This window comes from Oncorhynchus clarkii, unplaced genomic scaffold (genome assembly GCF_045791955.1).
Source record: "Oncorhynchus clarkii lewisi isolate Uvic-CL-2024 unplaced genomic scaffold, UVic_Ocla_1.0 unplaced_contig_12587_pilon_pilon, whole genome shotgun sequence".
Lineage (NCBI taxonomy): Eukaryota > Metazoa > Chordata > Actinopteri > Salmoniformes > Salmonidae > Oncorhynchus > Oncorhynchus clarkii.
Window position 1 is genome coordinate 1 of NW_027258129.1, and position 118,781 is coordinate 118,781.

The 118,781-nt window shown below is 47.7% G+C and overlaps 1 protein-coding gene across 11 annotated transcripts; it reads right to left on the reverse strand.

The window, feature by feature from the left end:
• Positions 1-4,993: 4,993 nt before the first annotated feature.
• LOC139395746 (neurocalcin-delta A) lies at positions 4,994-81,821 on the reverse strand (the record flags this gene model as incomplete). 11 transcript variants are annotated; one of them, XM_071143099.1, is given in 5 exon segments in its annotated part: positions 4,994-5,119; positions 10,449-10,554; positions 13,743-14,144; positions 47,407-47,505; positions 81,555-81,820. In XM_071143099.1, coding segments are annotated over 3 exon segments (582 nt in total). In that variant the 5' UTR covers positions 14,121-14,144; positions 47,407-47,505; positions 81,555-81,820.
• Positions 81,822-118,781: the final 36,960 nt, after the last annotated feature.

Below are 118,781 nucleotides of genomic sequence, written 5' to 3' on the forward strand. Positions count from 1 at the left end.
GGTAACAGACTGGTTAGTGGAGGTAACAGACTGGTTAGTGGAGGTACAGAATGGTTAGTGGAGGTTGGTGGATGTAACAGACTGTTAATAGTGGAGGTTGGTGATGTAACAGATGGTTAAGTGGAGGTTGATGTACAATGCTAGGTGGACAGGGTGCCATCAACAGACTGGTTAGTGGAGGTTGGTGGAGGTAACAGACTGGTTAGTGGAGGGAACAGATGGTTTGTGGATGTAACAGACTGGTTAGTGGAGGTTGGTGGAAGTAACAGACTGGTTAGTGGAGGTAACAGACTGGTTAGTGGAGGTAACAGACTGGTTAGTGGAGGTAACAGACTGGTTAGTGGAGATTGGTGGAGGTAACAGACTGGTTAGTGGAGGTTGGTGGATGTAACAGACTGGTTAGTGGAGGTTGGTAGATGTAACAGACTGGTTAGTGGAGGTTGGTAGATGTAACAGACTGGTTAGTGGAGGTTGGTAGATGTAACAGACTGGTTAGTGGAGGTTGGTGGATGTAACAGGCTGGTAAGTGGAGGTTGTTGGATGTAACAGACTGGTTAGTGGAGGTTGGTGGATGTAACAGACCGGTTAGTGGAGGTTGGTGGATGTAACAGACTGGTTAGTGGAGGTTGTTGGATGTAACAGACTGGTTAGTGGAGGTTGGTGGATGTAACAGACTGGTTAGTGGAGGTTGGTGGAGGTAACAGGCTGGTTAGTGGAGGTAACAGACTGGTTAGGTTGGAGGTAACAGACTGGTTAGTGGAGGTCGGTGGAGGTAACAGACTGGTTAGTGGAGGGTGGTGGACGTAACATACCTGTTAGTGGAGGTTGGTGGATGTAACAGACTGGTTAGTGGAGGTTGGTGGATGTAACAGACTGGTTAGTGGAGGTTGGTGGATGTAACAGACTGGTTAGTGGAGGTTGGTGGATGTAACAGACTGGTTAGTGGATGTAACAGACTGGTTAGTGGAGGTTGGTGGAGTGGAGGTTGGTGGACGTAACAGACTGGTTAGTGGAGGTTGGTGGATGTAACAGACTGGTTAGTGGAGGTTGGTGGATGTAACAGGCTGGTTAGTGGAGGTTGGTGGATGTAACAGGCTGGATAGTGGAGGTTGGTGGATGTAACAGACTGGTTAGTGGAGGTTGGTGGACGTAACAGACTGGTTAGTGGAGGTTGGTGGATGTAACAGACAGGTTAGTGGATGTAACAGACTGGTTAGTGGAGGTAACAGACTGGTTAGTGGAGGTTGGTGGACATAACAGACTGGTTAGTGGAGGTTGGTGGACTGGTTGGTGGCGGTAACAACAGGTAACAGACTGGTTAGTGGAGGTTGGTGGATGTAACAGACTGGTTAGATGGAGGTTAGTGGATGTAACAGACTGGTTAGTGGAGGTTGGTGGATGTAACAGACTGGTTAGTGGAGGTTGGTGGATGTAACAGACTGGTTGGTGGATGTAACAGACTGGTTAGTGGAGGTTGGTGTAACAGACTGGTTAGTGGAGGTTGGTGGATGTAACAGACTGGTTAGTGGAGGTTGGTGGATGTAACAGACTGGTTAGTGGAGGTTGGTGGAAACAGACTGGTTAGTGGATGTTGGTGGATGTAACAGACTGGTTAGTGGATGTAACAGACTGGTTAGTGGAGGTTGGTGGATGTAACAAACTGGTTAGTGGATGTTGGTGGATGTAACAAACTGGTTAGTGGATGTTGGTGGACGTAACAGACTGGTTAGTGGATGTAACAGACTGGTTAGTGGAGGTTGGTGGATGTAACAGACTGGTTAGTGGAGGTTGGTGGATGTAACAGACTGGTTAGTGGAGGTTGGTGGATGTAACAGACTGGTTAGTGGAGGTTGGTGGATGTAACAGACTGGTTGGTGGAGGTAACAGACTGGTTAGTGGAGGTTGATGGATGTAACAGACTGGTTAGTGGAGGTTGGTGGATGTAACAGACTGGTTAGTGGAGGTTGGTGGATGTAACAGACTGGTTAGTGGAGGTTGGTGGATGTAACAGACTGGTTAGTGGAGGTTGGTGGATGTAACAGACTGGTTAGTGGATGTTGGTGGACGTAACAGACTGGTTAGTGGATGTAACAGACTGGTTAGTGGAGGTTGGTGGATGTAACAGACTGGTTAGTGGAGGTTGGTGGATGTAACAGACTGGTTAGTGGAGGGTCGTGGATGTAACAGACTGGTTAGTGGAGGTTGGTGGATGTAACAGACTGGTTGGTGGATGTAACAGACTGGTTAGTGGAGGTTGGTAGATGTAACAGACTGGTTAGTGGAGGTTGGTGGATGTAACAGACTGGTTAGTGGAGGTTGGTGGATGTAACAGACTGGTTAGTGGAGGTTGCTGGATGTAACAGACTGGTTAGTGGAGGTTGGTAGATGTAACAGACTGGTTAGTGGAGGTTGGTGGACGTAACAGACTGGTTAGTGGAGGTTGGTGGACATAACAGACTGGTTAGTGGAGGTTGGTGGATGTAACAGACTGGTTAGTGGATGTAACAGACTGGTTCGTGGAGGTAAGAGACTGGTTAGTGGAGGTTGGTGGATGTAACAGACTGGTTAGTGGAGGTTGGTGGATGTAACAGACTGGTTAGTGGAGGTTGGTGGATGTAACAGGCTGGTAAGTGGAGGTTGTTGGATGTAACAGACTGGTTAGTGGAGGTTGTTGGATGTAACAGACCGGTTAGTGGAGGTTGGTGGATGTAACAGACTGGTTAGTGGAGGTTGTTGGATGTAACAGACTGGTTAGTGGAGGTTGGTGGATGTAACAGACTGGTTAGTGGAGGTTGGTGGAGGTAACAGGCTGGTTAGTGGAGGTAACAGACTGGTTAGTGGAGGTAACAGACTGGTTAGTGGAGGTCGGTGGAGGTAACAGACTGGTTAGTGGAGGTTGGTGGACGTAACATACCTGTTAGTGGAGGTTGGTGGATGTAACAGACTGGTTAGTGGAGGTTGGTGGATGTAACAGACTGGTTAGTGGAGGTTGGTGGATGTAACAGACTGGTTAGTGGAGGTTGGTGGATGTAACAGACTGGTTGGTGGATGTAACAGACTGGTTAGTGGAGGTTGGTGGACGTAACAGACTGGTTAGTGGATGTAACAGACTGGTTAGTGGAGGGTGGTGGATGTAACAGACTGGTTAGTGGAGGTAACAGACTGGTTAGTGGAGGTAACAGACTGGTTAGTGGAGGTAACAGACTGGTTAGTGGAGGTTGGTGGATGTAACAGACTGGTTAGTGGAGGTTGGTGGATGTAACAGACTGGTTAGTGGAGGTTGTTGGATGTAACAGACTGGTTAGTGGAGGGTGGTGGACGTAACAGACTGGTTAGTGGAGGTTGGTGGAGGTAACAGACTGGTTAGTGGAGGTAACAGACTGGTTGGTGGATGTAACAGACTGGTTAGTGGAGGTTGGTGGAAGTAACAGACTGGTTAGTGGAGGTAACAGACTGGTTAGTGGAGGTAACAGACTGGTTAGTGGAGGTTGTTAGTGGAGATTGGTGGAGGTAACAGACTGGTTAGTGGAGGTTGGTGGATGTAACAGACTGGTTAGTGGAGGTTGGTAGATGTAACAGACTGGTTAGTGGAGGTTGGTAGATGTAACAGACTGGTTAGTGGAGGTTGGTAGATGTAACAGACTGGTTAGTGGAGGTTGGTGGAGGTAACAGACTGGTTAGTGGAGGTTGGTGGATGTAACAGACTGGTTAGTGGAGGTTGGTAGATGTAACAGACTGGTTAGTGGAGGTTGGTAGATGTAACAGACTGGTTAGTGGAGGTTGGTGGAGGTAACAGACTGGTTAGTGGAGGTTGGTGGATGTAACAGACTGGTTAGTGGAGGTTGGTAGATGTAACAGACTGGTTAGTGGAGGTTGGTAGATGTAACAGACTGGTTAGTGGAGGTTGGTGGAGGTAACAGACTGGTTAGTGGAGGTTCGTGGAGGTAACAGACTGGTTAGTGGAGGTTGGTGGAGGTAACAGACTGGTTAGTGGAGGTTGGTGGAGGTAACAGACTGGTTAGTGGAGGTTGGTGGATGTAACAGACTGGTTAGTGGAGGTTGGTGGATGTAACAGACTGGTTAGTGGATGTAACATACTGGTAAGTGGAGGTTAGTGGATGTAACAGACTGGTTAGTGGAGGTTGGTGGATGTAACAGACTGGTTAGTGGAGGGTGGTGGATGTAACAGACTGGTTAGTGGATGTAACAGACTGGTTAGTGGAGGTTGGTGGATGTAACAGACTGGTTAGTGGAGGTTGGTGGATGTAACAGACTGGTTGGTGGAGGTAACAGACTGGTTAGTGGAGGTTGGTGGATGTAACAGACTGGTTAGTGGAGGTTGGTGGATGTAACAGACTGGTTAGTGGAGGTTGGTGGATGTAACAGACTGGTTAGTGGAGGTTGGTGGATGTAACAGACTGGTTAGTGGAGGTTGGTGGATGTAACAGACTGGTTAGTGGAGGTTGGTGGATGTAACAGACTGGTTAGTGGAGGTTGGTGGACGTAACAGACTGGTTAGTGGAGGTTGGTGGACGTAACAGACTGGTTAGTGGAGGTTGGTGGATGTAACAGACTGGTTGGTGGAGGTAACAGACTGGTTAGTGGAGGTTGGTGGATGTAACAGACTGGTTAGTGGAGGTTGGTGGATGTAACAGACTGGTTGGTGGATGTAACAGACTGGTTAGTGGAGGTTGGTGGATGTAACAGACTGGTTAGTGGAGGTTGGTGGATGTAAAACTGGTTAGTGGAGGTTGGTGGAGGTAACAGACTGGTTAGTGGAGGTTGGTGGATGTAACAGACTGGTTAGTGGAGGTTGGTGGATGTAACAGACTGGTTAGTGGAGGGTGGTGGATGTAACAGACTGGTTAGTGGATGTAACAGACTGGTTAGTGATCCACACAGCATGAGGGGGTCTTCGATCTCACACTAAGGGGTGAGACATACACAGGAATGAAACGAACAGGAAACCTAAATGAATAGAGTGTAGCCTTACATTGTCTTGACCCCCAAGGTAGGGCGGTTTAGAACTGCCCAGCGCTGCTGGGGTCACACTGTAACAGACGCACGATGGAGGGGTCACTTTTAGCCCCTTTAATGAACTCTTCCAGAGACAGTTTACCTGGAGAAACACAACAGGAGACAGTCAGGTTAGATTAACCTGTAATGAACTCTTCCAGAGACAGTTTACCTGGAGAAACACAACAGGAGACAGTCAGGTTAGATTAACCTTTAATGAACCCCCTTAGAGACAGTTTACCTGGAGAAACACAACAACAGGAGACAGTCAGGTTAGATTAACCTTTAATGAACTCTTCCAGAGACAGTTTACCTGGAGAAACTCAACAGGAGACAGTCAGGTTAGATTAACATTTAATGAACCCCCTTAGAGACAGTTTACCTGGAGAAACACAACAGGAGACAGTCAGGTTAGATTAACCTTTAATGAACCCCCTTAGAGACAGTTTACCTGGAGAAACACAACAACAGGAGACAGTCTGGTTAGATTAACCTTTAATGAACTCTTCCAGAGACAGTTTACCTGGAGAAACTCAACAGGAGACAGTCAGGTTAGATTAACATTTAATGAACCCCCTTAGAGACAGTTTACCTGGAGAAACACAACAGGAGACAGTCAGGTTAGATTAACCTTTAATGAACTCTTCCAGAGACAGTTTACCTGGAGAAACACAACAGGAGACAGTCAGGTTAGATTAACCTTTAATGAACTCTTCCAGAGACAGTTTACCTGGAGAAACACAACAGGAGACAGTCAGGTTAGATTAACCTTTAATGAACCCCCTTAGAGACAGTTTACCTGGAGAAACACAACAACAGGAGACAGTCAGGTTAGATTAACCTTTAATGAACTCTTCCAGAGACAGTTTACCTGGAGAAACTCAACAGGAGACAGTCAGGTTAGATTAACATTTAATGAACCCCCTTAGAGACAGTTTACCTGGAGAAACACAACAGGAGACAGTCAGGTTAGATTAACCTTTAATGAACCCCCTTAGAGAGACAGTTTACCTGGAGAAACACAACAGGAGACAGTCAGGTTAGATTAACCTTTAATGAACCCCCTTAGAGACAGTTTACCTGGAGAAACACTAGAGTATATATCATTATCAAATAGAGACCTCGACGTTTGGACAACAATCTGAAAACCATTGAGTAAATAGGTCCCCAACTGGTGGTAACCCTAGAAGTCAGATGTGGGATTATTAACAGCTGGTAACCCTAGTAGTCAGATGTGGGATTATTAACAGGTGGTAACCCTAGTAGTCAGATGTGGGATTATTAACAGGTGGTAACCCTAGTAGTCAGATGTGGGATTATTAACAGGTGGTAACCCTAGTAGTCAGATGTGGGATTATTAACAGGTGGGATTATTAACAGCTGGTAACCCTAGTAGTCAGATGTGGGATTATTAACAGGTGGTAACCCTTGTAGTCAGATGTGGGATTATTAACAGGTGGTAGCCCTAGTAGTCAGATGTGGGATTATTAACAGGTGGTAGCCCTAGTAGTCAGATGTGGGATTATTAACAGGTGGGATTATTAACAGCTGGTAACCCTAGTAGTCAGATGTGGGATTATTAACAGGTGGTAACCCTAGTAGTCAGATGTGGGATTATTAACAGGTGGTAGCCCTAGTAGTCAGATGTGGGATTATTAACAGGTGGTAGCCCTAGTAGTCAGATGTGGGATTATTAACAGGTGGTAGCCCTAGTAGTCAGATGTGGGATTATTAACAGGTGGTAACCCTAGTAGTCAGATGTGGGATTATTAACAGGTGGTAGCCCTAGTAGTCAGATGTGGGATTATTAACAGCTGGTAACCCTAGTAGTCAGATGTGGAATTATTAACAGGTGGTAGCCCTAGTAGTCAGATGTGGGATTATTAACAGCTGGTAACCCTAGTAGTCAGATGTGGGATTATTAACAGGTGGGATTATTAACAGCTGGTAACCCTAGTAGTCAGATGTGGGATTATTAACAGGTGGGATTATTAACAGCTGGTAACCCTAGTAGTCAGATGTGGGATTATTAAACAGGTGGTAACACAGTATCCACATGTTCATATCGTCATACCATCCTTCTCATCCCAGGATTTAGGGTATTACCGGTTTAGCACAGAAGGGGGCGCTAAAAAAAACCAAGAAAAGCCAACTGGGCCTCTATTACCAGAATGCTAACCAAATTACCACAAACTAATAGCAAAATCACATTGACGCTGTTAGCTAAATGCTAACAAGCGAAAAAGTACATAAACGAATTGCAAAGACAAACAAATCCCTCTCATAAAGTTATACAAGCATAGCTAGTAGTTACCGGATGTAGAGTTAAACAAGCATAGTTAGTAGTTACCGGATGTAGAGTTATACAAGCATAGTTAGTAGTTACCGGATGTAGAGTTATACAAGCATAGTTAGTAGTTACCGGATGTAGAGTTATACAAGCATAGTTAGTAGATACCGGATGTAGAGTTAAACAAGCATAGTTAGTAGTTACCGGATGTAGAGTTAAACAAGCATAGTTAGTAGTTACCGGATGTAGAGTTATACAAGCATAGTTAGTAGTTACCGGATGTAGAGTTAAACAAGCATAGTTAGTAGTTACCGGATGTAGAGTTAAACAAGCATAGCTAGTAGTTACCGGATGTAGAGTTAAACAAGCATAGTTAGTAGTTACCGGATGTAGAGTTATACAAGCATTGTTAGTAGTTACCGGATGTAGAGTTAAACAAGCATAGTTAGTAGTTACCGGATGTAGAGTTATACAAGCATAGTTAGTAGTTACCGGATGTAGAGTTATACAAGCATAGCTAGTAGTTACCGGATGTAAAGATATACAAGCATAGTTAGTAGTTACCGGATGTAGAGTTATACAAGCATAGTTAGTAGTTACCGGATGTAGAGTTATACAAGCATAGTTAGTAGTTACCGGATGTAGAGTTATACAAGCATAGTTAGTAGTTACCGGATGTAGAGTTATACAAGCATAGTTAGTAGTTACCGGATGTAGAGTTATACAAGCATAGTTAGTAGTTACCGGATGTAGAGTTATACAAGCATAGTTAGTAGTTACCGGATGTAGAGTTATACAAGCATAGTTAGTAGTTACCGGATGTAGAGTTATACAAGCATAGTTAGTAGATACCGGATGTAGAGTTAAACAAGCATAGTTAGTAGTTACCGGATGTAGAGTTATACAAGCATAGTTAGTAGTTACCGGATGTAGAGTTAAACAAGCATAGTTAGTAGTTACCGGATGTAGAGTTATACAAGCATAGTTAGTAGTTACCGGATGTAGAGTTAAACAAGCATAGTTAGTAGTTACCGGATGTAGAGTTATACAAGCATAGTTAGTAGTTACCGGATGTAGAGTTATACAAGCATAGTTAGTGTACATCCGGTAACACTAACACGGTATACCCTATACCAGTACACTAACACGGTATACCCTATACCCTATACCAGTACACTAACACGGTATACCCTATACCAGTACACTAACACGGTATACCCTATACCAGTACACTAACACGGTATACCCTATACCAACACACTAACACGGTATACCCTATACCAGTACACTAACACGGTATACCCTATACCAACACACTAACACGGTATACCCTATACCAGTACACTAACACGGTATACCCTATACCAATACACTAACACGGTATACCCTATACCAGTACACTAACACGGTATTCCCTATACCAGTACACTAACACGGTATACCCTATACCAGTACACTAACACGGTATACCCCATACCAACACACTAACACGGTATACCCTATACCAGTACACTAACACGGTATACCCTATACCAGTAAACTAACACGGTATACCCTATACCAGTACACTAACACGGTATACCCTATACCAACACACTAACACGGTATACCCTATACCAGTACACTAACACGGTATACCCTATACCAGTACACTAACACGGTATACCCTATACCAGTAAACTAACACGGTATACCCTATACCAGTACACTAACACGGTATACCCCATACCAACACACTAACACGGTATACCCTATACCAGTACACTAACACGGTATACCCTATACCCTATACCAATACACTAACACAGTATACCCTATACCAATACACTAACACGGTATACCCTATACCAATACACTAACACGGTATACCCTATACCAGTACACTAACACGGTATACCCTATACCAACACACTAACACGGTATACCCTATACCAGTACACTAACACGGCATACCCTATACCAGTACACTAACACGGCATACCCTATACCAGTACACTAACACGGTATACCCTATACCAGTACACTAACACGGTATACCCTATACCAGTACACTAACACGGTATACACTATACCAGTACACTAACACGGTATACCCTATACCCCATACCAGTACACTAACACAGTATACCCTATACCAGTACACCAACACGGTATACCCTATACCAGTACACTAACACGGTATACCCTATACCCTATACCAATACACTAACAAAGTATACCCTATACCAATACACTAACACGGTATACCCTATACCCTATACCAGTACACTAACACAGTATACCCTATACCAGTACACTAACACGGTATACCCTATACCAGTACACTAACACGGTATACCCTATACCCTATACCAATACACTAACACGGTATACCCTATACCAGTACACTAACACGGTATACCCTATACCCTATACCAATACACTAACACAGTATACCCTATACCAATACACTAACACAGTATACCCTATACCAATACACTAACACGGTATACCCTATACCCTATACCAGTACACTAACACAGTATACCCTATACCAGTACACTAACACAGTATACCCTATACCAGTACACTAACACGGTATACCCTATACCAATACACTAACACGGTATACCCTATACCAGTACACTAACACGGTATACCCTATACCCTATACCAATACACTAACACAGTGTACCCTATACCAATACACTAACACAGTATACCCTATACCAATACACTAACACGGTATACCCTATACCCTATACCAGTACACTAACACGGTATACCCTATACCAGTACACTAACACGGTATACCCTATACCAGTACACTAACACGGTATACCCTATACCAATACACTAACACGGTATACCCTATACCAGTACACTAACACGGTATACCCTATACCAGTACACTAACACGGTATACCCTATACCAGTACACTAACACGGTATACCCTATACCAGTACACTAACACGGTATACCCTATACCAGTACACTAACACGGTATACCCTATACCAATACACTAATACGGTATACCCTATACCAGTACACTAACACGGTATACCCTATACCAGTACACTAACACGGTATACCCTATACCAGTACACTCCCTCTATTGGCTGCCACTGTAGGCTGTAATGTGTGTATGAGATGAGATGTACCGTCTCTGTTGGTGTCCATCTGTCTGAAGATCTTCTCTGTTCTCTTCTCTGGAGTAGACTCATCCTCTGGCATCTTCATCACAGACGACACCATCTTATAGATCGCCTGGAGAATAAACACACAGACACCATCTTATAGATCACCTGGAGAATTAAACACACAGACACCATCTTATAGATCACCTGGAGAATTAAACACACAGACACCATCTTATAGATCACCTGGAGAATAAACACACAGACACCATCTTATAGATCACCTGGAGAATTAAACACACAGACATCCTGGAGAATTAAACACACAGACACCATCTTATAGATCACCTGGAGAATTAAACACACAGACACCATCTTATAGACCACCTGGAGAATTAAACACACAGACACCATCTTATAGATCACCTGGAGAATTAAACACACAGACACCATCTTATAGATCACCTGGAAAATTAAACACACAGACACCATCTTATAGATCACCTGGAGAATTAAACACACAGACACCATCTTATAGATCACCTGGAGAATTAAACACACAGACACCATCTTATAGACCACCTGGAGAATTAAACACACAGACACCATCTTATAGATCACCTGGAGAATTAAACACACAGACACCATCTTATAGATCACCTGGAGAATTAAACACACAGACACCATCTTATAGATCACCTGGAGAATTAAACACACAGACACCATCTTATAGATCACCTGGAGAATTAAACACACAGACACCATCTTATAGACCACCTGGAGAATTAAACACACAGACACCATCTTATAGATCACCTGGATAATTAAACACACAGACACCATCTTATAGATCACCTGGAGAATTAAACACACAGACACCATTTTATAGATCACCTGGAGAATTAAACACACAGACACCATCTTATAGACCACCTGGAGAATTAAACACACAGACACCATCTTATAGATCACCTGGAGAATTAAACACACAGACACCATCTTATAGATCACCTGGAGAATTAAACACACAGACACCATCTTATAGACCACCTGGAGAATTAAACACACAGACACCATCTTATAGATCACCTGGAGAATTAAACACACAGACATCATCTTATAGATCACCTGGAGAATTAAACACACAGACACCATCTTGTACCCTGAACAAAAATATAAACACAACATGTAAAATGTTGGTCTCATGAGCTGAAATAAAAGATCCCAGAAATGTAAAAAAAAAATTTAAAAAATGGAGCGATAATATTTTTGTTCAGTATAGATGTCTACAAATAACAATGAATCTCTAAATGTTCCATGATGATAAAATGAGATCTTCACTCTGCAACACGGTCTGGAAGGTTCTATTGGAGGAATATGGTCTGGAAGGTTCTATTGGAGGAATATGGTCTGGAAGGTTCTATTGGAGGAATATGGTCCAGACTACGGCTCTGCAACACGGTCTGGAAGGTTCTATTGGAGGAATATGGTCTGGAAGGTTCTATTGGAGGAATATGGTCTGGAAGGTTCTATTGGAGGAATATGGTCTGGAAGGTTATATTGGAGGAATAAGGTCTGGAAGGTTCTATTGGAGGAATATGGTCTGGAAGGTTCTATTGGAGGAATATGGTCTGGAAGGTTATATTGGAGGAATAAGGTCTGGAAGGTTATATTGGAGGAATAAGGTCTGGAAGGTTCTATTGGAGGAATATGGTCTGGAAGGTTATATTGGAGGAATAAGGTCTGGAAGGTTCTATTGGAGGAATATGGTCTGGAAGGTTCTATTGGAGGAATATGGTCTGGAAGGTTCTATTGGAGGAATATGGTCTGGAAGGTTCTATTGGAGGAATATGGTCCAGACTACGGCTCTGCAACAGTCTGGAAGGTTCTATTGGAGGAATATGGTCTGGAAGGTTATATTGGAGGAATATGGTCCAGACTATGGCTCTGCAACACGGTCTGGAAGGTTCTATTGGAGGAATATGGTCTGGAAGGTTCTATTGGAGGAATATGGTCCAGACTACGGCTCTGCAACACGGTCTGGAAGGTTATATTGGAGGAATAAGGTCTCGAAGGTTCTATTGGAGGAATATGGTCTGGAAGGTTCTATTGGAGGAATACGACTACGGCATTGCCAGTGATAATGGCATTGTCAGGAAATACTTGAATCCTTAGTCAATTATTTTTCTCTAAGTCTTTCTCTGCTAGATACATGGCCATAGGAAAGTCTTTAGAGTAAATTACCTGTTGAAACAGTACATGTAGCAGAGGGACTGTCTGCCAGCGAGCTGGGAGCTCGGACTGGTCTGGGACTGGGAGCTAGGACTGGTCTGGGACGGAGCTAGGACTGGTCTGGGACGGAGCTAGGACTGGTCTGGGACGGAGCTAGGACTGGTCTGGGAGCTAGGACTGGTCTGGGACTGGGAGCTAGGACTGGTCTGGGACTGGGAGCTAGGACTGGTCTGGGACTGGGAGCTATGACTGGTCTGGGACTGGGAGCTATGACTGGTCTGGGACTGGGAGCTAGGACTGGTCTGGGACTGGGAGCTAGGACTGGTCTGGGACTGGGAGCTAGGACTGGTCTGGGACTGTCTGCCAGCGGGCTGGGAGCTCGATCTGGTCTGGGACTGGGAGCTAGGACTGGTCTGGGACTGGGAGCTAGGACGGAGCTAGGACTGGTCGGGGACGGAGCTAGGACTGAGCTAGGACTGGTCTGGGACTGTCTGCCAGCGGGCTGGGAGCTAGGACTGGTCTGGGACTGTCTGCCAGCGGGCTGGGAGCTCAAACTGGTCTGGGACTGTCTGCCAGAGGGCTGGGAGCTAGGACTGGTTTGGGACTGGGAGCTAGAACTGGTCTGGGACTGGGAGCTCGGACTGGTCTGGGACTGGGAACTCGGACTGGTCTGGGACTGGGAACTCGGACTGGTCTGGGACTGGGAACTCGGACTGGTCTGGGACTGGGAACTCGGACTGGTCTGGGACTGGGAACTCGGACTGGTCTGGGACTTGGAACTCGGACTGGTCTGGGAGTGTCTCCCAGCGGGCTGGGAGCTAGGTCTGGTCTGGGACTGTCTCCCAGCGGGCTGGCAGCTCTAACTGGTCTGGGACTGTCTGCCAGCGGGATGGGAGCTAGGACTGGTCTGGGACTGTCTCCCAGCGGGCTGGCAGCTCTAACTGGTCTGGGAATGTCTGCCAGCGGGATGGGAGCTCCAGCATCTCAGACATGCTCATGCATCTGTTCCCATCCAGGTCGTGCATACCGTGCCTACAAATAACTCACACCAGAACTACAAATCCCAGCTCTCTGTTCCTGCCTCACCTGTACGATCTCCAGCATCTCAGACTTGCTGATGTATCCGTTCCCGTCCAGGTCGTACATGCTGAAGGCCCACTTCAATTTCTGCTCCAGCTTGCCCCGCGAAGTGACGCTCAGGGCGATGATGAACTCCCGGAAGTCTATCGTCCCGTCCCCGTTGGCGTCGAAGGTGCGGAAGACGTGCTCTGCGAACTTGGAGGCGTCTCCGTAAGGGAAGAAGTTACCGTAGATCTTCTTAAACTCCTCCATGGAGAGGTTCCCGCTGGGGCAGTCCCTCAGGAAGCCCTTATACCACTCCTGAATCTCATGCTCTGTGAAGTCCGTGCTCTCCAGCAGATCCTGCATCACCTCAGGGCGGAGTTTGCTGTTCTGCTTCCCCATGACTGGTGGTTACTATAGTAACAGCTGGAAGAGAGAGAGAGAGAGGGGAAACAGAAGCTGAGAAAAGGAGAGGAAGATGTCCACTAGTACTGAAGACCATGATGATAACAGCTAACAGAAAGAACAACATGTTGGCTGTATGTTGACGGCTGTACAGAGAAATTAGAGATGCACATCCTACAAGACACAGGAGAAGAAAAAGGACCCACAACGTATGTTTGGTTGTTTGCATATCAAAGAAAGCTTCATTAGAAGACTACTTAGTTATCAGAGCAGCAAAGTAAGCAGACAGAACAGTATCGCTCTACTGCTATGCAACCAAACCGCCTGTATCCTTCTAAGGTACCCTCATTGTGGAACGAGGGAGAAGTGTACTTCACTGTGCCCAGGAGTCTTCACATGCTCAAATGTAACCAAACATATTGTTCTGTCTGAAGTGATGGAATATTCCATGCAGACAGACAGACAGAAATATGTCCATGTACTGAACGTAAGGCTGTAGAAAACACCTGGAGACAGACACTACTGAACGTAAGGCTGTAGAAAACACCTGGAGACAGACACTACTGAACCTACGGCTGTAGAAAACACCTGGAGACAGACACTACTGAACGTAAGGCTGTAGAAAACACCTGGAGACAGACACTACTGAACGTACGGCTGTAGTAAACACCTGGAGACAGACACTACTGAACGTAAGGCTGTAGAAAACACCTGGAGACAGACACTACTGAACGTAAGGCTGTAGAAAACACCTGGAGACAGACACTACTGAACGTACGGCTGTAGTAAACACCTGGAGACAAACACTACTGAACGTATGGCTGTAGAAAACACCTGGAGACAGACACTACTGAACGTACGGCTGTAGAAAACACCTGGAGACAGACACTACTGAACGTATGGCTGTAGAAAACACCTGGAGACAGACACTACTGAACGTATGGCTGTAGAAAACACCTGGAGACAGACACTACTGAACGTAAGGCTGTAGAAAACACCTGGAGACAGACACTACTGAACGTATGGCTGTAGAAAACACCTGGAGACAGACACTACTGAACCTACGGCTGTAGAAAACACCTGGAGACAGACACTACTGAACGTATGGCTGTAGAAAACACCTGGAGACAGACACTACTGAACGTATGGCTGTAGAAAACACCTGGAGACAGACACTACTGAACCTACGGCTGTAGAAAACACCTGGAGACAGACACTACTGAACCTACGGCTGTAGAAAACACCTGGAGACAGACACTACTGAACGCACGGCTGTAGAAAACACCTGGAGATAGACACTACTGAACGTAAGGCTGTAGTAAACACCTGGAGACAGACACTACTGAACCTACGGCTGTAGAAAACACCTGGAGATAGACACTACTGAACGTATGGCTGTAGAAAACACCTGGAGACAGACACTACTGAACCTACGGCTGTAGAAAACACCTGGAGACAGACACTACTGAACCTATGGCTGTAGAAAACACCTGGAGACAGACACTACTGAACGGGTACGGCTGTAGAAAACACCTGGAGACAGACACTACTGAACGTATGGCTGTAGAAAACACCTGGAGACAGACACTACTGAACGTAAGGCTGTAGAAAACACCTGGAGACAGACACTACTGAACGTAAGGCTGTAGAAAACACCTGGAGACAGACACTACTGAACCTACGGCTGTAGAAAACACCTGGAGACAGACACTACTGAACGTAAGGCTGTAGAAAACACCTGGAGACAGACACTACTGAACCTACGGCTGTAGAAAACACCTGGAGACAGACACTACTGAACGCTAGCTTGCCTAGAGAACACGTGATAAAGGTGCTGAGATCATACTACAGAACTATAACAGTTGACAGAGCGATGAGTCATACTACAGAACTATAACAGTTGACAGAGCGATGAGTCATACTACAGAACTATAACAGTTGACAGAGCGATGAGTCATAAGGGACCACTAAAAGCTACCTGGCTCCTTCCTCCTCATGATGAGACAAGAGAAGTAAATTCACAAAATCCACCACTTCAGTGCAAGACACCACTTCATAACAAACTCAACTTCACAAAGCTCATAGGTCATTTACCGCTCAAGAGAAACAAGACACACTAAGTTCAGCACCAAACCCAACTTCATCAAGTTCCTAAGTGGTTTCCGGATGGGCCTTACACAGTACAGCTCTAGAGAAGGGCTGGTAGATCGTCTACTATGTACCAGACAGAGCTGAGGCCTTATACAGGACAGCTCTAGAGAAGGGCTGGTAGATCGTCTACTATGTACCAGACAGAGCTGAGGCCTTACACAGTGCACCTCTAGAGAAGGGCTGGTAGATCGTCTAAGCTGAGGCCTTACACAGTGCAGCTCTAGAGAAGGGCTGGTAGATCGTCTAAGCTGAGGCCTTACACAGTGCAGCTCTAGAGAAGGGCTGGTAGATCGTCTAAGCTGAGGCCTTACACAGTGCACCTCTAGAGAAGGGCTGGTAGAGCGTCTAAGCTGAGGCCTTAAACAGTGCACCTCTAGAGAAGGGCTGGTAGAGCGTCTAAGCTGAGGCCTTACACAGTACAGCTCTAGAGAAGGGCTGGTAGAGCGTCTAAGCTGAGGCCTTACACAGTGCAGCTCTAGAGAAGGGCTGGTAGATCGTCTACTATGTACCAGATAGAGCTGAGGCCTTACACAGTGCACCTCTAGAGAAGGGCTGGTAGAGCGTCTAAGCTGAGGCCTTACACAGTGCAGCTCTAGAGAAAGGCTTGAATGTAGTTTGCATACACTTAGGTTGGAGTCATTTAAACTCGTTTTTCAACCACTCCACATATTTCTTGTTAACAAACTATAGTTTGGCAAGTCGGTTAGGACATCTACTTTGTGCATTACACAAGAGTAATTTTTCCAACAATTGTTTACAGACAGATTATTTAATTTATAATTCACTGTGTCACAATTCCAGTGGGTCAGAAGTTTACATACACTAAGATTACTGTGCCTTTAAACAGCTTGGAAAATTCCAGAAAATTATGTCACGGCTTTAGAAGCTTCTGATAGGCTAATTGACATAATGAGTCAATTGGAGGTGAACCTGTGGATGTATTTCAAGGCCTACCTTCAAACTCAGTGCCTCATTGCTTGACAAATCAAAAGAAATTAGCCAAGACCTCAGAAAAATAACTGTAGACCTCCACACGTCTGGTTCATTCAATTTCCTGAAGGTACCACGTTCATCTGTACAAACAATAGTTACGCAACACCATGGGACCACATTCCACATTCTTAAAATAAAGTGGTGAGCCTAACTGACCTAAGACACGGAATTTTTACTAGGATTAAATGTCAGGAATTGTGAAAAACTGTCTGAAGGTGAATGTAAACTTCCGACTTCCAACTGTATGAACCAGACAGCTGCGGAGTAGAGGAGTCTGTCCTCAGGAGAATGTGTTCATCCTCCTCTCAGCGGCCGGAAAGTCTGTCTCATATCACAACGTCTCTGACGTTTCCTACTTTAAAAAAAAAAATAGACCCTTTTTCGTGGTATCCAATTGGTAGTAGTTACAGTCTTGTCTCATCGCTGCAACTCCAGTACGGACTCGGGAGAGGCGAAAGTCGAGAGCCGTGCGTTCTCCGAATCACCACCGAACCAAGCTTCTTGACACAATGCCCACTTAACCCGGAAGCCAGCCGCACCAATGTGTCGGAGGAAATACCGTACACCTGGCGACCGTGTCAGCGTGCCCGGCCCGCCAACAGGAGTCGCTAGTTAGTGCGCGATGGGAAAAGGACATTCCTGCCGGCCAAACCCTCCCCTAACCCAGACGACGCTGGGCCAAACCCTCCCCTAACCCAGACGACGCTGGGCCAAACCCTCCCCTAACCCGGACGACACTGAGCCAAACCCTCCCCTAACCCGGACGACACTGGGCCAAACCCTCCCCTAACCCGGACGACGCTGGGCCAAACCCTCCCCTAACCCCGGACGACGCTGGGCCAAACCCATGGACAGAGACAGGAGAGGAGACATGGACAGGGAGAGGAGACATGGACAGGGAGAGGAGACATGGACAGAGACAGGAGAGGAGACATGGACAGAGACAGGAGACACCCGTTAGGATCTCTCCACCTCCCCTAGAGAGACAGGACACCCGTTAGGATCTCTCCACCTCCCCTAGAGAGACAGGACACCCGTTAGGATCTCTCCACCTCCCCTAGAGAGAGACACTCAGCATTCTGGAGACCTTTAAACTGCCGCCTGGTTCTCTCAGTAGTTGCCATGGAAACCTCCAGCACAGACTAGAGACCATTGATAAGCTGTAAAAACACCCTGAGAGTGAGGGGAGATGGAGGGAGGAAAAATGGAGAGAAGGAAGGGAGGAGATATGGAGGGAGGGGGTATGGAAGGAGATATGTAGGGAACGGAGGAGATATGGAGGGAGGGGATATGGAAGGAGATATGTAGGGAACGGAGGAGATATGGAGGGAGGGGATATGGGAGGAGATATGTATGGAACGGAGGAGATATGGAGGGAGGGGATATGGGAGGGGATATGGAAGGAACGGAGGAGATATGGAGGGAGGGGGTATGGGAGGGGATATGGAAGGAGATCTGGAGGGAGGGAGGAGATATGTAGGGAACGGAGGAGATATGTAGGGAGGGGTTATGGGAGGGGATATGGAAGGAGATCTGGAGGGAGGGAGGAGATATGTAGGGAACGGAGGAGATATGTAGGGAGGGGGTATGGGAGGGGATATGGAAGGAGATCTGGAGGGAGGGAGGAGATATGTAGGGAACGGAGGAGATATGTAGGGAGGGGATATGGGAGGGGATATGGAAGGAGATCTGGAGGGAGGGAGGAGATATGTAGGGAACGGAGGAGATATGGAGGGAGGGGATATGGGAGGGGATATGGAAGGAACGGAGGAGATATGGAGGGAGGGGATATGGGAGGGGATATGGAAGGAACGGAGGAGATATGGAGGGAGGGGGTATGGGAGGGGATATGAAAGGAGATCTGGAGGGAGGGAGGAGATATGTAGGGAACGGAGGAGATATGTAGGGAGGGGATATGGGAGGGGATATGGAAGGAGATCTGGAGGGAGGGAGGAGATATGTAGGGAACGGAGGAGATATGTAGGGAGGGGGTATGGGAGGGGATATGGAAGGAGATCTGGAGGGAGGGAGGAGATATGTAGGGAACGGAGGAGATATGTAGGGAGGGGGTATGGGAGGGGATATGGAAGGAGATCTGGAGGGAGGGAGGAGATATGTAGGGAACGGAGGAGATATGTAGGGAGGGGGTATGGGAGGGGATATGGAAGGAGATCTGGAGGGAGGGAGGAGATATGTAGGGAACGGAGGAGATATGTAGGGAGGGGGTATGGGAGGGGATATGGAAGGAGATCTGGAGGGAGGGAGGAGATATGTAGGGAACGGAGGAGATATGTAGGGAGGGGGTACGGGAGGGGATATGGAAGGAGATCTGGAGGGAGGGAGGAGATATGTAGGGAACGGAGGAGATATGTAGGGAGGGGGTATGGGAGGGGATATGGAAGGAGATCTGGAGGGAGGGAGGAGATATGTAGGGAACGGAGGAGATATGTAGGGAGGGGATATGGGAGGGGATATGGAAGGAGATCTGGAGGGAGGGAGGGGATATGTAGGGAACGGAGGAGATATGTAGGGAGGGGGTATGGGAGGGGATATGGAAGGAGATCTGGAGGGAGGGAGGAGATATGTAGGGAACGGAGGAGATATGTAGGGAGGGGGTATGGGAGGGGATATGGAAGGAGATCTGGAGGGAGGGAGGAGATATGTAGGGAACGGAGGAGATATGTAGGGAGGGGATATGGAAGGAGATCTGGAGGGAGGGAGGAGATATGTAGGGAACGGAGGAGATATGTAGGGAGGGGGTAAGGGAGGGGATATGGAAGGAGATCTGGAGGGAGGGAGGAGATATGTAGGGAACGGAGGAGATATGTAGGGAGGGGGTACGGGAGGGGATATGGAAGGAGATCTGGAGGGAGGGAGGAGATATGTAGGGAACGGAGGAGATATGTAGGGAGTGGATATGGGAGGGGATATGGAAGGAGATCTGGAGGGAGGGAGGAGATATGTAGGGAACGGAGGAGATATGTAGGGAGGGGGTATGGGAGGGGATATGGAAGGAGATCTGGAGGGAGGGAGGAGATATGTAGGGAACGGAGGAGATATGTAGGGAGGGGATATGGAAGGAGATCTGGAGGGAGGGAGGAGATATGTAGGGAACGGAGGAGATATGTAGGGAGGGGGTATGGGAGGGGATATGGAAGGAGATCTGGAGGGAGGGAGGAGATATGTAGGGAACGGAGGAGATATGTAGGGAGGGGGTATGGGAGGGGATATGGAAGGAGATCTGGAGGGAGGGAGGAGATATGTAGGGAACGGAGGAGATATGTAGGGAGGGGGTATGGGAGGGGATATGGAAGGAGATATGTAGGGAACGGAGGAGATATGTAGGGAGGGGGTATGGGAGGGGATATGGAAGGAGATATGTAGGGAACGGAGGAGATATGTAGGGAGGGGGTATGGGAGGGGATATGGAAGGAGATATGTAGGGAACGGAGGAGATATGTAGGGAGGGGGTATGGGAGGGGATATGGAAGGAGATATGTAGGGAACGGAGGAGATATGTAGGGAACGGAGGAGATATGTAGGGAGGGGGTATGGGAGGGGATATGGAAGGAGATATGTAGGGAACGGAGGAAATATGTAGGGAACGGAGGAGATATGTAGGGAGGGGGTATGGGAGGGGATATGGAAGGAGATATGTAGGGAACGGAGGAGATATGTAGGGAACGGAGGAGATATGTAGGGAGGGGATATGGGAGGGGATATGGAAGGAGATCTGGAGGGAGGGAGGAGATATGTAGGGAACGGAGGAGATATGTAGGGAGGGGGTATGGGAGGGGAAATGGAAGGAGATATGTAGGGAACGGAGGAGATATGTAGGGAGGGGGTATGGGAGGGGATATGGAAGGAGATATGTAGGGAACGGAGGAGATATGTAGGGAGGGGGTATGGGAGGGGATATGGAAGGAGATATGTAGGGAACGGAGGAGATATGTAGGGAACGGAGGAGATATGTAGGGAGGGGGTATGGGAGGGGATATGGAAGGAGATATGTAGGGAACGGAGGAGATATGTAGGGAACGGAGGAGATATGTAGGGAGGGGGTATGGGAGGGGATATGGAAGGAGATATGTAGGGAACGGAGGAGATATGTAGGGAACGGAGGAGATATGTAGGGAGGGGATAGTACTTCCTTAACTTACCCTCGTAGTGACTCACTGATGAACTGAGAGAGTGAGGGGGGAGAAGAGTGAGGGCTGGTGGTTAGTGGGGTGTGTGTGTGTGACCTGAGAGAGTGAGGGGGGAGAAGAGTGAGGGCTGGTGGTTAGTGAGGTGTGTGTGTGTGTGTGATTGACCTGAGAGAGTGAGGGGGGAGAAGAGTGAGGGGGGAGAAGAGTGAGGGCTGGTGGTTAGTGAGGTGTGTGTGTGTGTGTGTGTGTGTGTGTGTGATTGACCTGAGAGGGGGGGGGGGGGGGGGCTTGTGGTTAGTGGGGTGTGTGTGTGTGATTGACCTGAGAGGGGGAGAAGAGTGAGGGCTGGTGGTTAGTGAGGTGTGTGTGTGTGTGATTGACCTGAGAGGGGGGGGGGGGCTTGTGGTTAGTGGGGTGTGTGTGTGTGTGTGTGTGTGTGTGTGTGTGTGTGTGTGTGTGATTGACCTGAGAGAGTTAGGGGAGAAGAGTGAGGGATGGTGGTTAGTGGTGTGTGTGTGTGTGATTGACCTGAGTGAGTGAGGGGAGAAGAGTGAGGGCTTGTGGTTAGTGGGGTGTGTGTGATTGACCTGAGAGGGGGGGGGGGCTGGTGGTTAGTGGGGTGTGTGTGATTGACCTGAGAGGGGGGGGGGGGCTTGTGGTTAGTGGGGTGTGTGTGATTGACCTGAGAGAGGAGGGGGCCTGGTGGTTAGTGGGGTGTGTGTGATTGACCTGAGAGGGGGGGGGGGGGGGGGCTGGTGGTTAGTGGGGATAGCTGGTTTTAGCCTGGCTAAAAACCATGGCAAGCTAGCTGGCTTTAGCCTGGCTAAAAACATGGCAAGCTAGCTGGTTTTAGCCTGGCTAAAAGGATAGCCTATAGATCACATGAAGGGCCCAAGCCACAACACTGCCTCCACAGCTGAGGAGAGGATGATACAGGGGTCGACATGTCCAGGTAGGAAACAGCACGATGACAACAGCACGGTGACATGGTGACAACAGCACGGTGACAACAGCATGGTGACAACAGCACGGTGACATGGTGACAACAGCACGGTGACAACCTCATACCTCATATTTCCAGCTTAGAGGAGTGAAATCAATTGAGACAACAAAGCTCCAGACACTCACACACACCTCCCCCCCCCCCTACTACGACAGCTGCTCTGTGGGGGAATGACCTGCTCCCCCCCCCCCCCCCCCCTCCCCTACTACGACAGCTGCTCTGTGGGGGAATGACCTGCCCCCCCCCCACTACGACAGCTGCTCTGTAGGGGAATGACCTGCCCCCCCCCTACTACGACAGCTGCTCTGTGGGGGAATGTCCTGCTCCCCCCCCACCTCCCCCTCCCCTACTACGACAGCTGCTCTGTGGGGGAATGTTCTGCTCCCTTAAGACCGGATGTATCTGGTTTTCAGGGACGGTATCTTCAGCTTCCGTTTCCCCTGAAAACCGGATGTGGGGACTCCGCTTAGGGGTTTCTGTTATGCCTGCCACTCTGGGATAAGCTGTAAACACTCACATAGAAGATGATGAGGAGGAGAGGGGAAAGGACGAAGAGGACGAGAGGGAGGAAGAGAAAGAGGAGGAGAGGGAGGAGGAGAAAGAGGAGGAGAGGGAGGAGGAGAAAGAGGAGGATAAAGAAGAGGAGAGGGAGGAGGAGAAAGAGGAGGAGAGGGAGGAGGAGAAAGAGGAGGAGAAAGAGGAGGGAGGAGGAGAAAGAGGATGAGAGGGAGGAGGAGAAAGAGGAGGAGAGGGAGGAGAAAGAGGACGAGAGGGAGGAGGAGAAAGAGGACGAGAGGGAGGAGGACGAAGAGAGGGAGGACGAAGAGGACGAGAGGGAGGAGGTGAAAGAGGAGGACAAGCAGGAGGAAGAGGAGGAGCAGGAGAAAGAGGAGGAGGACGAAGAGGAGGAGGAAGAGGACGAGGAGAGGGAAGAGGAGAGGGAGTAGGAGAGGGAGGACGAAGAGGAGGAGCAGGAGGAAGAGGAGAGGGAAGAAAAGGAGGAGTAGGAGAGGGAGGAGGAGCAAGACACTCCCCAGGCCCACTCTACTGTACCCCAACCCTGCCTAAACCACCCTGCCTAAACCACTGTATTACAGTCTACTGTACCCCAACCCTGCCTAAACCACCCTGCCCAAACCCTGCCTAGACCACCCTGCTTAAACCACCCTGCCTAAACCATCCTGCCTAAACCACCCTGCCTAAACCACCCTGCCTAAACCACCCTGCCTAAACCACCCTGCCTAAACCACCCTGCCTAAACCACCCTGCCTAAACCACCCTGCCTAAACCACCCTGCTTATACCATCCTGCCTAAACAACCCTGCCTAAACCACCCAGCCTAAACCACCCTGCCTAAACCATCCCGCCTAAACCACCCTGCCTAAACCACCCTGCCTAAACCATCCTGCCTAAACCAACCTGCCTAAACCATCCTGCCTAAACCACCCTGCCTAAACCACCCAGCCTAAACCACCCTGCCTAAACCACTGTATTACAGACTACTGTACCCCAAGCCTGCCTAAACCACCCTGCCTAAACCACCCTGTCTAACCCACCCTGCCTAAACCACCCTGCCTAAACCACCCTGTCTAAACCACCCTGCCTAAACCACCCTGCCTAAACCACCCTGCCTAACCCACCCTGCCTAAACCACCCTGCCTAAATCATCCCGCCTAAACCACCCTGCCTAAACCATCACGCCTAAACCACCCTGCCTAAACCACCCTGCCTAAATCATCCTGCCTAAACCATCCTGCCTAAACCATCCTGCCTAAACCATCCTGCCTAAACCATCCTGCCTAAACCACCCTGCTTATGCCATCCTGCCTAAACAACCCTGCCTAACCCACACTGCCTAAACCACCCTGCCTAAATCATCCTGCCTAAACCACCCTGCCTAAACCATCCCGCCTAAACCACCCAGCCTAAACCACCCTGCCTAACCCACCCTGCCTAAACCACCCTGCCTAAACCACCCTGCCTAAACCACCCTGTCTAAACCACCCTGCCTAAACCACCCTGCCTAAACCACCCTGCTTATACCATCCTGCCTAAACAACCCTGCCTAAACCACCCTGCCTAAACCATCCCGCCTAACCCACCCTGCCTAAACCATCCCGCCTAAACCACCCTGCCTAAACAACCCTGCCTAAACCACCCTGCCTAAACCATCCCGCCTAACCCACCCTGCCTAAACCATCCCGCCTAAACCACCCTGCCTAAACCACCCTGCCTAAACCACCCTGCCTAACCCACCCTGCCTAACCCACCCTGCCTAACCCACCCTGCCTAAACCACCCTGCCTAAACCACCCTGCTTATACCATCCTGCCTAAACAACCCTGCCTAAACCACCCTGCCTAACCCACCCTGCCTAAACCATCCCGCCTAAACCACCCTGCCTAAACCACCCTGCCTAAACCATCCTGCCTAAACCACCCTGCCTAACCCACCCTGCCTAAACCACCCTGCCTAACCCACCCTGCCTAACCCACCCTGCCTAACCCACCCTGCCTAACCCACCCTGCCTAAACCACCCTGCCTAAACCACCCTGCCTAAACCACCCTGCCTAAACCACCCTGCTTATACCATCCTGCCTAAACAACCCTGCCTAAACCACCCTGCCTAACCCACCCTGCCTAAACCATCCCGCATAACCCACCCTGCCTAAACCACCCTGCCTAAACAACCCTGCCTAAACCACCCAGCCTAACCCACCCTGTGAATTGTTGTGAAGGGTTAGATACTACTGCACTGTTGGAGCTAGGAACACAAGCATTTAGTTAGATACTACTGCACTGTTGGAGCTAGGAACACAAGCATTTAGTTAGATACTACTGCACTGTTGGAGCTAGGAACACAAGCATTTAGTTAGATATTACTGCACTGTTGGAGCTAGGAACACAAGCATTTAGTTAGATATTACTGTACTGTTGGAGCTAGGAACACAAGCATTTAGATAGATATTACTGCACTGTTGGAGCTAGGAACACAAGCATTTAGATAGATACTACTGTACTGTTGGAGCTAGGAACACAAGCATTTAGTTAGATACTACTGCACTGTTGGAGCTAGAAACACAAGCATTTAGTTAGATACTACTGCACTGTTGGAGCTAGAAACACAAGCATTTCACTTTTAGTAGCCTGACAATCCCCTGCCACTAGCAGGTAAGTAGCCTGACAATCCCCTGCCACTAGGGGGTAAGTAGCCTGACAATCCCCTGCCACTAGCGGGTAAGTAGCCTGACAATCCCCTGCCACTAGGGGGTAAGTAGCCTGACAATCCCCTGCCACTAGGGGGTAAGTAGCCTGACAATCCCCTGCCACTAGCAGGTAAGTAGCCTGACAATCCCCTGCCACTAGCAGGTAAGTAGCCTGACAATCCCCTGCCACTAGCAGGTAAGTAGCCTGACAATCCCCTGCCACTAGCAGGTAAGTAGCCTGACAATCCCCTGCCACTAGCAGGTAAGTAGCCTGACAATCCCCTGCCACTAGCAGGTAAGTAGCCTGACAATCCCCTGCCACTAGCAGGTAAGTAGCCTGACAATCCCCTGCCACTAGCAGGTAAGTAGCCTGACAATCCCCTGCCACTAGCAGGTAAGTAGCCTGACAATCCCCTGCCACTAGCAGGTAAGTAGCCTGACAATCCCGCCACTAGCAGGTAAGTAGCCTGACAATCCCCTGCCACTAGCAGGTAAGTAGCCTGACAATCCCCTGCCACTAGCAGGTAAGTAGCCTGACAATCCCCTGCCACTAGCAGGTAAGTAGCCTGACAATCCCCTGCCACTAGCAGGTAAGTGGCCTGACAATCCCCTGCCACTAGCAGGTAAGTGGCCTGACAATCCCCTGCCACTAGCAGGTAAGTGGCCTGACAATCCCCTGCCACTAGCAGGTAAGTAGCCTGACAATCCCCTGCCACCAGGAGGTAAGTAGCCTGACAATCCCCTGCCACTAGCAGGTAAGTAGCCTGACAATCCCCTGCCACTAGCAGGTAAGTAGCCTGACAATCCCCTGCCACTAGCAGGTAAGTAGCCTGACAATCCCCTGCCACTAGCAGGTAAGTAGCCTGACAATCCCCTGCCACTAGCAGGTAAGTAGCCTGACAATCCCCTGCCACTAGCAGGTAAGTGGCCTGACAATCCCCTGCCACTAGCAGGTAAGTGGCCTGACAATCCCCTGCCACTAGCAGGTAAGTGGCCTGACAATCCCCTGCCACTAGCAGGTAAGTAGCCTGACAATCCCCTGCCACTAGCAGGTAAGTGGCCTGACAATCCCCTGCCACTAGCAGGTAAGTGGCCTGACAATCCCCTGCCACTAGCAGGTAAGTGGCCTGACAATCCCCTGCCACTAGCAGGTAAGTAGCCTGAGTTGGGTGTTTGCCAGAGACTGGCCCATTGGGAGGGGTTGAACAACTAAAGGATCTGACTGTTTAAAAAGAGAAAGGAGTCAACAACTAGAGGATCTGAATCAGTGTTGAAAAGGAGTCAACAACTAGAGGATCTGAATCAGTGTGTAAAAGGAGTCAACAACTAGAGGATCTGAATCAGTGTTTAAAAGGAGAAAGGAGTCAACAACTAGAGGATCTGAATCAGTGTGTAAAAGGAGTCAACAACTAGAGGACCTGAATCAGTGTTTAAAAGGAGTCAACAACTAGAGGACCTGAATCAGTGTTTAAAAGGAGTCAACAACTAGAGGATCTGAATCAGTGTTTAAAAGGAGTCAACAACTAGAGGATCTGAATCAGTGTTTAAAAGGAGTCAACAACTAGAGGATCTGAATCAGTGTTTAAAAGGAGCCAACAACTAGAGGATCTGAATCAGTGTTGAAGAGGAGTCAACAACTAGAGGATCTGAATCAGTGTTTAAAAGGAGTCAACAACTAGAGGATCTGATTCAGTGTTGAAAAGGAGTCAACAACTAGAGGATCTGAATCAGTGTTGAAAAGGAGTCAACAACTAGAGGATCTGAATCAGTGTTGAAAAGGAGTCAACAACTAGAGGATCTGAATCAGTGTTGAAAAGGAGTCAACAACTAGAGGATCTGAATCAGTGTTGAAAAGGAGTCAACAACTAGAGGATCTGAATCAGTGTTTAAAAGGAGTCAACAACTAGAGGATCTGATTCAGTGTTGAAAAGGAGTCAACAACTAGAGGATCTGAATCAGTGTTTAAAAGGAGTCAACAACTAGAGGATCTGATTCAGTGTTGAAAAGGAGTCCCACCACTCACTCACTCCAACATGGCTTCAGCCTATTGTCTAACAACATGTTCGGTTTGATGCCTCTCCTAGAACAGCTTCTGCTCGATGAACCCGCTACAGGTTCTAACGGCGTTCCGTTCAGCCGTGTCTTTAAAAAGGGGCCTGCTCCTTCATCACGTTGCCGCGGCAACAGACTCGGCACGCACAACCAGCCTGTTATTGATACAGAAGAAGAGGAACAACAATAAATCAAATGAGAAAAGAAAATATCAAAAGAAAGACATTTTCATAAAAAAGTCATCCAACTAAAACTAAAAACCTCACAACGTTGTCGCTGGATTACTGCCAGATTAGACCACAAGGTATTTGTTGACCAAAGTAGCTATTTCTGGAGCGTAAAGAGCAACAGTTTTGCAGGAGGTTCTGTACCAGTCCTGAGTCAAATACACGTGTTACCACTTTCAAATACACGAGGTCCCCCCCCCCCCCCCCTCACATGCAGGAAATCACTGTACTGGTCAGACTAGTGGCTGCATCATGTAGGAGGAGGTCAGTGTGTTTGGAGGAGCCTCTGCAGTCTACAGGAGGGTTGGGGATCAGTGTGCCTGCAGGAGGGCTGGGGGTCAGTGTGCCTGCAGGAGCCTCTGCAGTCTACAGGAGGGCTGGGGGTCAGTGTGTTTGGAGGAGCCTCTGCAGTCTACAGGAGGGATGGGTGTCAGTGTGTTTGGAGGAGCCTCTGCAGTCTACAGGAGGGCTGGGGGTCAGTGTGTTTGGAGGAGCCTCTGCAGTCTACAGGAGGGCTGGGGGTCAGTGTGTTTGGAGGAGCCTCTGCAGTCTACAGCAGGGGTGGAGGGGGGCGTGACTAATGTGTTGGTTCCCTTGTGAGGTTCCTTAAATCCATCAGCAGGCAATTGGCAGGAAGGAGGAATGTCTAACCCCTCCCAGGGCTCGTCAGAGAGGAGAGGAGAGGGACAGCCAGACAGCCCTCTCCAACTCATCAGGACAGACAAACAGCCCTTTCCAACTCATCAGGACAGACAGCCAGCCCTCTCCAACTCATCAGGACAGACAGACAGCCCTCTCCAACTCATCAGGACAGACAGCCAGCCCTCTCCAACTCATCAGGACAGACAGACAGCCCTCTCCAACTCATCAGGACAGACAGACAGCCCTCTCCAACTCACCAGGACAGACAGACAGCCCTCTCCAACTCGTCAGGACAGACAGCCAGCCCTCTCCAACTCATTAGTTGAGTGTACTGCAGCAGCATACCCATGCTGGTATAAAGAGGGGCTCCAGGGACATGCCCTGCAGCCCTGGGGTCCAAACGAACACAGCCCCACTTCCTGTGGTCAAACAGAAATATAGCAACAGGATATGACATAATGGAAAATAACAAACAAAGAGAAAGTAGCATCAGGACAAGGAAACAGGAAGTCAGGGGTCGAGCTGACTCGTCTACCGCTGTTATCATACCATCTGAATACAGCCACAGACCACTCCTTTCTGAAACGGAGGGAAACATTCAAACATGGCTCCTGAAATGTTTCCATGACAGAGCAGCAGTCAGATGTCTTCATCAGGTCTTCATCCTCCTCTGAAACAGAGCAGCAGTCAGATGTCTTCACCCTCTGAAACAGAGCAGTCAGATGTCTTCATCAGGTCAGGTCTTCATCCTCCTCTGAAACAGAGCAGCAGATGTCTTCATCAGGTCTTCATCCTCTTCATCGTCCTCTGAAACAGAGCAGTAGATGTCTTCATCAGGTCTTCATCTTCATCCTCCTCTGAAACAGAGCAGCAGAGATCTTCACCAGGTCTTCATCCTCCTCTGAAACAGAGCAGCAGATGTCTTCATCAGGTCTTCATCCTCTTCATCGTCCTCTGAAACAGAGCAGTAGATGTCTTCATCAGGTCTTCATCTTCATCCTCCTCTGAAACAGAGCAGCAGAGATCTTCACCAGGTCTTCATCCTCCTCTGAAACAGAGCAGCAGATGTCTTCATCAGGTCTTCATCCTCTTCATCCTCCTCTGAAACAGAGCAGCAGATGTCTTCATCAGGTCTTCATCCTCTTCATCCTCCTCTGAAACAGAGAAGCAGATGTCTTCATCAGGTCTTCATCCTCCTCTGAAACAGAGCAGCAGTCAGATGTCTTCATCAGGTCTTCATCGTCCTCTGACTTCCTGATACAGTAACTCTGGAGGAGCAGGACAGGCTTAATGTGGACAATCAGCTGTAGACACAGACAGGGACCGGCATGGTTCTCTCAACACAATGCCTCGTAGTAACAGACACAGACAGGGACTGGCATGGTTCTCTCAACACAATGCCTCGTAGTAACAGACACAGACAGGGACTGGCATGGTTCTCTCTCAACACAATGCCTCGTAGTAACAGACAGAGACTGGCATGGTTCTCTCTCAACACATGGTTCTCTCTCAACACAATGCCTCGTAGTAACAGACAGGGACTGGCATGGTTCTCTCTCAACACAATGCCTCGTAGTAACAGACGGGGACTGCCATGGTTCTCTCTCAACACAATGCCTCGTAGTAACAGACACAGACAGGGACTGGCATGGTTCTCTCTCAACACAATGCCTCGTAGTAACAGACAGAGACTGGCATGGTTCTCTCTCAACACAATGCCTCGTAGACACAGACACAGACTGGGACCGGCATGGTTCTCTCTCAACACAATGCCTCATAGTAACAGACAGTTGTTTAACTCTGACCAGACTGCCACCCTGATAATTATTCACACCACTCTCTCAGGGCTTCCCAGCAGGTTAAGACAGAACGGATGACCCAGCACGATGACCCACTCTGAGTGGTGATAATTCCCTCAGGGGAGCTGACTAGGATCCAATCAGCACGCCTGATAATTCCCTCAGGGGAGCTGACTGGGATCCAATCAGCACGCCTGATAATTCCCTCAGGGGAGCTGACTGGGATCCAATCAGCATGCCTGATAATTCCCTCAGGGGAGCTGACTGGGATCCAATCAGCACGCCTGATAATTCCCTCAGGGGAGCTGACTAGGATCCAATCAGCACGCCTGATAATTCCCTCAGGGGAGCTGACTGGGATCCAATCAGCACGCCTGATAATTCCCTCAGGGGAGCTGACTGGGATCCAATCAGCACGCCTGATAATTCTCTCAGGGGAGCTGACTAGGATCCAATCAGCACACCTGATAATTCCCTCAGGGGAGCTGACTGGGATCCAATCAGCACGCCTGATAATTCCCTCAGGGGAGCTGACTGGGATCCAATCAACACGCCTGATAATTCCCTCAGGGAAGCTGACTGGGGATCCAATCAGCACGCCTGATAATTCCCTCAGGGGAGCTGACTGGGATCCAATCAGCACGCCTGATAATTCCCTCAGGGGAGTTCACTTCCTGGTAGCTGTTTGTTAATTTCCAACAATAAGACAATAAGAGTGAGAATGTTTAGTAATGAATGTCAGTCCTGTCAGAGGCAGTGTTAGGACCTGGGTAACACTGTGTGTTTGATAAGCAGTGTTAGGACCTGGGTAACACTGTGTGTTTGATAAGCAGTGTTAGGACCTGGGTAACACTGTGTGTTTGATAAGCAGTGTGTTTGATAAGCAGTGTGTTTGATAAGCAGTGTGTTTGATAAGCAGTGTTAGGACCTGGGTAACACTGTGTGTTTGATAAGCAGTGTGTTTGATAAGCAGTGTGTTTGATAAGCAGTGTGTTTGATAAGCAGTGTGTTTGATAAGCAGTGTGTTTGATAAGCAGTGTGTATGATAAGCAGTGTGTTTGATAAGCAGTGTGTTTGATAAGCAGTGTGTTTGATAAGCAGGGTGTTTGATAAGCAGCGTTAGGACCTGGGTAACACCGTGTGTTTGATAAGCAGTGTGTTTGATAAGCAGTGTGTTTGATAAGCAGTGTGTTTGATAAGCAGTGTGTTTGATAAGCAGTGTGTTTAATAAGCAGTGTTAGGACCTGGGTAACACCGTGTGTTGGATAAGCAGTGTGTTTGATAAGCAGTGTGTTTGATAAGCAGTGTGTTTGATAAGCAGTGTGTTTGATAAGCAGTGTTAGGACCTGGGTAACACTGTGTGTTTGATAAGCAGTGTGTTTGATAAGCAGTGTGTTTGATAAGCAGTGTGTTTGATAAGCAGTGTGTTTGATAAGCAGTGTGTTTGATAAGCAGTGTTAGGACCTGGGTAACACTGTGTGTTTGATGGTGATGTGCCCTTCCTTCACTGATGAGAACAGGAACAGAGAAAGACCCTCCACAGAGGCTAAATGAGGTTCCTATGGTTCTATGCAGAGGTTCCTATGGTTCTATGCAGAGGTTCCTATGGTTCTATGCAGAGGTTCCTATGGTTCTATGCAAACTCAAGTCCTTCCACAGAGGCTAAATGAGGTTCCTATGGTTCTATGCAGAGGTTCCTATGGTTCTATGCAAACTCAAGTCCTTCCACAGAGGCTAAATGAGGTTCCCATGGTTCTATGCAAACATTATACTAAAACACGTGACAGTCTATGAGTCCGGGGGAAGTGAAACAACCCCAGAGAGGTCACAGGTCATCAACGCTCACCAAGCAAGGAGTTTTTCTATGGAGATCAATGAGTGTCGAATTTACTTAACAAAAGAAAAGGTTAATTTGGGATGTGTGACCTTCTCTGATGGAATAGAAGGTCCATAGTGATTAGGTTGTTATCAGTGTACTGATATACATACGTAGGACACGTGACATCCCAACACTATCTGGGAGTTGTTCTGTAGTGATTAGGTTGTTATCAGTGTACTGATATACGTAGGACACGTGACATCCCAACACTATCTGGGAGTTGTTCTGTAGTGATTAGGTTGTTATCAGTGTACTGATATACGTAGGACACGTGGCATCCCAACACTATCTGGGAGTTGTTCTGTAGTGATTAGGTTGTTATCAGTGTACTGATATACGTAGGACACGTGACATCCCAACACTATCTGGGAGTTGTTCCTGCCATCACACGCGTAATCAGCCTCATTGGCTGGAACGGTCCCACCTGACCTGGCCTCCTCCTGACTGCCTTCCATTACTTTGCATTGTTAGAGCGGCCAATGGAGTGTCTGGTCAATATAATGGATTATCTGAGGCCAGGCTGAGGATAGGCTGAGGATAGGCTGAGGATAGGCTGAGGCTGAGGATAGGCTGAGGCTAGGCTGAGGATAGGCTGAGGCTAGGCTGAGGATAGGCTGAGGATAGGCTGAGGCTGAGGATAGGCTGAGGCTGAGGATAGGCTGAGGCTGAGGATAGGCTGAGGCTGAGGATAGGCTGAGGATAGGCTGAGGATAGGCTGAGGCTGAGGATAGGCTGAGGCTGAGGATAGGCTGAGGATAGGCTGAGGATAGGCTGAGGATAGGCTGAGGCTGAGGATAGGCTGAGGATAGGCTGAGGATAGGCTGAGGATAGGCTGAGGCTGAGGATAGGCTGAGGCTGAGGATAGGCTGAGGCTGAGGATAGGCTGAGGCTGAGGATAGGCTGAGGCTGAGGATAGGCTGAGGCTGAGGATAGGCTGAGGCTAGGCTGAGGCTAGGCTGAGGATAGGCTGAGGATAGGCTGAGGCTGAGGATAGGCTGAGGATAGGCTGAGGCTAGGCTGAGGATAGGCTGAGGATAGGCTGAGGCTAGGCTGAGGCTGAGAATAGGCTGAGGCTGAGGCTAGGCTGAGTCTGAGGATAGGCTGAGGCTAGGCTGAGGCTGAGGATAGGCTGAGGTCAGACTCTACAGCTGTAGTCTCTGTGTTGTAGCAGACAGAACACCCTGGTTTCCAAACCGGTCAAGAACTTTATTTTTCTGGTGGGAACAGTGGAAGTGGTTCCGTTCAGAAGGAACCGGTTCAGAATAATAATTCTGGAGGGAACGGTGGAAGTGGTTCTGTTCAGAAGGAACCGGTTCAGAATAATAATTCTGGAGGGAACAGTAGAAGTGGTTCTGTTCAGAATAATAATTCTGGAGGGAACAGTGGAAGTGGTTCTGTTCAGAAGGAACCGGTTCAGAATAATAATTCTGGAGGGAACAGTGGCAGTGGTTCTGTTCAGAAGGAACCGGTTCAGAATAATAATTCTGGAGGGAACAGTGGATGTGGTTCCATTCAGAAGGAACCGGTTCAGAATAATAATTCTGGAGGGAACAGTGGAAATGGTTCTGTTCAGAAGGAACCGGTTCAGAAAAATAATTATGGTAGGAACAGTGGAAGTGGTTCCCGTTCAGAAGGAACCGGTTCAGAATAATAATTCTGGAGGGAACAGTGGAAGTGGTTCCGTTCAGAAGGAACCATCTAAAGCCGCTAGTCATCGTGACAGCGAGAGCTGCTTTTCAGAACACAGAAAGCAGAGCAGACAACAGCATTCAGACATGTAGCACAGCCAGATAACCCCTCTTCCATATCACCCCCCAAACAACAGCTTGACATTCAGACATGTAGCACAGCCAGATAACCCCTCTTCCATATCACCCCCCAAACAACAGCTTGACATTCAGACATGTAGCACAGCCAGATAACCCCTCTTCCATATCACCCCCCAAACAACAGCTTGACATTCAGACATGTAGCACAGCCAGATAACCCCTCTTCCATATCACCCCCCAGACAACAGCATTCAGACATGTAGCACAGCCAGAGTCCTCTCTCTGCTGAACAAATAAACCCCTCTTCCATATCACCCCCCAAACAACAGCTGCTTCCACTGATAGTGCTGCAAGGTTCAACTCTGTGAGGCTGCATCCTTATATGTCATTTACTGCATGTATTCTGACCAGGGCCCCACAAGGGCGGCATTCTGGACCGAACCCGCGGCCGCGAAAAAAGCTGCCATTATTTCAGGTCCAATCATGGGAGAGTGTTTTCAGAGAGAGTGGGTGATTCACAGAGTGCCTCTGGTGAACCTCAAAACAACCTAAAATCAGTATTTCCCATAAACCTGTCTTAGTTTCAGCTCAAGTTGAGCTGAAGAGCGGTCAGGGTTGGTGTTGTGAATGTCTTTCTGCGGTGATACAACGCTGGATGCTACCATTAGGAGAGATGGTAAACTGACACCATTAGGAGAGATGGTAAACTGACACCATTAGGAGAGATGGTCAACTGACACCATTAGGAGAGATGGTCAACTGACACCATTAGGAGAGATGGTAAACTGACACCATTAGGAGAGATGGTCAACTGACACCATTAGGAGAGATGGTAAACTGACACCATTAGGAGAGATGGTCAACTGACACCATTAGGAGAGATGGTAAACTGACACCATTAGGAGAGATGGTCAACTGACACCATTAGGAGAGATGGTAAACTGACACCATTAGGAGAGATGGTAAACTGACACCATTAGGAGAGATGATAAACTGACAGCATTAGGAGAGATGGTCAACTGACACCATTAGGAGAGATGGTCAATGTCTTTACATCCAGTCTTAGTACAGCGCCGGACACACAGAGGCGTATCAGAGGGGATCAGTACTCCTCCTCTGGGGACTGTGACTGTCATGTTAAACTAAACTGGAGAAGAAAGCATGTGTAACCACAGCACAACAGCAGAACCTGGCTCCCTGTAGAGGAAAGGCTGTGTAACCACAGCACAACAGCATAACCTGGCTCCCTGTAGAGGAAAGGCTGTGTAACCACAGCACAACAGCAGAACCTGGCTCCCTGTAGAGGAAAGGCTGTGTAACCACAGCACAACCCGAGACAGAGATGCATTTCCTGACAAAATGTTTTTTTTTATTTTTTAAATGAATCAATTAGAGTGTAATTTCCCCAAATTTGAAACCCTTCCTCAAGGTTTCAAAGACCTTGATGAATGAAGATAGGATACCCGTCCTGTTGGGGGAGGACACACAGAGCTGTGGGTTGGCAGAGCACTACATAGCTGACTGTCATAAGATGGACAGTGTCTGACAGACCAACCATGTCCTCTATGTGGGTTGGCAGAGCACTACATTGCTGCCTGCTATAGGATGAGGAACAGTGTCTGACAGACCATTGCTGCCTGCCATAGGATGAGGGACAGTGTCTGACAGACCATTGCTGCCTGCCATAGGATGAGGGACAGTGTCTGACAGACCATTGCTGCCTACCATAGGATGAGGGACAGTGTCTGACAGACCATTGCTGCCTGCCATAGGATGAGGGACAGTGTCTGACAGACCATTGCTGCCTGCCATAGGATGAGGGACAGTGTCTGACAGACCATTGCTGCCTGCCATAGGATGAGGGACAGTGTCTGACAGACCATTGCTGACTGCCATAGGATGAGGGACAGTGTCTGACAGACCATTGCTGCCTGCCATAGGATGAGGGACAGTGTCTGACAGACCATTGCTGACTGCCATAGGATGAGGGACAGTGTCTGACAGACCATTGCTGCCTGTCATAGGATGAGGGACAGTGTCTGACAGACCATTGCTGCCTGTCATAGGATGAGGGACAGTGTCTGACAGACCAACCATGTCCTCTATGTGGGTTGGCAGAGCACTACATTGCTGCCTGCCATAGGATGAGGGACAGTGTCTGACATACCATTGCTGCCTGTCATAGGATGAGGGACAGTGTCTGACAGACCAACCATGTCCTCTATGTGGGTTGGCAGAGCACTACATTGCTGCCTGCTATAGGATGAGGGACAGTGTCTGACAGACCAACCATGTCCTCTATGTGGGTTGGCAGAGCACTACATTGCTGCCTGCTATAGGATGAGGGACAGTGTCTGACAGACCAACCATGTCCTCTATGTGGGTTGGCAGAGCACTACATTGCTGCCTGTCATAGGATGAGGAACAGTGTCTGACAGACCAACCATGTCCTCTATGTGGGTTGGCAGAGCACTACAGTGTCTGATAGACCAACCATGTCCTCTGTGTGGGTTGGCAGAGCACTACAGTGTCTGACAGACCAACCATGTCCTCTGTGTGGGTTGGCAGAGCACTACAGTGTCTGACAGACCAACCATGTCCTCTGTGTGGGTTGGCAGAGCACTACAGTGTCTGACAGACCAACCATGTCCTCTGTGTGGGTTGGCAGAGCACTACAGTGTCTGACAGACCAACCATGTCCTCTGTGTGGGTTGGCAGAGCACTACAGTGTCTGACAGACCAACCATGTCCTCTGTGTGGGTTGGCAGAGCACTACAGTGTCTGACAGACCAACCATGTCCTCTGTGTGGGTTGGCAGAGCACTACAGTGTCTGACAGACCAACCATGTCCTCTGTGTGGGTTGGCAGAGCACTACAGTGTCTGACAGACCAACCATGTCCTCTGTGTGGGTTGGCAGAGCACTACAGTGTCTGACAGACCAACCATGTCCTCTGTGTGGGTTGGCAGAGCACTACAGTGTCTGACAGACCAACCATGTCCTCTGTGTGGGTTGGCAGAGCACTAAAGTGTCTGACAGACCAACCATGTCCTCTGTGTGGGTTGGCAGAGCACTACAGTGTCTGACAGACCAACCATGTCCTCTGTAGCCACCCTTTGTCTTGACGACAGCTTTGACGACAGCTTTGCACACTCTTGGCGTTCTCTCAACCAGCTTCATGAGGTAGTCACCTGCATTTCAATTAACAGGTGTGCCTTGTTAAAATGTTATTTGTGGAATTTCTTCCCTTAATGCGTTTGAGCAAATCAGTTGTGTTGTGACAAGGTAGGGGTGGTATACAGAAGATGGCCCTGTTTGGTAAAAGACCAAGTCCATATTAGGGCAAGAACAACTCAAATAAGCAAAGAGAAACGACAGGCCAGCATTACTTTAAGACACGAAGGTCAGTCAATGCGGAGAACTTTGAAAGTTTGTCCAAGTGCAGTCACAAAAACCATCAAGCGCTGTGATGAAATTCGCTCTCATGAGGACCGCCACAGGAATGGAAGACCCAGAGTGACCTCTGCTGCAGAGGATAAGTTCATTAGAGTTAACTGGCTCTCACGAGGACCGCCACAGGAAAGGAAGACCCAGAGTTACCTCTGCTGCAGAGGATAAGTTCATTAGAGTTAACTGGCTCTCATGAGGACCGCCACAGGAAAGGAAGACCCAGAGTTACCTCTGCTGCAGAGGATAAGTTCATTAGAGTTAACTGGCTCTCATGAGGACCGCCACAGGAAAGGAAGACCCAGAGTTACCTCTGCTGCAGAGGATAAGTTCATTAGAGTTAACTGTCTCTCATGAGGACCACCCCATTAAAGGAAGACCCAGAGTTACCTCTGCTGCAGAGGATAAGTTCATTAGAGTTACCTGGCTCTCATGAGGACCGCCACAGGAAAGGAAGACCCAGAGTTACCTCTGCTGCAGAGGATAAGTTCATTAGAGTTAACTGGCTCTCACGAGGACTGCTACAGGAAAGGAAGACCCAGAGTTACCTCTGCTGCAGAGGATAAGCTCATTAGAGTTAACTGCACATCAGAGTTCAAGTAACAGACACATCTCAACATCAACTGTTCAGAGGAGACTGTGTGAATCAGGCCTTCATTGTTGAATTGCTGCAAAGAAACCACTGCTAAAGGACATCAATAAGAAGAGACTTGCTTGGGCCAAGAAACACGAGCAACTGACATTATACCGGTGGAAATCTGTCCTTTGGCCAAATTTGATATGTTTGGTTCCAACCGCTGTGTCTTTGTGAGACGCAGAGTAGGTGGACGGATGATCTCTGCATGTGTGGTTCCAACCGTGAAGCATGGAGGTGGTGGTGTGATGGTTTGGGGGTGTTTTGCTGATGACACTGGGATTTATTTAGAATTCAAGGCACACTTAACCAGCATGGCTAAAACAGCGATATGTCATCCCATCTAGTTTGAGCTTAGTGGGACGATCATTTGTTTTTCAACAGGACAATGATCCAACACACCTCCAGGCTGTGTAAGGACTATTTGACCAAGAAGGAGAGTGATGGAGTGCTGCATCAGATGACCTGGCCTCCACAATCACCCGACTTCAACCCAAACCATCTCAATTGGGTTGAGTTGGACCGCAGCGTGAAGGAAAAGCAGCCAACAAGTGCTCAGCGAATGTGGGAACTCCCTTCAAGACTGTTGGAAAAGCATTCCAGGTTAAGCCTGGTTGAGAGAACGCCAAGAGTGTGCAAAGCTGACATCAAGGCAAAGGGTGGCTCCTTTGAAGAATCTCAAGTATAAACAGATATTTTTGAATTGTTGAACTTTTTTGGTTACTACATGTGTTATTTCATAGTTTTGATGTCTTTACTATTATTCTACAACGTAGAAAATAGTGAAAATAAAGAAAAACCCTTGAATGGTGTGCCAATAAAGTTAATTGAATGGAACTTAATTCAATTGAGTGACAGACAGAGAGACAGAGATAAAAAAAAAAAAACATTTACCTTTATTTAACAAGGCAAGTCAGTTAAGGACAAATTCTTATTTTCAATGACGGCCTAGGAACAGTGGGGTAACTAACTGGTCTAGGAACAGTGGGTTAACTAACTGGTCTAGGAACAGTGGGTTAACTGGTCTAGGAACAGTGGGTTAACTGGTCTAGGAACAGTGGGTTAACTGGTCTAGGAACAGTGGGGTTAACTGGTCTAGGAACAGTGGGTTAACTGGTCTAGGAACAGTGGGTTAACTGCCTTGTTCAGGGGCAGAACAACAGATTTTTACCTTGTCAGCTCGGGGATTTGATCTAGCAACCTTTCGGTTACAAGTCCAACGCTCTAACCACTAGGCTACCTGCCGCCCCAGATACAGAGAGAGATACATACAGAGAAAGAGATGCATACAGAGAGACTGAGATAGAGAGAGATCAATCTCCAAGTTAACCCCTCTGCTTCTCCCTCCAAATGGCCTTTTCATGCCCGTGCAGAGACAGAGATACATACAGAGAGACAGAGATACAGACAGACAGAGATACATACAGAGAGACAGATAGAGAGAGATCAATCTCCAAGTTAACCCCTTTGCTTCTCCCTCCAAAGGGCCTCTTCATGCCTGTGCAGAGACAGAGAGCTTGTATTTCCACAGCCCGGTTTCACAACAGGAAGAGGCTCCGTTGTGACTGCAGTGAGTGGCCCGTTTCAAATCGACACATTTGGAGCTGGTTAAACTGGAGTGAAAGAGATGAACCGACCAGAAGTGTCACTTGTTTCTCCCCTCGTTAGTCAACCGTTGTTTACTGTCCATCTAAGTAACCCTCTTTAAAAACGTATTGTGGGAAACAAACACTTCAATGAGGTGAGCTCACACGTTCCTGTGTCGTCCAGACAGCGACACACAGACAGCTGGACCACTGTCATCATCACGAACGTGCATTACCCATAGAGAAACAGCAGCGTTACATTCCACTGGGAGATGAGGGCTTTTAGCTGAGGATTATCATCATTATCATCTCAAACTACCTAAACATCATCTCAGAGGATTAGCATCATTATCATCTCAAACTACTTCAATATCATCTCAGAGGATTACCATCATTATCATCTCAAACTACCTCAATATCATCTCAGAGGAGTATCATCATTATCATCTCAAACTACCTAAACATCATCTCAGAGGATTAGACCCCAGGTCAACAGTCTACATCATAAACTACCTCAATATCATAGAGGAGGATTAGACCCCAGGTCAACAGTCTACATCATAAACTACCTCAATATCATAGAGGAGGATTAGACCCCAGGTCACCAGTCTACATCCTAAACTACCTCAATATCATAGAGGAATGGACCCAGCTCATCAGTCTATATCCTAAACTACCTCACCAGAGTAATGGACCCAGCTCATCAGTCTACATCCTAAACTACCTCATCAGAGTAATGGACCCAGCTCATCAGTCTACATCCTAAACTACCTCATCAGAGTAATGGACCCAGCTCATCAGTCTACATCCTAAACTACCTCATCAGAGTAATGGACCCAGTTCATCAGTCTATATCCTAAACTACCTAATCATCAGAGTAATGGACCCAGCTCATCAGTCTACATCCTAAACTACCTCATCAGAGTAATGGACCCAGTTCATCAGTCTACATCCTAAACTACCTCATCAGAGTAATGGACCCAGCTCATCAGTCTACATCCTAAACTACCTCATCATCAGAGTAATGGACCCAGCTCATCAGTCTACATCCTAAACTACCTCATCAGAGTAATGGACCCAGCTCATCAGTCTACATCCTAAACTACCTCATCATAGAGGAATGGACCCAGTCTACATCCTAAACTACATCATCATCAGAGTAATGGACCCAGCTCATCAGTCTACATCCTAAACTACCTCAGAGTAATGGACCCAGTTCATCAGTCTACATCCTAAACTACCTCATCATCAGAGTAATGGACCCAGCTCATCAGTCTACATCGTAAACTACCTCATCAGAGTAATGGACCCAGCTCATCAGTCTACATCCTAAACTACCTCATCAGAGTAATGGACCCAGTTCATCAGTCTATATCCTAAACTACCTCATCATCAGAGTAATGGACCCAGCTCATCAGTCTACATCCTAAACTACCTCATCAGAGTAATGGACCCAGTTCATCAGTCTACATCCTAAACTACCTCATCAGAGTAATGGACCCAGCTCATCAGTATATATCCTAAACTACCTCATCAGAGTAATGGACCCAGTTCATCAGTATATATCCTAAACTACCTCATCAGAGTAATGGACCCAGTTCATCAGTCTATATCCTAAACTACCTCAATATCATCTCTGAGGATTAGACCCCAGGTCACCAGTCTACATCCTAAACTACCTCAACATCATCTCAGAGGAATAGACCCCAGGTCAACAGTCTACATCCTAAACTACCTCAATATCATCTCAGAGGATTAGACCCCAGGTCAACAGTCTACATCCTAAACTACCTCAATATCATCTCAGAGGATTAGACCCCAGGTCAACAGTCTACATCCTAAACTACCTCAATATCATCTCAGAGGATTAGACCCCAGGTCACCAGTCTACATCCTAAACTACCTCAACATCATAGAGGAGGATTAGACCCCAGGTCACCAGTCTACATCCTAAACTACCTCAACATCATAGAGGAATGGACCCAGCTCATCAGTCTACATCCTAAACTACCTCATCATCAGAGTAATGGACCCAGCTCATCAGTCTACATCCTAAACTACCTCATCATCAGAGTAATGGACCCAGCTCATCAGTCTACATCCTAAACTACCTCAACATCATAGAGGAGGATTAGACCCCAGGTCAACAGTCTACATCCTAAACTACCTCAACATCATAGAGGAATGGACCCAGCTCATCAGTCTACATCCTTAACTACCTCATCAGAGGAATGGACCCAGCTCATCAGTCTACATCCTAAACTACCTCATCATCAGAGTAATGGTCCCAGCTCATCAGTCTACATCCTAAACTACCTCATCATCAGAGTAATGGACCCAGTTCATCAGTCTACATCCTAAACTACCTCATCATCAGAGTAATGGACCCAGTCTACATCCTAAACTACCTCATCATCAGAGTAATGGACCCAGTTCATCAGTCTATATCCTAAACTACCTCATCATCAGAGTAATGGACCCAGGTCATTAGTCTACATCCTAAACTACCTCAATATCATAGAGGAGGATTAGACCCCAGGTCAACAGTCTACATCCTAAACTACCTCAATATCATAGAGGAGGATTAGACCCCAGGTCAACAGTCTACATCCTAAACTACCTCAACATCATAGAGGAGGATTAGACCCCAGGTCAACAGTCTACATCCTAAACTACCTCAATATCATCTCAGAGGAATAGACCCCAGGTCAACAGTCTACATCCTCAACTACCTCAACATCATCTCAGAGGATTAGACCACAGGTCAACAGTCTACATCCTAAACTACCTCATCATAGAGGAATGGACCCAGCTCATCAGTCTACATCCTAAACTACCTCATCATCATAGAGGAATGGACCCAGCTCATCAGTCTACATCCTAAACTACCTCAACATCATAGAGGAATGGACCCAGCTCATCAGTCTACATCCTAAATGACCTCAATATCATCTCAGAGGATTAGACCCCAGGTCAACAGTCTACATCCTAAACTACCTCAACATCATAGAGGAATGGACCCAGCTCATCAGTCTACATCCTAAACTACCTCATCATCAGAGTAATGGACCCAGTTCATCAGTCTACATTCTAAACTACCTCATCATAGAGGAATGGACCCAGTCTACATCCTAAACTACCTCATCATCAGAGTAATGGACCCAGCTCATCAGTCTACATCCTAAACTACCTCATCAGAGTAATGGACCCAGTCTACATCCTAAACTACCTCATCATCATAGAGGAATGGACCCAGCTCATCAGTCTACATCCTAAACTACCTCATCATCATAGAGGAATGGACCCAGCTCATCAGTCTACATCCTAAACTACCTCATCATCATAGAGGAATGGACCCAGCTCATCAGTCTACATCCTAAACTACCTCATCAGAGTAATGGACCCAGTTCATCAGTCTACATCCTAAACTACCTCATCATCAGAGTAATGGACCCAGCTCATCAGTCTACATCCTAAACTACCTCATCATCAGAGTAATGGACCCAGTTCATCAGTCTACATCCAAAACTACATCATCAGAGTAATGGACCCAGTCTATATCCTAAACTACCTCATCAGAGTAATGGACCCAGCTCATCAGTCTACATCCTAAACTACCTCATCATCAGAGTAATGGACCCAGCTCATCAGTCTACATCCAAAACTACATCATCAGAGTAATGGACCCAGTCTGTATCCTAAACTACCTCATCAGAGTAATGGACCCTGCTCATCAGTCTACATCCTAAACTACCTCATCATCATAGAGGAATGGACCCAGCTCATCAGTCTACATCCTAAACTACCTCATCATCATAGAGGAATGGACCCAGCTCATCAGTCTACATCCTAAACTACCTCATCGTCATAGAGGAATGGACCCAGCTCATCAGTCTACATCCTAAACTACCTCATCATCATAGAGGAATGGACCCAGCTCATCAGTCTACATCCTAAACTACCTCATCATCATAGAGGAATGGACCCAGCTCATCAGTCTACATCCTAAACTACCTCATCATCATAGAGGAATGGACCCAGCTCATCAGTCTACATCCTAATCTACCTCATCGTCAGAGTAATGGACCCAGCTCATCAGTCTATATCCTAAACTACCTCATCAGAGTAATGGTCCCAGCTCATCAGTCTACATCCTAAACTACCTCATCATCAGAGTAATGGACCCAGTCTACATCCTAAACTACCTCATCATCAGAGTAATGGACCCAGCTCATCAGTCTATATCCTAAACTACCTCATCAGAGTAATGGACCCAGTTCATCAGTCTACATCCAAAACTACATCATCAGAGTAATGGACCCAGCTCATCAGTCTACATCCAAAACTACATCATCAGAGTAATGGACCCAGTTCATCAGTCTACATCCAAAACTACATCATCAGAGTAATGGACCCAGCTCATCAGTCTACATCCTAAACTACCTCATCATAGAGGAATGGACCCAGCTCATCAGTCTACATCCTAAACTACCTCATCATAGAGGAATGGACCCAGCTCATCAGTCTACATCCTAAACTACCTCATCATCAGAGTAATGGACCCAGCTCATCAGTCTACATCCTAAACTACCTCATCATCAGAGTAATGGACCCAGCTCATCAGTCTACATCCTAAACTACCTCATCATCAGAGTAATGGACCCAGCTCATCAGTCTACATCCTAAACTGCTGTATTAAGTTGACTACAACAGAGAGGGAGAACAAGAGGAAAATATAAAGCGAGGGAGAAGAGAACATGTCGTGTCTGTAGAGGAGATATGTAACCCCCCCCCCTCTTTATCTCTTGTCCCTACAGGCTGTTGGATTCTCCCTCCCTCTCTCTCTAACCCCAGCCCCATATCGTGTCTGTAGAGGAGATATGTAACCCCCGCCCCTCTTTATCTCTGGTCCTTACAGGCTGTTGGATTCTCCCTCCCTCTCTCTCTAACCCCAGCCCCATATCGTGTCTGTAGAGGAGATATGTAACCCCCCCCCCCCCCTCTTTATCTCTGGTCCCCACAGGCTGTTGGATTCTCTCCCTCCCTCCCTCTCTTCCTCCACACACCCACTTAAAACCCCATTCCCTCCTCTGAGGCAGCTGCTTGCCCCCTGTACTCCCCCCTCTAACCGCAGCCCTCCAGCCCCAACCTCAATCCCTCCAGCCCCAACCTCAATCCCTCCAGCCCCAACCTCAATCCCTCCAGCCCCAACCTCAATCCCTCCAGCCCCAACCTCAATCCCTGCAGCCCCAACCTCAATCCCTGCAGCCCCAACCTCAATCCCTCCAGCCCCAACCTCAATCCCTCCAGCCCCAACCTCAATCCCTCCAGCACCAACCTCAATCCCTGCAGCCCCAACCTCAATCCCTCCAGCCCACTGACATTAGAAGGCTTCGGGAGCCGCATGGAGCTTGAAATGACTCCAGGAGCATTACTCCTACACCACAGTCCTCCAGGAGCATTACTCCTACACCACAGTCCTCCGGGAGCATTACTCCTACACCACAGTCCTCCGGGAGCATTACTCCTACACCACAGTCCTCCGGGAGCATTACTCCTACACCACAGTCCTCCGGGAGCATTACTCCTACACCACAGTCCTCCGGGAGCATTACTCCTACACCACAGTCCTCCGGGAGCATTACTCCTACACCACAGTCCTCCGGGAGCATTACTCCTACACCACAGTCCTCCGGGAGCATTACTCCTACACCACAGTCCTCCGGGAGCCTTACTCCTACACCACAGTCCTCCGGGAGCATTACTCCTACACCACAGTCCTCCAGGAGCATTACTCCTACACCACAGTCCTCCAGGAGCATTACTTCTACACCACAGTCCTCCAGGAGCATTTACTCCTACACCACAGTCCTCCAGGAGCATTACTCCTACACCACAGTCCTCCAGGAGCATTACTCCTACACCACAGTCCTCCAGGAGCATTACTCCTACACCACAGTCCTCCAGGAGCATTACTCCTACACCACAGTCCTCCAGGAGCATTACTCCTACACTACAGTCCTCCAGGAGCATTACTCATACACCACAGCATTTTACTCATACACCACAGCATTACACTCCTACATTACTTCTAACCCTAACCCCCTCTCTCCAACAGTATTCTAACCCCCTCTAACCAACAGTATTCTAACCCCCTCTAACCAACAGTATTCTAACCCCCTCTATCCAACAGTATTCTAACCCCCTCTATCCAACAGTATTCTAACCTCTTTCTATCCAACAGTATTCTAACCCCCTCTAACCAACAGTATTCTAACCCCCTCTATCCAACAGTATTCTAACCCTAACCCCCTCTCTCCAACAGTATTCTAACCCCCTCTATCCAACAGTATTCTAACCCCCTCTATCCAACATTATTCTAACCCCCTCTATCCAACATTATTCTAACCCCCTCTATCCAACAGTATTCTAACCCCCTCTATCCAACAGTATTCTAACCCCCTCTCTCCAACAGTATTCTAACCCCCTCTATCCAACAGTAATCTAATCCCCTCTATCCAACAGTATTCTAACCCCCTCTAACCAACAGTATTCTAACACCCTCTAACAGTATTCTAACCTCCCTCGAACCAACAGTATTCTAACCCCCTCTAACCAACAGTATTCTAACCCCCTCTAACCAACAGTATTCTAACCCCCTCTATCCAACAGTATTCTAACCCCCTCTATCCAACAGTATTCTAACCCCCTCTATCCAACATTATTCTAACCCCCTCTATCCAACATTATTCTAACCCCCTCTATCCAACAGTATTCTAACCCCCTCTCTCCAACAGTATTCTAACCCCCTCTATCCAACAGTAATCTAATCCCCTCTATCCAACAGTATTCTAACCCCCTCTAACCAACAGTATTCTAACACCCTCTAACAGTATTCTAACCTCCCTCGAACCAACAGTATTCTAACCCCCTCTAACCAACAGTATTCTAACCCCCTCTAACCAACAGTATTCTAACCCCCTCTATCCAACAGTATTCTAACCCCCTCTATCCAACAGTATTCTAACCCCCTCTAACCAACAGTATTCTAATCCCCTCTAACCAACAGTATTCTAACCCTAACCCCCTCTATCCAACAGTATTCTAACCCCCTCTAACCAACAGTATTCTAATCCCCTCTAACCAACAGTATTCTACAACCCTCTAACAGTATTCTAACCCCCTCTAACAGTATTCTAACCCCCTCTAACAGTATTCTAACCCCCTCTAACAGTATTCTAATCCCCTCTATCCAACAGTATTCTACAACCCTCTAACCAACAGTACTCTAACCCCCTCTAACAGTACTCTAACCCCCTCTAACAGTATTCTAACCCCCTCTAACAGTATTCTAACCCCCTCTAACAGTATTCTAACCCCCTCTAACAGTATTCTAACCCCCTCTATCCAACAGTATTCTACAACCCTCTAACCAACAGTACTCTAACCCCCTCTAACAGTATTCTAACCCCCTCTAACAGTATTCTAACCCCCTCTAACAGTATTCTAACTCCTCAGTCTCTGGACTCATGGGAAAGTAACATTTCATAACCCTTCACAGTTCCTTACTCAAACCAACACAATGCAAATGTTCTGCCGCCTGTTGCCTGTGGTCAATCCTGCAGCTCTCACAACATTGCAAAAGCCATAAGAGAAGCGTGTGTTGCCGAGATTAAAATAATATAGCAAATCATTTAAAACAGAAACAACCGGTTTCACAAAAAGACGAGACCAGAGATCTTACCTCACCTGGTGTGTAGTAACGTAGGTCTGTTAACAGTCCATAATCCAACAGGTCCTATGTTTGCAGAGTGTCAGCTACAGGCAGCAGTGACAACAGGAGAGGATCTAGCTGACAGAACAGAGAAAGAGGCTCGTCGAGACACCAGGCAGAAGTGACAACAACTAGCGACTTCCCAACACCCAAGAAGAAGAAGAGACTCTCTCACAAGCCCCCACAGCTGCTAACTGAAATGTCTGAGCAAAGCTGTTCACCCAAACTCTGCCTCCTCTCCTCTCTGACGTCAAACCCCCGGTGGGGTCACATGACACGGTTCTATGAAAGGCGTTGCCCTGGTAACAGTAGAACACAGGGGGGGGGCGGGAGCTACTGCTGAAAGCGTTTTCAATAGGTCGTCTATAACACAGCAGCAGCCAGGGCTGGGAAATACACTCTACAAGTCTTGTCAGCAGCACAGAGAGACGACAGACACGTGTTAACATCAACCCTGCAGAGTTTCAAAGGTCTCCTTTTAAACTGGACAACAGAGCTGAGTCACCTGGAAAAAGAGGGAAGGGGGTTTGGGTTTAGGTCACTCCATTTTCCATACTACACGCAGTCTGATCTTCTCGGCTAACTACTGAAGCACACGCAGTCTGATCTTCTCGGCTAACTACTGAAGCACACGCAGTCTGATCTTCTCGGCTAACTACTGAACCACACGCAGTCTGATCTTCTCAGCTCACTACTGAACCACACGCAGTCTGATCTTCTCGGCTAACTACTGAACCACACGCAGTCTGATCTTCTCGGCTAACTACTGAACCACACGCAGTCTGATCTTCTCGGCTAACTACTGAACCACACGCAGTCTGATCTTCTCGGCTAACTACTGAACCACACGCAGTCTGATCTTCTCGGCTAACTACTGAACCACACGCAGTCTGATCTTCTCGGCTAACTACTGAACCACAAGCAGTCTGATCTTCTCGGCTAACTACTGAACCACACGCAGTCTGATCTTCTCAGCTAACTACTGAACCACACGCAGTCTGATCTTCTCAGCTAACTACTGAACCACACGCAGTCTGATCTTCTCGGCTAACTACTGAACCACACGCAGTCTGATCTTCTCAGCTCACTACTGAACCACACGCAGTCTGATCTTCTCAGCTAACTACTGAACCACACGCAGTCTGATCTTCTAGGCTAACTACTGGTGAGGGGTCGGGACATGCCTGAACTACAGACCCAACACTGGCTGTTCATGTAGAGGTACTGCTGCCAGACACTGGTCCTGGGACATGCCTGAACTACAGCCCAACACTGTTCATGTAGAGGTACTGCTGCCAGACACTGGTCTGGTCCTGGGACATGCCTGAACTACAGCCCAACACTGTTCATGTAGAGGTACTGCTGCCAGACACTGGTCTGGTCCTGGGACATGCCTGAACTACAGCCCAACACTGTTCATGTAGAGGTACTGCTGCCAGACACTGGTCTGGTCCTGGGACATGCCTGAACTACAGCCCAACACTGTTCATGTAGAGGTACTGCTGCCAGACACTGGTCTGGTCCTGGGACATGCCTGAACTACAGCCCAACACTGTTCATGTAGAGGTACTGCTGCCAGACACTGGTCTGGTCCTGGGACATGCCTGAACTACAGCCCAACACTGTTCATGTAGAGGTACTGCTGCCAGACACTGGTCTGGTCCTGGGACATGCCTGAACTACAGCCCAACACTGTTCATGTAGAGGTACTGCTGCCAGACACTGGTCTGGTCCTGGGACATGCCTGAACTACAGCCCAACACTGTTCATGTAGAGGTACTGCTGCCAGACACTGGTCTGGTCCTGGGACATGCCTGAACTACAGCCCAACACTGTTCATGTAGAGGTACTGCTGCCAGACACTGGTCTGGTCCTGGGACATGCCTGAACTACAGCCCAACACTGTTCATGTAGAGGTACTGCTGCCAGACACTGGTCTGGTCCTGGGACATGCCTGAACTACAGCCCAACACTGTTCATGTAGAGGTACTGCTGCCAGACACTGGTCTGGTCCTGGGACATGCCTGAACTACAGCCCAACACTGTTCATGTAGAGGTACTGCTGCCAGACACTGGTCTGGTCCTGGGACATGCCTGAACTACAGCCCAACACTGTTCATGTAGAGGTACTGCTGCCAGACACTGGTCCTGGGACATGCCTGAACTACAGCCTCCGATTGGCTTTCTAAAACAAATACTGTATGTTGGTGTTTTCTACCCCAGACAGCTACATGTTGGTGTTGTCTACCCCAGACAAGCTACATGTTGTCTACCCCAGACAGCTACATGTTGGTGTTGTCTACCCCAGACAGCTACATGTTGGTGTTGTCTACCCCAGACAAGCTACATGTTGTCTACCCCAGACAGCTACATGTTGGTGTTGTCTACCCCAGACAGCTACATGTTGGTGTTGTCTACCCCAGACAGCTACATGTTGGTGTTGTCTACCCCAGACAGCTACATGTTGGTGTTGTCTACCCCAGACAGCTACATGTTGGTGTTGTCTACCCCAGACAGCTACATGTTGGTGTTGTCTACCCCAGACAGCTACATGTTGGTGTTGTCTACCCCAGACAGCTACATGTTGGTGTTGTCTACCCCAGACAGATACATGTTGGTGTTGTCTACCCCAGACAGCTACATGTTGGTGTTGTCTACCCCAGACAGCTACATGTTGGTGTTGTCTACCCCAGACAGCTACATGTTGGTGTTGTCTACCCCAGACAGCTACATGTTGGTGTTGTCTACACCAGACAGCTACATGTTGGTGTTGTCTACCCCAGACAGCTACATGTTGGTGTTGTCTACCCCAGACAGCTACATGTTGGTGTTGTCTACCCCAGACAGCTACATGTTGGTGTTGTCTACCCCAGACAGCTACATGTTGGTGTTGTCTACCCCAGACAGCTACATGTTGGTGTTGTCTACCCCAGACAGCTACATGTTGGTGTTGTCTACCCCAGACAGCTACATGTTGGTGTTGTCTACCCCAGACAGCTACATGTTGGTGTTGTCTACCCCAGACAGCTACATGTTGGTGTTGTCTACCCCAGACAGATACATGTTGGTGTTGTCTACCCCAGACAGCTACATGTTGGTGTTGTCTACCCCAGACAGCTACATGTTGGTGTTGTCTAACCCAGACAGCTACATGTTGGTGTTGTCTACCCCAGACAGATACATGTTGGTGTTGTCTACCCCAGACAGCTACATGTTGGTGTTGTCTACCCCAGACAGCTACATGTTGGTGTTGTCTACCCCAGACAGCTACATGTTGGTGTTGTCTACCCCAGACAGCTACATGTTGGTGTTGTCTACCCCAGACAGCTACATGTTGGTGTTGTCTACCCCAGACAGCTACATGTTGGTGTTGTCTAACCCAGACAGCTACATGTTGGTGTTGTCTACCCCAGACAGCTACATGTTGGTGTTGTCTACCCCAGACAGCTACATGTTGGTGTTGTCTACCCCAGACAGCTACATGTTGGTGTTGTCTACCCCAGACAGCTACATGTTGGTGTTGTCTACCCCAGACAGCTACATGTTGGTGTTGTCTACCCCAGACAGCTACATGTTGGTGTTGTCTACCCCAGACAGCTACATGTTGGTGTTGTCTACCCCAGACAGCTACATGTTGGTGTTGTCTACCCCAGACAGATACATGTTGGTGTTGTCTACCCCAGACAGCTACATGTTGGTGTTGTCTACCCCAGACAGCTACATGTTGGTGTTGTCTACCCCAGACAGCTACATGTTGGTGTTGTCTACCCCAGACAGCTACATGTTGGTGTTGTCTACCCCAGACAGCTACATGTTGGTGTTGTCTACCCCAGACAGCTACATGTTGGTGTTGTCTACCCCAGACAGCTACATGTTGGTGTTGTCTACCCCAGACAGCTACATGTTGGTGTTGTCTACCCCAGACAGCTACATGTTGGTGTTGTCTACCCCAGACAGCTACATGTTGGTGTTGTCTACCCCAGACAGCTACATGTTGGTGGTGTCTACCCCAGACAGCTACATGTTGGTGTTGTCTACCCCAGACAGCTACATGTTGGTGTTGTCTACCCCAGACAGCTACATGTTGGTGTTGTCTACCCCAGACAGCTACATGTTGGTGTTGTCTACCCCAGACAGATACATGTTGGTGTTGTCTACCCCAGACAGCTACATGTTGTCTACCCCAGACAGCTACATGTTGGTGTTGTCTACCCCAGACAGCTACATGTTGGTGTTGTCTACCCCAGACAGATACATGTTGGTGTTGTCTACCCCAGACAGCTACATGTTGGTGTTGTCTACCCCAGACAGATACATGTTGGTGTTGTCTACCCCAGACAGATACATGTTGTCTACCCCAGACAGCTACATGTTGGTGTTGTCTACCCCAGACAGATACATGTTGGTGTTGTCTACCCCAGACAGCTACATGTTGGTGTTGTCTACCCCAGACAGCTACATGTTGTCTACCCCAGACAGATACATGTTGGTGTTGTCTACCCCAGACAGATACATGTTGGTGTTGTCTACCCCAGACAGATACATGTTGGTGTTGTCTACCCCAGACAGCTACATGTTGGTGTTGTCTACCCCAGACAGCTACATGTTGTCTACCCCAGACAGATACATGTTGGTGATGTCTACCCCAGACAGCTACATGTTGGTGTTGTCTACCCCAGACAGCTACATGTTGGTGTTGTCTACCCCAGACAGCTACATGTTGTCTACCCCAGACAGCTACATGTTGGTGTTGTCTACCCCAGACAGCTACATGTTGGTGTTGTCTACCCCAGACAGATACATGTTGGTGTTGTCTACCCCAGACAGCTACGTGTTGTCTAACCCAGACAGCTACATGTTGGTGTTGTCTACCCCAGACAGCTACATGTTGGTGTTGTCTACCCCAGACAGCTACATGTTGGTGTTGTCTACCCCAGACAGATACATGTTGGTGTTGTCTACCCCAGACAGATACATGTTGGTGTTGTCTACCCCAGACGGCTACATGTTGGTGTTGTCTACCCCAGACGGCTACATGTTGGTGTTGTCTACCCCAGACAGATACATGTTGGTGTTGTCTACCCCAGACGGCTACATGTTGGTGTTTTCTACCCCAGACGGCTACATGTTGGTGTTGTCTACCCCAGACGGCTACATGTTGGTGTTGTCTACCCCAGACAGCTACATGTTGGTGTTGTCTACCCCAGACAGCTACATGTTGGTGTTGTCTACCCCAGACGGCTACATGTTGGTGTTGTCTACCCCAGACAGATACATGTTGGTGTTGTCTACCCCAGACAGCTACATGTTGGTGTTGTCTACCCCAGACGGCTACATGTTGGTGTTGTCTACCCCAGACAGCTACATGTTGGTGTTGTCTACCCCAGACAGCTACATGTTGGTGTTGTCTACCCCAGACAGCTACATGTTGGTGTTGTCTACCCCAGACAGCTACATGTTGGTGTTGTCTACCCCAGACAGATACATGTTGGTGTTGTCTACCCCAGACAGCTACATGTTGGTGTTGTCTACCCCAGACAGCTACATGTTGGTGTTGTCTACCCCAGACAGCTACATGTTGGTGTTGTCTACCCCAGACAGCTACATGTTGGTGTTGTCTACCCCAGACAGCTACATGTTGGTGTTGTCTACCCCAGACAGATACATGTTGGTGTTGTCTACCCCAGACAGATACATGTTGGTGTTGTCTACCCCAGACAGCTACATGTTGGTGTTGTTGGCTCAGGGGTTTCTGGGACACGCTGCTTTCAAATAATACACAAAACAAAAGAGTGATGGCACTTCAGGCGGGGATATTTTGGGGTCAACCCCCCTCTCTGTCCCCATCCCCCTACCCAGAGACTGTGTATAGGGACAACTATAGAACCGCTACTTCCATATAAGTGATTTGAATAGAAGAATAGCATCTGTTGGCCTGCTGAATAGAGGGAATGGGGCCAGGGCAGAGGGGTGAGGAAGGAGAGAGAGACAGAGAGAGAAAAAAGGAGGGAAAATGCTTGTTAAAGGCCATACTAGGACAAATGAGAGAGCTTCCTGCTACTCTGCTGGAACAGCTGGACAGAAATAGGAACAGGCAGAGAGGGGCTCCCGGACCAGGCAGAGCGGGGAACCCGGACCAGGCAGAGAGGGGCTCCCGGACCAGGCAGAGCGGGGAACCCGGACCAGGCAGAGAGGGGCTCCCGGACCAGGCAGAGAGGGGCTCCCGGACCAGGCAGAGAGGGGATCCCGGACCAGGCAGAGAGGGGATCCCGGACCAGGCAGAGAGGGGATCCCGGACCAGGCAGAGAGGGGATCCCGGACCAGGCAGAGAGGGATCCCGGACCAGGCAGAGCAGGGATCCCGGACCAGGCAGAGAGGGGATCCCGGACCAGGCAGAGAGGGGATCCCGGACCAGGCAGAGAGGGGACCCCGGACCAGGCAGAGAGGGGATCCCGGACCAGGCAGAGAGGGATCCCGGACCAGGCAGAGCAGGGATCCCGGACCAGTCAGGGCTGCTGCTGGGATTAAATGGATCTGAAGATCCAGAGACAGTGGGAACTGCAGAGAGATAAAGGCTAGAGACAGTGGGAACTGCAGAGAGAGAAAGGCTAGAGACAGTGGGAACTGGAGAGAGATAAAGACTAGAGACAGTGGGAACTGCAGAGAGATAAAGGCTAGAGGCAGTGGGAACTGCAGAGAGAGATAAAGGCTAGAAGACAGTGGGAACTGCAGAGAGATAAAGGCTAGAGACAGTGGGAACTGCAGAGAGATAAAGACTAGAGACAGTGGGAACTGCAGAGAGAGATAAAGGCTAGAGACAGTGGGAACTGGAGAGAGATAAAGGCTAGAGACAGTGGGAACTGCAGAGGGATAAAGGCTAGAGACAGTGGGAACTGCAGAGAGAGATAAAGGCTAGAGACAGTGGGAACTGCAGAGAGAGATAAAGGCTAGAGACAGTGGGAACTGCAGAGAGATAAAGGCTAGAGACAGTGGGAACTGCAGAGAGAGATAAAGGCTAGAGACAGTGGGAACTGCAGAGAGATAAAGACTAGAGACAGTGGGAACTGCAGAGAGAGATAAAGACTAGAGACAGTGGGAACTGCAGAGAGAGATAAAGGCTAGAGGCAGTGGGAACTGCAGAGAGATAAAGGCTAGAGGCAGTGGGAACTGCAGAGAGAGATAAAGGCTAGAGACAGTGGGAACTGCAGAGAGAGATAAAGGCTAGAGACAGTGGGAACTGCAGAGAGAGATAAAGGCTAGAGACAGTGGGAACTGCAGAGAGAGATAAAGGCTAGAGACAGTGGGAACTGCAGAGAGATAAAGGCTAGAGACAGTGGGAACTGCAGAGAGATAAAGGCTAGAGACAGTGGGAACTGCAGAGAGAGATAAAGACTAGAGACAGTGGGAACTGCAGAGAGAGATAAAGGCTAGAGACAGTGGGAACTGGAGAGGGATAAAGACTAGAGACAGTGGGAACTGCAGAGAGAGATAAAGGCTAGAGACAGTGGGAACTGCAGAGAGAGATAAAGGCTAGAGACAGTGGGAACTGCAGAGAGAGATAAAGGCTAGAGACAGTGGGAACTGCAGAGAGATAAAGGCTAGAGACAGTGGGAACTGCAGAGAGAGAAAGGCTAGAGGCAGTGGGAACTGCAGAGAGAGATAAAGGCTAGAGACAGTGGGAACTGCAGAGAGTTAAAGGCTAGAGACAGTGGGAACTGCAGAGAGAGATAAAGGCTAGAGACAGTGGGAACTGCAGAGAGTTAAAGGCTAGAGACAGTGGGAACTGCAGAGAGAGATAAAGGCTAGAGACAGTGGGAACTGCAGAGAGAGATAAAGGCTAGAGACAGTGGGAACTGCAGAGACTGTTAAAGACTAGAGACTGTGGGAACTGCAGAGAGAGATAAAGGCTAGAGACAGTGGGAACTGCAGAGAGAGATAAAGGCTAGAGGCAGTGGGAACTGCAGAGAGATAAAGGCTAGAGGCAGTGGGAACTGCAGAGAGATACAGGCTAGAGACAGTGGGAACTGCAGAGAGATAAAGGCTAGAGACAGTGGGAACTGCAGAGAGATAAAGGCTAGAGACAGTGGGAACTGCAGAGAGAGATAAAGGCTAGAGACAGTGGGAACTGCAGAGAGATAAAGGCTAGAGACAGTGGGAACTGCAGAGAGAGATAAAGGCTAGAGACAGTGGGAACTGCAGAGATAAAGGCTAGAGACAGTGGGAACTGCAGAGAGATAAAGGCTAGAGACAGTGGGAACTGCAGAGGGATAAAGGCTAGAAGACAGTGGGAACTGCAGAGAGAGATAAAGGCTAGAGACAGTGGGAACTGCAGAGAGAGATAAAGGCTAGAGACAGTGGGAACTGCAGAGAGAGATAAAGGCTAGAGACAGTGGGAACTGCAGAGAGAGATAAAGACTAGAGACAGTGGGAACTGCAGAGGGATAAAGGCTAGAGACTGTGGGAACTGCAGAGAGATAAAGGCTAGAGACAGTGGGAACTGCAGAGAGAGATAAAGGCCAGAGACAGTGGGAACTGCAGAGAGATAAAGGCTAGAGACAGTGGGAACTGCAGAATGATAAAGGCTAGAGACAATAGGAACTGCAGAGAGAGATAAAGGCTAGAGACAGTGGGAACTGCAGAGAGATAAAGGCTAGAGACAGTGGGAACTGCAGAGAGATAAAGGCTAGAGACAGTGGGAACTGCAGAGAGAGATAAAGGCTAGAGACAGTGGGAACCGCAGAGAGATAAAGGCTAGAGACAGTGGGAACTGCAGAGAGAGATAAAGGCTAGAGACAGTGGGAACTGCAGAGAGAGATAAAGGCTAGAGACAGTGGGAACTGCAGAGAGATAAAGACTAGAGACAGTGGGAACTGCAGAGAGATAAAGGCTAGAGACAGTGGGAACCGCAGAGAGATAAAGGCTAGAGACAGTGGGAACTGCAGAGAGAGATAAAGGCTAGAGACAGTGGGAACTGGAGAGAGATAAAGGCTAGAGGCAGTGGGAACTGCAGAGAGAGATAAAGACTAGAGACAGTGGGAACTGCAGAGAGATAAAGGCTAGAGACAGTGGGAACTGCAGAGAGATAAAGACTAGAGACAGTGGGAACTGCAGAGAGAGATAAAGGCTAGAGACAGTGGGAACTGCAGAGAGAGATAAAGGCTAGAGACAGTGGGAACTGCAGAGGGATAAAGGCTAGAGGCAGAGGGAACTGCAGAGAGAGATAAAGGCTAGAGACAGTGGGAACTGGAGAGAGATAAAGGCTAGAGACAGTGGGAACTGCAGAGAGAGATAAAGGCTAGAGACAGTGGGAACTGGAGAGAGATAAAGGCTAGAGGCAGTGGGAACTGCAGAGAGAGATAAAGACTAGAGACAGTGGGAACTGCAGAGAGATAAAGGCTAGAGACAGTGGGAACTGCAGAGAGATAAAGACTAGAGACAGTGGGAACTGCAGAGAGAGATAAAGGCTAGAGACAGTGGGAACTGCAGAGAGAGATAAAGGCTAGAGACAGTGGGAACTGCAGAGGGATAAAGGCTAGAGGCAGAGGGAACTGCAGAGAGAGATAAAGGCTAGAGACAGTGGGAACTGCAGAGAGAGATAAAGGCTAGATACAGTGGGAACTGCAGAGAGAGATAAAGGCTAGAGACAGTGGGAACTGCAGAGAGAGATAAAGGCTAGAGACAGTGGGAACTGCAGAGAGAGATAAAGGCTAGAGACAGTGGGAACTGCAGAGAGATAAAGGCTAGAGACAGTGGGAACTGCAGAGAGAGATAAAGACTAGAGACAGTGGGAACTGCAGAGAGATAAAGGCTAGAGGCAGTGGGAACTGCAGAGAGAGATAAAGACTAGAGACAGTGGGAACTGCAGAGAGATAAAGACTAGAGACAGTGGGAACTGCAGAGAGATAAAGGCTAGAGACAGTGGGAACTGCAGAGAGAGATAAAGGCTAGAGACAGTGGGAACTGCAGAGAGATAAAGGCTAGAGACAGTGGGAACTGCAGAGAGAGATAAAGGCTAGAGACAGTAGGAACTGCAGAGGGATAAAGGCTAGAGACAGTGGGAACTGCAGAGAGAGATAAAGACTAGAGACAGTGGGAACTGCAGAGAGATAAAGACTAGAGACAGTGGGAACTGCAGAGAGATAAAGACTAGAGACAATGGGAACTGCAGAGAGAGATAAAGACTAGAGACAGTGGGAACTGCAGAGAGATAAAGACTAGAGACAGTGGGAACTGCAGAGAGATAAAGGCTAGAGGCAGTGGGAACTGCAGAGAGAGATAAAGGCTAGAGACAGTGGGAACTGCAGAGAGAGATAAAGGCTAGAAGACAGTGGGAACTGCAGAGAGAGATAAAGGCTAGAAGACAGTGGGAACTGCAGAGAGGGATAAAGGCTAGAGACAGTGGGAACTGCAGAGAGAGATAAAGGCTAGAGACAGTGGGAACTGCAGAGAGAGATAAAGGCTAGAGACAGTGGGAACTGCAGAGAGATAAAGGCTAGAGACAGTGGGAACTGCAGAGAGAGATAAAGGCTAGAGACAGTGGGAACTGCAGAGAGAGATAAAGGCTAGAGGCAGTGGGAACCGCAGTGCGAGAGAGGAAGAGATTAAGTAGAGCTATTAGAGAGAGATGGAGACATCTCCTGTTTCTCCAAGCTAGGTCACCCACGCTGTTTGCTTTCATATCCCAGCATGCAGTATAGGTCTGTAGTCTGAATGGGAGAGACACGGAGAACCTACGGTGGTGATTGGTGAATATAACCTCTGAGGGAGGGATTGGAGAGACAGGGAGGGCAGAGAGAGATAGAGAGAGAGAGGTCTGGCACAGTGACACAACAGGACGTTACAACCTGTGACGTTCTACTGGTCTCATATGCCACGGACTGCTGCTGGGGGGGTGGCAAGGACTGGCAGGGCCGTTGTGCCCTCTAACGCCCTCATCGCTAAGCCCGTCTCCCCCAGCCTGTTGCCAAGACACGCTTGTCGGTCTATCTGCCTGCTTCAGCTGGCAGGCAGCGCTGTCCGTCTCAGTCCTAGCAGGTAGCTGTGTCTCTGTCCAAGTCGCGGTAAGACACTGAACGATAGAATGTTCTCACTGATTAACTGGCATTTCCTGCATCCAGAAACCAGAAGTGTGAGAGAAGGAGGTTTATACACCCTGCTGTTCACAATAGCAGCTTGGTATAAAAGGGATATTTGAGTGCCAAGAATGTGAGATTATTAAAAGATATTGAAAACATCAGCCATAATCTGGTATTGTCCTCTTCAGGGAAGACTTCACAATAAAGGTTACTGTAGAGACTACAGCAGATTTTACTGTAGAGATTACAGCAGATTTTACTGTAGAGATTACAGCAGATTTTACTGTAGAGATTACAGCAGATCCAGACTGATGGTTACTGTAGAGATTACAGCAGATCTTACTGTAGAGATTACAGCAGATCTTACTGTAGAGATTACAGCAGATCTTACTGTAGAGATTACAGCAGATCTTACTGTAGAGATTACAGCAGATACAACAGACTGGAGGTTACTGTAGAGATTACAGCAGATCTTACTGTAGAGATTACAGCAGATACAACAGACTGGAGGTTACTGTAGAGATTACAGCAGATCTTACTGTAGAGATTACAGCAGATTTTACTGTAGAGATTACAGCAGATACAGACTGAAGGTTACTGTAGAGATTACAGCCGATTTTACTGTAGAGATTACAGCAGTTTTTACTGTAGATTACAGCAGTTTTTACTGTAGATTACAGCAGTTTTTACTGTAGAGATTACAGCAGATCATACTATAGAGATTACAGCAGATCATACTGTAGAGATTACAGCAGATCCAGACTAAAGGTTACTGTAGAGATTACAGCAGATGGTCTCCATAGTGATATCTCCTGGTATGTAGCTGGGGGGAGGGCTGGTCTGTAGTGTGATATCTCCTGGTATGTAACTGGGGGGGCTGGTCTGCATAGTGATATCTCCTGGTATGTAGCTGGGGGGAGGGCTGGTCTGTAGTGTGATAACTCCTGGTATGTAGCTGGGGGGGAGGGCTGGTCTGTAGTGTGATAACTCCTGGTCTGCAGTGTGATATCTCCAGGTATGTAGCTGGGAGGGGGCTGGTCTGCAGTGTGATATCTCCTGGTATGTAGCTGGGGGGGGGGGGGGGGGGCTGGTCTGCAGTGTGATATCTCCTGGTATGTAGCTGGGGGAGGGCTGGTCTGTAGTGTGAAAACTCCTGGTATGTAGCTGGGGGATGACAACTGGTCTGCAGTGTGATATCTCCTGGTATGTAGCTGGGGGGGGGGGGCTGGTCTGCAGTGTGATATCTCCTGGTATGTAGCTGGGAGGGGGGGGGGGGGGTGGCTGGTCTGTAGTGTGATAACTCCTGGTATGTAGCTGGGGGACGACGACTGGTCTGCAGTGTGATATCTCCTGGTATGTAGCTGGGGGGGGGCTGGTCTGCATAGTGATATCTCCTGGTTTGTAGCTGGGGGGAGGGCTGGTCTGTAGTGTGATATCTCCTGGTATGTAGCTGGGGGGGGGGGGGGGGGGGGGGGGGGGCTGGTCTGCATAGTGATATCTCCTGGTATGTAGCTGGGGGGAGGGCTGGTCTGTAGTGTGATAACTCCTGGTATGTAGCTGGGGGGAGGGCTGGTCTGTAGTGTGATAACTCCTGGTCTGCAGTGTGATATCTCCTGGTATGTAGCTGGGAGGGGGCTGGTCTGCAGTGTGATATCTCCTGTTATGTAGCTGGGGGGGGGGGCTGGTCTCCATAGTGATATCTCCTGGTATGTAGCTGGGGGGGCTGGTCTCCATAGTGATATCTCCTGTTATGTAGCTGGGGGGGGGGGGGGGGGCTGGTCTCCATAGTGATATCTCCTGTTATGTAGCTGGGGGGGGGCTGGTCTCCATAGTGATATCTCCTGTTATGTAGCTGGGGGGGGGCTGGTCTCCATAGTGATATATCCTGTTATGTAGCTGAAGGGGGGGCTGGTTTGTCTCAGGGCCTCGATGTTTATCGTGTTGCAGTGAATAAAACCCAGCGTGTTTCCCAAATTGAACCCTACTCCATTCTACCCTGGTCTAAAGTAGTGCACTATAAAGACCTATTCCCATAGGGCTCTGGTCTAAAGTAGTGCACTATAAAGACCTATTCCCATAGGGCTCTGGTCTAAAGTAGTGCACTATAAAGACCTATTCCCATAGGGCTCTGGTCTAAAGTAGTGCACTATAAAGACCTATTCCCATAGGGCTCTGGTCTAAAGTAGTGCACTATAAAGACCTATTCCCATAGGGCTCTGGTCTAAAGTAGTGCACTATAAAGACCTATTCCCATAGGGCTCTGGTCTAAAGTAGTGCACTATAAAGACCTATTCCCATAGGGCTCTGGTCTAAAGTAGTGCACTATAAAGGGAAGAGGGAGCCATTTGGATCAGGATGAAGAATAGGTCTCAACAGGATATATTTCACACACCGCTTCCTTTAACTAGAATAAAAACAGACAGAAAGACAGGGAGCTTTCCTGAACCATCAGCCCTGTAACATTCAGCCTGCTAAGAGAGGTTTCCTGAACCATCAGCCCTGTAACATTCAGCCTGCTAAGAGAGGTTTCCTGAACCATCAGCCCTGTACGGACTAACATTCAGCCTGCTAAGAGAGGTTTCCTGAACCATCAGCCTTGTACGGACTAACATTCAGCCTGCTAAGAGAGGTTTCCTAAACCATCAGCCCTGTACGGACTAACATTCAGCCTGCTAAGAGAGGTTTCCTGAACCATCAGCCTTGTACGGACTAACATTCAGCCTGCTAAGAGAGGTTTCCTAAACCATCAGCCCTGTACGGACTAACATTCAGCCTGCTAAGAGAGGTTTCCTGAACCATCAGCCTTGTACGGACTAACATTCAGCCTGCTAAGAGAGGTTTCCTAAACCATCAGCCCTGTACGGACTAACATTCAGCCTGCTAAGAGAGGTTTCCTGAACCATCAGCCCTGTAACATTCAGCCTGCTAAGAGAGGTTTCCCGAACCATCAGCCCTGTAACATTCAGCCTGCTAAGAGAGGTTTCCTGAACCATCAGCCCTGTAACATTCAGCCTGCTAAGAGAGGTTTCCTGAACCATCAGCCCTGTACGGACTAACATTCAGCCTGCTAAGAGAGGTTTCCTGAACCATCAGCCCTGTAACATTCAGCCTGCTAAGAGAGGTTTCCTGAACCATCAGCCCTGTAACATTCAGCCTGCTAAGAGAGGTTCCTAAACCATCAGCCCTGTAACATTCAGCCTGCTAAGAGAGGTTTCCTAAACCATCAGCCCTGTAACATTCAGCCTGCTAAGAGAGGTTTCCTGAACCATCAGCCCTGTACGGACTAACATTCAGCCTGCTAAGAGAGGTTTCCTGAACCATCAGCCCTGTACAGACTAACATTCAGCCTGCTAAGAGAGGTTTCCTGAACCATCAGCCCTGTAACATTCAGCCTGCTAAGAGAGGTTTCCTGAACCATCAGCCCTGTAACATTCAGCCTGCTAAGAGAGGTTTCCTGAACCATCAGCCCTGTACGGACTGTAACATTTATCCTCAGAGTCATACGTAAAAAACAAAAAATAACTGAACCAACCGATACCATGGTAATGCACGGACCGATACCATGGTAACGCACGGTGTGCGTGCAACAGGTAGGAGCAGGAGAAAACAGGAAATCAGAGCTTCAAATAAACTGGAGAAAGATGCAGTGAAAAGGCTGCAATCAGAGGAGTTACAGCCGTTTACCAATCATCGATTACCAATCATCGATTACAAATCATTGATTACTTCCTACGTGGTCATGATTAGAGAGATGGCAGAATAGGACAACAGGACTCGTCCCTCTCTGGGGTAGACAACAGGACTCGTCCCTCTCTGGGGCAAACAACAGGACTCGTCCCTCTCTGGGGTAGACAACAGGACTCGTCCCTCTCTGGGGTAGATATATCACTCTGTTGTAGAGGATGTGAGACGCCAGTCTCACCACTCTGTTGTAGAGGACGTGAGACACCAGTCTCACCACTCTGTTGCAGAGGACGTGAGACACCAGTCTCACCACTCTGTTGCAGAGGACGTGAGACACCAGTCTCACCACTCTGTTGCAGAGGACGTGAGACACCAGTCTCACCACTCTGTTGCAGAGGACGCGAGACACCAGTCGTGCAGTGTGGGTGTCATGAAGACACAGAAACAGACTGGACGGGCCTCAGCTTGGCACCAGTCGTGAAGACACAGAAACAGACTGGACGGGCCTCAGCTTGGCACCAGTCGTGTAGACACAGAAACAGACTGGACGGGCCTCAGCTTGGCACCAGTCGTGTAGACACAGAAACAGACTGGACGGGCCTCAGCTTGGCACCAGTCGTGTAAACACAGAAACAGACTGGACGGGCCTCAGCTTGGCACCAGACGTGTAGACACAGAAACAGACTGGACGGGCCTCAGCTTGGCACCAGTCGTGTAGACACAGAAACAGACTGGACGGGCCTCAGCTTGGCACCAGTCGTGAAGACACAGAAACAGACTGGACGGGCCTCAGCTTGGCACCAGTCGTGTAGACACAGAAACAGACTGGACGGGCCTCAGCTTGGCACCAGTCGTGTAGACACCTACATCTGCTCTCTTTCAGTCTCTTTCCTTCTTCCTCCATCCCTCTCTTTCCATCTCCTTCCCCCCCTCCATATTACTTGCGGACCGATTCTCCTCCCACTGGATCCATCGCTCCAGGCTGCTGTCAGCACTCCTACTCTCCATGTGGTGCACTGTCTATTATGTACAGTACGGAGCTGTCACACACAGTCTATTATGTACAGTACGGAGCTGTCTCACACACACACACACACACACACACACACACACACACACACACACACACACACACACACACGAGTGAAGAATCACTCCATCCATGATTGCAGTTCGCAACGAAATCTGAATGCGAGTGTCTGCGTGAGTCACGACTGAGAAAACATTCTAACGCAAACCGGGTCAAACTGCAAGACAACATTTGGAAACTAACGGCTCATGTTCTGAGAACAGAACGACCATCAACAGGAGGAGACTGATACTGTATCTGATGAGGAACAGAACGACCATCAACAGGAGGAGACTGATACTGTATCTGATGAGGAACAGAACGACCATCAACAGGAGAGGAGACTGATACTGTATCTGATGAGGAACAGAACGACCATCAACAGGAGAGGAGACTGATACTGTATCTGATGAGGAACAGAACGACCATCAACAGGAGAGGAGACTGATACTGTATCTGATGAGGAACAGAACGACCATCAACAGGAGGAGACTGATACTGTATCTGATGAGGAACAGAACAACCATCAACAGGAGAGGAGACTGATACTGTATCTGATGAGGAACAGAACGACCATCTACAGGAGAGGAGACTGATACTGTATCTGATGAGGAACAGAACGACCATCAACAGGAGAGGAGACTGATACTGTATCTGATGAGGAACAGAACGACCATCAACAGGAGAGGAGACTGATACTGTATCTGATGAGGAACAGAACGACCATCAACAGGAGAGGAGACTGATACTGTATCTGATGAGGAACAGAACGACCATCAACAGGAGAGGAGACTGATACTGTATCTGATGAGGAACAGAACGACCATCAACAGGAGAGGAGACTGATACTGTATCTGATGAGGAACAGAACGACCATCAACAGGAGAGGAGACTGATACTGTATCTGATGAGGAACAGAACGACCATCAACAGGAGAGGAGACTGATACTGTATCTGATGAGGAACAGAACGACCATCAACAGGAGGAGACTGATACTGTATCTGATGAGGAACAGAACGACCATCAACAGGAGAGGAGACTGATACTGTATCTGATGAGGAACAGAACGACCATCAACAGGAGAGGAGACTGATACTGTATCTGATGAGGAACAGAACGACCATCAACAGGAGGAGACTGATACTGTATCTGATGAGCTGAGAAACAGACATCCATCTACAGGAGAGGAGACTGATACTGTATCTGATGAGCTGAGGAACAGACATCCATCTACAGGAGAGGAGACTGATACTGTATCTGATGAGGAACAGAACGTCCATCTACAGGAGAGGAGACTGATACTGTATATCTGATGAGAAACACATAACAGAACGTCCATCTACAGCAGAGGAGAATGATACTGTATCTGATGAGGAACAGAACGACCATCAACAGGAGGAGACTGATACTGTATCTGATGAGCTGAGAAACAGACATCCATCTACAGGAGAGGAGACTGATACTGTATCTGATGAGCTGAGGAACAGACATCCATCTACAGGAGAGGAGACTGATACTGTATCTGATGAGGAACAGAACGTCCATCTACAGGAGAGGAGAATGATACTGTATATCTGATGAGAAACACATAACAGAACGTCCATCTACAGCAGAGGAGAATGATACTGTATCTGATGAGGAACAGAACGACCATCAACAGGAGGAGACTGATACTGTATCTGATGAGCTGAGAAACAGACATCCATCTACAGGAGAGGAGACTGATACTGTATCTGATGAGCTGAGGAACAGACATCCATCTACAGGAGAGGAGACTGATACTGTATCTGATGAGGAACAGAACGTCCATCTACAGGAGAGGAGACTGATACTGTATATCTGATGAGAAACACATAACAGAACGTCCATCTACAGCAGAGGAGACTGATACTGTATATCTGATGAGAAACACATAACAGAACGTCCATCTACAGCAGAGGAGAATGATACTGTATCTGATGAGGAACAGAACGACCATCAACAGGAGGAGACTGATACTGTATCTGATGAGCTGAGAAACAGACATCCATCTACAGGAGAGGAGACTGATACTGTATCTGATGAGCTGAGGAACAGAACGTCCATCAACAGGAGAGGAGACTGATACTGTATCTGATGAGGAACAGAACGACCATCAACAGGAGAGGAGACTGATACAGTATCTGATGAGGAACAGAACGTCCATCAACAGGAGAGGAGACTGATACTGTATCTGATGAGGAACAGAACGTCCATCTACAGGAGAGGAGACTGATACTGTATCTGATGAGGAACAGAACGTCCATCTACAGGAGAGGAGACTGATACTGTATCTGATGAGGAACAGAACGTCCATCTACAGGAGAGGAGACTGATACTGTATCTGATGAGGAACAGAACATCCATCAACAGGAGAGGAGACTGATACTGTATCTGATGAGGAACAGAACGTACATACATCTACAGGAGAGGAGACTGATACTGTATCTGATGAGGAACAGAACGTACATCTACAGGAGAGGAGACTGACACTGTATCTGATGAGGAACAGAACATCCATCAACAGGAGAGGAGACTGATACTGTATCTGATGAGGAACAGAACGTACATCTACAGGAGAGGAGACTGATACTGTATCTGATGAGGAACAGAACGACCAACAGGAGAGGAGACTGATACTGTATCTGATGAGCTGAGGAACAGAACGTCCATCTACAGGAGAGGAGACTGATACTGTATCTGATGAGCTGAGGAACAGACATCCATCTACAGGAGAGGAGACTGATACTGTATCTGATGAGGAACAGAACGATCATCAACAGGAGAGGAGACTGATACTGTATCTGATGAGGAACAGAACATCCATCAACAGGAGAGGAGACTGATACTGTATCTGATGAGGAACAGAACGTACATCTACAGGAGAGGAGACTGATACTGTATCTGATGAGGAACAGAACGACCAACAGGAGAGGAGATTGATACTGTATCTGATGAGCTGAGGAACAGAACGTCCATCTACAGGAGAGGAGACTGATACTGTATCTGATGAGGAACAGAACGTCCATCTACAGGAGAGGAGACTGATACTGTATCTGATGAGAAACACATAACAGAACGTCCATCTACAGCAGAGGAGACTGATACTGTATCTGATGAGCTGAGGAACAGAACGTCAATCAACAGGAGAGGAGACTGATACTGTATCTGATGAGGAACAGAACGACCATCAACAGGAGAGGAGACTGATACTGTATCTGATGAGGAACAGAACGACCATCTACAGGAGAGGAGACTAATACTGTATCTGATGAGGAACAGAACAACCATCAACAGGAGAGGAGACTGATACTGTATCTGATGAGGAACAGAACGTACATCTACAGGAGAGGAGACTGATACTGTATCTGATGAGGAACAGAACGTACATCTACAGGAGAGGAGACTGATACTGTATCTGATGAGGAACAGAACATCCATCAACAGGAGAGGAGACTGATACTGTATCTGATGAGGAACAGAACAACCATCAACAGGAGAGGAGACTGATACTGTATCTGATGAGGAACAGAACATCCATCAACAGGAGAGGAGACTGATACTGTATCTGATGAGGAACAGAACGTACATCTACAGGAGAGGAGACTGATACTGTATCTGATGAGGAACAGAACGACCAACAGGAGAGGAGACTGATACTGTATCTGATGAGCTGAGGAACAGAACGTCCATCTACAGGAGAGGAGACTGATACTGTATCTGATGAGCTGAGGAACAGACATCCATCTACAGGAGAGGAGACTGATACTGTATCTGATGAGGAACAGAACGATCATCAACAGGAGAGGAGACTGATACTGTATCTGATGAGGAACAGAACATCCATCAACAGGAGAGGAGACTGATACTGTATCTGATGAGGAACAGAACGTACATCTACAGGAGAGGAGACTGATACTGTATCTGATGAGGAACAGAACGACCAACAGGAGAGGAGACTGATACTGTATCTGATGAGCTGAGGAACAGAACGTCCATCTACAGGAGAGGAGACTGATACTGTATCTGATGAGGAACAGAACGTCCATCTACAGGAGAGGAGACTGATACTGTATCTGATGAGAAACACATAACAGAACGTCCATCTACAGCAGAGGAGACTGATACTGTATCTGATGAGCTGAGGAACAGAACGTCAATCAACAGGAGAGGAGACTGATACTGTATCTGATGAGGAACAGAACGACCATCAACAGGAGAGGAGACTGATACTGTATCTGATGAGGAACAGAACGACCATCTACAGGAGAGGAGACTGATACTGTATATCTGATGAGGAACAGAACGACCATCAACAGGAGAGGAGACTGATACTGTATCTGATGAGGAACAGAACGACCATCAACAGGAGAGGAGACTGATACTGTATCTGATGAGGAACAGAACGACCATCTACAGGAGAGGAGACTGATACTGTATATCTGATGAGCTGAGGAACACGTCTCTGGAAACTCATTTGGCTCAGAGTCACAGGCTCAGCTCCAAACTGCAGACTGCGGACCTTGTGGTCCCGGCCAGGCTTCGGCCCACGGACCCTTGTGGTCCCGGGCCAGGCTTCGGCCCACGGACCCTTGTGGTCCCGGGCCAGGCTTCGGCACACGGACCCTTGTGGTCCCGGGCCAGGCTTCGGCCCACGGACCCTTGTGGTCCCGGGCCAGGCTTCGGCCCACGGACCCTTGTGGTCCCGGGCCAGGCTTCGGCCCACGGACCCTTGTGGTCCCGGCCAGGCTTCGGCCCACGGACCCTTGTGGTCCCGGGCCAGGCTTCGGCCCACGGACCCTTGTGGTCCCGGGCCAGGCTTCGGCCCACGGACCCTTGTGGTCCCGGACCAGGCTTCGGCCCACGGACCCTTGTGGTCCTAGCAAAGCACACGTGAAGCCAGAGCCTGTTGTTGCAGCTTAGCCACTACATTTTCTATCCATACATCAAAGTTACAGGTGTAGTTTACCCCCCCCCCCCCCCGGTCTAGTCTGTTACAGGTGTAGTTTACCCCCCCCCCCCCCCCGGTCTAGTCTGTTACAGGTGTAGTTTACCCCCCCCCCCCCCCCCGGTCTAGTCTGTTACAGGTGTAGATTACCCCCCCTGGTCTAGTCTGTTACAGGTGTAGTTTACCCCCCTCCCCTGGTCTAGTCTGTTACAGGTGTAGTTTACCCCCCTCCCCCCTGGTCTAGTCTGTTACAGGTGTAGTTTACCCCCCCCCCCCCCCCCGATCTAGTTTACCCCCACTGGTCTAGTCTGTAACAGGTGTAGTTTACCCCCCCCCCCCCCCCCCGGTCTAGTCTGTTACAGGTGTAGTTTACCCCCCCGGTCTAGTCTGTTACAGGTGTAGTTTACCCCCCCTGGTCTAGTCTGTTACAGGTGTAGTTTACCCCCCCCGATCTAGTCTGTTACATACCAGTGAACTCAAAGCACTCCCAAGCAGACATCAGCTGTCATACTGTATATGGAGAGAAGGGGAGATGGAATCTGATGGCGTTTAGCCTTTGACCTGGGCTCTGTGCAGCATTTGAAGAGTCTTTAAGTGCTGCAGTGTGTGTGGGGGAGAGGCTGCAGGCTCAGGACGAGGACTGACCGGGCTCCACAGGCCTCCTAGTGATGCTAAGCAGCTGTTGTATGGGATGGGTCACCAAGAGGCCGACAAACACAGCTAGCATCCCAAACAGCACCCTTTTCCCTATATAGGGCACTATATAGCACCCAAAACAGTCTATCCCAGCCAGGAACAAGATCCTCCCAGCTATAGTCTATCCCAGCCAGGAGCAAGATCCTCCCAGCTACAGTCTATCCCAGCTAGTCTATCCCAGCCAGGAACAACACCCTCCCAGCTACAGTCTATCCCAGCCAGGAACAACAGGCTATGGCTTCACGTGTGCTTGGCCGGGACCACAAGGGTCCGTGGGCCGAAGCTTGGTCCGGGACCACAAGGGTCCGTGGGCCGAAGCCTGGTCCGGGACCACAAGGGTCCGTGGGCCGAAGCCTGGTCCGGGACCACAAGGGTCCGTGGGCCGAAGCCTGGTCCGGGACCACAAGGGTCCGTGGGCCGAAGCCTGGTCCGGGACCACAAGGGTCCGTGGGCCGAAGCCTGGTCCGGGACCACAAGGGTCCGTGGGCCGAAGCCTGGTCCGGGACCACAAGGGTCCGTGGGCCGAAGCTTGGTCCGGGACCATGAAATTGATCAAATCATTTAATACCCCATAATGACAAAGCAAAAAGAGGTTTTTAGAAGAAAAAAAATATATATATATATATATATATCACATTTACATAATTATTCAGACCCTTTACTTAGTACTTTGTTGAAGCACCTTTGGCAGTGATTACAGCCTCGGGTCTTCTTGGGTATGACGCTACAAGCTTGGCACACCTGTATCTGGGGAGTTTCTCCCATTCTTCTCTGAAGATCCTCTCAAGCTCTGTCAGGTTGGATGGGGAGCGTCGCTGCACAGCTATTTTCAGGTCTCTCCAGAGATGTTTAGATCGGGTTCAAGTCCAGCCTCTGGCTGAGCCACTCGAGGACATTCGGAGGCTTGTACCGAAGCCACTCCTGCGTTGCCTTGGTGCTTAGGGTCGTTGTCCTGTTGGAAGGTGAACCTTCGTCCCAGTCGAGGTCCTGAGCGCTGTGGATCAAGGATCTCTGTACTTTGCTCACTTCATCTTTGCTCTGTTCATCTTTGCCTCAATCCTGACTAGTCTCCCAGCCCCTGCCACTGAAAAACATCCCCACAGCATGATGCTGCCACCACCATGCTTCACCGTAGGGATGGTGCCAGGTTTCCTCCAGACATGGCGCTTAGCATTCAGACCAAAGAGTTCAATCTTGGTTTCATCAGACCAGAGAATCTTGTTTCTGGTCTGAGAGTCTTTAGGTGCCTGTTTATGTCATTATGAGGTCTTGTGTGTAGATTGCTGATAGTCTTATTTGAAAATGGATTAAATATATAATATTAACATAAAATGTGGAAAAAGTCAAGGGGTCTGAATATTTCCCGAATGCACTGTATCATAGGCTAGGTAACTAACGTTATACTGTACCTAAAGTCAATCTGGTTGCCTCTCCTCAATCTTCGCTAGGTAACTAACGTTATACTGCATCTAAAGTCAATCTGGTTGATTTCATCAAAATAATGAGAAAAGGTTTTTCTTACTAATTATTTGCCTACTTTAGAATGTCAGGGTAGTCTAGTGGTTAGAGTGTAGAGGCGGCAGGGTAGCCTAGTGGTTAGAGTGTAGAGGCGGCAGGGTAGCCTAGTGGTTAGAGTGTAGAGGAGGCAGGGTAGCCTAGTGGTTAGAGTGTAGAGGCGGCAGGGTAGCCTAGTGGTTAGAGTGTAGAGGAGGCAGGGTAGTGGTTAGAGTGTAGAGGAGGCAGGGTAGCCTAGTGGTTAGAGTGTAGAGGCGGCAGGGTAGCCTAGTGGTTAGAGTGTAGAGGAGGCAGGGTAGCCTAGTGGTTAGAGTGTAGAGGAGGCAGGGTAGCCTAGTGGTTAGAGTGTAGAGGGGGCAGGGTAGCCTAGTGGTTAGAGTGTAGAGGTGGCAGGGTAGCCTAGTGGTTAGAGTGTAGAGGCGGCAGGGTAGCCTAGTGGTTAGAGTGTAGAGGAGGCAGGGTAGTGGTTAGAGTGTAGAGGAGGCAGGGTAGCCTAGTGGTTAGAGTGTAGAGGAGGCAGGGTAGCCTAGTGGTTAGAGTGTAGAGGTGGCAGGGTAGCCTAGTGGTTAGAGTGTAGAGGCGGCAGGGTAGCCTAGTGGTTAGAGTGTAGAGGCGGCAGGGTAGCCTAGTGGTTAGAGTGTAGAGGCGGCAGGGTAGCCTAGTGGTTAGAGTGTGGAGGAGGCAGGGTAGCCTAGTGGTTAGAGTGTAGAGGCGGCAGGGTAGCCTAGTGGTTAGAGTGTAGAGGAGGCAGGGTAGTGGTTAGAGTGTAGAGGAGGCAGGGTAGCCTAGTGGTTAGAGTGTAGAGGAGGCAGGGTAGCCTAGTGGTTAGAGTGTAGAGGTGGCAGGGTAGCCTAGTGGTTAGAGTGTAGAGGCGGCAGGGTAGCCTAGTGGTTAGAGTGTAGAGGCGGCAGGGTAGCCTAGTGGTTAGAGTGTAGAGGAGGCAGGGTAGCCTAGTGGTTAGAGTGTAGAGGAGGCAGGGTAGCCTAGTGGTTAGAGTGTAGAGGGGGCAGGGTAGCCTAGTGGTTAGAGTGTAGAGGCGGCAGGGTAGCCTAGTGGTTAGAGTGTAGAGGCGGCAGGGTAGCCTAGTGGTTAGAGTGTAGAGGAAGCAGGTAGCCTAGTGGTTAGAGTGTAGAGGCGGCAGGGTAGCCTAGTGGTTAGAGGAGGCAGGGTAGCCTAGTGGTTAGAGTGTAGAGGCGGCAGGGTAGCCTAGTGGTTAGAGTGTAGAGGGGGCAGGGTAGCCTAGTGGTTAGAGTGTAGACGAGGCAGGGCAGCCTAGTGGTTACAGGAGGCAGGGTAGCCTAGTGGTTAGAGTGTAGAGGAGGCAGGGCAGCCTAGTGGTTAGAGTGTAGAGGCGGCAGGGTAGCCTAGTGGTTAGAGTGTAGAGGAGGCAGGGCAGCCTAGTGGTTAGAGGAGGCAGGGTAGCCTAGTGGTTAGAGTGTAGAGGAGGCAGGGCAGCCTAGTGGTTAGAGTGTAGAGGCGGCAGGGTAGCCTAGTGGTTAGAGTGTAGAGGCGGCAGGGTAGCCTAGTGGTTAGAGTGTAGAGGAGGCAGGGTAGCCTAGTGGTTAGAGTGTAGAGGCGGCAGGGTAGCCTAGTGGTTAGAGTGTAGAGGAGGCAGGGTAGTGGTTAGAGTGTAGAGGAGGCAGGGTAGCCTAGTGGTTAGAGTGTAGAGGAGGCAGGGTAGCCTAGTGGTTAGAGTGTAGAGGTGGCAGGGTAGCCTAGTGGTTAGAGTGTAGAGGCGGCAGGGTAGCCTAGTGGTTAGAGTGTAGAGGCGGCAGGGTAGCCTAGTGGTTAGAGTGTAGAGGAGGCAGGGTAGCCTAGTGGTTAGAGTGTAGAGGAGGCAGGGTAGCCTAGTGGTTAGAGTGTAGAGGGGGCAGGGTAGCCTAGTGGTTAGAGTGTAGAGGCGGCAGGGTAGCCTAGTGGTTAGAGTGTAGAGGCGGCAGGGTAGCCTAGTGGTTAGAGTGTAGAGGAGGCAGGTAGCCTAGTGGTTAGAGTGTAGAGGCGGCAGGGTAGCCTAGTGGTTAGAGGAGGCAGGGTAGCCTAGTGGTTAGAGTGTAGAGGCGGCAGGGTAGCCTAGTGGTTAGAGTGTAGAGGGGGCAGGGTAGCCTAGTGGTTAGAGTGTAGAGGAGGCAGGGCAGCCTAGTGGTTAGAGGAGGCAGGGTAGCCTAGTGGTTAGAGTGTAGAGGAGGCAGGGCAGCCTAGTGGTTAGAGTGTAGAGGAGGCAGGGCAGCCTAGTGGTTAGAGGAGGCAGGGTAGCCTAGTGGTTAGAGTGTAGAGGAGGCAGGGCAGCCTAGTGGTTAGAGTGTAGAGGCGGCAGGGTAGCCTAGTGGTTAGAGTGTAGAGGCGGCAGGGTAGCCTAGTGGTTAGAGTGTAGAGGAGGCAGGGTAGCCTAGTGGTTAGGGTGTAGAGGCGGCAGGGTAGCCTAGTGGTTAGAGTGTAGAGGAGGCAGGGTAGCCTAGTGGTTAGAGTGTAGAGGTGGCAGGGTAGCCTAGTGGTTAGAGTGTAGAGGAGGCAGGGTAGCCTAGTGGTTAGAGTGTAGAGGAGGCAGGGTGGCCTAGTGGTTAGAGTGTAGAGGTGGCAGGGTAGCCTAGTGGTTAGAGTGTAGAGGTGGCAGGGTAGCCTAGTGGTTAGAGTGTAGAGGTGGCAGGGTAGCCTAGTGGTTAGAGTGTAGAGGTGGCAGGGTAGCCTAGTGGTTAGAGTGTAGAGGAGGCAGGGTAGCCTAGTGGTTAGAGTGTAGAGGGGGCAGGGTAGCCTAGTGGTTAGGGTGTAGAGGCGGCAGAGTAGCCTAGTGGTTAGAGTGTAGAGGCGCAGAGTAGCCTAGTGGTTAGAGTGTAGAGGGGGCAGGGTAGCCTAGTGGTTAGGGTGTAGAGGCGGCAGGGTAGCCTAGTGGTTAGAGTGTAGAGGTGGCAGGGTAGCCTAGTGGTTAGAGTGTAGAGGTGGCAGGGTAGCCTAGTGGTTAGAGTGTAGAGGAGGCAGGGTAGCCTAGTGGTTAGAGTGTAGAGGAGGCAGGGTAGCCTAGTGGTTAGAGTGTAGAGGTGGCAGGGTAGCCTAGTGGTTAGAGTGTAGAGGCGGCAGGGTAGCCTAGTGGTTAGAGTGTAGAGGAGGCAGGGTAGCCTAGTGGTTAGAGTGTAGAGGCGGCAGGGTAGCCTAGTGGTTAGAGTGTAGAGGAGGCAGGGTAGCCTAGTGGTTAGAGTGTAGAGGCGGCAGGGTAGCCTAGTGGTTAGAGTGTAGAGACGGCAGGGTAGCGTAGTGGTTAGAGTGTAGAGGCGGCAGGGTAGCCTAGTGGTTAGAGCGTTGGGACTAGTAACCGAAAGGTTGCAAGTTCAAATCCCCCAGCTGACAAGGTAAAAATCTGTCGTTCTGCCCCTGAATAGGCAGTTAACCCACTGTTCCCTGGTAGGCCGTCATTGAAAATAAGAATTTGTTCTTAACCGACTTGCCTAGTTAAATAAAGGTAAAATAAAATGTTTTTAAAAAATCCAAGGCAACACTTTTAAATGAAATCTTCATCAGCGCTCATTGACGATGAGTAGAATGAATGGCTCAGTCGGCCATCAGTCCAAAACAACACTATGAGGAAACATGCAACCCATGAATAGTTTAACTACTGGATGACTATATTCAGGCATGAAGTAGGCTGTAATATTGGTGGCATACTTTTCCTAATATATCACACATAAGCCATTTGGGGTTTACTACCTTTTTATTTGGGCGTTTTTATTGTTCAGAGATGTGGTGGGTCGTCTCTTCGTTTCTCAGGACTTTATCCTGCTGACTGTTCCAAACGTCCCAACTGAATTTGGTGAAAGGGCTTTTATGTCCTCTGCGCCATCGTCTTGGAACGCCTCACAAAATTATTTTAAACTGGAAGAACTTGTCCCGATTGGTGTTTTTAAATCCCTGGTGAAAGATCTTGATTCCCTGACCTGTCAATGTCTTTCATTTGCTGTTTTATACTCTTGTGAATTCAATGTTTTTTACTAGATTACTTGTAGTTTTTCATGTTGTCTGTCTGTATTTTTTGTGTAATGACTTGGTGCTGCCTATCTTGGCCAGGACGCTCTTGAAAAAAGAGATTTTAAATCTCAATGAGCCCTTCCTGGTTAAATAAAGGTTAAATAATAATTTAATACATAACCTAAGCAGCGTTTAAATTCTTCTTGTCCTTCCTTCTGACCTATCAACTCTTTCCCCCCGCATCAGTCCATTATGTCATAACTCAACCCTTTAACGCTACAGAGTCTGAGAAGGAACCTCTGAAAGCTCAGTGTGACTATTTCCACAGCAGGACTAGCCTATATGTTTATTATACAAACACAATAACACAAGGAGAAGCTCATAACCGCCGTGCCTGGACGGAACTCTGTCTGGCGGCTGTTGCTAAGCAGCGAGAGCTCCGTGGGCGAATAGAGAATGTCAGAGAGAAGTGAAAGCTCTAGAACGTTCTGGATGAATGTGCTGCTGGATTCTATGGAGCAGTGGTCACCAACTGGTCCATCGCCAAGACATTCCCTAGTGGATCGTCTAACTTTTCTATAAAAAAAAACTCAACAAAAATGGTAAAGCCTTGTGTATCTATTTCTATTTTATTCCTCTGGGGCTTCGTCCTCATTGTGTTTTTACAGACGTGTTTAATACGTCTTATGTACACACTTTAGTTGAATATTTATGAAATGTAGATTGTTATATTTGGAAGCACTTATGCGTTTCTCCTTGGCCTCCAACCCCTTTCGATGAGTGGAACGGATGTGGGCGGGGCTAGGTCTATATAAGGGTGCACATTTCTTTTTTTAAATCACAACATTTCTGACGAAGGCCGTGAGGCCGATACGTAAAGCTTATTAAAGACCAGTGACACTATCAAGACCAGTGTGCGGTTTCCTTTTTCATTCTTCTGGGGCTGTTGGCGGTAGGTGCACCTGATTTAAACTGCCCTGCGCGCCGGGGAGGCAACCGGTTCACATTTTGAATAATTTTATGTGTCTGAAGGTACAAACTCTGCCCTCCTGGCGGGCCCGCAGAACTAAGTCAAGTGCTCTATTTGCCTCCCGCTGGCCAATCGGATGGCTCAGATTACCGTATCCGCAGTAAGTTGAATCTGTGAGATTCTTCCACTCAGAGCTGTCAACACGTTCCTTCGTCCTTCTTCCAATCAGAGCTGTCAACACGTGCCTTCGTCCTCCTCCCACTCAGAGCTGTCAACACGTGCCTTCGTCCTCCTCCCACTCAGAGCTGTCAACACGTGCCTTCGTCCTTCTTCCACTCAGCCAGCATCATTGGAGGAAAGGGAGAATGGAGGGATGTTGAGAGGCGGACCCTAACATGGCCAGCGTCATTGGTGGAAAGGGAGAATGGAGGGATGTTGAGAGGCGGACCCTAACATGGCCAGCGTCATTGGTGGAAAGGGAGAATGGAGGGATGTTGAGAGGCGGACCCTAACATGGCCAGCGTCATTGGTGGAAAGGGAGAATGGAGGGATGTTGAGGGGAAGACCCTGTGTGCTGCTCTTTCCCTCCACTGAGACTGGCCATCAGATGCACCATCAGTCCAGTAAAATAAAAAATAAAGTGAATTATTAAAAATGTATGCAAAAAATTATATATATATATATATATATATATATATATATATATATATATATATATATATATATATATATATATATATATATATATTATATTATAATACCTCCCCAGCTCCTTGTTACACCAGTCACTAGAGCAGCTGTAATCCTCCCCAGCTCCTTGTTACACCAGTCACTAGAGCAGCTGTAATCCTCCCCAGCTCCTTGTTACACCAGTCACTAGAGCAGCTGTAATCCTCCCCAGCTCCTTGTTACACCAGTCACTAGAGCAGCTGTAATCCTCCCCAGCTCCTTGTTACACCAGTCACTAGAGCAGCTGTAATCCTCCCCAGCTCCTTGTTACACCAGTCACTAGAGCAGCTGTAATCCTCCCCAGCTCCTTGTTACACCAGTCACTAGAGCAGCTGTAATCCTCCCCAGCTCCTTGTTACACCAGTCACTAGAGCAGCTGTAATCCTCCCCAGCTCCTTGTTACACCAGTCACTAGAGCAGCTGTAATCCTCCCCAGCTCCTTGTTACACCAGTCACTAGAGCAGCTGTAATCCTCCCCAGCTCCTTGTTACACCAGTCACTAGAGCAGCTGTAATCCTCCCCAGCTCCTTGTTACACCAGTCACTAGAGCAGCTGTAATCCTCCCCAGCGCCTTGTTACACCAGTCACTAGAGCAGCTGTAATCCTCCCCAGCTCCTTGTTACACCAGTCACTAGAGCAGCTGTAATCCTCCCCAGCGCCTTGTTACACCAGTCACTAGAGCAGCTGTAATCCTCCCCAGCTCCTTGTTACACCAGTCACTAGAGCAGCTGTAATCCTCCCCAGCTCCTTGTTACACCAGTCACTAGAGCAGCTGTAATCCTCCCCAGCTCCTTGTTACACCAGTCACTAGAGCAGCTGTAATCCTCCCCAGCTCCTTGTTACACCAGTCACTAGAGCAGCTGTAATCCTCCCCAGCTCCTTGTTACACCAGTCACTAGAGCAGCTGTAATCCTCCCCAGCTCCTTGTTACACCAGTCACTAGAGCAGCTGTAATCCTCCCCAGCTCCTTGTTACACCAGTCACTAGAGCAGCTGTAATCCTCCCAGCTCCTTGTTACACCAGTCACTAGAGCAGCTGTAATCCTCCCCAGCTCCTTGTTACACCAGTCACTAGAGCAGCTGTAATCCTCCCCAGCTCCTTGTTACACCAGTCACTAGAGCAGCTGTAATCCTCCCCAGCTCCTTGTTACACCAGTCACTAGAGCAGCTGTAATCCTCCCCAGCTCCTTGTTACACCAGTCACTAGAGCAGCTGTAATCCTCCCCAGCTCCTTGTTACACCAGTCACTAGAGCAGCTGTAATCCTCCCCAGCTCCTTGTTACACCAGTCACTAGAGCAGCTGTAATCCTCCCCAGCTCCTTGTTACACCAGCCACTAGATCAGCTGTAATCCTCCCCAGCTCCTTGTTACACCAGTCACTAGAGCAGCTGTAATCCTCCCCAGCTCCTTGTTACACCAGTCACTAGAGCAGCTGTAATCCTCCCCAGCTCCTTGTTACACCAGTCACTAGAGCAGCTGTAATCCTCCCCAGCTCCTTGTTACACCAGTCACTAGAGCAGCTGTAATCCTCCCCAGCTCCTTGTTACACCAGTCACTAGAGCAGCTGTAATCCTCCCCAGCTCCTTGTTACACCAGTCACTAGAGCAGCTGTAATCCTCCCCAGCTCCTCCCACACAACAGGGATGGATCTATGAGAACGATACCCTCTCTAACACTATAAATATATCTGTTTATGAGACAACTAACAAACAACCAAAAGATGCAGTGGAAAAGTATGTTGTGTGTGTTGGCAGTTATCCTTCCGCTAGCCGGTGTTTTGATGTCAGTGTCACGGTCTCTCACACCGTTTAGCTAAGAGGCCCAGTGTCCCGGTCTCTCACACCGTTTAGCTAAGAGGCCCAGTGTCCCGGTCTCTCACACCATTCAGCTAAGAGGCCCAGTGTCCCGGTCTCTCACACCGTTTAGCTAAGAGGCCCAGTGTCCCGGTCTCTCACACCGTTCAGCTAAGAGGCCCAGTGTCCCGGTCTCTCACACCGTTCAGCTAAGAGGCCCAGTGACCCGGTCTCTCACAACGTTTAGCTAAGAGGCCCAGTGACCCGGTCTCTCACACCGTTCGGCTAAGAGGCCCAGTGACCCGGTCTCTCACACCGTTCAGCTAAGAGGCCCAGTGACCCGGTCTCTCACACCGTTTAGCTAAGAGGCCCAGTGTCCTAAATGATGAAGTCTACAGTCTGCTGGTTATTGATCAGGCTGATGGGTAACCTAAATGATGAAGTCTACAGTCTGCTGGTTATAGATCAGGCTGATGGGTAACCTAAACGATGAAGTCTACAGTCTGCTGGTTATAGATCAGGACAACAGGCTGATGGGGAACCTAAATGATGAAGTCTACAGTCTGCTGGTTATAGATCAGGCTGATGGGGAACCTAAATGATGAAGTCTACAGTCTGCTGGTTATAGATCAGGCTGATGGGTAACCTAAATGATGAAGTCTACAGTCTGTTGGTTATAGATCAGGCTGATGGGGAACCTAAATGATGAAGTCTACAGTCTGCTGGTTATAGATCAGGACAACAGGCTGATGGGTAACCTAAATGATGAAGTCTACAGTCTGTTGGTTATAGATCAGGCTGAAGGGGAACCTAAATGATGAAGTCTACAGTCTGCTGGTTATAGATCAGGACAACAGGCTGATGGGTAACTTAAATGATGAAGTCTACAGTCTGCTGGTTATAGATCAGGACAACAGGCTGATGGGTAACCTAAATGATGAAGTCTACAGTCTGCTGGTTATAGATCAGGACAACAGGCTGATGGGTAACTTAAATGATGAAGTCTACAGTCTGCTGGTTATAGATCAGGCTGATGGGTAACCTAAATGATGAAGTCTACAGTCTGCTGGTTATAGATCAGGACAACAGGCTGATGGGTAACCTAAATGATGAAGTCTACAGTCTGCTGGTTATAGATCAGGACAACAGGCTGATGGGGAACCTAAATGATGAAGTATACAGTCTGCTGGTTATAGATCAGGCTGATGGGTAACCTAAATGATGAAGTCTACAGTCTGCTGGTTATAGATCAGGATGATGGGTAACCTAAATGATGAAGTCTACAGTCTGCTGGTTATAGATCAGGACAACAGGCTGATGGGGAACCTAAATGATGGAGTCTACAGTCTGTTGGTTATAGATCAGGCTGATGGGTAACCTAAATGATGAAGTCTACAGTCTGCTGGTTATAGATCAGGACAACAGGCTGATGGGGAACCTAAATGATGGAGTCTACAGTCTGTTGGTTATAGATCAGGCTGATGGGTAACCTAAATGATGAAGTCTACAGTCTGCTGGTTATAGATCAGGACAACAGGCTGATGGGGAACCTAAATGATGAAGTCTACAGTCTGCTGGTGATAGATCAGGACAGCAGGCTGATGGGGAACCTAAATGATGAAGTCTACAGTCTGCTGGTTATAGATCAGGATGATGGGTAACCTAAATGATGAAGTCTACAGTCTGCTGGTTATAGATCAGGACAACAGGCTGATGGGGAACCTAAATGATGGAGTCTACAGTCTGTTGGTTATAGATCAGGCTGATGGGTAACCTAAATTATGAAGTCTACAGTCTGCTGGTTATAGATCAGGCTGATGGGGAACCTAAATGATGAAGTCTACAGTCTGCTGGTTATAGATCAGGCTGATGGGGAACCTAAATGATGAAGTCTACAGTCTGCTGGTTATAGATCAGGCTGATGGGTAACCTAAATGATGAAGTCTACAGTCTGCTGGTTATAGATCAGGACAACAGGCTGATGGGGAACCTAAATGATGAAGTCTACAGTCTGCTGGTTATAGATCAGGACAACAGGCTGATGGGTAACTTAAATGATGAAGTCTACAGTCTGCTGGTTATAGATCAGGACAACAGGCTGATGGGTAACCTAAATGATGAAGTCTACAGTCTTCTGGTTATAGATCAGGCTGATGGGTAACCTAAATGATGAAGTCTACAGTCTGCTGGTTATAGATCAGGACAACAGACTGATGGGTAACCTAAATGATGAAGTCTACAGTCTGCTGGTTATAGATCAGGACAACAGGCTGATGGGTAACTTAAATGATGAAGTCTACAGTCTGCTGGTTATAGATCAGGACAACAGGCTGATGGGTAACCTAAATGATGAAGTCTACAGTCTTCTGGTTATAGATCAGGCTGATGGGTAACCTAAATGATGAAGTCTACAGTCTGCTGGTTATAGATCAGGACAACAGACTGATGGGTAACCTAAATGATGAAGTCTACAGTCTGCTGGTTATAGATCAGGCTGATGGGTAACCTAAATGATGAAGTCTACAGTCTGCTGGTTATAGATCAGGACAACAGGCTGATGGGTAACCTAAATGATGAAGTCTACAGTCTGCTGGTTATAGATCAGGCTAATGGGTAACCTAAATGATGAAGTCTACAGTCTGCTGGTTATAGATCAGGCTAATGGGTAACCTAAATGATGAAGTCTACAATCTGCTGGTTATAGATCAGGACAACAGGCTGATGGGTAACCTAAATGATGAAGTCTACAGTCTGTTGGTTATAGATCAGGACAACAGGCTGATGGGGAACCTAAATGATGAAGTCTACAGTCTGCTGGTTATAGATCAGGCTGATGGGTAACCTAAATGATGAAATCTACAGTCTGCTGGTTATAGATCAGGACAACAGGCTGATGGGTAACCTAAATGGTGAAGTCTACAGTCTGCTGGTTATAGATCAGGCTGATGGGTAACCTAAATGATGAAGTCTACAGTCTGCTGGTTATAGATCAGGACAACAGGCTGATGGGTAACCTAAATGATGAAGTCTACAGTCTGCTGGTTATAGATCAGGCTGATGGGGAACCTAAATGATGAAGTCTACAGTCTGCTGGTTATAGATCAGGCTGATGGGTAACCTAAATGATGAAGTCTACAGTCTGTTGGTTATAGATCAGGCTGATGGGGAACCTAAATGATGAAGTCTACAGTCTGCTGGTTATAGATCAGGACAACAGGCTGATGGGGAACCTAAATGATGAAGTCTACAGTCTGCTGGTTATAGATCAGGCTGATGGGGAACCTAAATGATGAAGTCTACAGTCTGCTGGTTATAGATCAGGACAACAGGCTGATGGGTAACCTAAATGATGAAGTCTACAGTCTGCTGGTTATGGATCAGGACAACAGGCTGATGGGGAACCTAAATGATGAAGTCTACAGTCTGCTGGTTATAGATCAGGACAACAGGCTGATGGGGAACCTAAATGATGAAGTCTACAGTCTGCTGGTTATAGATCAGGACAACAGGCTGATGGGGAACCTAAATGACAGATGTGCGGTTTGAAGAACACAGTGGACTAGAAATGTCCAGCCTATCAGAATATATTTCTAAAAGCGAAGTAGTAGAGTCTCAGAGGAGAGACGGGCCAAACCCACAGCTTGGTGGTTAACAGATCTGTCTTCTCCTTACCTGGTGGAACTCTGGGATACCGTCAGGACTGCAGGGGAGATGGGTCTTCTCTCTGGGACTGCAGGGGAGATGGGTCTTCTCTCTGGGACTGCAGGGGAGATGGGGTCTTCTCTCTGGGACTGCAGGGGAGATGGGTCTTCTCTCTGGGACTGCAGGGGAGATGGGTCTTCTCTCTGGGACTGCAGGGGAGATGGGTCTTCTCTCTGGGACTGCAGGGGAGATGGGTCTTCTCTCTGGGACTGCAGGGGAGATGGGTCTTCTCTCTGGGACTGCAGGGGAGATGGGTCTTCTCTCTGGGTGAGATGGGTCTTCTCTGGGACTGCAGGGGAGATGGGTCTTCTCTCTGGGACTGCAGGGGAGATGGGTCTTCTCTCTGGGTGAGATGGGTCTTCTCTGGGACTGCAGGGGAGATGGGTCTTCTCTCTGGGACTGCAGGGGAGATGGGTCTTCTCTCTGGGACTGCAGGGGAGATGGGTCTTCTCTCTGGGACTGCAGGGGAGATGGGTCTTCTCTCTGGGACTGCAGGGGAGATGGGTCTTCTCTCTGGGTGAGATGGGTCTTCTCTGGGACGGCAGGGGAGATGATAATGATAAGTTACCAATAACCATGTCAGGCAGACTGATAAATTACCAATAACCCTGTCAGGCAGACTGATAAGTTACCAATAACCATGTCAGGCAGACTGATAAGTTACCATTAACCCTGTCAGGCAGACTGATAAGTTACCAATGACCCTCGTTGGGCAGATTGATAAATTACCAATAACCCTGTCAGGCAGACCGATAATGATAAGTTACCAATGACCCTGTCAGGCAGGCTGATAAGTTACCAATGACCCTCGTCAGGCAGACTGATAAGTTACCAATGACCCTGTCAGGCAGACCGATAAGTTAACAATGACCCTGTCAGCAGACTGATAGGCTACCAATAACCCCGTCAGGCAGACTGATAAGTTACCAATGACCCTCATCAGGCAGACTGAAAAGTTACCAATGACCCTCATCAGGCAGACTGATAAGTTACCAATGACCCTGTCAGGCAGAATTATAAGTTACCAACAACCCTGTCTGGCAGACTGATAATGATAAGTTACCAATGACCCTGTCAGGCAGACTGATAGGCTACCAATAACCCCGTCAGGCAGACTGATAAGTTACCAATGACCCTGTCAGGCTATTGATAAGTTACCAATAACCCTGTCAGGCAGACTGATAAGTTACCAATGACCCTCATCAGGCAGACTGAAAAGTTACCAATAACCCTGTCAGGCAGACTGAAAAGTTACCAATAACCCTGTCAGGCAGACTGATAATGATAAGTTACCAATAACCATGTCAGGCAGACTGATAGGCTACCAATAACCCTGTCAGGCAGACTGATAATGATAAGTTACCAATGACCCTGTCAGGCAGACTGATACGTTACCAATAACCCTGTCAGGCAGACTGATAAATTACCAATAATCCTGTCAGGCAGACTGATAATGATAAGTTACCAATAACCCTGTCAGGCAGACTGATAAGCTACCAATAACCCCGTCAGGCAGACTGATAGGTTACCAACAACCCTGTCAGGCAGACTGATACGTTACCAATAACCCCGTCAGGCAGACTGATAAGCTACCAATAACCCTGTCAGGCAGACTGATAAGTTACCAATGACCCTCGTTGGGCAGTCTGATAAGTTACCAATGACCCTGTCAGGCAGACTGATACGTTACCAACAACCCTGTCAGGCAGACTGATAAGCTACAAATAACCCCGTCAGGCAGACTGATAAGCTACCAATAACCCCGTCAGGCAGACTGATAAGTTACCAATGACCCTCGTCGGGCAGTCTGATAAGTTACCAATGACCCCATCCCAGCCCCTACTGTCTCCATCTGCTTAGAGTTAAACAACCAGGTGGATAATGACCCATCCCAGCCCCTACTGTCTCCATCTGCTTAGAGTTAAACATCCAGGTGGATAATGACCCATCCCAGTACCTACTGTCTCCATTTGCTTAGACATCCAGGTGGATAATGACCCATCCCAGTCCCTACTGTCTCCATCTGCTTAGACAACCAGGTGGATAATGACCCATCCCAGCCCCTACTGTCTCCATCTGCTTAGACAACCAGGTGGATAATGACCCATCCCAGTACCTACTGTCTCCCTCTGCTTAGAGTTAAACAACCAGGTGGATAATGAACCATCCCAGTACCTACTGTCTCCCTGTGCTTAGAGTTAAACAACCAGGTGGATAAGGACCCATCCCAGTCCCTACTGTCTCCATCTGCTTAGAGTTAAACAACCAGGTGGATAAGGACCCATCCCAGTCCCTACTGTCTCCATCTGCTTAGACAACCAGGTGGATAATGACCCATCCCAGTACCTACTGTCTCCCTGTGCTTAGAGTTAAACAACCAGGTGGATAAGGACCCATCCCAGTCCCTACTGTCTCCATCTGCTTAGAGTTAAACAACCAGGTGGATAATGACCCATCCCAGCCCCTACTGTCTCCCTCTGCTTAGAGTTAAACAACCAGGTGGATAATGACCCATCCCAGCCCCTACTGTCTCCATCTGCTTAGAGTTAAACAACCAGGTGGATAATGACCCATCCCAGCCCCTACTGTCTCCCTCTGCTTAGAGTTAAACAACCAGGTGGATAATGACCCATCCCAGCCCCTACTGTCTCCCTCTGCTTAGAGTTAAACAACCAGGTGGATAATGACCCATCCCAGTACCTACTGTCTCCCTCTGCTTAGAGTTAAACAACCAGGTGGATAATGACCCATCCCAGTCCCTACTGTCTCCATCTGCTTAGAGTTAAACAACCAGGTAGATAATGACCCATCCCAGCCCCTACTGTCTCCCTCTGCTTAGAGTTAAACAACCAGGTGGATAATGACCCATCCCAGCCCCTACTGTCTCCATCTGCTTAGAGTTAAACAACCAGGTGGATAATGACCCATCCCAGCCCCTACTGTCTCCATCTGCTTAGACAACCAGGTGGATAATAACCCATCCCAGTCCCTACTGTCTCCATCTGCTTAGAGTTAAACAACCAGGTGGATATTGACCCATCCCAGTACCTACTGTCTCCATCTGCTTAGAGTTAAACAACCAGGTGGATATTGACCCATCCCAGTACCTACTGTCTCCATCTGCTTAGAGTTAAACAACCAGGTGGATAATGACTCATCCCAGTACCTACTGTCTCCATCTGCTTAGAGTTAAACAACCAGGTGGATATTGACCCATCCCAGTACCTACTGTCTCCATCTGCTTAGAGTTAAACAACCAGGTGGATAATGACTCATCCCAGTACCTACTGTCTCCCTCTGCTTAGAGTTAAACAACCAGGTGAATATTGACCCATCCCAGTACCTACTGTCTCCCTCTGCTTAAACAACCAGGTGGATAATGACCCATCCCAGTACCTACTGTCTCCATCTGCTTAGAGTTAAACAACCAGGTGGATAATGACCCATCCCAGCCCCTACTGTCTCCATCTGCTTAGAGTTAAACAACCAGGTGGATAATGACCCATCCCAGCCCCTACTGTCTCCATCTGCTTAGAGTTAAACAACCAGGTGGATAATGACCCATCCCAGCCCCTACTGTCTCCCTCTGCTTAGAGTTAAACAACCAGGTGGATAATGACCCATCCCAGTCCCTACTGTCTCCCTCTGCTTAGACAACCAGGTGGATAATGACCCATCCCAGTCCCTACTGTCTCCATCTGCTTAGAGTTAAACAACCAGGTGGATAATGACCCATCCCAGTACCTACTGTCTCTATCTGCTTAGACAACCAGGTGGATAATGACCCATCCCAGTACCTACTGTCTCCCTCTGCTTAGAGTTAAACAACCAGGTGGATAATGACCCATCCCAGCCCCTACTGTCTCCCTCTGCATAGAGTTAAACAACCAGGTGGATAATGACCCATCCCAGCCCCTACTGTCTCCATCTGCTTAAACAACCAGGTGGATAATGACCCATCCCAGCCCCTACTGTCTCCATCTGCTTAGACAACCAGGTGGATAATGACCCATCCCAGCCCCTACTGTCTCCATCTGCTTAGACAACCAGGTGGATAATGACCCATCCCAGCCCCTACTGTCTCCATCTGCTTAGACAACCAGGTGGATAATGACCCATCCCAGCCCCTACTGTCTCCATCTGCTTAGACAACCAGGTGGATAATGACCCATCCCAGCCCCTACTGTCTCCATCTGCTTAGAGTTAAACAACCAGGTGGATAATGACCCATCCCAGCCCCTACTGTCTCCCTCTGCTTAGACAACCAGGTGGATAATGACCCATCCCAGTACCTACTGTCTCCATCTGCTTAGACAACCAGGTGGATAATGACCCATCCCAGCCCCTACTGTCTCCCTCTGCTTAGAGTTAAACAACCAGGTGGATAATGACCCATCCCAGCCCCTACTGTCTCCCTCTGCTTAGACAACCAGGTGGATAATGACCCATCCCAGCCCCTACTGTCTCCCTCTGCTTAGAGTTAAACAACCAGGTGGATAATGACCCATCCCAGTACCTACTGTCTCCCTCTGCTTAGACAACCAGGTGGATAATGACCCATCCCAGCCCCTACTGTCTCCATCTGCTTAGACAACCAGGTGGATAATGACCCATCCCAGCCCCTACTGTCTCCATCTGCTTAGACAACCAGGTGGATAATGACCCATCCCAGTCCCTACTGTCTCCATCTGCTTAGAGTTAAACAACCAGGTGGATAATGACCCATCCCAGTACCTACTGTCTCCCTCTGCTTAGAGTTAAACAACCAGGTGGATAATGACCCATCCCAGTACCTACTGTCTCCCTCTGCTTAGAGTTAAACAACCAGGTGGATAATGACCCATCCCAGTACCTACTGTCTCCCTCTGCTTAGAGTTAAACAACCAGGTGGATAATGACCCATCCCAGCCCCTACTGTCTCCCTCTGCTTAGAGTTAAACAACCAGGTGGATAATGACCCATCCCAGCCCCTACTGTCTCCCTCTGCTTAGAGTTAAACAACCAGGTGGATAATGAACCATCCCAGTACCTACTGTCTCCATCTGCTTAGACAACCAGGTGGATAATGACCCATCCCAGTACCTACTGTCTCCCTCTGCTTAGAGTTAAACAACCAGGTGGATAATGACCCATCCCAGCCCCTACTGTCTCCCTCTGCTTAGAGTTAAACAACCAGGTGGATAATGACCCATCCCAGCCCCTACTGTCTCCCTCTGCTTAGAGTTAAACAACCAGGTGGATAATGACCCATCCCAGTACCTACTGTCTCCATCTGCTTAGAGTTAAACAACCAGGTGGATAATGACCCATCCCAGTACCTACTGTCTCCATCTGCTTAGAGTTAAACAACCAGGTGGATAATGACCCATCCCAGCCCCTACTGTCTCCCTCTGCTTAGACAACCAGGTGGGACACCACTACAGAACACTCTGCTATGAGAACAACATGGCATATTAAGCATTTAGCTAGCTAGAACCAAAGAGTATCTATTATATTGACTATAACCTTGTCCCCCAGGGCTAACTGCGCCTGGGCGGAAGTGTCTGGGAACGAGACTAGCCCAAATTAAAAGGCCCAAGTGGTTGACATGTTTGCAGACAACCCCAGTTTGACTTTTAACAGGTTATCATCAAATCATGTGTCAACCCTCTAACAACAACCTGCCGTGGTGGGAAAAGTCCTTGAGTAACAGAAACCTTAATAGAAAATGTCTCAATTAAAAGTCACCCAGTAAAAAACTAATTGAGTAAATGTCCAAAAAGTACTTGTTTTAAAATAAAATATACTTAAGTATCAGGAAGAGAGGCATTAGACTACCCTGGAGCGGCAGGGTAGCCTAGTGGTTAGAGTGTAGAGGAGGCAGGGTAGTCTAGTGGTTAGAGTGTAGAGGGGGCAGGGTAGCCTAGTGGTTAGAGTGTAGAGGGGGCAGGGTAGCCTAGTGGTTAGAGTGTAGAGGAGGCAGGGTAGTCTAGTGGTTAGAGTGTAGAGGGGGCAGGGCAGCCTAGTGGTTAGAGTGTAGAGGAGGCAGGGCAGCCTAGTGGTTAGAGTGTAGAGGAGGCAGGGAAGCCTAGTGGTTAGAGTGTAGAGGGGGCAGGGCAGCCTAGTGGTTAGAGTGTAGAGGCGGCAGGGTAGCCTAGTGGTTAGAGTGTAGAGGAGGCAGGGTAGCCTAGTGGTTAGAGTGTAGAGGAGGCAGGGTAGCCTAGTGGTTAGAGTGTAGAGGAGGCAGGGTAGCCTAGTGGTTAGAGTGTAGAGGAGGCAGGGCAGCCTAGTGGTTAGAGTGTAGAGGAGGCAGGGTAGTCTAGTGGTTAGAGTGTAGAGGAGGCAGGGCAGCCTAGTGGTTAGAGTGTAGAGGAGGCAGGGCAGCCTAGTGGTTAGAGTGTAGAGGAGGCAGGGCAGCCTAGTGGTTAGAGTGTAGAGGAGGCAGGGTAGCCTAGTGGTTAGAGTGTAGAGGCGGCAGGGCAGCCTAGTGGTTAGAGTGTAGAGGCGGCAGGGCAGCCTAGTGGTTAGAGTGTAGAGGCGGCAGGGTAGCCTAGTGGTTAGAGTGTAGAGGAGGCAGGGTAGCCTAGTGGTTAGAGTGTAGAGGCGGCAGGGTAGCCTAGTGGTTAGAGTGTAGAGGAGGCAGGGCAGCCTAGTGGTTAGAGTGTAGAGGAGGCAGGGTAGCCTAGTGGTTAGAGTGTAGAGGGGGCAGGGTAGCCTAGTGGTTAGAGTGTAGAGGCGGCAGGGCAGCCTAGTGGTTAGAGTGTAGAGGCGGCAGGGTAGCCTAGTGGTTAGAGTGTAGAGGGGGCAGGGTAGCCTAGTGGTTAGAGTGTAGAGGCGGCAGGGCAGCCTAGTGGTTAGAGTGTAGAGGCGGCAGGGTAGCCTAGTGGTTAGAGTGTAGAGGAGGCAGGGTAGCCTAGTGGTTAGAGTGTAGAGGCGGCAGGGTAGCCTAGTGGTTAGAGTGTAGAGGAGGCAGGGCAGCCTAGTGGTTAGAGTGTAGAGGAGGCAGGGTAGCCTAGTGGTTAGCGTGTAGAGGGGGCAGGGTAGCCTAGTGGTTAGAGTGTAGAGGCGGCAGGGTAGCCTAGTGGTTAGAGTGTCGAGGAGGCAGGGCAGCCTAGTGGTTAGAATGTAGAGGCGGCAGGGTAGCCTAGTGGTTAGAGTGTAGAGGCGGCAGGGTAGCCTAGTGGTTAGAGTGTAGAGGGGGCAGGGTAGCCTAGTGGTTAGAGTGTAGAGGAGGCAGGGCAGCCTAGTGGTTAGAGTGTAGAGGAGGCAGGGCAGCCTAGTGGTTAGAGTGTAGAGGAGGCAGGGCAGCCTAGTGGTTAGAGCGTTGGACTAGTAACTGGAAGGTTGCAAGTTCAAATCCCCGTTCAAATCAAATCTGTCGTTCTGCCCCTGAACAGGCAGTTAACCCACTGTTCCTAGACCAGTTAACCCACTGTTCCTAGACCAGTTAACCCACTGTTCCTAGACCAGTTAACTCACTGTTCCTAGACCAGTTAACTCACTGTTCCTAGACCAGTTAACTCACTGTTCCTAGACCAGTTAACTCACTGTTCCTAGACCAGTTAACTCACTGTTCCTAGACCAGTTAACTCACTGTTCCTAGACCAGTTAACTCACTGTTCCTAGACCAGTTAACTGACTTGCCTAGTTAAATAAAAACGTTCCTTATATTAAACAAACCGAACGGTCCGATGTTATTTACAGATATCCAGGAGCCCAGTCCAACATCATTTACAAATGAAACATGTGTTTCAGCCAGACCAGAGGCAGTAGGGATGACCAGGGACGTTTTCCTGATAACTGCAGGAAATGGACCGTTTTCTTGTCCTGCTAATAAGCATTAAAAAATGACGGAGTAAAAAGTAGTAAAAATTACATTCATTTCTTTAGGAATGTAACGTTAGTGGAGTAAAAGTTGTAAAAAAATATACAATTAAAGTACAGATATTCCACCCCCCCCGCGCGCAAAAAACTACTTAGCCAAGAAGTACTTTAAAGTATTGTTAGTTAAGTACTTTATAACACTGACAACTTGGTAATAAATAACGTTATCTGAATAACTGTTCAGTCACAACCACCTGTTGGTGACTGGATGTGTGTTTGGACAGTCTGCAGACTCACCGTCAACACTGGCCTTAACAGCCTGTTATTTACCCATGTGTCTCCACTACTCAACCTGTTGGTGACTGGATGTGTGGTTGGACAGTCTGCAGACTCACTGTCAACACTGGCCTTAACAGCCTGTTATTTACCCATGTGTCTCCACTACTCAACCTGTTGGTGACTGGATGTGTGTTTGGACAGTCTGCAGACTCACCCGTCAACACTGGCCTTAACAGCCTGTTATTTACCCATGTGTCTCCACTACTCAACCTGTTGGTGACTGGATGTGTGGTTGGACAGTCTGCAGACTCACCGTCAACACTGGCCTTAACAGCCTGTTATTTACCGATGTGTCTCCACTACTCAACCTGTTGGTGACTGGATGTGTGGTTGGACAGTCTGCAGACTCACCGTCAACACTGGCCTTAACAGCCTGTTATTTACCCATGTGTCTCCACTACTCAACCTGTTATTTACCGATGTGTCTCCACTACTCAACCTGTTATTTACCGATGTGTCTCCACTACTCAACCTGTTATTTACCGATGTGTCTCCACTACTCAACCTGTTATTTACCGATGTGTCTCCACTACTCAACCTGTTATTTACCGATGTGTCTCCACTACTCAACCTGTTATTTACCGATGTGTCTCCACTACTCAACCTGTTATTTACCGATGTGTCTCCACTACTCAACCTGTTATTTACCGATGTGTCTCCACTACACAACCTGTTATTTACCGATGTGTCTCCACTACTCAACCTGTTATTTACCGATGTGTCTCCACTACACAACCTGTTATTTACCGATGTGTCTCCACTACTCAACCTGTTATTTACCGATGTGTCTCCACTACTCAACCTGTTATTTACCGATGTGTCTCCACTACTCAACCTGTTATTTACCGATGTGTCTCCACTACACAACCTGTTATTTACCGATGTGTCTCCACTACTCAACCTGTTATTTACCGATGTGTCTCCACTACTCAACCTGTTATTTACCGATGTGAATGTTTCTCCACTACTCAACCTGTTATTTACCGATGTGTCTCCACTACTCAACCTGTTATTTACCGATGTGAATGTGTCTCCACTACACAACCTGTTATTTACCGATGTGTCTCCACTACACAACCTGTTATTTACCGATGTGTCTCCACTACTCAACCTGTTATTTACCGATGTGTCTCCACTACTCAACCTGTTATTTACCGATGTGTCTCCACTACTCAACCTGTTATTTACCGATGTGAATGTTTCTCCACTACTCAACCTGTTATTTACCGATGTGAATGTTTCTCCACTACTCAACCTGTTATTTACCGATGTGAATGTTTCTCCACTACTCAACCTGTTATTTACCGATGTGTCTCCACTACTCAACCTGTTATTTACCGATGTGTCTCCACTACTCAACCTGTTATTTACCGATGTGAATGTTTCTCCACTACTCAACCTGTTATTTACCGATGTGAATGTGTCTCCACTACACAACCTGTTAACTAACTCTGCTCTAACTTACCCATATCACATACTGAACAGAGCGGCTTGGAACAACGTGTTGAACGTAATAAGCATAGCTGGCTAACGTTTACAGTATTTAGTTAGCCAGCCAGCTAGTACCGTTAGCAAGTAGCCAGATGTTATGGATCTTTAGAAATCAATAACGTTACTCAAAATTGTGAGTTATCATGGAAATAAAATAAGTTCAGTTACCTGTGTTTTGATTGTTGACAAATAAAATAGCTTGTTGACAATTGTTCAAACGAAAATCGTGCTAATGTTAGCTCGGTCGGAGAAAACTAAAATCCAGACTCACCAGTTGAAATTCTGAAAACTTACGAAAAGTCACTGTGGCTTGAACGCGACACGTCTTCGTCAAAAGAGCCAATTCTTCGGAAACTGGGAGGGGAAACACACTTCAACAGGACATAAAGCATGTGGCTTCACAAAAGTGACACATTTGAGTGTTGCCAACTCGTGTTAGTTTGCATGGCCATGAAAAAAAGTTGGACGCCTCGTATTGGTGACGTCACATCGGAGGGTTTGTACTTTGATGCCGCGTTCACATCAACTGGGAACTCGAAAATCTCCGAATTCCGACGTTCACGACAAAATGGGAACTCCGGGAGAAAAGAAGAAAAAAAATATCTTCGACAAGGGAAAATCTTTTCAAACCGTCGTCCAATTCTAAATCGGGAACTCACTGACGTCACGATTGCACGTCGTATGTTTCCGAGTTCCCCAGTTCTCCAGAAAGCACTATGAGCTTGAGAACATGCAGAGAAGGCATTGCCAGATGCGTCACTATAACCCAGAAAGTTAAACTACACTGGAAGCCACATTTGAAATGGAATACATGTGAAGACGTGGATAAAATCGCATTTAAATTTACTTTCGGGAAGGTTTGTGGCCACCATTCATTTAATACAATTAAATATCTACATCAGACGCTATTGGGAGCTATTTCATAGTTTCCCCCCATTTCAATCTTATAGTGACCCTGGTTTGGCGTTACTATTATAGGAGGAGCAGACCATCCGATATGCCCATAAATATTATATGAAACCTGGAATAAAAATGTTTAGAGGACCAGTGTTTCTATAGAGAAACAAACCTCACATCTGTGCAGTTTGCAAGCAATGTTGTTAGACTCCATTGTATCGTTGTTTCTTCTTTAGAGAACACTGGTGAGCAACAACATCATTTTACTTCACCGCAACAACAACAACAAAAAACACCTTGCTACATGTATTCAATATACACCATTTCAAATCTGACTCCCGGTGCGGTTTTACTTCCGGGCTACTATGACGCAGGTGGCAGTTCCTTGTCAATATGTCGCGAGGTGCTGACGGCTCTCTCTGTGATTTAATGGTGTCTGCTTCCCCCTAGCGGTTAATATAATACACTACAGATTGGTATTTTCTTTGACCAGCAGGCGGTGATAAAGTGCTATGTTACTTTCTCTAACGATCGGTACCAAAGATTATAACGCGATATGCACCAGAGGAGGCTGGTGGGAGAAGCTATAGGAGGAAGTGCTCACTGGATGGTACTTAATGTGTTCTGGATTTACAAAGAAACAGGATGCTCATAATGTGTTCTGGATTTACAAATAAACAGGATGCTCATAATGTGTTCTGGATTTACAAATAAACAGGATGCTCATAATGTGTTCTGGATTTACAGATAAACAGGATGCTCATAATGTGTTCTGGATTTACAAAGAAACAGGATGCTCATAATGTGTTCTGGATTTACAGATAAACAGGATGCTCATAATGTGTTCTGGATTTACAAATCAACAGGATGCTCATAATGTGTTCTGGATTTACAAATAAACAGGATGCTCATAATGTGTTCTGGATTTACAAATAAACAGGATGCTCTTAATGTGTTCTGGATTTACAAATCAACAGGATGCTCATAATGTGTTCTGGATTTACAAATCAACAGGATGCTCATAATGTGTTCTGGATTTACAAAGAAAGAAATACGGATGATATTCATATCCCCTAAACAATTGATTAATGTCGATCATACTAATGAAACCATAGCCAGAGTTCAGGTTTTGCTAATTAAAATGTTTTTTTGGGGGGGGGGGGGGTCTACAGACTACAGCTCTGTTATTGCCCACATATACGATCGCTAATTACTCCCTAATACAACATTCAGGTGATGCAGGAAAAGGAAAATACTTGAGAATTGTATTTAAAATAAATCATAAATAATAATAAAAAAACACAAAAACCTTAGATATGATTTATTTAAGACTTTTTCTGTATTTGATTTGACACATCACAACATAGCTGGCTCTATAGCTGGTTCTATAGCTGGTTCTATAGCTGGTTCTATAGCTGCTTCTATAGCTGACTCTATAGCTGGTTCTATAGCTGGTTCTATAGCTGACTCTATAGCTGGCTCTATAGCTGGTTCTATAGTTGGTTCTATAGATTGTCCTGAGATAGAGCACCAACACCTGAGATAGAGACTACGACATGCCCCAGAGCACCAACACCTGAGACAGAGACTATGACATGCCCCAGAGCACCAATACCTGAGATAGAGACTACGACATGCGCCAGTGCACCAACACCTGAGATAGAGACACCTGAGATAGAGACTACGACATGCCCCAGAGCACCAACACCTGAGACAGAGACTATGACATGCCCCAGAGCACCAATACCTGAGATAGAGACTACGACATGCCCCAGAGCACCAACACCTGAGACAGAGACTATGACATGCCCCAGAGCACCAACACCTGAGATAGAGACTACGACACACCCAAGAGCACCAACACCTGAGATAGAGACTACGACACACCACAGAGCACCATCACCTGAGATAGAGACTACGACATGCCACAGAGCACCAACACCTGAGATAGAGACTACGACACACCACAGAGCACCATCACCTGAGATAGAGACTACGACATGCCACAGAGCACCAACACCTGAGATAGAGACACCTGAGACAGAGACTACGACACGCCCCAGAGCACCATCACCTGAGATAGAGACTACGACATGCCACAGAGCACCATCACCTGAGATAGAGACTATGACATGCCACAGAGCACCAACACCTGAGATAGCGACACCTGGGACAGAGACTACGACACACCACAGAGCACCATCACCTGAGATAGAGACTACGACATGCCACAGAGCACCAACACCTGAGATAGAGACTATGAGACACCACAGAGCACCATCACCTGAGATAGAGACTACGACATGCCACAGAGCACCAACACCTGAGATAGAGACTACGACACACCACAGAGCACCAACACCTGAGATAGAGACTACGACACACCACAGAGCACCAACACCTGAGACAGAGACTACGACACGCCCCAGAGCACCAACACCTGAGATAGAGACACCTGAGACAGAGACTATGACATGCCCCAGAGCACCAACACCTGAGATAGAGACACCTGAGATAGAGGCTACGACATGCCCCAGAGCACCAACACCTGAGATAGAGACTACGACATGCCGCAGAGCACCAACACCTGAGATAGAGACTACGACATGCCCCAGAGCACCAACACCTGAGATAGAGACTACGACATGCCACAGAACACCAACACCTGAGATAGAGACTACGACATGCCCCAGAGCACCAACACCTGAGATAGAGACAATGACACGCTGCAGAGCACCAACACCTGAGATAGAGACAATGACACGCTGCAGAGCACCAACACCTGAGATAGAGACAATGACACGCTGCAGAGCACCAACACCTGAGATAGAGACTACGACATGCCACAGAGAACCAACACCTGAGATAGAGACTACGACATGCCACAGAGCACCAACACCTGAGATAGAGACTACGACATGCCACAGAGCACCATCACCTGAGATAGAGACTACGACATGCCACAGAGCACCAACACCTGAGATAGAGACACCTGAGATAGAGGCTACGACATGCCCAAGAGCACCAACACCTGAGATAGAGACTACGACACTCCACAGAGCACCAACACCTGAGATAGAGACACCTGAGATAGAGGCTACGACATGCCCCAGAGCACCAACACCTGAGATAGAGGCTACGACATGCCCCAGAGCACCAACACCTGAGATAGAGACTACGACATGCCCCAGGGCACCAACACCTGAGATAGAGACTACGACATGCCCCATAGCACCAACACCTGAGACAGAGACTACGACATGCCCCAGAACACCAACACCTGAGATAGAGGCTACGACACACCACGGAGCACCAACACCTGAGATAGAGACACCTGAGATAGAGGCTACGACATGCCCCAGAGCACCAACACCTGAGATAGAGGCTACGACACACCACGGAGCACCAACACCTGAGATAGAGACTACGACATGCCCCAGAGCACCAACACCTGAGATAGAGACTACGACATGCCGCAGAGCACCAACACCTGAGATAGAGGCTACGACATGCCCCAGAGCACAACCACCTGAGATAGAGACACCTGAGATAGAGACTACGACATGCCCCAGAGCACCAACACCTGAGATAGAGACTACGACATGCCCCAGAGCACAAACACCTGAGATAGAGACACCTGAGATAGAGACTACGACATTCCCCAGAGCACCAACACCTGAGATAGAGGCTACGACATGCCACAGAGCACAAACACCTGAGATAGAGACACCTGAGATAGAGGCTACGACATGCCACAGAGCACAAACACCTGAGATAGAGACACCTGAGACAGAGGCTACGACATGCCCCAGAGCACAAACACCTGAGATAGAGACACCTGAGATAGAGACTACGACATGCCCCAGAGCACCAACACCTGAGATAGAGACTACGACATGCCACAGAGCACCAACACTTGAGATAGAGACTACGACATGCCGCAGAGCACCAACACCTGAGATAGAGACTGCTTCCCAAATGGCACCCTGCCCCCTATATAGCCTAGTGCACTACCAGGGCCCATAGGGCTCTGGTCAAAAGTAATGCTACGCACAGTGCACGGTATGGGAGGAACCTGTCAGCTTTTTAATTAACAGTCATTTCCTGTGTCTTCACAGCCTGCTGCAGGCCTCACCCAAACCGTCAATCAGAGCAGGGGGGGGGGGGGGGAGAACGATCGGGGAGCAAGGAAGCAAATGGAACGCCTGAGAAGAAGAACAGAGAAATATATAGCAGGGAATGAAATAGAACGACTGAGGAGAAGAACAGAGAAACAATATCATGCTGAAGTTTCTCCTGGTAGACATTTATCTAAATAGAGTGTCTTAATGAACGTGCCTGCTGCCCTTATTATTCTTAATACTAAAATAATAACTCATACTGAAAGACAGAGGAGGTCAGTTTTAACAGAGCTCCAGGGGACTGTCTCAGTCTCAGGTCAGTTTTAACAGAGCTCCAGGGGACTGTCTCAGTCTCAGGTCAGTCTTAATAGAGCTCCAGGGGACTGTCTCAGTCTCAGGTCAGTTTTAACAGAGCTCCAGGGGACTGTCTCTGTCTCAGGTCAGTTTTAACAGAGCTCCAGGGGACTGTCTCAGTCTCAGGTCAGTTTTAACAGAGCTCCAGGGGACTGTCTCAGTCTCAGGCCAGTTTTAACAGAGCTCCAGGGGACTGTCTCTGTCTCAGGTCAGTTTTAACAGAGCTCCAGGGGACTGTCTCAGTCTCAGGTCAGTTTTAACAGAGCTCCAGGGGACTGTCTCTGTCTCAGGTCAGTTTTAACAGAGCTCCAGGGGACTGTCTCTGTCTCAGGTCAGTTTTAACAGAGCTCCAGGGGACTGTCTCTGTCTCAGGTCAGTTTTAACAGAGCTCCAGGGGACTGTCTCTGTCTCAGGTCAGTTTTAACAGAGCTCCAGGGGACTGTCTCAGTCTCAGGTCAGTTTTAACAGAGCTCCAGGGGACTGTCTCTGTCTCAGGTCAGTTTTAACAGAGCTCCAGGGGACTGTCTCAGTCTCAGGTCAGTTTTAACAGAGCTCCAGGGGACTGTCTCTGTCTCAGATCAGTTTTAACAGAGCTCCAGGGGACTGTCTCAGTCTCAGGTCAGTTTTAACAGAGCTCCAGGGGACTGTCTCTGTCTCAGGTCAGTTTTAACAGAGCTCCAGGGGACTGTCTCAGTCTCAGGTCAGTTTTAACAGAGCTCCAGGGGACTGTCTCTGTCTCAGGTCAGTTTAAAAAGAGCTCCAGGGGACTGTCTCAGTCTCAGATCAGTTTAACAGAGCTCCAGGGGACTGTCTCAGTCTCAGGTCAGTTTTAACAGAGCTCCAGGGGACTGTCTAACCTCTTTCTAATAATCTCTCTCTGATAACCTCTTTCTGATAACCTCTGATAACCTCTCTCTGATAACCTCTAATAATCTCTCTCTGATAACCTCTCTCTGATAACCTCTAATAATCTCTCTCTGATAACCTCTCTCTGATAACATTTCTCTGATAACCTCTAATAATCTCTCTCTGATAACCTCTCTCTGATAACCTCTCTCTAATAACCTCTCTCTGATAACCTCTAATAACCTATCTCTGATAATCTCTCTCTGATAACCTCTCTCTGATAATCTCTCTCTAATAATCTCTCTCTAATAACCTCTCTCTGATAACCTCTGATAATCTCTCTCGGATAACCTCTCTCTGATAATCTCTGATAATTTATCTTTGATAATCCCTCTCTAATAATCTCTCTCTAATAACCTCTCTCTGATAACCTCTCTCTGATAACCTCTCTCTGATAATCCGTCTCTAATAATCTCTCTCTAATAACCTCTCTCTGATAACCTCTCTCTGATAACCTCTAATAACCTCTCTCTGATAACCTCTCTTTAATAATCTCTCTCCAATAATCTATCTCTAATAACCTCTCTCTAAAAACCTCTCTCTGATAACCTCTGATAACCTCTTTCTGATAATCTCTCTCTGATAACCTCTGATAATCTCTCTCTGATAATCTCTCTCTGATAACCTCTGATAATCTCTCTCTGATAACCTCTCTCTTATAACCTGTTGAAACCGAACAGTGGTTCTCTGGGATCTGATTGATTTCATGACTCTTACGTTCATTTAAATGGTAGCAGCACAGAGACATGACTCTTATGTTCATTTAAATGGTAGCACAGAGACATGACTCCTACGTTCATTTAAATGGTAGCAGCACAGAGACATGACTCTTATGTTCATTTAAATGGTAGCAGCACAGAGACATGACTCTTATGTTAATTTAAATGGTAGCAAAGAGACATGACTCTTATGTTCATTTAAATGGTAGCAGCACAGAGACATGACTCTTACGTTCATTTAAATGGTAGCAGCACAGAGACATGACTCTTATGTTCATTTAAATGGTAGCACAGAGACATGACTCCTATGTTCATTTAAATGGTAGCACAGAGACATGACTCCTATGTTCATTTAAATGGTAGCACAGAGACATGACTCTTATGTTCATTTAAATGGTAGCACAGAGACATGACTCCTACGTTCATTTAAATGGTAGCACAGAGACATGACTCCTACGTTCATTTAAATGGTAGCACAGAGACATGACTCCTACGTTCATTTAAATGGTAGCAGCACAGAGACATGACTCTTATGTTCATTTAAATGGTAGCAGCACAGAGACATGACTCCTACGTTCATTTAAATGGTAGCACAGAGACATGACTCCTACGTTCATTTAAATGGTAGCACAGAGACATGACTCCTACGTTCATTTAAATGGTAGCACAGAGACATGACTCTTATGTTCATTTAAATGGTAGCAGCACAGAGACATGACTCCTACGTTCATTTAAATGGTAGCAGCACAGAGACATGACTCTTATGTTCATTTAAATGGTAGCACAGAGACATGACTCCTACGTTCATTTAAATGGTAGCACAGAGACATGACTCTTATGTTCATTTAAATGGTAGCAGCACAGAGACATGACTCCTACGTTCATTTAAATGGTAGCAGCACAGAGACATGACTCCTACGTTCATTTAAATGGTAGCAGCACAGAGACATGACTCCTACGTTCATTTAAATGGTAGCACAGAGACATGACTCCTACGTTCATTTAAATGGTAGCAGCACAGAGACATGACTCCTACGTTCATTTAAATGGTAGCAGCACAGAGACATGACTCCTACGTTCATTTAAATGGTAGCAGCACAGAGACATGACTCCTACGTTCATTTAAATGGTAGCACAGAGACATGACTCCTACGTTCATTTAAATGGTAGCACAGAGACATGACTCTTATGTTCATTTAAATGGTAGCACAGAGACATGACTCCTACGTACATTTAAATGGTAGCAGCACAGAGACATGACTCCTACGTTCATTTAAATGGTAGCAGCACAGAGACATGACTCCTACGTTCATTTAAATGGTAGCACAGAGACATGACTCCTACGTTCATTTAAATGGTAGCAGCACAGAGACATGACTCCTACGTTCATTTAAATGGTAGCAGCACAGAGACATGACTCCTACGTTCATTTAAATGGTAGCAACACAGAGACATGACTCCTACGTTCATTTAAATGGTAGCAGCACAGAGACATGACTCCTACGTTCATTTAAATGGTAGCAGCACAGAGACATGACTCCTACGTTCATTTAAATGGTAGCAGCACAGAGACATGACTCCTACGTTCATTTAAATGGTAGCACAGAGACATGACTCCTACGTTCATTTAAATGGTAGCAGCACAGAGACATGACTCCTACGTTCATTTAAATGGTAGCACAGAGACATGACTCCTACGTTCATTTAAATGGTAGCAGCACAGAGACATGACTCCTACGTTCATTTAAATGGTAGTAGCACAGAGACATGACTCTTATGTTCATTTAAATGGTAGCAGCACAGAGACATGACTCCTACGTTCATTTAAATGGTAGCACAGAGACATGACTCTTATGTTCATTTAAATGGTAGCAGCACAGAGACATGACTCCTACGTTCATTTAAATGGTAGCAGCACAGAGACATGACTCCTACGTTCATTTAAATGGTAGCAGCACAGAGACATGACTCCTACGTTCATTTAAATGGTAGCAGCACAGAGACATGACTCTCACGTTCATTTAAATGGTAGCAGCACAGAGACATGACTCCTACGTTCATTTAAATGGTAGCAGCACAGAGACATGACTCCTACGTTCATTTAAATGGTAGCAGCACAGAGACATGACTCCTACGTTCATTTAAATGGTAGCAGCACAGAGACATGACTCCTACGTTCATTTAAATGGTAGCAGCACAGAGACATGACTCCTACGTTCATTTAAATGGTAGCACAGAGACATGACTCCTACGTTCATTTAAATGGTAGCACAGAGACATGACTCTTATGTTCATTTAAATGGTAGCAGCACAGAGACATGACTCCTACGTTCATTTAAATGGTAGCAGCACAGAGACATGACTCTTATGTTCATTTAAATGGTAGCACAGAGACATGACTCCTACGTTCATTTAAATGGTAGCACAGAGACATGACTCTTATGTTCATTTAAATGGTAGCAGCACAGAGACATGACTCCTACGTTCATTTAAATGGTAGCAGCACAGAGACATGACTCCTACGTTCATTTAAATGGTAGCAGCACAGAGACATGACTCCTACGTTCATTTAAATGGTAGCACAGAGACATGACTCCTACGTTCATTTAAATGGTAGCAGCACAGAGACATGACTCCTACGTTCATTTAAATGGTAGCAGCACAGAGACATGACTCCTACGTTCATTTAAATGGTAGCAGCACAGAGACATGACTCCTACGTTCATTTAAATGGTAGCACAGAGACATGACTCCTACGTTCATTTAAATGGTAGCACAGAGACATGACTCTTATGTTCATTTAAATGGTAGCACAGAGACATGACTCCTACGTTCATTTAAATGGTAGCAGCACAGAGACATGACTCCTACGTTCATTTAAATGGTAGCAGCACAGAGACATGACTCCTACGTTCATTTAAATGGTAGCACAGAGACATGACTCCTACGTTCATTTAAATGGTAGCAGCACAGAGACATGACTCCTACGTTCATTTAAATGGTAGCAGCACAGAGACATGACTCCTACGTTCATTTAAATGGTAGCAGCACAGAGACATGACTCCTACGTTCATTTAAATGGTAGCAGCACAGAGACATGACTCCTACGTTCATTTAAATGGTAGCAGCACAGAGACATGACTCCTACGTTCATTTAAATGGTAGCAGCACAGAGACATGACTCCTACGTTCATTTAAATGGTAGCACAGAGACATGACTCCTACGTTCATTTAAATGGTAGCAGCACAGAGACATGACTCCTACGTTCATTTAAATGGTAGCACAGAGACATGACTCCTACGTTCATTTAAATGGTAGCAGCACAGAGACATGACTCCTACGTTCATTTAAATGGTAGTAGCACAGAGACATGACTCTTATGTTCATTTAAATGGTAGCAGCACAGAGACATGACTCCTACGTTCATTTAAATGGTAGCACAGAGACATGACTCTTATGTTCATTTAAATGGTAGCAGCACAGAGACATGACTCCTACGTTCATTTAAATGGTAGCAGCACAGAGACATGACTCCTACGTTCATTTAAATGGTAGCAGCACAGAGACATGACTCCTACGTTCATTTAAATGGTAGCAGCACAGAGACATGACTCTCACGTTCATTTAAATGGTAGCAGCACAGAGACATGACTCCTACGTTCATTTAAATGGTAGCAGCACAGAGACATGACTCCTACGTTCATTTAAATGGTAGCAGCACAGAGACATGACTCCTACGTTCATTTAAATGGTAGCAGCACAGAGACATGACTCCTACGTTCATTTAAATGGTAGCAGCACAGAGACATGACTCCTACGTTCATTTAAATGGTAGCACAGAGACATGACTCCTACGTTCATTTAAATGGTAGCACAGAGACATGACTCCTATGTTCATTTAAATGGTAGCAGCACAGAGACATGACTCCTACGTTCATTTAAATGGTAGCAGCACAGAGACATGACTCCTACGTTCATTTAAATGGTAGCACAGAGACATGACTCTTATGTTCATTTAAATGGTAGCACAGAGACATGACTCTTACGTTCATTTAAATGGTAGCACAGAGACATGACTCTTATGTTCATTTAAATGGTAGCACAGAGACATGACTCCTACGTTCATTTAAATGGTAGCAGCACAGAGACATGACTCCTACGTTCATTTAAATGGTAGCAGCACAGAGACATGACTCTTACGTTCATTTAAATGGTAGCAGCACAGAGACATGACTCCTACGTTCATTTAAATGGTAGCAGCACAGAGACATGACTCTTACGTTATTTAAATGGTAGCACAGAGACATGACTCCTACGTTCATTTAAATGGTAGCACAGAGACATGACTCCTACGTTCATTTAAATGGTAGCACAGAGACATGACTCCTACGTTCATTTAAATGGTAGCAGCACGGAGACATGACTCCTACGTTCATTTAAATGGTAGCACAGAGACATGACTCTTACGTTCATTTAAATGGTAGTAGCACAGAGACATGACTCCTACGTTCATTTAAATGGTAGCAGCACAGAGACATGACTCTCACGTTCATTTAAATGGTAGCACAGAGACATGACTCCTACGTTCATTTAAATGGTAGCAGCACAGAGACATGACTCCTACGTTCATTTAAATGGTAGCAGCACAGAGACATGACTCCTACGTTCATTTAAATGGTAACACAGAGACATGACTCCTACGTTCATTTAAATGGTAGCACAGAGACATGACTCCTACGTTCATTTAAATGGCAGCAGCACAGAGACATGACTCTTATGTTCATTTAAATGGTAGCACAGAGACATGACTCCTACGTTCATTTAAATGGCAGCAGCACAGAGACATGACTCTTATGTTCATTTAAATGGTAGCAGCACAGAGACATGACTCCTATGTTCATTTAAATGGTAGCACAGAGACATGACTCCTACGTTCATTTAAATGGTAGCACAGAGACATGACTCCTACGTTCATTTAAATGGTAGCAGCACAGAGACATGACTCCTACGTTCATTTAAATGGTAGCAGCACAGAGACATGACTCCTACGTTCATTTAAATGGCAGCACAGAGACATGACTCCTACGTTCATTTAAATGGTAGCACAGAGACATGACTCCTATGTTCATTTAAATGGTAGCAGCACAGAGACATGACTCCACCGTATATAAACGGTTCATGTTCTAATGACGTTGTTAACCTGTTTATTACAGCAATAAGGCACCTCGGGGGTTTGGGGTATATGGGTCATATGTCACACCCACCTAAGGCCTTATTAATAAATACGTGTGGAAAATAAATAGGTTTTCATTTTCCCTTAAAAGCACAGAATTTATTCTATGTGGATTAGATTTTACATTTGGTGAAATAATGACCACAATAACACCGGCATTGTGTGACATCACCCTGTGGGTAAAATGCTGTCCTTCACACACTTCTGTCCACATTATGCAGCGTCCCCTCCCTCCTCTCCTCTCCTCTCCTCTCCTCTCCTCTCCTCTCCTCTCCTCTCCTCTCCTCTCTTCTCTTCTCTTCTCTTCTCTTCTCTTCTCTTCTCTTCTCTTCTCTTCTTTTCTCTTCTCTCCTCTCCTCTCCTCTCCTCTCCTCTCCTCTCCTCTCCTCAGCACCATTTAATCCGAATGCAGCAGAGAGGAAGCGTTGACATCAACCCAAACTTTGACGGGCCTGTGAGGATTGCCAATTAATTCCATTCTACCAGCCAGCCAATTAGTGATTCTGTGTTTACTTTAGAGTTGTTGAACACACTGATCAGGGGGAAGCCAGGGGGGGTGGGGGGGTGACAGGGGGGAGGGGGGGCTAGGGGAGGTTGGGAGGAGGCTGGACATGACTGGGGGGACAGGGGGAGGTTTGGGGAGTCAAGGGGAGAGAGGGGGGACATGGGGAGGTTGGGAGGAGGCCTGAGAGAGAAAGGGGGAGACTAGGTTCATGAATAATTCCTCCTAAAGACGTTGGGCACCTCGATTTCCTCTCTCCTCTACTGTAGCACAGGAAGAGGAAGTGAGAGGAGGTGTTTAACGTGGGGAAGGCAGGTATTTTTCACCCCATATTAAACAGCAGCAGCACCGTGACTCAGGTGTCATAGTCTAATAGGTCCTCTGGGACAGGTGGTGCGAGCAGAACAGGAAATGATGCTGCTTCTACACAATACAGTATCAACACTACTGACACCTTCCTCTCAGCGCTGAGCTGAGACACTACGGTGCTGTGCAGAGGCGAAGACAAGTGGAATATTACTGGAAACAATTACAGTTCTACCTGAGACCAGTTGTTTTGCTTACTTACCAAAGTTACGGAGTGTGTGTGTGTGTGTGTGTGTGTGTGTGTGTGTGTGTGTGTGTGTGTGTGTGTGTATATGTGTGTGTGTGTGTGTGTGTGTGTGTGTGTGTGTGTGTGTGTGTGTGTGTGTGTGTATGTGTGTGTGTGTGTGTGTGTGTGTGTGTGTGTGTGTGTGTGTGTATGTGTGTGTGTGTGTGTGTGTGTGTGTATGTGTGTGTGTGTGTGTGTGTGTGTGTGTGTGTGTGTGTGTGTGTGTGTGTGTGTGTGTGTGTGTGTGTGTGTGTGTGTGTGTGTGTGTGTGTGTGGTTTATGAACAAACACAGTATAGATTTAATAATAATCTGTTATCGCCAACTAGAAATATGTTTATTCATTATTTCCAAACAAAATTAAATAATACCTTTTTTTTTTTTTTTAAATATACTTGACTGAAATGAAATGTTACTTTGAATTTAACTTTTTAACCATTTAACTTTCCGTCTTTAAGTCTATTATAGAAATGGAGACGTGTACTAAACAGTTCAACTCAACTAGCGATATGAGTCAATGAGTAACACACACTGTCAAAGTCATCTGCCTTTTACCATCCTTTTATTCTCCATGTTGGTGAGGTCGGGGTGTGACTAGGGTGGGTTATCTAGGTTATTATATATCTATGTTTGGCCTGGTATGGTTCCCAATCAGAGGCAGCTGTTTATCGTTGTCTCTGATTGGGGGGGGGGGGGGGGGGTCATATTTAGGCAGCCCTTTTCCCACTGGGTTTTTGTGGGGTCTTGTTTGTTTGTGTGGAGTTGCCAGTGAGCACTGCATTTGACTTCACGTTTAGTTTTGGTTCTGTATTTGTTTTAGTGAGTTTCTTTAATTAAACATGTGGAACTCTACACACGCTGCGCCTTGGTCTGTTAATTCTACAAACGACCGTGACAGTTATTAATATATAAAGAACAAACTCCTACCAGCGAAGCTAAATCACAGCCTGACAACTGACCTGTTTTTTATTATTAACTTTTAAACAATTCATTTAAAAGTATTTCTGTTTAAGTCATTTTGCTCTTACTAAAGTTAAAGCCTTAAAATACAACTGGTGATATTGTAGATTGGTTCCCATAGAAATGCCTTTCATTCCACTTAAATTAACAGACTTATTTGCATTAAATAACAGAAAAAAATTCATGTTTTGAGGGGGAAAAATGATGCGAAAATTGCGATTGAAATATAATTAGTAAATTAGTAGATGACAACGTTCTGAGCAGCTGTTCTAAGGCCTCATAAAAACAATGAACCTGGTAGAGAGAATGACCTTTAATACCCAATAACTAACTGGGTAAACAATGAACCTGGTAGTGAGAATGACCTTTAATACCCAATAACTGGGTATGCAAACAGCTTGAGGTGAATAAAGAGGTCAACTGAAATCCGTACTGTAGACACTGAACACATTGAGAACAAAGAGGTCAACTGAAATCCGTACTGTAGACACTGAACACATTGAAAATGAAGAGGTCAACTGAAATCCGTACTGTAGACACTGAACACACGAGAATAAAGATGTCATCTGAAATCCGTACCGTAGACACTGAACACACGAGAATAAAGAGGTCAACTGAAATCCGTACCGTAGACACTGAACACACGAGAATAAAGAGGTCAACTGAAATCCGTACCGTAGACACTGAACACATTGAGAATAAAGAGGTCAACTGAAATCCGTACCGTAGACACTGAACACACGAGAATAAAGAGGTCAACTGAAATCCGTACCGTAGACACTGAACACACGAGAATAAAGAGGTCAACTGAAATCCGTACCGTAGACACTGAACACATTGAGAATAAAGAGGTCAACTGAAATCCGTACCGTAGACACTGAACACACGAGAATAAAGAGGTCAACTGAAATCCGTACCGTAGACACTGAACACACGAGAATAAAGAGGTCAACTGAAATCCGTACCGTAGACACTGAACACACAAGAATAAAGAGGTCAACTGAAATCCGTACCGTAGACACTGAACACACGAGAATAAAGAGGTCAACTGAAATCCGTACCGTAGACACTGAACACACGAGAATAAAGAGGTCAACTGAAATCCGTACCGTAGACACTGAACACACGAGAATAAAGAGGTCAACTGAAGTCCGTACCGTAGACACTGAACACACGAGAATAAAGAATAAAGAGGTCAACTGAAATCCGTACCGTAGACACTGAACACACGAGAATAAAGAGGTCAACTGAAATCCGTACCGTAGACACTGAACACACGAGAATAAAGAGGTCAACTGAAATCCGTACCGTAGACACTGAACACACGAGAATAAAGAGGTCAACTGAAATCTGTACTGTAGACACTGAACACACGAGAATAAAGAGGTCAACTGAAATCCGTACTGTAGACACTGAACACATTGAGGATAAAGAGGTCAACTGAAATCCGTACTGTAGACACTGAACACACGAGAATAAAGAGGTCAACTGAAATCCGTACTGTAGACACTGAACACATTGAGGATAAAGAGGTCAACTGAAATCAGTACCGTAGACACTGAACACACGAGAATAAAGAGGTCAACTGAAATCCATTCTGTAGAGCGGTTGTATGGTCTGCAGAGCCCAGGGTATTGGAGAATGTGTTGTATGGTCTACAGAGCCCAGGGTATTGGAGAATGTGTTGCCCGGCCTACAGAGCCCAGGGTATTGGAGAATGTGTTGTATGGTCTGCAGAGCCCAGGGTATTGGAGAATGTGTTGTATGGTCTGCAGAGCCCAGGGTATTGGAGAATGTGTTGTATGGTCTACAGAGCCCAGGGTATTGGAGAATGTGTTGTATGGTCTACAGAGCCCAGGGTATTGGAGAATGTGTTGTATGGTCTGCAGAGCCCAGGGTATTGGAGAATGTGTTGTATGGTCTACAGAGCCCAGGGTATTGGAGAATGTGTTGTATGGTCTGCAGAGCCCAGGGTATTGGAGAATGTGTTGTATGGTCTGCAGAGCCCAGGGTATTGGAGAATGTGTTGTATGGTCTACAGAGCCCAGGGTATTGGAGAATGTGTTGTATGGTCTGCAGAGCCCAGGGTATTGGAGAATGTGTTGTATGGTCTACAGAGCCCAGGGTATTGGAGAATGTGTTGTATGGTCTACAGAGCCCAGGGTATTGGAGAATGTGTTGTATGGTCTGCAGAGCCCAGGGTATTGGAGAATGTGTTGTATGGTCTGCAGAGCCCAGGGTATTGGAGAATGTGTTGTATGGTCTACAGAGCCCAGGGTATTGGAGAATGTGTTGTATGGTCTGCAGAGCCCAGGGTATTGGAGAATGTGTTGTATGGTCTACAGAGCCCAGGGTATTGGAGAATGTGTTGTATGGTCTACAGAGCCCAGGGTATTGGAGAATGTGTTGTATGGTCTGCAGAGCCCAGGGTATTGGAGAATGTGTTGTATGGTCTACAGAGCCCAGGGTATTGGAGAATGTGTTGTATGGTCTACAGCCTAATATAACAGTGATGAAGTCATTAATTCAGCTGATTAAGTTGGCCTTTGGGTTAAAGAAGAATCTTATCCATCTCCCTTTGAGATGTAACAGGGGGAGCAGATGGTCTACAGAGTGAGGGAACAGCCAGCTAATTAGCAGCCAGCTAATTAGCACAGACAAGCAGGGGGGGGAGGAGGAGAGGGAACAGCCAGCTAATTAGCACAGACAAGCAGGGGGGGGGGGTGGGGGGTGGGGGGGGGGGGGGGCAGAAAGGTGGTTTGACTGAACTATTAATGAGGCATGTTTGCCATCATGCTGCCTGCCAGGCGAGACGTTCCTTCTCTCAGAGGCGAGGCGAAGCGAAGCTACCTTTGAGCCAAAGCAACGCTACTTAATGATGTGAGACTGGAGAGAGAGAGAGAGAGAGAGGGGAGAAGTTTAGGGTGAGATGTCAGTTTCCTTTCTGACTAATGAGCTTGTTGTTGGATGCAAAGAAAGAAAGAAAGAAAGAAAGAGAGAGTGAAGAGTAGGAAGTAAACAGGTTTGGTTCTGGCCCCGTCTTCCTCCGAGCAAGATGCTGCTGTGGTACATCAATGACTTGGTAAACATCAGAGGGCAGGAATGGCTTTGTAGCGTTTCTAAGAGAATAACATCTCCTGGCATTATCTCGTCTGATTTCCTCTCAGAGCACCACTGTTGTAGGTAGGTCAGAGAATATTAAAACATTTCCCCTGATACAGTATGTAGGTAGGTCAGAGAATATTAAAACATTACCCCTGATACAGTATGTAGGTAGGTCAGAGAATATTAAAACATTTCCCCTGATACAGTATGTAGGTAGGTCAGAGAATATTAAAACATTTCCCCTGATACAGTATGTAGGTAGGTCAGAGAATATTAAAACATTTCCCCTGATACAGTATGTAGGTAGGTCAGAGAATATTAAAACATTTCCCCTGATACAGTATGTAGGTAGGTCAGAGAATATTAAAACATTTCCCCTGACACAGTATGTAGGTAGGTCAGAGAATATTAAAACATTTCCCCTGACACAGTATGTAGGTAGGTCAGAGAATATTAAAACATTTCCCCTGATACAGTATGTAGGTAGGTCAGAGAATATTAAAACATTTCCCCTGATACAGTATGTAGGTAGGTCAGAGAATATTAAAACATTTCCCCTGATACAGTATGTAGGTAGGTCAGAGAATATTAAAACATTTCCCCTGACACAGTATGTAGGTAGGTCAGAGAATATTAAAACATTTCCCCTGATACAGTATGTAGGTAGGTCAGAGAATATTAAAACATTTCCCCTGATACAGTATGTAGGTAGGTCAGAGAATATTAAAACATTTCCCCTGATACAGTATGTAGGTAGGTCAGAGAATATTAAAACATTTCCCCTGATACAGTATGTAGGTAGGTCAGAGAATATTAAAACATTTCCCCTGATACAGTACTGTATCTAAGGGATGTCTGAATACCTCTCCCTGGCACAGTACTGTATCTAAGGGATGGTCTGAGTACCTCTCTCTGACACAGTACTGTATCTAGGGGTGGTCTGAGTACCTCTCCCTGCCACAGTACTCTATCTAGGGTGGTCTGAGTACCTCTCCCTGACACAGTACTCTATCTAGGGGTGGTCTGAGTACCTCTCCCTGACACAGTACTGTATCTAGGGGTGGTCTGAATACCTCTCCCTGACACAGTACTGTATCTAGGGTGGTCTGAGTACCCTCCCTGACACAGTACTGTATCTAGGGGCGGTCTGAGTACCTCTCCCTGACACAGTACTGTATCTAGGGGTGGTCTGAGTACCTCTCCCTGGCACAGTACTGTATCTAGGGGTGGTCTGAATACCTCTCCCTGGCACAGTACTGTATCTAGGGGTGGTCTGAGTACCCTCCCTGACACAGTACTGTATCTAGGGGTGGTCTGAGTACCTCTCCCTGACACAGTACTGTATCTAGGGGTGGTCTGAGTACCTCTCCCTGACACAGTACTGTATCTAGGGTGTTCTGAGTACCTCTCCCTGACACAGTACTGTATCTAGGGGTTGTCTGAATACCTCTCCCTGACACAGTACTGTATCTAGGGGAGGTCTGAATACCTCTCCCTGACACATTACTGTATCTAGGAGTGGTCTGAGTACCTCTCCCTGACACAGTACTGTATCTAGGGGTGGTCTGAGTACCTCTCCCTGACACAGTACTGTATCTAGGGGTGGTCTGAATACCTCTCTCTGAATATTCAGGGTATTCCCTGAACACCTCTCCTCCCTACCCACCAGAGCTTCTCTCATAATCTGCTCTCGAGGGACACACTGACCTCTGCATGACTTCCATTCAGCCTGGATTGTCTGGTTTGGTGTAAATCTAGCAGAATAACAGGCAGGAAGTGTGTGATGGAGGCAAGAGTCAAGCTCTTCTGAGAAGGACTAGAATACGCAGATGGAGAATTTAATGAAGAATCGGCACAGAAACATTTTGATAATGAAGTCTTTAAAGTTAGCTATAGATTATGGGCTCTGGGTTTGGGCTATTATTTTAACATGACCTATATCACAATGAATTTATATGTTGATGAGATGTTTTTACTGTGGTTGATAATATATAGTAGAAGGTTGTAGAAGCCTGGGAGAGATGGGTTGTTTATCAGGGTAGTACTATCAGGACTTCACTTCTGTTACATTACCCCTGTAATCAAATCATTGATGGAGAAGTTTGTCCATAAATAAGACTGTCAATTTAGAGAGAGAGAGAGAGATAGATATATACAGTATATATATATAGAGAGAGATATAGATGTATATATATATAGAGAGAGCGATATAGATATATATAGTATATATATAGAGAGAGAGATATAGATATTTAAAGTATATATATATATATATATATAGAGAGAGAGAGAGAGAGTGATATATACAGTATATATATATATATATATATATATATATATATATATATATATATATATATATATATATATATATAGGGGGGGGGGGGGGGGGGGGTATTTAGTCAGCTACCAATTGTGCAAGTTCTCCCACTTAAAAAGATGAGAGAGGCCTGTAATTTTCATCATAGGTACACTTCAACTATGACAGACAAAATGAGAAAAAAATTCCAGAAAATCACATTGCAGGATTTGTAATGAATTTATTTGCAAATTATGGTGGAAAATAAGTATTTGGTCAATAACAAAAGTTTATATGAATACTTTGTTATATACCCTTTGTTGGCAATGACAGAGGTCAAACGTTTTCTGTAAGTCTTCACAAGATTTTCACACACTGTTGCTGGTATTTTGGCCCATTCCTCCATGCAAATCTCCTCTAGAGTAGTGATGTTTTGGGGCTGTTGCTGGGCAACACAGACTTTCAACTCCCTCCAAAGATTTTCTATGGGGTTGAGATCTGGAGACTGGCTAGGCCACTCCAGGACCTTGAAATGCTTCTTACGAAGCCACTCCTTCGTTGCCCGGGCGGTGTGTTTGGGATCATTGTCATGCTGAAAGACCCAGCCACGTTTCATCTTCAATGCCCTTGCTGATGGAAGGAGGTTTTCACTCAAAATCTCACGATACATGGCCCCATTCATTCTTTCCTTTACACGGATCAGTCGTCCTGGTCCCCTGGCAGAAAAACAGCCCCAAAGCATGATATTTCCTGAGCATGCTTCACAGTAGGTATGGTGTTCTTTGGATGCAACTCAGCATTCTTTGTCCTCCAAACACGACGAGTTGAGTTTTTACCAAAGAGTTCTATTTTGGTTTCATCTGACCATATGACATTCTCCCAATCTTCTTCTGGATCATCCAAATGCTCTCTAGCAAACTTCAGACGGGCCTGGACATGTACTGGCTTAAGCAGGGGGACACGTCTGGCACTGCAGGATTTGAGTCCCTGGCGGCGTAGTGTGTTACTGATGGTAGGCTTTGTTACTTTGGTCCCAGTTCTCTGCAGGTCATCCACTAGGTCCCCCGTGTGGTTCTGTGATTTTTGCTCACCGTTCTAATGATCATTTTGACCCCACGGGTTGAGATCTTGCGTGGAGCCCCAGATCGAGGGAGATTATCAGTGGTCTTATATGTCTTCCATTTCCTAATAATTGCTCCCACAGTTGATTTCTTCAAACCAAGCTGCTTACCTATTGCAGATTCAGTCTTCCCAGCCTGGTGCAGGTCTACAATGTTGTTTCTGGTGTCCTTTGACAGCTCTTTGGTCTTGGCCATAGTGGAGTTTGGAGTGTGACTGTTTGAGGTTGTGGACAGGTGTCTTTTATACTGATAACAAGTTCAAACAGGTGCCATTAATACAGGTAACGAGTGGAGGACAGAGGAGCCTCTTAAAGAAGAAGTTACAGGTCTGTGAGAGCCAGAAATCTTGCTTGTTTGTAGGTGACCAAATACTTATTTTCCACCATAATTTACAAATAAATTCATTAAAAATCTTACAATGTGATTTTCTGGAGTTTTTTTCTCATTTTGTCTGTCATAGTTGAAATGTAAATATGATGAAAATTGCAGGCCTCTCTCATCTTTTTAAGTGGGAGAACTTGCACAATTGGTGGCTGACTAAATACTTTTTTGCCCCACTGTATATATATATATATATATATATATATATATATATATATATATATATATATAGAGAGAGAGAGATATATACAGTATATATATATATATATATATATATATATATATATATATATATATGTATAGATATAGATAAAGATATAGATATATATACAGTACATATTGCTTTACCTTGGCCAGGTCACAGTTGTAAATGAGAACTTGTTCTCAACTAGCCTACCTGGTTAAATAAAGGTGAAAGATATATAGATATAGACAGTATAGAGAGGGGGGGGGGAGGTGAAAGATATATAGATATAGACAGTATAGAGAGGGGGGGGGTATTTGAGAAAAGAGATGATCTCTCTAATGGAAGAAGCCCTTCTCGCTCCATCTCTTCAATAACAAACCCCCAGGGGGAGGCTGCCAGACCGCTGCTCAATGAGAGGTCACTGGAGGAAAAGAGACAGGAAGAGGAGGATGGAGACTAAGGGAAGAGGCTGCCAGACCGCTGCTCAATGAGAGGTCACTGGAGGAAAAGAGACAGGAAGAGGAGGATGGAGACTAAGGGAAGAGGCTGCCAGACCGCTGCTCAATGAGAGGTCACTGGAAGAAAAGAGAGAGGAAGAGGAGGATGGAGACTAAGGGAAGAGGCTGCCAGACCGCTGCTCAATGAGAGGTCACTGGAAGAAAAGAGAGAGGAAGAGGAGGATGGAGACTAAGGGAAGGGGCTGACAGACCGCTGCTCTCACTGTTCAATGAGAGGTCACTGGAGGAAAAGAGAGAGGAAGAGGAGGATGGAGACTAAGGGAAGAGGCTGCCAGACCGCTGCTCAATGAGAGGTCACTGGAGGAAAAGAGAGAGGAAGAGGAGGATGGAGACTAAGGGAAGAGGCTGCCAGACCACTGTTCAATGAGAGGTCACTGGAAGAAAAGAGAGAGGAAGAGGAGGATGGAGACTAAGGGAAGAGGCTGCCAGACCGCTGCTCAATGAGAGGTCACTGGAGGAAAAGAGAGAGGAAGAGGAGGATGGAGACTAAGGGAAGAGGCTGCCAGACCGCTGCTCAATGAGAGGTCACTGGAGGAAAAGAGACAGGAAGAGGAGGATGGAGACTAAGGGAAGAGGCTGCCAGACCGCTGCTCAATGAGAGGTCACTGGAGGAAAAGAGACAGGAAGAGGAGGATGGAGACTAAGGGAAGAGGCTGCCAGACCGCTGCTCAATGAGAGGTCACTGAAAGAAAAGAGAGAGGAAGAGGAGGATGGAGACTAAGGGAAGAGGCTGCCAGACCGCTGCTCAATGAGAGGTCACTGGAGGAAAAGAGAGAGGAAGAGGAGGATGGAGACTAAGGGAAGAGGCTGCCAGACCGCTGCTCAATGAGAGGTCACTGGAGGAAAAGAGAGAGGAAGAGGAGGATGGAGACGAAGGGAAGAGGCTGCCAGACCGCTGCTCAATGAGAGGTCACTGGAAGAAAAGAGACAGGAAGAGGAGGATGGAGACTAAGGGAAGAGGCTGCCAGACCGCTGCTCTCACTGTTCAATGAGAGGTCACTGGAAGAAAAGAGAGAGGAAGAGGAGGATGGAGACTAAGGGAAGAGGCTGCCAGACCGCTGCTCAATGAGAGGTCACTGGAGGAAAAGAGACAGGAAGAGGAGGATGGAGACTAAGGGAAGAGGCTGCCAGACCGCTGATCAATGAGAGGTCACTGGAGGAAAAGAGAGAGGAAGAGGAGGATGGAGACTAAGGGAAGAGGCTGCCAGACCGCTGCTCAATGAGAGGTCACTGGAGGAAAAGAGTGAGGAAGAGGAGGATGGAGACTAAGGGAAGAGGCTGCCAGACCGCTGCTCAATGAGAGGTCACTGGAGGAAAAGAGAGAGGAAGAGGAGGATGGAGACTAAGGGAAGAGGCTGCCAGACCGCTGCTCAATGAGAGGTCACTGGAGGAAAAGAGAGAGGAAGAGGAGGATGGAGACTAAGGGAAGAGGCTGCCAGACCACTGCTCAATGAGAGGTCACTGGAAGAAAAGAGAGAGGAAGAGAAGGATGGAGACTAAGGGAAGAGGCTGCCAGACCGCTGCTCAATGAGAGGTCACTGGAAGAAAAGAGACAGGAAGAGGAGGATGGAGACTAAGGGAAGAGGCTGCCAGACCGCTGCTCTCACTGTTCAATGAGAGGTCACTGGAAGAAAAGAGAGAGGAAGAGGAGGATGGAGACTAAGGGAAGAGGCTGCCAGACCGCTGCTCAATGAGAGGTCACTGGAGGAAAAGAGACAGGAAGAGGAGGATGGAGACGAAGGGAAAAGGCTGCCAGACCGCTGCTCAATGAGAGGTCACTGGAAGAAAAGAGAGAGGAAGAGGAGGATGGAGACTAAGGGAAGAGGCTGCCAGACCGCTGCTCAATGAGAGGTCACTGGAGGAAAAGAGACAGGAAGAGGAGGATGGAGACTAAGGGAAGGCTGCCAGACCACTGCTCAATGAGAGGTCACTGGAAGAAAAGAGAGAGGAAGAGAAGGATGGAGACTAAGGGAAGAGGCTGCCAGACCGCTGCTCAATGAGAGGTCACTGGAGGAAAAGAGACAGGAAGAGGAGGATGGAGACTAAGGGAAGAGGCTGCCAGACCGCTGCTCAATGAGAGGTCACTGGAAGAAAAGAGAGAGGAAGAGGAGGATGGAGACTAAGGGAAGAGGCTGCCAGACCACTGTTCAATGAGAGGTCACTGGAAGAAAAGAGAGAGGAAGAGGAGGATGGAGACTAAGGGAAGAGGCTGCCAGACCGCTGCTCAATGAGAGGTCACTGGAAGAAAAGAGACAGGAAGAGGAGGATGGAGACTAAGGGAAGAGGCTGCCAGACCGCTGCTCAATGAGAGGTCACTGAAGGAAAAGAGACAGGAAGAGGAGGATGGAGACTAAGGGAAGAGGCTGCCAGACCGCTGCTCTCACTGTTCAATGAGAGGTCACTGGAAGAAAAGAGAGAGGAAGAGGAGGATGGGGACTAAGGGAAGAGGCTGCCAGACCGCTGCTCTCACTGTTCAATGAAAGGTCACTGGAAGAAAAGAGAGAGGAAGAGGAGGATGGAGACTAAGGGAAGAGGCTGCCAGACCGCTGCTCTCACTGTTCAATGAGAGGTCACTGGAAGAAAAGAGAGAGGAAGAGGAGGATGGAGACTAAGGGAAGAGGCTGCCAGACCGCTGCTCTCACTGTTCAATGAGAGGTCACTGGAAGAAAAGAGAGAGGAAGAGGAGGATGGAGACTAAGGGAAGAGGCTGCCAGACCGCTGCTCTCCCTGTTCAATGAGAGGTCACTGGAAGAAAAGAGAGAGGAAGAGGAGGAAGGAGACTAAGGGAAGAGGCTGCCAGACCGCTGCTCTCACTGTTCAATGAGAGGTCACTGGAAGAAAAGAGAGAGGAAGAGGAGGATGGAGACTAAGGGAAGAGGCTGCCAGACCGCTGCTCTCACTGTTCAATGAGAGGTCACTGGAAGAAAAGAGAGAGGAAGAGGAGGATGGAGACTAAGGGTGGAGGCTGCCAGACCGCTGCTCTCACTGTTCAATGAGAGGTCACTGGAAGAAAAGAGAGAGGAAGAGGAGGATGGAGACTAAGGGAAGAGGCTGCCAGACAGCTGCTCTCACTGTTCAATGAGAGGTCACTGGAAGAAAAGAGAGAGGAAGAGGAGGATGGAGACTAAGGGAAGAGGCTGCCAGACCGCTGCTCTCCCTGTTCAATGAGAGGTCACTGGAAGAAAAGAGAGAGGAAGAGGAGGATGGAGACTAAGGGAAGAGGCTGCCAGACCGCTGCTCTCACTGTTCAATGAGAGGTCACTGGAAGAAAAGAGAGAGGAAGAGGAGGATGGTGACTAAGGGAAGAGGCTGCCAGACCGCTGCTCTCACTGTTCAATTAGAGGTCACTGGAAGAAAAGAGAGAGGAAGAGGAGGATGGAGACTAAGGGAAGAGGCTGCCAGACCGCTGCTCTCCCTGTTCAATGAGAGGTCACTGGAGGAAAAGAGAGAGGAAGAGGAGGATGGAGACTAAGGGAAGAGGCTGCCAGACCGCTGCTCAATGAGAGGTCACTGGAGGAAAAGAGAGAGGAAGAGGAGGATGGAGACGAAGGGAAGAGGCTGCCAGACCGCTGCTCAATGAGAGGTCACTGGAAGAAAAGAGACAGGAAGAGGAGGATGGAGACTAAGGGAAGAGGCTGCCAGACCGCTGCTCTCACTGTTCAATGAGAGGTCACTGGAAGAAAAGAGAGAGGAAGAGGAGGATGGAGACGAAGGGAAGAGGCTGCCAGACCGCTGCTCAATGAGAGGTCACTGGAAGAAAAGAGAGAGGAAGAGGAGGATGGAGACTAAGGGAAGAGGCTGCCAGACCGCTGCTCAATGAGAGGTCACTGGAGGAAAAGAGACAGGAAGAGGAGGATGGAGACTAAGGGAAGAGGCTGCCAGACCGCTGCTCAATGAGAGGTCACTGGAAGAAAAGAGAGAGGAAGAGGAGGATGGAGACTAAGGGAAGAGGCTGCCAGACCGCTGCTCAATGAGAGGTCACTGGAGGAAAAGAGACAGGAAGAGGAGGATGGAGACTAAGGGAAGAGGCTGCCAGACCGCTGCTCAATGAGAGGTCACTGGAAGAAAAGAGAGAGGAAGAGGAGGATGGAGACTAAGGGAAGAGGCTGCCAGACCACTGTTCAATGAGAGGTCACTGGAAGAAAAGAGAGAGGAAGAGGAGGATGGAGACTAAGGGAAGAGGCTGCCAGACCGCTGCTCAATGAGAGGTCACTGGAAGAAAAGAGAGAGGAAGAGGAGGATGGAGACTAAGGGAAGAGGCTGCCAGACCGCTGCTCAATGAGAGGTCACTGGAGGAAAAGAGACAGGAAGAGGAGGATGGAGACTAAGGGAAGAGGCTGACAGACCGCTGCTCTCACTGTTCAATGAGAGGTCACTGGAAGAAAAGAGAGAGGAAGAGGAGGATGGGGACTAAGGGAAGAGGCTGCCAGACCGCTGCTCTCACTGTTCAATGAGAGGTCACTGGAAGAAAAGAGAGAGGAAGAGGAGGATGGAGACTAAGGGAAGAGGCTGCCAGACCGCTGCTCTCACTGTTCAATGAGAGGTCACTGGAAGAAAAGAGAGAGGAAGAGGAGGATGGAGACTAAGGGAAGAGGCTGCCAGACCGCTGCTCTCACTGTTCAATGAGAGGTCACTGGAAGAAAAGAGAGAGGAAGAGGAGGATGGAGACTAAGGGAAGAGGCTGCCAGACCACTGCTCTCCCTGTTCAATGAGAGGTCACTGGAAGAAAAGAGAGAGGAAGAGGAGGAAGGAGACTAAGGGAAGAGGCTGCCAGACCGCTGCTCTCACTGTTCAATGAGAGGTCACTGGAAGAAAAGAGAGAGGAAGAGGAGGATGGAGACTAAGGGAAGAGGCTGCCAGACCGCTGCTCTCACTGTTCAATGAGAGGTCACTGGAAGAAAAGAGAGAGGAAGAGGAGGATGGAGACTAAGGGTGGAGGCTGCCAGACCGCTGCTCTCACTGTTCAATGAGAGGTCACTGGAAGAAAAGAGAGAGGAAGAGGAGGATGGAGACTAAGGGAAGAGGCTGCCAGACAGCTGCTCTCACTGTTCAATGAGAGGTCACTGGAAGAAAAGAGAGAGGAAGAGGAGGATGGAGACTAAGGGAAGAGGCTGCCAGACCGCTGCTCTCCCTGTTCAACGAGAGGTCACTGGAAGAAAATAGAGAGGAAGAGGAGGATGGAGACGAAGGGAAGAGGCTGCCAGACCGCTGCTCTCACTGTTCAATGAGAGGTCACTGGAAGAAAAGAGAGAGGAAGAGGAGGATGGAGACTAAGGGAAGAGGCTTCCAGACCGCTGCTCTCACTGTTCAATTAGAGGTCACTGGAAGAAAAGAGAGAGGAAGAGGAGGATGGAGACGAAGGGAAGAGGCTGCCAGACCGCTGTTCAATGAGAGGTTACTGGAAAAAAAGAGAGAGGAAGAGGAGGATGGAGACTAAGGGAAGAGGCTGCCAGACCGCTGCTCTCACTGTTCAATGAGAGGTCACTGGAAGAAAAGAGAGAGGAAGAGGAGGATGGAGACGAAGGGAAGAGGCTGCCAGACCGCTGCTCTCCCTGTTCAATGAGAGGTCACTGGAAGAAAAGAGAGAGGAAGAGGAGGATGGAGACTAAGGAAAGAGGCTGCCAGACCGCTGCTCTCACTGTTCAATGAGAGGTTACTGGAAGAAAAGA